Below are 141,714 nucleotides of genomic sequence, written 5' to 3' on the forward strand. Positions count from 1 at the left end.
GTTGAAGTTGTGTGGTGGGAGCATGAGGCTCATTGTATTATCTTACTTTTGCACATATTTAAAATTCTCCAGGACAAAAAAAAGACGTTTTTTTCAAAGTCAAGTCACCATGACTGAACACACTCACTGGAAATATGTGATGATGGGGAGTGAGAGATGAATCTGGGATAACTTTCAGGTTTCTAGCTTGAGGGGTGGAATGGGTGGTGATGCTTTTGTTATGGGCATGTGAACCAGAGCAACTCCATCTTAAATGGGAACTAGGTAAAATGAGGCTGAGTCCTGCTGGACTTCATTCCCAGATGGTTAAGGCATTCTAAGTCACAGGATGAGATAACAGGACAGCACAAGATATAGGTCATAAAGACTTTGCTGATAAAACAGTTTGCAGTAAAGAAGCCAGCTAAATCCCACCCAAACCAAGATGGCAATGAGAGTGACCTCTGGTCATCCTCACAACCAGTGCCATAACAGTTTACAAATGCCATGGTAACGTCAGGAAGTTACCCAATAAGGTCTAAAAAGGGGAGGTATGAATAATCCATCCCTTGTTTAGCATATCATCAAAAAATAACCAAAAAATGGGCAACCAGCAGACCTTAGGGCTGCTCTATGGAATAGCCATTCTTTCATTCCTTTATTTTATTTATTTTATTTTATTTTATTTTATTTTAATTTTCGAGATGGAGTCTGGCTGTTGCCCAGGCTGGAGTGCAGTGGCGTGATCTCGGCTCACTGCAAGCTCCACCTCACAAGTTCACGCCATTCTCCTGCCTCAGCCTCCCAAGTAGCTGGGACTACAGGCGCCTGCCACCACGCCCAGCTAATTTTTTTTGTATTTTTAGTAGAGACGGGGTTTCACCATGTTAGCCAGGATGGTCTCGATCTCCTGACCTTGTGATCCACCCGCCTTGGCCTCACAAAGTGCTGGGATTACAGGCGTGAGCCACTGCGCCCGGCCCTTTCTTTTATTTTTAATGTTTTGTGTTGTTTTTGAGATGGAGTCTTGCTCTGTTGCCCAGGCTGGAGTGCAGTGGCCAGATCTCAGCTCACTGCAAGCTCCGCCTCCCGGGTTTACGCCATTCTCCTGCCTCAGCCTCCCGAGTAGCTGGGACTACAAGCGCCCGCCACCTCGCCCGGCTAGTTTTTTATATTTTTTAGTAGAGACGGGGTTTCACCGGGTTAGCCAGGATGGTCTCGATTTCCTGATCTTGTGATCCGCCCGTCTCGGCCTCCCAAAGTGCTGGGATTACAGGCTTGAGCCACCGCGCCCGGCCAAATTTTTTGTATTTTTAGTAGAGACAGGGTTTCACCATGTTAGCCAGGACGGTCTCAATATCCTGACCTTGTGATCCACCCGCCTCAGCCTCCCAAAGTGTTGGGATTACAGGTGTGAGCCACTGTGCCTGGCCAATTTCCCATTTCTTTTTAGTTTCACATGGCTACTAGAAATCTGAAGACTGTATGTGTGCTTGCATTATATTTCTGTTTGACAGTGCTACTTTATGTGCATTGCTACTCCATGCACTTGTAACATTTATTGAATAGCTTATCTGTGCCAGGCACTAGGCTAGGCATGGGGGATGCAGCAGTGAACAAAATCCTTGCCCTTATAGAGTTTCCATTCTAAGTCATTTAATTTTTTAGCAACAACCTTACCAGGTAAAAACTATTGTTATCTCATTTAATTTAATTTAATTTAATTTAATTTAATTTTTTTTGAGACAGGGCCTTACTCTGTCACCCAGGCTGGAGTGCAATGGTGGGATCACAACTCACTGCAAGTTGACCTCCTGGGCTCAAGCAATCCCCCGACCTCTGCCTCCTGACTACAGATAAGCACCATCGCATCCAGCTAATTTTAAAGTTTTTTGTGTGTAGAGGTGGGGTCTTCCTATGTTGCTCAGGCTGGTCTCGAACTCCTGGGCTCAAGCAATCCTCCAACTTCGGTCTCACAAAGTGCTAGGATTACAGGTGTGAGTCACCATGCCCAACCCCATTTTATTTTATGTTTATGTTTTAATTATTTTCTTGAGACAGAGTCTTGGCTGGGCATGGTGGTTCACGCATGTAATCCCAGCACTTTGGGAGGACTGAGGTAGGAGGATCACTTGAGCCCAGGAATTCAAGACCAGCCTGGCCAAGATGATGAGACTCCATCTCTAAAAAAAAAAAAAAAAAAATTAAAAATTTTTTTAAAAAGGCCGGGCGCGGTGGCTCACACCTGTAATCCCAGCACTTCGGGAGGCCGAAACAGGCAGATCATGAGGTCAGGAGATTGAGACCATCCTGGCTAACACGGTGAAACCCCGTCTCTACTAAAATACAAAAAAAAATTAGCCGGACGTGGTGGCGGGCACCTGTAGTCCCAGCTACTCGGAGTCTGAGGCAGAGAATGGCATGACCCCGGGAGGCGGAGCTTGCAGTGAGCCGAGTGCGCCACTGCACTCCAGCCTGGGAGACAGAGTGAGACTCCACCTCAAAATAAAAAAATAAAAATAAAAAATTTTAAAAAAAGACTTTTTTTAATTAAAAAAAAAAAAGTTTAAAGAGACAGAGCCTTGCTCTGTCACCCAGGCTGGATCATAGCTCACACTGCAGCCTCCAACACCTAGACTCAAGTGATCCTCAATCTCAGCCTCCCGAGTAGCTAGGACCACAGGCATGCATCACTATGCCTGGCTAGTTTTATTATTTCTTATAGAGACTGGGTCACCATATGTTGCCCAGGCTGTTTGTTATTCCCTTTTATAAATGAGCAATCTGAAATGCAGAAAAGGTAAATAATTTTCCAAAGTCACAGAGCCAACGAGTGGTCGAGCTGGGACTTGAATTCGGGCATTTTGAGTTCATCAATTAAGTTATTAACTGCTGTGTGCCATGGATACCCATAATATGCAGTATTATAATTTGTCAAACCAGGCCTTGACTGTTGGATGCTATACAGGAACCAAACAATGTTATGAGACCAAGGTTGAGGGCAAACACAAGAGGTTGAAAAGAGATAAGCTTCAAGTTGGAGGTCATAAGCAAGGCCACAGGTGGGACAATGAGGGACATAAGCTAGGGGTGGGGCTTGGCTGGAAAGCATTGAAGAGACCATAAATAGGGGGAAGGGGAGGGCTGGTTTGTCACAGCAGCAGCGCCTGGTCGGGGTGGCCCAACAGGCTGAAGGACCTATGTGGGATAGGACTGAGGCTTGGAGAGGTGACTGAATTAAAGGGGCAGCACACAGTAGGGCCAGGCACCAAGGAGAAGCACAGCAGGAATCCCCGAGAGCCAAGCCCTGTGCTAACAAACCTCTAACATGCATTTGATCAGCCAGCCAGTCACTCAATAAATATGGACTGGGTGTCTATGGGGCACCAATCTCAAGTCAACAACCTCAGAAGAGCTCTAAGAAGAGAGTTTTTCCCCAACCATTTTACAGTTGAATAACATGGGGCTCAGGGAGGTGAAGTGACTTAGCCAAGGTAAATTAGTAAGGTAGTGGAGAGCTGAATGCAAACCTGAAACCACCTGGTTCCAGGACCCTTACCACCCCGGGCCTGCCTTTGTGCCCCAACTCTCCCTCTCTGGCCATCCCAAGTCCACTGGAGATTGGGGTGGAGGTTGGGGTCTATAACTAGCCCCTAAGCCACAGTTGCAGGCGGGCTCTGAGCCAGCACAGGAGATGGGAGGAAAGGGGGTGACCCTCATTCCTGGATTTCTGGGTTTTTTGTTTGTGTGTTTGTTTTGAGACAGTCTCGTTCTGTTGCCCAGGCTGAAGTGCAGTGGCGTGATCTCAGTTTACTGCAAACTCTGCCTCCCAGGTTCAAACAATTCTCTTGCCTCAGCTTCTCAAGTAGCTGGGATTACAAGTGCCTGCCACCACACCCGGTTAATTTTTATACTTTTAGTAGAGATAGGGTTTTGCCACATTAGCCAGGCTGGTCTCAAACTCCTGACCTCAGGTGATCCACCCGCCTCGGCTTCCCAGTGTTGAGATTACAGGCATGAGCCACCGCGCCCATCTGTTTGTTCGTTTGAGACAGAATCTCTTTTTGTCGCCCAGGCTAGAGTGCCGTGTCGTGATCTTGGCCCACTGCAACCTCCACCTCCCTGGTTCAAGCGATTCTCCTGCCTCAGCCTCTCCAGTAGCTGGGGTGAGGGGCATGCGCCATCATGCCCGGCTAATTGTTGTATTTTTAGTAGAGATGGGGTTTCACCATGTTGGCCAGGCTAGTCTCAAACTCCTGACCTCAAATGATCTGCCCACCTCAGCCTCCCAAAGTTCTGGGATTACAGGCATGAGCTGCCAGGCCCAGCTTCATTCTTGGGTTTCTTTTTTTCTTTTCTTTTTTTTTTTTTGAGACGGAGTCTCGCTCTGTCGCCCAGGCTGGAGTGCAGTGGCCGGATCTCAGCTCACGGCAAGCTCCGCCTCCCGGGTTTACGCCATTCTCCTGCCTCAGCCTCCCGAGTAGCTGGGACTACAGGCGCCAGCCACCTCGCCCGGCTAGCTTTTTTTTGTATGTTTTAGTAGAGACGGGGTTTCACCGTGTTAGCCAGGATGGTCTCGAACTCCTGACCTCGTGATCCGCCCGTCTCGGCCTCCCAAAGTGCTGGGATTACAGGCTTGAGCCACCGCGCCCGGCTCATTCTTGGGTTTCTAAGGGAGTTGTGTGAGTATCTTAGATCTGGAAGAGGAGCACTGTGGATCTCCTGGTGAAGGAAATGTTCCCAACCTGCCCACAAAGGGGTCGGACAGCATGCTGGGAGGACAGAGGGAAGACCCTAGGCTCAGGGTCTGAGTAGGCTCGGGTTCTAATCCTGGCTCTGTCCCTGACTGTGTGACCTTGGGCAAGTGACCTCTCCTCTCTGAGGCCTGGCTTCCTCATCTGTTGAAAGAAGATCATAGGAAATTATATTTCTTCTTGTCTTCTGTCCCAGGCCAGACCAAAGAAGAACCTCTACTCCCTTGTGCCCACCACTGACCAGTCAGAATAACAGTGGACCCGGACTGAGCAGAGAGGCTTCAGGAAGGGAAGGAATAGCACTCATACAGTGGTCTCCACGTGCTCATTTAATCCCCACAATGACCCTCTCTTGGAGCTTCTGCTCCTCTTGTGCCCGGACTGTGCCTCTCTCTCCTGGGTGTGACCATGCCTCCTCTGTGGTCTCCCCTCAGCCTCTTCCCTGTCCCACCAGTTTTGCAAGATGACACTTTAATTCATTCAACAACTATTTATTGAGCCCTCTTCTGTGTGCCAGGTCCAGTTCTAGGTGCTGCGGACACAATGACAAGCAAAACAGGCAGGTTCCTTCGCGCAGGAAGCCTATGTTCTATGGGGGAGTCTGACATTCAACATAGAACCCCACCAGTGGCTGCACAACTGCAGACTGAGGTAAGAGTTCTGCAGAAGACCGGGCACGGTGGCTCACGCCTGTAATTCCAGCACTTTGGGAGGCTGAGGTGGGCGGATCACCGTAGGTCAGGAGTTCGAGACCAGCCTGACCAACATGGAAAAACCCCATCTCTACTAAAAATACAAAATAAGCTGGGCGTGGTGGCACATGCCTGTAATTCCAGCTACTGGGGAGGCTGAGGCAGGAGAATCGCTTGGACCCGGGAGGCTGAGGTTGCCATGAGCTGAGATCACGACATTGCATTCTAGCCTGGGTAACAAGAACGAAACTCCATCTCAAAAAAAAAAAAAAAAAAGGGGGGGTTCTGCAGAAAAAGAACAGGTGTAAGAATTTGACTGAGGCCTCCTGAGGCCAGGACGGATGACGGTCTTGTGGAGTGGCCAGGCTGAACGAGTGGGGCTAGGGAAAGGGAATGTTAGGCAGAGGGAAGTGCTTGAGTGAGGAGGCCAGAGTGGGGGGTGTGGTGGGAGACAGGTCAGAAAGTGGAGGGGCCTGATGACACAGGTAAGGCTCTCACCTGGTCATTCCCCTGCTTCCACACTACCTGTGGCTCCCTTTAGCTACACACTCATAGCCCTCAGAGGACCTGAAGGTCATCCTGGACTCCTCTCTCTTCCTTACCTACCATGTCCATTCCACAAGCATTTTCTACAATGTCTGTGGTGGCCAGGGACCATGTTAGGCTCTGGGTATGTAAACATCAGGGAATAAAATGGTCATGGTACCTGTCCTCCTGGAGGTCACAGTCTCTCTGAGTCCTAAACGGCTCCTTCTAGCTTTATAGCCATGACCTTTCCAATCGACCCCATCCCTCACCTTGATCTCAGTGGCTTCCTCACTGTCTCCCACACTCCCTGCTTGTTCCTGGACAATCTCTTCTCTGCACAGCAGCAAGACGCATATTTTATCTTTTTTTTTTTTTGAGACAGGGTCTGGCTCTGTCGCCCAGACGGGAGTGCAGTAAGACACATATTTAAAGACACAAATCTGCATTTTTCAAGTTCTGAGTCATCCTGCCTTTTTTCATCTTGTCCCCCATTTGTTTCCTTTGTAGCTCTCACAATCTGTAATTATTAATCTGTGTATCGGTTTAGGCGAGAATAGAAGCTCTGCAAATTATGGTAGATTGAACATACACATCCAATTTCACTCCCTCCCATAACCTCACTGAAATTACAGTAAAGAGATTCTGTTTAAGGCATAAACCCACTAAGATGGGGAGAATGAGGGAGGAGACAAGTGCACAGCGTTTGGAGGCTGGGAAGCAGATGGTCAGGTGGTCACTACACAGCAAACCCATAAAAACTGCACCCTAAACTGGATGTGGGGAAAGAGGAGAACCCACCCAGTCCAGATCACAGACTCCCCCAAAGGCTGAGGCACCTGTTTATGGGGGTGAGGAAGAATCAAATAAAGAGGAGTTGGACCCTGCTGTTTAAGGATGAAAATTATTAGGTCCCTGAGTGGCTTCCCTAATCCTGGCCGAACACTGGAGGTTTATTCTCTGAGAGGAGAAAACAGGATCACTGGAATGAGAGATCACAGGCATGATTGAGGGTGGGGATATTCTCCCCAAATCAGGAGATGAAGTGAACACACACACTGTGAATGCTGAGATCCCATGCCAACCCCGTTTCCGAAACTGGCTCTCAGAAAGCTGGCCGCCATGGCTTTGCTCCCTAGGCAAGAGAACAGGAAAAGTTTTGTCTAAAGGAAATCTGACCAAGCCAAGAAGAAAGACCTACCATTAACATCTTCAGAGAGAGAAGAGAAGATATTACATCTGTGATGCAAGAAGAGGGTGTTATTTTATTTATTTACTTTTTTGGGAGACAGAATCTTGCTCTGTCACTCAGGCTGGAGTATAGTGGCGCAATCTTGGCTCTCTGCAACATCCGCCTCCTGGGTTCAAGCAATTCTCCTGTCCCAGCCTCCCAAGTAGCTGGGATTACAGGTGCGCACCACAATGCCCAGCTAATTTTTGTATTTTTTTAATACAAAAATACAAAAATACACCACGCCCAGCCGAAGAGGATTTTATTTTATTTTATTTTATTTTATTTTATTTTTATTTTTATTTTTATTTGAGGCGGAGTCTCACTCTGTCACCCGGACTGGAGTGCAGTGGCTGGATCTCAGCTCACTGCAAGCTCTGCCTCCCAGGTTTATGCCATTCTCCTGCCTCAGCCTCCCAAGTAGCTGGGACTACAGGCGCCCGCCACCTCGCCTGGCTAGTTTTTGTATTTTTAGTAGAGACGGGGTTTCACCGTGTTAGCCAGGATGGTCTCGATCTCCTGACCTTGTGATCCACCCGTCTCGGCCTCCCAAAGTGCTGGGATTACAGGCTTGAGCCACCGCACCCAGCCGAGGATGTTATTTTAAAAGAAACAGTCAAGGCCGGGCACGGTGGCTCATGCCTGTAATCCCAGTATTTTGGGAGGTAGAGGCAGGCAGATCACAAGGTCAGGAGTTTGAGACCAGCCTGGCCAAGATGGTGAAACCCCGTCTCTACTAAAAATACAAAAATTAGCCAGGCATGGTGGTGCACACTTGTAATCCCAGCTACTCGGGAGGCTGAGACAGAAGAATCACTTGAACCGGGGAGGCGAAGGTTGCAGTGAGCCACGATCGCCCCACTGCACTCCAGCCTGGGCGACAGAGCAAGACTCCGTCTCAAAAACAAACAAACAAACAAAAGAAATAGTGAAACATCACCACCAACAAAAAGTCCTTGGGATTTAAAAATTCAATGAAAGGGTTGGAAGATAAATTTGGAGAAATCTTCCAGATAGTAGAACAAAGAGAAAAAGGGATGAAAAAGGAGAAGGAGGCCGGGTGCGGTGGCTCACGCCTGTAATCCTAGCACTTTGGGAGGCCGAGGCGGGTGGATCACTAGGTCAGGAGATGGAGACCACAGGGAAACCCCGTCTCTACTTAAAATACAAAAAATTAGCCGGGCGTGGTGGCGGGCGCCTGTACTCCCAGCTACTCGGGAGGCTGAGGCAGGAGAATGGCGTGAACCCAGGAGGCGGAGCTTGCAGTGAGCCGAGATCGCGCCACTGTACTCCAGCCTGGGTGTCAGAGCTAGACTCTGTCTCAAAAAAAAAAAAAAAGAAAAGAAAAAGGAGAAGGAAAAAGATAATTAGGGGCCTGGTCCAGGACACCCAACATATGAATTAAAGAAATTACAAAACGAGAAAGCATAGAAAAGAGAGGGGACCAGGGCCGGGCGTAGTGGCTCACACCTGTAATCCCAGCACTTTAGGAGGCTGAGGCTGGCGGATCATTTGAACCCAGGAGTCCAAGAGGAGCCTGGGCAACATGGTGAAACCCCATCTCTAGAAAAAAATACAAAAATTAGCTGGTGGTTCGAGCCTGTAGTTCCAGCTACTCAGGAGGCTGAGGTGGGAGGATGGCTTGATCCTCCTGGAGGCAGAGGCTGCAACAAGGAGACAGAGCCATGGCACTCCGGCCTAAGAAAGAAAGAAAACGGAGAGGAGGAATCAATTAAAAACTGAAAGGCCACGCTCAGTGGCTCATGACTGTAATCCCAGCACTTTGGGAGGCCAAGGCAGGCAGACGGATCACTTGAGCTCAGGAATTCGAAACCAGCCTGAGCAACATGGTGAAACCTTGTCTCTACAAAAAATACAAAAATTGCCAGGCATGGTGGCTCATGCCTGTAATCCCAGCACTTTGGGAAGCTGAGGTGGCCGGATCACAAGGTCAGGAAATCAAGACAATCCTGGCTAACACGGTGAAACCCCGTCTCTACTAAAAATACAAAAAAATAGCCAGGTGGGGGGCACCTGTCTGTAGTCCCAGCAACTCTGGAGGCTCAGGCAGGAGAATCGTTTGAACTCGGGAGGTAGAGGTTGCAGTGAGCCGAGATCGCGCCACTGCACTCCAGCCTGGGTGACAGAGTGAGACTCTGTCTCACAAAAAGAAAAAATACAAAAATTAGCCCAGCACTACGACATGCACCTTTATCTCAGCTACTTAGAAGGCTGAGGAGAGCAGATCAATTGAGCCCAGGAGGTCTAGGTTTCAGTGAGCAAAGATGGCACCACTGCACTCTGGCCTGGGCGACAGAGCAAGACTCTGTCCCAATAAAAATAAATAAATAGGCCGGGCGCGGTGGCTGAAGTCTGTAATCCCAGCACTTTGGGAGGCCGAGACGGGTGGATCACAAGGTCAGGAGATCAAGACCATCCTGGCTAACACAGTGAAACCCCGTCTCTACTAAAAAACATACAAAAAACTAGCCGGGTGAGGTGGTGGGCGCCTGTAGTCCCAGCTACTCGGGAGGCTGAGGCAGGAGAATGGTGTAAACCTGGGAGGCGGAGCTTGCAGTGAGCTGGGATCCAGCCACTGCACTCCAGCCTGGGGGACAGAGCGAGACTCCATCTCATAAAAAATAAATAAATAAATAAATAAATAAATAAATAAATAAATAAATAAATAACAGGCCGGGCGCAGTGGCTCACGCCTGTAATCCCGGCACTTTGGGAGGCCGAGCAGGGCGGATCACCTGAGGTAGGGAGTTCGAGACCAGCCTGACCAACATGATGAAACCCCATCTCTACTAAAAATACAAAATTAGTTGGGCGTGGTGCCGCATGCCTGCAATCCCAGCTTCTCGGGAGGCTGAGGCAGGAGAATCACTTGAACCTGGAAGGTGGAGGTTGTAGTGAGCCGAGATTGCACTGCACTCCAGCCTGGGAAACAAGAGTGAAACTCTGTCTCAAAAAAAAAAAAGAAATAATAATAATGATTTTTAAAAATTGAAGAAAATTCCCAGAACTGAAGGACACGCATTTCCATGTTGAAAGGTATCTGCTGCCAGGCGCAGTAGCTCACGTCTGTAATTCCAGCACTTTGGGAGGCCGAGGCGGGTGGATCACGAGGTCAGGAGATCGAGACCATCCTGGCTAACACCGTGAAACCCCGTCTCTACTAAAAATGCAAAAAATTAGCCGGGTGTGGTGGTGGGCGCCTGTAGTCTTAGCTACTCGGAGGCTGAGGCAGGAGAATGGCGTGAACCCGGGAGGCGGAGCTTGCAGTGAGCCGAGATTGTGCCACTGCACTCCAGCCTGGGCAACAAAGCAAGACTCCGTCTCAAAAACAAATAAAATAAATAAAAATAAAAGTACTTAAAAAAAAAAAAAAAGAAAGGGGAAAAGACGTCCAATAAGAATAGAGGTGAGGGGAACCCTGGGATGATGGTGAAGGAGATCCCAGGGTCAGAGGTCGACTCACTGCGAAGCCCCAGAAGCCTCAGTGTCAGGTTCCTGCACTTCTACAGGCCCCTGTGAGTGCATGAGTGTTGGGGCTGTAGAGGGTCCTAGGTTGGCAGAAGCCAGGCTACAGGCCAGACTGCCTGAGACCTCAGAAGAGAGGTCCTGAGCTGCCAAGGGACCTGAAGAACCAGGAATATACTGATTTATTTTATCAAAATAAATAAATTATACCTTTTTTTTTTTTTTAAGCACTAGGCACAGTGGCTCACACTTGTAATCCCCACCCTTTGGGAGGCCGAGGCGGGAGGATGCTTCAGCTCAGGAGTTTGAAGCCAGCCTGGCCAACATGGTGAAACCCCATCTTTACTAAAAATGCAAAAAACTAACTGGGCATGGTGACGTGCACCTGTGGTCCCAGCTACTACTCAGGAGGTTGAGGTGGGAGGATTGCTTGAGCTCAGGAGTTTGAGGCTGCAGTGAGCAGAGATCGCACCACTGAGACTCGGGAGGCTGAGGCAGGAGAATCGCTTGAACCCTGGAGGCACAGGGTGCAGTGAGCCGAAATGGCGCCACTGCACTCCAGCCTGGGTGACAGACCAAGACTCCGTCTCAAAAAAAACAAAAACAAAAACAAAAAAAAGGCCGGCAGTGACTCACGCCTGTAATCCCAGCACTTTGGGAAGCTGGGATCCACTAAGGTGGATCACCTGAGGCCTGGAGTTAGAGACCAGCCTGGCCAACATGGTGAAACCCTGTCTCTATTAAAAATACAAAAGAATTAGCCAGGCATGGTGGCACACACCTGTAATCCCAGCTACTCCGGAGGCTAAGGCACAAGAATCGTTTGAACCCCGAAGGTGGAGGTTGCAGTGAGCCGAGATGGCGCCACTGCACTCCAGGCTGGATGACAGAGCCAGACTCTCAAAATAAATAAATAAATAAAATACATAAGCCTTTTTTTTTTTTTTTTTAAGTCAAGGCCTCACTCTTTCACTCAGGCTGGAGTACAGTGACGCAAACATGCCTCAGTGCAGCCTTGACCTCCTGGGCTCAAGCAATCCTCCTGCCTCAACTTCCACCACACCCAGGTAATTTTGGATTGAATGACTGATGGTAGAAAGTGGGGCTTGTTATGTTGCCCAGGCTGGTCTTGAACTCCTGGCCTAGATTCTCTCACTTTGGCTTCTCAAAGTTCTGAGCCACCACACCATGCCTGCATAAGTTTTAGACCTTAAACAATCTGGATCTTTCCCTGCCCAGAGTGACACCTGCTCACCAGGTATAAAGGGCAAACATTCCAGACTGGAGCAGAACACAGGACTCCAAGAAAACTTCAAGAACATGAAAATGATAGAAGATTGATATGGTAGTCATGGAGATGAGCCTCCCAGCACCGTCCCCCGCCAACCCTTCAAGGAAGGGCCTGCTGCCCAGATGTGGAGAGTTTGGACAGCAGACAGCCTCCAGCGGTCAGCTCCAGGGTTGGCCTCAGATGCAGATAGCTGCCTCGCTCAAGATCACATCCTTCCACATCCTTCCCCAGGGCAGTCCCATCAGGTGACTGAGCCAGGCAGCGGTATAAAGGCCTGGCTATTCCAGCCAGACTTGGCACACTCTGATGATCAAAACTCACTCCAGAGCTCCTTGCCAGGTTGGCCTAGGCGTTGCCAGGCCTGCACTGTAGTTTGACTTCTGCCCAACCCTGCTTCCTCCCACTTCCTTTCATAGGTGTCAATCCCTCACAAACCTCTCCTCCATAACTTCCAGAGAGACCAACCTGAGACACCTGATTTGTCTGAACATCTTGAGAAGAGATTTAGATACCCAGTGGGGAGTAAACAAGTGGCAAAACAGACAATTGAGAGCTGCAGGGAAAACAGAAAGTTGTAGAGGAAAGGAGTCATAGTGCCATAGAATAATGTAAACAATGAGAATTGAACAAAACAAAATTATGATGGCAGTTTAGAGAGATGGGAATTATGTGTACGGCTGGTGATGGGAAGTGTTAAAGCTATCTTCCTCCAGCCTGGGCAACAAAAGTGAGACCCCATCTCTACAAAAAATAGGAAAAGTATTAGCCTGGCATGGTGGTGCACGCCTATTGTCCCAGTTACTCAAGAGACTGAGCTGAGGATCACTTGAACCAGGAAGGTCAAGGCTGCAGTGAGCCATGGATGGCACCACTGCACTCCAGCCTGGCTGACAGAGTGAGACCCTGTCTCAAAAAACCCCCAAAAATAAAACTTTTTTCCATGGTAGAAAAACAAGAGATAGTGCCTATAACTGAAACATCAAGAAGGAGCAAAACAAGCACATTTATTTCGAGACATGGAGATAAATATAAAATATAGTCAGTTAAAGAAGTTGAAAATGGTTTCCTCTGGTTCAGTGGAATAGGGGATGTCTTTTTTGTTTTCTTAGGAGAGATGGAGGTCTTACTCCGTTGCCTAGGCTGGTCTTAAACTCCTGGGCTCAAGCAATCCTCCCACCTTGGCCTCCCAAAGTGCTGGGATTACAGGTGTGATAATCATGCCCAGCCTGCTTTCTGCTTTTATAAAAACTTACGTTTAAACTTTGTGCATATATAACTTTGATTAGGAAAAGAATATAAGCTTCCCAATGACAGAGGCTGCAAGAGTCTGGTTACTATAAAATCCCCAGCATTCTACATGTAGTAGGTGCTCAAGAAGTATTTGTTGTTCACCTCATTGAATAAAAGTCATCCCCCAGCTTGGAACTCTGAATGGCTTCTGATAGCACAGTATTAAGATCACAGTCTAAGCCTGGGGAACATAGGGAAACCCTGGCTCTACAAAAAAATACAAAAATTAGCCAGGCATAGTGGCGCACACCTGTAGTCCCAGCTGCTAGGGAGGCTGAGGTGGAAGGATTGCTTGAGCCTAGGAGGTCAACGCTGCAGTGAGCCATGGATGGCACAACTGCACTCCAGCCTGGGTCACAGAGCGAGACTGTCTCAGAAAACTAAAAAAAAGATCAGTCTGTGATGTGCCAGGCACTCAAGAGTCTGGCCTCTGCAGACTCCTCCAGTTTCTTCTTCAGGCCTCTTTCAGGTGGTCACACGCACAAGGTTTCCTCCTGTCTCAGGAACTGTTTACACACTGTTCCTTCTCCCTAGAAAGCGATTCACCAGCATCACCTGGTTCTCGCACATAAATTGGTGAGATTTCTGCTCAAATGTCACTTCCTCCAGGAAGTCCTCCCTGTTTCTTGGTTCTCCTGTCTCATTCTTTCATTCACCAACCCAGTGGAGCCACGGTAGACCTATCCCAAGATCCCAAAGGGCCTTGCAGGCCATGTTAAGACATTTGCTCTTTGTCTGGAAGAGAACTGGGAGTCACCGAAGTGTTGACAGCATGGAAGATTAAGATCAGATATGCTGATAGATCTGGGGCTCAGAAAGAATTATGAAAAGCAGCAAAAGCCTCCTTACTTGATACACAGACAAGCTTGCTCAACCAACAGTGGCTTCATCCTACCTCCCCAGGGTACTTCCAGTCATTCCCTATGGTAGTGTTTTCCAGAATGGGACATGACTACACCTGGGGGCCCTCGAATTTTTTTTTTTTTTTTTTTTTGAGACAGTATTGCTCTGTTACCCAGAATGGAGTGCAGTGGCGTGATCTGGACTCACTGCAACCTCTGCCTCCCGGGTTCAAGCAATTCTCCTGCCTCAGCCTCCCGAGTAACTGGGACTACAGGCATGCACCACCACGCCTAGCTAATTGTTGTATTTTTAGTAGAGATGGGGTTTCACCATGTTGGCCAGGCTGGTCTTGAACTCCTGACCTCGTGATCCACCTGCCTCGGCCTCGCCTTGGCAAAACTCCGTTTCTACTAAAAATATAAAACTCAGCCAGGCGTGGTGGCTCATGCCTGTAAGTCCCAGCTACTTGGGAGGCTAAGGCAGGAGAACTGCTTGAACTTTGGAGGCCGAGGTTGCAGTGAGCCAAGATCATACTGCTGAACTCCAGGAAAAAAAAAAGAAAGAAAGCTGGGGCTGGGCGCGGGCGCTCACGCCTGTAACCCCAGCACCTTGGGAGGCCAAGATAGGAGGATCGCTTGAGGCCAGGAGTTTGACACCAGCCTGGTCAACAGAGTGAAACCCTAAACAAAAAAGGCTGGTTGGTTGTTGGGAGGCCTGGTTGCTTTTGGGAAGGAAAATCCTCGTACACACCAGGTGATTGATTCAGTGAGCAGGATGGAGACAGATGCTGGGTGTCCACGCCCCGGCCCCACAGCAGCCAGAGGAAGATACCAGCCCGCGCACCCGTCGCCATGGCAACCTCAACCCCACTCCTGGACCCTAGCTCATAAGGGGCAGGGTCTCGAAAGCCGTTCGTCCAGAGGCTCCTCGGTGCCCCGTGCGGGTCCCCGCCGTCAGCCCCAAGGAGCCTCTTGGCACCAAGCAGCGCTGCCTCCCTTCAGCCACACGGTGGCGGCGCAGAGCCGAGCTCCGCGCCCCACCTGGGAGGCAGCGCCCGCGCGATGGGGCTCCTCGGCCCAGCTCAACCTCGACCAGGACCGGGCCGGACATCCAGGCCGAGAGCGTCGCTGGGGCTTCACCGCCGTTCCCCAGGGCGCCCCTCCACTCCTCCAGCGGGCTCCCGCATCCCCCATTATCCGGCGGACCCCCACCCCTGCTCACGTGACTCGCCCGCCACCCTCGAAGAACTCTTGAGCGGCCTCCCTGCCCTGCTGCAGGTCACGCGCTGCGCACCTGGAGGGCGTCAGGCCAGCCCCCAGCTACAGCTTTCCCCTGCTCAGGTTCGGCTCAACCCGGGCCCGCCCCTGCTCCGAGCCCAGGAAGAGCGTCTTGTTCGGCTCCCAATTGCGCCGGCCCGTGGGGAAGGAGGCGGGAGTGAGCTCCAGCGGTGCGACCCTCGCTTCTCCAATTCGGGGCCCTCCCCACCTCGGGGGAAAAAAGAGGCCTCTGCCTCCGCCTCCTTCCCTGAGCGCTGCCACCCTCACCCCAGCCCTCCGACCGCGGATCCCGGGTATTGCGCTTAGGGGTCGCCTTGCAGGCCCAGAGAAGCGGGCAGAGCTCGCGCACGCACGTGCCGGGGCGGGGCGTCACTGGGGGCGGGCCCTGGAAGGGCGGGGTCTGCGGGCTCGGGTTCCCGCGGGGCGCGCGTGGGGTGACGGGAGCCAGGACTACGCGGAAATGGGGGTGGGGGACGCGGGACGCGGAGGGGCGTCCCAGCATCCGCGAGTGGCTTGAGGGAGCACAAGGCCAGCTGGGTCTGGGCGCTGGATGGGCGGCCTTGGCATTGGGTCCTGATTTGGGTCCCAAGTACTGTGCACAACCGGCCCGAGGGGAGAGGGGAGGAGACAGGAACCCCGCCCATTTTCCGGACCAGGTTCTTGGAACCGGCCCGGAAATCCTGGGACTCAAATCTGGGGGCCAGATCTGTAGGCGATGGTTTTTCTAGAGACGGGTTTATGCAGCCCCAATACGCCGTCGCACTGATTTCCCACATTCCAGGAACGGTCCAGGTCTGTCCTTCAAGGGTTTGGGGACTCCGTGACTCCCTCTCTCCACAACTGCAGGGTGGGCCCCACTCTGAAAACCCGGCAAAGCGATGGGGGTCCCTCAGAGCCAGCCCCTCCTTCATATTCAGTTTCAACAGGATTGGGCATTGGGGAAACCTTGGGACCTCAAGCCACATGGAGAAAGAGCTCCCCGCTGGCTCCTTTCTCGTGCAGTCTTTGCAAAAGAGGACCAGGTGGTGACCAGAAGGGCACTTCGAGGGCTGAAGAGCTCAAACTGCACAGGGATAGGACCAAGGTGCAGAGTCCTGGGGGCTTTTTTTTTTTTTTTTTTGGTCATGTCTGTTTTTCCATTCGGCCTGGAAATACCCGGAAATTCTTCCTACGTGTTTTTCCCTCAGAAAAGTTTTTTTCTGTAAAAGTGGCCAGGCACGACTTTTAATCCCAGCACTTTGGAGGCCGAGGTGGGCGGATTGCTTGAGGCCAGGAGTTCGAGACCAGCCTGGGTAACATAGCAAGACCCCGTCTCTGCCAAAAATACAAGTTAGCCAGGCGTGGAGACGCGCGCCTGTAGTCCTAACTGCTGGGGAGGCTGAGGCAGGAGACTTGCTTGAACCTGGGAGGCAGAGGTTACGGTGAGCCACCAAGATTGAGATCGTGCCACTGCACTCCAGCCTGGGCGACAGAAGTGAGACTCTGTCTCAAAAAAAGGAAAAAAAAAAGAAAAGTAAAGAAAGGACATTTCGGCCGGGCTCTGTGTGTGGCTTATGTCTGTAATATCAACACTTTGGGAGCCTGAGGCAGAGGGATTGCTTGAGGCCAGGAGTTTGAGTCCAGTCTGGGCAACATTGAGAGACCCTGTGTCTACAAAATATAAACAAAATTCATCCGCCTGTAGTCCCAGCTACTCCAGAGGCTGGGGTGGGAGGATCACTTGAGGCCAGGAGGTTGAGGCTGCAGTGAGCAGCCGCTCTGTCCTGGGTGACAGAGACTCTGTCTCTCAGAAATGAATGAATGAATGGACATCTTGCTGTGAGATGTGCTGTGTAAACCCTTTGCAATGTCCTCCAGAGAACTTTGGTAAAGGCTTTTGCTTTTTTTCGGTGCTTTTTGGAGTTGGATTGGGGGTGTGTGTGTATGTGTGTGTGTATGCAAGTAGGGAGAAAGGGACTGGTTTTATACATTTTGTTTATTTTTCCTTTTGTGAGAATAGAATAGCCTCCCTGGCCTTGCTCATTCTGTGCCCTCTACCCCGAATGCCCTGCCTTTCCTCCTCCCCATCCTGTAAGGGCCACCTTTCTCCGCCTCATTCTGCTCCTTCTGTTGCCACCAGCTCTTTTCCAGTCCCTCATTATAGTCAAATAAGAACAGGTGAGTGGCCTTTCTACTGGTGAACCAGTAGGCCATAATGAGTGGGAATTTTGCTACCACCAGAATACTTTTTTTTTTTTTTTTTTGAGACGGAGTTTCACTCTTGTTGCCCAGGCTGGAGTGCCCAGGCACGATCTTGGCTCACCCCAACCTCCGCCTCCTGGGTTCAAGCGGTTCTCCTGCCTCAACCTCCTGAGTAGCTGGGACTACAGGCGCCCGCCACCACGCCCAGCTAATTTTTGTATTTGTAGTAGAGACAGGGTTTCACCATGTTGGCCAGGCTGGTCTCCAACTCCTGACCTCAGGTGATGTGCCTGCCTCAGCCTTCCCAAAGTGCTGAGATTACAGGCGTGAACCACCACACCAGGCCCCAGAATCCTTATGATTACAAGAAACTGGTGGTTTGTTGGTTTTATAAACCTCTTGGTTAGCATGATTCTTGTTTCCCTCTTTGTTTTGGATGATAAGAGCTGAGAACTTTTCTATATCTTTATTATTTTTTGTTCCAATTTCCTTCCTTCCAACGTCTTGCTACGTTGCCCAGGCTAGACTCGGACTCCTGGGCTCAAGCAGTACTCCCAACTCAACCTCCCAAGTAGCTGAGACTATAGATACACACCTGGCTTGGTATAATAAAAATATTTTTTAAGGCTAAAAGTAAAGAATAAGTTCAATGCAGTGGTGCATGCCAGGAGTCCAATTATAGCCTAGGAAACACAGCAAGACACTGTCTCTCAAAAAATAAAAAAATAAAACCTTTTTATTTTGGAAATTTTCAAGCATACATAAAAGTAGAGAGAATATAATAAATTATCATGGCCGGGCACGGTGGCTCACACCTGTAATCCCAGGACTTTGGGAGGCCAAGGTGGGCAGATCATGAGGTCAGGAGTTCAAGACCAGCCTGGCCAAAATAGTGAAACCCCGTCTCTACTAAAAATACAAGAATTAGCCGGGCATGGTTGCATGTGCCTGTAGTCCCAGCTACTTGGAAGGCTGAAGCAGTAGAATCACTTGAACCCAGGAGTTGGAGGTTGCAATGAGCCGAGATCTCGCCGCTGTACTCCAGCTTGGGTAACAGTGAGACTTTGTCTCAAAAAATAATAATAATAAATTATTATGTACCTACCACACACCTTCAATAATTATCAACATTTTACCAATCTTGTTTCATCCACCTCCCCACTTTTTCCTCTCTCTCAAGTATGATAAAGCAAATTCCAGACATGATATCAATTCACCTGAATTATTTCATTTATCAATCTCAAATAAGATTTTTTCATGGGAGGCTGAGGCAGGAGAATGGCGTGAACCCGCAAGGCAGAGGTTGCAATGAGCCGAGATCTTGCCACTACACTCCAGCCTGGGCAACAGAGCGAGACTGTCTAAAAAAAAAAAAAATTTTTTCAAACATAACTCTAATGCTACTGTCACACCTAATTGACAAAATTTATGCAAATTCCCTAACATTATTTAATACCTAGTCCATGTTCAAATTTCTTTTTTTTGAGACAGAGTCTCGCCGGGTGCAATGGCTCACGCCTGTAATCCCAGCACTTTGGGAGGCCGAGGCAGGTGGATCACGAGGTCAGGAGATCGACACCATCCTGGCGAACACGGCGAAACCCTGTCTCTACTAAAAATACAAAAAAATTAGCCAGGCGTGGTGGTGGGCGCCTGTAGTCCCAGCTTCTAGGGAGGCTGAGGCAGGAGAATGGCATGAACCCGGGAGGCAGCGGAGCTTGTAGTGAGCGGAGATTGCGCCACTGCACTCCACCCTGGGCGACAGAGCAAGACTCCGTCTCAAAAAAAAAAAAAAAAAAGACAATTGAGACACAGTCTCACTCTGTCACCCAGGCTAGAGTGCAGTGGTACGATCTCTGTTCACTGCAACCTCCGCCTCCTGGGTTCAAGCAATTCTCCTGCCTCAGCCTCACTAGTAGCTGGGATTACAGGTACCTGCCACCACACCAGGCTAATTTTTTGTATTTTTAGTAGAGATGGGGTTTCACTGTGTTGGCCAGGCTGGTCTCGAACTCCTGACCTCGTGATCTGCCCGCCTAGGCCTCCCAAAGTGCTGGGATTCCAGGTGTGAGTCGCCGCGCCCGGCCTCAAGTTTCTTTAACAGTTGGTTTGTTCCAATCAGGATTCAACAAGATCCACACACTTCACTTGGTTGATGTGTCTCTTAAGTAACTTTTGATCAGTTCCACTTTTCTTTCCATTTTTTAATGCTATTGAGTTGTAGAAGAAACCACAATATTTGTCCTGTAAAAGTTTCTACATCCCAGATTTGGCTGATTGCTTTCCAGTGTGTATTTTTTTCTTTTTTGAGACGGAGTCTTGCTCTGTTGCCCAGGCTAGAGTACAGTGGCGTGATCTCGGCTCACTACAACCTCTGCCTTCCGGCTTCAAGCAATTCTCCTGCCTCAGCCTCACGAGTAGTTGGGATTACAGGCACCCACCACCATGCCCGACTAGTTTTTCTGTTTTTTTTTAGTACAGACGGGGTTTCACCATCTTGGCCAGGCTGGTCTCGAACTCCTGACCTCGTGATCCACCCGCCTCAGCTTCCCAAAGTGCTGGGATTACAGGCGTGAGCCACTGCTCCTGGCCCCAGTAGTGTATTTTTTTTCTAACTTTCTAATTCTCTCATTCTTTTTGCATTCATTAGCTCAGTATAAATAACTTTTTGAAAACTTTTTTTTTTTGAGACAGAGTCTTGCTCTGTCTCCCAGGCTGGAGTGCAATGGCACAATCTTGGCTCACCGCAACCTCCGCCTCCAGGTTCAAGCAATTCTCCTGCCTCAGCCTGCCGAGTAGCTGGGATTACAGCCACCTGCCACTACGCCTGAGTAATTTTAGTAGAGATGTGGTTTCACCATGTTGGCCAGGCTAGTCTCAAACTGACCTCAGGTGATCTGCCCGCCTTGGCCTTCCAAAGTACTGGGATTACAGGCGTGAGCCACCGCACCCAGACTCGGTAGTGTATTTTACCTTATTTTTCTGCCCCTTGTATTTCCAGTAAACTGAAAGTTAGATCCAGAGGCTTAATTAGATTCAAGAATGCCTGAATGTTTCTTTTTCTTTCTTTCTTTAATTTGTGACAGGGTCTCGCTCTGTGGTCCAGGCTGGAGTGCAGTGGCACAATCATGGCTCACTACAGCCTTGACCTCCTGCCTCAGCCTCCCAAGTAGCTGGTACTACAGGCACGCCATCACACCTGGCTACTTTTTTTTTGAGATGGGGTCTCACTCTGTCGCCCAGGCTGCAGTGCAGTGGTGTGATCTTGGCTCATTGCAACCTCCGCCTCCTAGGCTGAAGCGATTCTTCTGCCTTAGCCTCCTGAGTAGCTGGGACTACAGGCGCCCGCCACCATGCCTGGCTAATTTTTGTATTTTTAGTAGAGATGGGGTTTCACCATATTGGCCAGGCTGGTCTCAAAGGCCTGACTTTGTGATCCACCTGCCTCGGCCTCCCAAAGTGCTGGGATTACAGGCGTGAGCCACCGCGCCCGGCCATACCTGGCTACTTTTAAATATTTTTGTAGCAATGAAGTCTCACTATATGGCCCAGGCTGGTCTTGAGCTCCTGAGCTTGAGTGATCTCCCACCTCGGCCTTCCAAAGTACTGGTATTACAGGTGTGAGCCACTGCGCGTGGCCCCCTGAGCGTTTCAAGAATACCTTATTGGTAACAGTGCTGTGAACTTATTATTACATCACATCTGGAGACACATATGTCTAGTTGACATTTTTACTGATTGATCAGTGGGTTTGCCCTCTTCAGTATAAAATTTCCCATCAACTTTTCACCTATTGGTTTTAGTATCCACTAATGATTCAATTGTATTAGCTACTGCAAAATAATTTTCTAATTCTCTCCTTCTTTTTGCATTCATTAGCTCAGTGTAAAGAACTTTTTCTCATTCATTATTTGATTCTTTTGAAATAAAATTTATACAAGACAGACAAAATAAATGCTTCATTTCTCTTATGTATTTTTATGACTTGCCTGAACTCCTTTGTGGAACAGTGTGTTAAAAACAAAAAGGCAGGCCTAGCAGTGGAACTGAGAGAGTACAGACCTTGGAGTCATACTTACTAGCTGTCTGACCGTGGGCAATCCTTGTGAGCCTGGTTCCTTAACTGCAAAATGGAGTTACTGACCCCAGCATCTCCATACCTTCTGTAGAATCGTCCAGCCTAGGTCTAACAATTCCTTGTGCAGGATGTAGAAAGCATTCATTGTGGAAAATTTAGAGAATGCAGATAGAACAAAGAAGATGATATAAGTCTTGTGAAAAAAGTCTAGCACATGCCTAGCATATAGGAAATATTATTTACAATCCTCGCTCGGCTTGCATGCTGCCCTACCTCAGCATCCTCCTGGAAGAGGGGAAATTTAGCCAGGAATTTCTTGGGATGACTCCAGCCTCATCCCTTGAAAATCCAACCAGGAGTGAGAGGGGGTGTCCCGGGAAGGGAGCAGGTGGTGGATTCCTCTACTCTTATGTTAAGAGCTAGTGATTTGAGCTTAGACCTGCCACAAACGTGCTGTGAGATCCTGGGAAAGTCACATAACTCCCTGAACCAGAGTTACTCACCTGAGAGACAGAGGTTGTCCATGCTGATCTGTCGGGGTTGTTGGAAGACCACATGGGATGTGAATGTGTATGTGCCCACCACAGTGCTAGCTATTGGGAGGTGCTCGGAAAATAGCGGTTAGCTCGGTTCTGAGTTGGGGACCTCCCTTCACATTCAAGTTCACTCATAATAGTCTATGAGGGGCCGGGCATGGTGGCTCACGCCTGTAATGCCAGCACTTTAAGAGGCTGAAGTGGGCAGATCACTTGAGGCCAAGAGTTTGAGACCAGCCTGGCCAACATGGTGAAACCCCATCTCTACTAAAAATACAAAAATTAGCTGGGTATGATGGCATGTGCCTGTAATCCCAGTTACTTGGGAGGCTGAGGGTCCCAAGCCTGGGCGTCAGACTCCATCTCAAAAAAAAAAAAAAAAAAAAAAAGCCAGGCACAAAGTCTATGAGGGCTGTGTGAGGTGAGGTTTGGAACTCAGCTTCTCACAAAGCTGCTGTGTGAATTGGGAAGCCTCCCCTTTTCTGGGGCATGGATCCCTCCATTTGTGAAACGGTGAAATTAGAGGTCCAAATTCAAATGCCCATAGGAGCAGCTGGGTAACATAAGGAAGTTAAATGAGTAAGGAGTTCAGACAATGGGGACTATGGCAGTTTGACAAACTAGCCTCATGCAAAAGAGGTGGCTACTCCATTCCTGCTGATGGTTACAAAGCAGGAATGTGGGCCCAGGTGGCCATGGTTTTTTTTTTGTTTTTTTTTTCCGAGACAGAGTCTTGCTCTGTTGCCCAGGCTGGAGTGCGGTGGCGTGATCTCAACTCACTGCAAGCTCCTCCTTCCAGGTTAGGCCATTCTCCTGCCTCAGCCTCCTGAGTAGCTGGGACTACAGGCGCCCGCCACCACGCCCAGCTAATTTTTTGTATTTTTAGTAGAGATGGAGTTTCACCGTGTTAGCCAGGATGGTCTCGATCTCCTGACCTCGTGATCCGCCCACCTCAGCCTCCCAAAGTGCTGGGATTACAGGCGTGAGCCACCGCGCCTGGCCACCATGTTTTTAAAGAAGCTGGAAAGTTGTATTTTTAAAATCTTATTTATTTTGTTGTTAATTTAATTTTAAATTGGAATGATGGCAAGTAATTTGAGATATTTAACAACTTGTGCACAGCAAACAAAACGAGTGCAGGCATACCTCATTTTATTGCACTTTACTTGTGCTTCATCAATTTTTTTTTTTTTTTTTTTTTTTAGGTAGGGTCTTGCTCTGTCACCCAGGCTAGAGTGCAGTGGCACGATCACTGCTCACTGAAGCCCCAAATGCCCAGGCTCAAGTGATCCTCTCACCTCAGCCTCCTCGGTAGCTAGGACCACAGGTACGAGGCACCAGGCCCAGCTGATTTTATTTTTTATTTAATTTAATTAATTTATTTATTATTATTTTTTGAGACGGAGATTTGCTCTTATTGCCCAGGCTGGAGTGCAATGGCACAACCTCGCCTCACCACACCGTCCACCTCCCAGGTTCAAGCGATTCTCCTGCCTCAGCCTCTGGAGTAGCTGGGATTACAGGCATGCGCCACCACGCCCGGCTAGTTTTGTATTTTTAGGAGAGACAGGGTTTCTCCATTTTGTCAGGCTGGTCTCAAACTCCTGACCTCAGGTGATCCACCTGCTTCAGCCTCCCAAAGTGTTAGGATTACAGGCATGAGCTACTGCACCTGGCCTATTTTTTATTTTTTATGTAGAGATGAGGTCTCCCTATGTTGCCCAGGCTGGTCTTGAACTCCTGTGCTCAAGCAATCCTTCCATCTTGGCTTCCCAAAGTGCTAGGATTCCGGGTCCGAACCACCACACCCAATCGAGATTATATATATATATATATATATATATATATATATATATATATATATATATATTTTTTTTTTTTTTTTTTTTTTCTTTTTTTTTTTTTTTTTTTTTGAGACAGAGTCTCGCTCTGTCGCCCAGGCTGGAGTGCAGTGGCTTGATCTCAGCTTACTGCAAGCTCTGCCTTCCGGGTTCACGCCATTCTCCTGCCTCAGCCTCCCGAGTAGCTGGACTACAGGCATCCGCCACCACACCGGCTAATTTTTTTTTATATTTTTAGTAGAGATGGGGTTTCACCATGTTAGCTGGGATGGTCTCGATCTCCTGACCTCGTGATCCACCCGTCTCGGCCTCCCAAAGTGCTGGGATTACAGGCATGAGCCACCGCGCCTGGCCTCAATATTTTGTTTTTAACAAATTGGAGGTTTGTGGCAACCCCATGTCGAGCCAACTACAGGCACCATTTTTCCTACAGCATGTGTTCATTTCGTGCCTATGTCATATTTTGGTAATTCTCACAATATTTCAGATGGTTTCATTATTATGGTATCTGTGATGGTGATCTGTGACCAGTGAGCTTTGATGTTACTATTGTGATTGTTTTGGGGTGCCACAAACTGTGCCCGTATAAGATGGCAAACTTAGGCCGGGCGTGGTGGCTCACACCTGTAATCCCAGCACTTTGGGTGGCCCAGGCGGGTGGATCACGAGGTCTAGGAGTTCGAGACCAGCCTGGCCAATATGGTGACACACCCTATCTCTACTAAAAATACAAAAATTAGCTGGGCATGGTGGCTTGCGCCTGTAGTCCCAGCTACTTGGGAGGCTGAGGCAGAAGAAGTGCTTGAACTCAGGAGGCAGAGATTGCAGTGAGCCGAGATTGCACCACTGCACTCCAGCCTGAGTGACAGAGCGAGACTCTGTCTCAAAAAAAAAAAAAAAAGATGGCAAACTTAATAAGTGGTGTGTGTTTTCTGACTGTTCCACCCACCAGTGCCCTTCCCTCATCTCTTTCCCTCCCCTCTGGCCTCCCTATTCCCTGAGATAAAACAATATTGAAATTAGGCCAATAAAAACCCTACAGTGCCCCAGAACTTAGAGTATAATAAAAAATAATAATAATAATAAAAAATCCTACAGTGGCCTCTAAGTGTTCAAGTGAAAGGAAGACTCGAATGTCTCTCATTTTTAATCAAAAGCTAGAATAAATTAAATTTAGTGAGGAGGGCCAAAAGCTAGGCCTCTTGTGTAAGTTAGCCAAGTTGTGAATGCAAAATAAAAGTTCTTACAGGAAATTAAAAGTGCTACTCCAGTGAACACATGAACGATAAGAATGTGGAACAGGCTGGGCACTGTGGCTCATGCCTGTAATCCCAGTTCTTTGGGCAGCCAAGACAGGCGGATCACTTGAGTCCAGGAGTTAGAGGTCAGCTTGGGCAACATAGTGAGACCCTGTCTCTATACAAATAAAAAGTTAGCCAGGGCTGGGTGCAGTGGCTTACACCTGTAATCCCAGAACTTTGGGAGGCAAAGGCAGGCAGATCACTTGAGGTCGGGAGTTTGAGACCAGACTGACCAACATGGTGAAACCCTGTGTCCACTAAAATACAAAAAAAAATTAGCCGAGTGTGGTGGTGCATGCTTGTAATCCCAGCTACTTGGGAGGCTGAGGCAGGAGAATTGCTTGAATCCACGATGCAGAGGTTGCAGTGAGCAGAGATCGTGCCATTGCACTCCAGCCTGGGTGGCAGAGTGAAAATTCGTCTAAAAAAAAAAAAAAAAAAAGTGCAAGGTGAAGCAGCAAGTGCTAATGGAGAAGCTTTAGCAAATAATCCAGAGAATTTTTTTTTTGGAGACAGAGTAGTCTCCTTCTGTGACCCAGGCTGGAGTGCAGTGGCACGATCTTGCACTGCAGCCTCCGCCTCCTGAGTTCAAATGATTCTCCTGCCTCAGCCTCCCACGTTGCTGGGAATACAGGTGCCCACCACCATGCCTGGCTAATTTTTTTTTTTTTTTTTTTTTTGAGATGGAGTTTTGCTTTTGTTACCCAGGCTGGAGTGCAATGGCTTGATCTCGGCTCACTGCAACCTCCGCCTCCCGGGTTCAAGCAATTCTCCTGCCTCAGCCTCCCGAGTAGCTGGGATTACAGGCGTGTGCCACCACACCAGGCTAGTTTTGTATTTTTAGTAGAGATGGGGTTTCACCATGTTGACCAGGCTGGTTTTGAACTCCGGACCTCAGGTAATCCACCCTCCTCGGCCTCCCAAAGTATTGGGATTACAGGCGTGAGCCACCATGCCCAGCCTAATTTTTGTATATTTAATAGAGATGAGGTTTCACCATGTTGGCCAGGCTGGTCTCAAACTCCTGACCTCAAGTGATCCACTCGCCTCAGCCTCTCAAAGTGCTGGGATTACAAGAGTGAGCCACCATGACTACCCAACATATTTTCAATGTAGATGAAGCAGACTTCAGTCTGAGCATGGTGGTTCATGCCTGTAATCCCAGCTGGGTGTGGTGGCAGGCACCTGTAATCCCAGGTACTCAGGTGGGTGAGGTAGGAGAATCACTTGAACCCAAGAGGCAGAGGTTGGAGCTGAGCCTTGGAAGGAACCGAGATTGCACCATTGCGCTCCAGCCTGGGTAACAAGAACGAAACTCTGACACACACGCGCGCGCACACACACACACACACACACACACACACACGAGCCTTCTATAGGAAGAAGATGCCATCTAGAACTTTTAGAGAGAAGTCAATGCGTGGCTTCAGTGCTTCAAAGGACAGGCTGACTCTCTTGTTAGGGGCTAATGCAGCTGGTAACTTGAAATTGAAGCCAGTACTCACTGACCATTCTGGGGAAGATCTCAAGGACTTTAAAACCTATGCTGAATCTACTCTTGCTGCCCTCCATAAATGGGGCAACACAGCCTGGATGACAATACATCTGTTTACAGCATGGTTTATGGAATAGTTTAGGCCCACTGTTGAGACCTACTTCTTAGGAAAAAGATTTCTTTTAAAATATTACTGCTCATTGACAATGCACCTGATCACCACCCAAGAGCTCTGATGGAGATGTACAAGATTAATATGATTTTCATGCCTGCTAACACAACATCCATTCTGCAGCCCATGGATCAGGGAGTAATTTTAACTTTCAAGTCTTATTATTTTAAGAAATACATTTGGCTGGGCGTGGTGGCTCACGCCTGTAATCCCAGCACTTTGGGAGGCCGAGGTGGGCGGATCACGAGGACAGGAGATTGAGACCATCCCGGCTAACACGGTGAAACCCCGTCTTTACTAAAAATACAAAAAAATTAGCCGGGTATAGTGGCAGGCACCTGTAGTCCCAGCTAGTTGGGAGGCTGAGGCAGGAGAATGGCATGAACCCAGGAGGCGGAGCTTGCAGTGAGCCGAGATCGCGCCACTGCACTCCAGCCTGGCCAACAGAGCCAGACTCTGTCTCAAATAAATAAATAAATAAGAAATACATTTTAGGCTGGGTGCGGTGGCTCACACCTGTAATCCAAACACTTTGGGAGGCTGAGGCAGGCGGATCACCTGAGGTCGGGAGTTCAAGACCAGCCTGGCCAACACAGTGAAACCCCATCTCTACTAAAATTATAAAAATTAGCTGGGTGTGGTGGTACACACCTGTAATCTCAGCTACTCGGGAGGCTAATATAGGAGAGTCACTTGAGCCCAGGAAGTGGAGGTTACGGTGAGCCAAGATCACGCCACTGCACTCTAGCTTGGGAGACAGAGTGAGACTTCATCTCAAAATAGATAGATAGATAGACAGATAGATAGATAGATAAATAAAATAAAAAAGAGATGGAGTCTCACTATGTTGCTCAGGCTGGCCTCAAAATCCTGGGATCAAGTGATGCTCCCCCTCAGCCTCTCAAAGTGCTGGGATTACAGGCATTAGCTACCATGCCCAGCCAATAATCAAGGCATATATTTTAATATAATTTTGTTTTTCTTTTTTTTGAGATGGAGTCTCGCTCTGTTGCCCAGCCTGGAGTGCAGTGGTGCAGTCTCGGCTCACTGCAACCTCCACACCCTGGGTTCAAGTGATTCTCCTGCCTCAGCCTCCTGAGTAGCTGGGATTACAGGCACATGCCACCATGCCCGGATAATTTTTGTAATTTTAGTAGACACGAGATTTCAACATGTTGGCCAGGCTGGTCTTGAACTCCTGGGCTCAAGTGATCTGCCCACCTCAGCCTCCCAAAGTGCTGGGATTACAGGCATGAGCCTCTATGCCCGGCCTTAATGTAATTTTTAAAACTCAAAAATATTGCAAAAAAATTCATGTTGAACAAAACATCAACATTTTAAATAATGACTGAATTTGACACTTGCGTGGGCACTTGCATGACTGGGGTTTACTGGTCTCACCCTAATCTCAGTCCTGTGGGATCCTGTCTATATTGAAATTTTTAAATGAGATACTACATATCAAACCTTAGAACAGTGTCCGGCACCATGCAAGTGCTCAGTAAAATAATAATGATGAGGCCAGGTGCAGTGGATCACTCCTGTAATCCCAGTACTTCGGGAAGTCAAGGCAGGAGGATCACTTGAGCCCAGGAGTTTGAAACCAGCCTGGGCAACATAGCAAGACCCTGTCGCTACAAAAATAAAAATTAAGGCCAGGCACGGTGGCTCAGAAGTGTAATCCTAGCACTTTGGGAGGCCAAGGTGGGTGGATCACGAGGTCTAGGAGCTTGAGACCAGCCCGGCCAACATGGCAAAACCCCATCTCTACTAAAAATACAAAAAATTAGCTGGGTGTGGTGGCACGCGCCTGTAGTCCCAGCTACTCAGGAGGCTGAGGCAGGAGAATTGCTTGAACCTGGGAGGTAGAGGTTGCAGTGAGCAGAGATCACACCACTGCACTCCAGCCTGGGTGACAGCGCAAGACTCCATCTCAAAAAAAAAAAAGTAGTCAGGTGTGGTGGTTAACGCCTATAGTACTAGCTCCTTGGTAGGCTGAGATGAAAGAATCACTTGAGCTCAGGAGTTTGAGGCTACAGTGAGCTCCACCACACTTCAGCCTGGGTGACAGGGCAAGACCTGTGTCCAAAATAGATAAATAAATAAAATGATGATTACGATGGATAACATAATGATGTAAGCCACTGTGGGTCCTATTCTGTCTTCAGGTCAATGGTACACATAGTGTATTTGACACACAGAGAGAATCATATTTTAACCTCCATATGTCAGAATTTTTATCAGTAACAATTATGAAATAAAACAAATAATCATGGCCAGAAAGTAAACATAGTGAAAATTTTATTTTTTATTTTTATTTTTTTTGAGACGGAGGCTTGCTCTGTTGTCTGGGATGGAGTGCAGTGGCGTGATCTCAGCTCCCAGAAAGCTCTGCCTACCGGGTTCATGCCATTCTTCTGCCTCAGCCTCCCGAGTAGCTGGGACTACAGGTGCCCGCCACCATGCCCAGCTAATTTTTTGTATTTTTAATAGAGACGGGGTTTCACCATGTTAGCCAGGATGGTCTCGATCTCCTGACCTCGTGATCCACCTGCCTCGGCCTCCCAAAGTGCTGGGATTACAGGTGTGGGCCATCATGCCTGGCCAAAAAATTTATTTTATTTAACTACATATATATACTCAAACTAATAAAAATGTCTTGAAAATGAAATAAAAATTACAATCCAAAATGGAAAAGTAGGGGGCTGTGCATGGTGGCTCATACCTTTAATCCTAGCACTTTGGGAGGCTGAGGCAGATGGTTGGCTTGAGCCCAGGAGTTCGAGACCAGCCTGGGGAACATGGCAAAACCCTGTCTCTACACAAATTGCAAAGATTGGCTGGGCACAGTGGCTCACGCCTGCAATCCTAGCACTTTGAGAGGCCAAAGCGGGTGAATCACCTGAGGTCAGGAGTTCGAGACCAGCCTGGCCAACATGGTGAAACCCTGTCTCTACTAAAAATATAAAAATTAACTGGGCATGGTGGTGCATGCCTGTAATCCCAGCTACTTGGGAGGCTGAGGCAGGAGAATCGCTTGAACCTGGGAGGTGGAGGTTACAGTGAGCTGAGATCATGCCACTGCACTCCAGCCTGGGTGACAAGAGTAAAACTTCATCTCAAAAAAAAAAAAAAAAAAATTAGCTAGGCATGGTGGTGGGCATCTGCATTCCCAGCTTCCCGAGAGGCTGAAGTGGGAGGATTACCAGAGCCAGGCAAGTCAAGGCTACAGTAAGCTATAATCACACCACTGCACTCCAGCCTGGGTGACAGGGCGAGACCCTATCTCAAAAAAAAAAAGTAAAATAAAAATGTTGGGGAGGGCGGGCACAGTGGCTCACACCTGTAATCCCAGAACTTTGGGAGACTGAGGTGGGTGAATCACTTGAGCCCAGGAGTTTGAGACCAGCCTGGGCAACATGGTGAAACCCCATCTCTACCAAAGATACAAAAATTAGCCAGTGTCATAACCTGGTCTCAAAATAAATAAATAAATAAATAGATTAAAAAAAATTTTAAGCACAAAAGGGAAAAAAGTAATGGACTAATAGTTTTTAATTATATTTATAGATTTTTTTTTTTTTTTTTTTTTTTTTTTTTTTTTTACAAAAGGGAACATACGTACACGCAAGAAGAAATGCCGCCAAAAGTGTGGACTTGGCTGAGTGCAGAGAATAATTTGCACAAAGAATGACAGAATTGAAGCAATTCAAATTTTTTTCCCTTGCTTTTTTTTTTTGTTTGAGACGGCATCTCGCTCTGTAGCCCAGGCTGGGGTGCACTGGCGTCATCTTGGCTCACTGCAAGCTCCACCTCCCAGGTTCATGCCATTCTCCTGCTTCAGCCTCCCGAGTAGCTGGGACTACAGGCGCCCGCCACCACGCCTGGCTAATTTTTTGTATTTTCAGTAGAGATGGGGTTTCACTGTGTTATTCAGGATGGTCTCGATCTCTTGGCCTCGTGATCCACCCGCCTTGGCCTCCCAAAGTGCTGGGATTACAGGCGTGAGCCACTGCGCCCGGCTCTTCCCTTGTTTTTACAGTTACTGTGCTATCACTGTTGATTTCAAATTTGTTGTTTAAATGCAAGGATGTGGAGACATGAACTACTCCCAAAGTGAGCTCCCATGATTTCGACCCACTGGGGACTCTCAAACTAAAGGTGTTTTGTAGCTGACTCCCTGTGTGCTGGGGGCCAAGCATATAACTCAGAGTTATCCCAATTAGCTTCCATGTAGAATATATTACTTATTAAACGTTAGGTAATAAAAACATATGAATCTGCAGCTTACATATATTCCTAAAACTTACAGTAGTCCCTCTGCTTTGGGAGGCCGAGGTGGGAGGATCCCTTGAGCCCAGGAATTCGAGGCTGCAGCGAGCTGTGATTGTGCCACTGCCCTTCAGCCTGGCTGACAGAGGGAAACTCTGTCTCTTAAAAAAAAAAAAAAAAGAACAAAAAACAAAAACCTCACAGCAATCACAACAATTAGTACTTTGACCAACAGAGGGATCTCTTTAGGAAGGATGATTTTATCACCAACATTATTTAGAATTGCCAAGCCATGGTGATAGTAAAACACAGACCTACCCAGTTTCACTGATGTTTCTATTTTATCTTTTTTTTTTTTTTTTTAACTTTTTTTGTAGAGATGGGGTTTCGCCATGTTGCCCAGGTTGGTCTTGAACTCCTGGGCTCAAGCAATCCACCTGTCTCAGCCTCCCAAAGTGCTGGGAGTACAGGCGTGAGCCATGGCACCTGGCCTCACTAATGTTTTTAAATTCTCTACAGACAAAGCATGCCTTATTTCTTCCACATGGCAGACTCACCACCACCCTTACCTGATTCACCTCTGCCTCAGGCTACCAGTTTCCCATCTTTGGCCAAGACAAAGGCCCCTTCCAAAGCTGACAACATTCCACTACTTTTTTTTTTTTGAGATGGAGTCTCGCCCTGTCACCCAGACTGGAGTGCAATGGCATGATGTCAGCTCACTGCAACCTCTGCCTCCTGGGTTCAAGCCATTTTCCTGCCCCAGCCTCCTGAGTAGCTGGGATTGCAGGCGCGCACCACCACTCCCCACTAATCTTTAGTAGAGACAGGGTTTCACCATGTTGGCCAGACATGGTATCGAACTCCTGACTTTGTGATCCACCCACCTCAGCCTCCCAAAGTGCTGGGATTACAGGCATGAGCCACTGCACCCAGTTCTTTTTTTTTTTTTTTTTTTTTTTTTTGAGATGGAGTCTTGCTCTGTCACCCAGGCTGGAGTGCAGTGGCGTGAATTTTTATTTCCTGGTTTCAAGTGATTCTCCTGCCTCAGTCTCCCAAGTAGCTGGGATTATAGGCGTGCACCTTGATGCCCGGCTAATTTTTGTAGTTTTAGTAGAGACGGGGTTTCGCCATATTGGCCAGGCTGGTCTCAAACTCCTGACCTCAAGTGATCCATCTGCTTCAGTCTTTCAAAGTGCTGGGATTACAGGAATGAGCCACTGCGCCTGGCCAACTTTCTTTTATTAATTCTTTTATAAAAAGAGACAAAGACTACTTCTAAATCCACTCTTTCTAATTTTGGCTCCACAAGCTATTTCCAGCCAATGACCCTGGGTAAGTCAGTTCATCTCTTTAAGTCTGTTTTCTCATTTGGAAATGGAAGTAACAGTCCCTGCCCATGCCTTACCCCTGTGAGGGCTCCATGAAGCAGTGGGGGAGAAGAGTGTTTAGAAAGAGGGAGGCACCACCCAGGTGGCAGGTGTACACAGATGGCAGGCCTTGACAACAAAGTTGATTATGTTCTTCTGAGGTCACTGGATCCAGGATCTGGGAGAGGGGAAGGGGATCTGGTGGGTGCTAGACTGCAATCGCTGAGTTAGATTTCTTCCTTCCAGGAAAAGGCTAGATCCTCTTGGCCAGGAGGCAGAGGGCTGATCACCATGACCTGGCCTGCTCTGCTGCTGGATCAGAGCCTGGCTGGATAGAGAAGCTTCTCTTCCAGTGGAAGGTGGCCAAGGAGCAGGGTACAAAGAAACACTGAAACCCACTGGCTCTTGTCCTGGGAAGCACCCGGAAAAGAGCTCACCTATTTGTTTAACTATCTTCCCCAAAGAAAATGTAACTTTTTTTTTTTTTTTTTTTGAGACAGGGCCTCATTCTGTCTCCCAGGCTGGAGTGCAGTGCCATAATCATTGCTCAGTGCAGCCTTAACATCTCAGGTTCAAACCATCCTCCTGCCTCAGCCTCCTGATTAGCCGGGACTATAGGCACATGGCACCAGGCATTTTTGTGGAGACAGGGTCTCACTATGTTGCCCAGGCTGGCCTCAAACTCCTGGGCTCAAGCAAGCCTGCCTCAATCTCCCAAATTGCTGGAATTACAGGCATTAGCCACTGTGTCTAGCCACAGAATATAACTTTCTAGAGCGGGGGTCTTTTTTTGGGGGGAGCTCAAACAGCAGAAATGTATTTCTCACAGTTCTGGAGGTTGGGAAATCCAAGATCAAGGTGCTACCAAGGTAGATTTCATTCTGAGGACTCTTCCCTTGACTTGTCATCAGCCACCATCTTGCCGTGTGCTCACATGACCACATGACCTCTTCTTTGTGAGCTTGAGAGACAGGGAGTAAGCTATCTGGTGCCTCTTCTTATTAGGGCACTGTCTTAGTCCATCTAGGCTGCTACAACAAAATACTTTATGGTGGGTAATTTATCAAAGACAGAAATTTATTTCTCCCAGTTCTGGAGGCTAGGAAGTCCAGGATCAAGGCCCCAGAAGATTTGGTGTCTAGTGACGACCAGTTCCTCATCCAGAGCACTTTCTATGTGTCCTCACATGGCAGAAAGGCAAGGCAGCTCTCTGGTGCCTCTTTTTTTTTTTTTTTTAATTTCTATTTATTTATTTTTAGGCAGAGTTTACCTCTTTTTGCCCAGGTGATCCGCCTGCCTCAGCCTCCCAAAGTGCTGGGATTACAGGCGTGAGCCACTACTCCCGGCCTCTGGTACCTCTTTTACTTTTTTTAATTATACTTTACATTCTGTGATACATGTGCAGAACATGTAGGTCTGTTACACAGGTATACACATGCCATGGTGGTTTGCTGCACCCATCAACCCGTCATCTGCATTAGGTATTTCTCTTAATGGTGTCCCTCCCCTAACCTACCTCACCCCCTGAACAAACTTTTTTTTGAAAGAGCCAGCTAGTAAATATTTTAGGCTTTTCAGGCCATATGGTCTCTGTTGCAAGTACTCAACTCTGCTGTTGTAGTGAGAAAGCAGCCATAGACGATACGTAAACGGAACGTGGCTGTGTTCCAATAAAACTTTATTTATGGATACTACAATATGAATTTCATATAACTTTCACATGTCATGAAATATTCTTTTGACTTTTAAAATGATTTAAAAATCTAAAAACCATTCTTAACTTGCGAGCATACAAACACAGTAGGCCAGATTTATCTTGTGGGCCACAGTTTGTGCGCCTCTATCCTAGAGGGCAGAGACTGTCTTCTCCTCTGCTGTATTCCCAGTGCCTAGAACAGTGCCTGGCATGTAGCTGGTGCTCAGTAACTATTTGTTGATGATCAGCTGCTCCTTCTTCTGCCCCTTTTAACTCCAATTCCCTGCCCAACTCTTCCTGCTACTATATCACCTCTGCTGTCACCTCCTGTCCTCTCTGATGCCAGCAACCAAAGTCAGCCTCATCCCCAGGCTCCAGGACAATGGTACTGCTCTGTGGAGGAGCTCACTGCCTAATTCTCCGCCTTGCTCTCCTTCACCCGCTGCAGTTCTGGACCATCCCACCTGCATGCTTCTGTTCCTCCTCTTCCTCCCTGACCACTCCCTCTTTTTTTTTTTTTTTTTGCTAATTGCAGTGACTTTATTTTAAAGGGTTTTCAGACTCATAGAAAGGGGCTTTTTAGATGGGGCCGTGTCACTAGTCAACCATCTTCACTGTGGAGTCCTCATCACTATGATGTTGGTTTTGTAGATCACAAGGATTCATTCAAATTGTCTCTTCCATTCCTTCATAATAGGTTACATAGTCTGAAAGTACACCCCTCCTTCTCTAGTACATTGCATTCAAGCAGGTTGCTGCTACTTCTCTATTGTCATTAATCTTTTCATCATCTTCTTATTCCTCTTAGCACAGTTGGGGCATAGCATATTATCTTCTATTCCTGGGGATGGGAAAATGCAGACAGATAACAAGAAGAGAGAAATCATCCTCCTGTGAGTGGTAGGCACCCAGGCCTGACCTGCATGAAACTGCAGGTGCACCCAACCCTTTGTGTCTGCCGAGAGAAGTCTGCCATGGACCCCACACCACCTGACTCCAGAGGCTTGCATCAAAAAGACCTCAAGAGAAACAGGAATGGAACATGAATTCACAGCCTTAGGCTGAACAGCCCTTGCAGCAATTCTTTTTTTTTTTTTTTTTTTTTGAGACGGAGTCTTGCTCTGTTGCCCAGGCTGGAGTGCAATGGCCAGATCTCAGCTCACTGCAAGCTCCGCCTCCCGGGTTCCCGCCATTCTCCTGTCTCAGCCTCCCGAGTAGCTGGGACTACAGGCGCCCGCCACCTCGCCCGGCTAGTTTTTTGTACTTTTTATTAGAGACGGGGTTTCACCGTGTTAGCCAGGATGGTCTCGATCTCCTGACCTCGTGATCCGCCTGTCTCGGCCTCCCAAAGTGCTGGGATTACAGGCTTGAGCCACCGCGCCCGGCCCCTTGCAGCAATTCTTGCCCGTGATGCCAACATGGCTCCCTGCGCTGAAGTTATCACTTCAACTGTATTAGTCTCTTCTGCTCTCTCATTCATCTCATGAGTTTTCTGCAGCCGTGCTGTCTTGGTCACTGCCTTGCATTTCCTCGAACATTGCTGTAATCTGGTCCCTTGTGACAGTTCAGGTATATCTTGCTGTTGTTCAGGGTAAGCATGCCTATGGAGCCTCAGATAAACTTCGATTTTCTTGCCATTGATACTCAAACTGAGTTGTTGACACCAGCCCCATAAAGAGTCCCAAACACACCTTATTAATGGGAGGCAAAATGGTGGCAAGGGAAGAGCTGGCATTTTGCATCCAGCTGTCTGTGGAGCTGTAAATTGTTCATTTGCTTGAAGTAGATGACCTTGATTGTATTTCACAGGCTTCTCCGGTTTGACATCAGAAGTTGAAGAAACACTTGGTTCCGTTTGTTCCATATTTGGATCATCTTTAACTGGCACCAATGTCAAAATCACACTTTCCCCATCATCTACTTCCCCCTCAAAGAAAGTCTTCTTGCTGCTATCCAAATTTGAGTCTGACATTTTCAGCAACACCCGTCTTGCCCATTCGGTAATATGTTGTTTTAAAAATTAGGCCGGGCAAGATGGCTCATGCCTGTAATCCCAGCACGCTGGGAGGCCCAGGCAGGCAGATCACTTGAGTCCAGGAGTTTGAGATCAGCCTGGGAAACATGGTGAGACTCCCATCTCTACCAAAAAATACAAAAATTAGGCGGGCGTTGTGGCGCGTGCCTGTAATCCCACCTACTTGGGAGGAGGTAGTGGGAGGACTACCACTCCCTCTTTTTTTTTTTTTTTTTTGCGATGCAGTCTCACTCTGTGGCCCAGGCTGTAGTGCAATGGCGCAATCTCGGCTCACTGCAACCTCCGCTTCATGGGTTCAAGTGATTCTCCTGCTCAGCCTCCCGAGTGGCTGGAACTACAGGCGTATGCCACCACACCTAGCTAATTTTTGTATTTTTAGTAGAGATGGGTTTCACCATGTTGGCCAGGCTTAAAACCACTCCCTCTTTGGCTTCATTGTCTACCAGTCCCTGATCACAGTCAGGGGAGTTCCTCTAGGCTGAGGCCTCATGCCTTCACTGCACACAGTGCAGAACCCACTCAGTGAACCCCAGGCCCCAGTCTCTGGCTCTCCCGCTTCTTTGCAGGGGGAAGAATTTGGAGAAAAGAAGGAAGTCTATGATTGTCACCTACCATTTCTTTTTTTCTTTTTCTTTTATTTTTTTTTTTTGAGACAGACTCTCACTCTGTTGCCCAGGTTGGAGTGCAGTGGTGAGATCTCGGCTCACTGCAAGCTCCGCCTCCCGGGTTCACGCCGTTCTCCTGCCTCAGCCTCCCAAGTAGCTGGGACTACAGGCACCCACCACCACACCTGGCTAATTTTTTGTGTTTTTAGTAGAGATGGGGTTTCACCGTGTTAGCCAGGATGGTCTCGATCTCCTGACCTCGTGATCCACCCTCCTCGGCCTCCCAAAGTGCTGGGATTATAGGCATGAGCCACCACGCCCGGCTGTCACCTACCATTTCTATGGAGCACCTATCGTGTGCCAGGTGCTACACAGGTATTTTATTGCCTGATCTCACTTAATACTCATAACCACCTCTAGTTTTCCAAGGCACAAACTGAGGCTCAGAGGGGTTAACTGAAATACTCAAAGTCACACAGCTAGGAGGTAGCCAGACCGGGATTAGAGCCAGGGTTGGTGTGGCTCCATTCACAAGTACATTTTGAGGGCCTACAGTATATCATATGTATCCAGAGAAAAAACAGTAAACAGACAAGTCCTGCTCATGGAGCTTTGTTCTAGTGGGAGAAACAAACAGGTAAATATATAACAGGACTGCTAGTAAAGAGGTTTGCCATGAAAAATAAAAAGATAACATAGGTTATATCGCTGATGGAGAGCTTTTTTTTTTTTTCAGACAGTCTCACTCTGTCACTCAGGCTGCAGTGCAATGGCGTGATCTGGGCTCGCTGCAAACTCCGCCTCCTGGGTTCAAGTGATTCTCCTGCCTCAGCCTCCCAGAAAGCTGGAATAACAGGCGTGCGTGCCACCACGACTGGCTGATTTTTGTATTTTTAGTAGAGACGGGGTTTCACCATGTTGGCCAGACTGGTCTCAAACTTCTGACCTCAAGTGATCCGCCCACGTCAGCCTCCCAAAGTGCTGGGATTACAGGCGTGAGCCACCGTGCCTGGCCAAGGGGAACTAAGAAAAGCAAAGTCCTCTCCAGGAGGTGACATTTGAGCAGAGGTGTGAATGAAGTAAGAGAGTGAACCCTGAGAACTGGAGAAAATGTTCCAGGTGGAGGGCACAGCAGGAGCAGAGCCTGATGGAAGCATACCGGGCATGTCCAGTGATCTGCAAAGATACCTGGTGGCAGGAGGGCAGCAACCTAGGGACAGAGTGGTAGGAGAGGGTGACCAAGGGAGTGGGCTGAGGCCTGGGGGCCTTCTCAGACTTGGCCAAGACTTTGGATTTTGTTTGAAGTGTAATGCGGGAGGCACAGGAGAGTTTCAAGCAGAAGGATGACACCATTCCCATCCCTCAGATGAGGGATGAGACAGACAAGAGACTCTGCCCCCTGGCTCCATCACTGCCACCCACTGTGTACACACTGAGCTCTCCTGGACCCCTTTCTGAACTTAGCATAGTGAAGTGATCAAGAGCACTGGCTTTCAGGTCTGAGAGAAGTGAGTTCCCAGCCCAGCTGCAATACTTACTGACTGTCTGACCATGGGCAATCCTGTTCCTCTCTAAGCCTCAGTTTTCTCATCTGGAAAATGGGGACAAATGAGGACAATAAATTTTTTTTTTTTTAAACTGAATCTCGCTCTTTCGCCCAGGTTGGAGTGCAGTGGTGCAATCTTGGATCATTGCAAGCTCCACCTCCTGGGTTCATGCCATTCTCCTGCCTCAGCCTCCCGAGTAGCTGGGACTACAGGCGCCCGCCACCATGCCCGGCTAATTTTTTGTATTTTTAGTAGAGACAGGGTTTCACCGTGTTAGCCAGGATGGTCTTGATCTCCTGACCTCGTGGTCGGCCTACTTCGGCCTCCCAAAGTGCTGGGATTACAGGCGTGAGCCACCCCGCCCAGCCGATGACAATAATTTTTGTCTCATGGCATTGTATCGTTGGGGTGATTTGATGATCTCTTACTTGTAAAACACTCAGCTCCAGGCAGGCTACATAGTGCTCTCTCAATAAGCACTCATAGTTTGTTACTATTTTTTTTTTTAAGTTTTTTGAGGCAGGATCTTGCTCTTTTGCCCAGGCTGCAGTGCAGTGGCTCAATCATAGCTCATTGCAACCTCAAACTCCTGGGCTCAAGCTATTCTCTGGCCTCAGCCTCCAAGTAGCTAGGACTACAAGTGCGTGCCACCATGCCCAGCTAATGTTTTTATTTTTAGTAGAGATGGGATCTTGCTATGTTGCCCAGGCTGGCCTCAAACTCCTGGTCTCAGGCAATCCTCTTGGCTCAGCCTCCCAAAGTGCTGGGATTACTGGCATGAGCCACTGCACCCCACTTGTGATTATTATTATTTAAAGTCTCAGCTCTGTTCTGGCACTTTGTAACAGCTCATTAAAGGTAACTATCATTATGATTATTCTCCTCACCCTGTTCCGCCTGTTAAAGACACATTAGCCAGGAACCCCCTTTACTGAGAGGCCAAGAAAGAATAATGATGACAGACCCTCTCCCCAGGGCAGGTCCCTTCCAGAACCTCTGCTCTTGAACATTATAGAAAAACCTTGGCCAGGTGTGCATCCCAGCACTTTGGGAGGCCAAGGCGGGCAGATCACAAGGTCAGGAGATCAAGACCATCCTGACTAACACAGTGAAACCCTGTCTCTACTAAAAATACAAAAATTTAGCCGGGCGTGGTGGCACATGCCTGTAGTCCCAGCTACTCGGGAGGCTGAGGCAGGAGAATAGCTTGAACCTGGGAGGCAGAGGTTGCAGTGAGCCAAGATCGCGCCACTGCACTCCAGCCTGGTAACAGGGGGAGACTCTGTCTCAAAAAGAAAGAAAGAAAGAAAGAAAGAGAGAGAGAGAGAGAGGGAGGGAGGGGGAGGGAGGGAGGGAGGGGAGGGGGGGGGAGAGAGAGAGAGAGAGAGAGAGAGAGACAGAAAGAAAGAAAGAAAGAGAGAGAGAGAGAGAGAGAGAGAGAGAGAGAGAGAGAGAGAGAGAGAGAGAGAGAGAGAGAGAAAGAAAGAAAGAAAGGCCTCCCAGGCTTCAGCAGAGGGACCCAAAAAACCCGGCCCTCAGCCCCTGTCAGTTCAGGCCCCCTACTCCTTGCCAGAACTGCCTCTTCAACAGGGTGCAAAATAGTTGCCTCACTTATGTCTAGCAAAGCCCTTTCACACTCACAAGTTACTCATTTAACAAACACCTCAAGGCCAGACGAAATCCTGTCTCTACAAAAATCTTTTAAAAATTAAAAATTTAAAAAAAATTAGCTGAGTATAGTGATGGCGCCTATAGTCCCAGCTACTTGGGAGGCTGAGGTGGGAGAATTGCTGGAGCCCAGGATGTTGAGGCTGCAGTGAGCTGTGATTGCACCACTGAACTCTAGCTTGGGTAACAAAACAAGATCCTGTCTCAAAAAAAAAAAAAAAAAAAAAAGAAGTTAGAATTTATCCACCACTCAGAGTGTAGCATTTCAGAGCATGAGATTAGATTGCCTAGGTCTGAGTTGCAAATTTGCCATTGCATAGCTGGGTGATGTCGGACATAACATTTTGTCTCTTGGAGAACCTCTGTGCCAGGCAGTGTGTCGGGTGTCAGGGAGACAATGAAGAGTCAACAAGACCCAACAGCTGCCCTCTCAGAGTTTACAGTCTAATTTCAAAGCCAGATGTAGGCCGGGGTCGGTGGCTCACACCTGTAATCCCAGCACTTTGGGAGGCCGCAGCAGGCAAATACCTGAGGTCAGGAGTTCGAGACCAGCCTGACCAACATGGAGAAACCCAGTCTCTACTAAAAACACAAAAAATTGGCCGGGCGCGGTGGCTCAAGCCTGTAATCTCAGCACTTTGGGAGGCCGAGATGGGCGGATCACGAGGTCAGCAGATCGAGACCATCCTGGCTAACATGGTGAAACCCCGTCTCTACCAAAAAATACAAAAAACTAGCCGGGCGAGGTGGCGGGCGCCTGTAGTCCCAGCTACTTGGGAGGCTGAGGCAGGAGAATGGCATAAGCCCGGGAGGCGGAGCTTGCAGTGAGCTGAGATCCGGCCACTGCACTCCAGCCTGGGCGACAGAGCGAGACTCCGTCTCAAAAAAAAAAAAAACCACAAAAAATTAGCTGGGTGTGTGGCGGGCGCCTGTAATCCCAGCTACTCGGGAGGCTGAGGGAGGAGAATCGCTTGAACCCAGGAGGCAGTGAGCCGAGATCGTGCCATTGCACTCCAGACTGGGGGACAAGGGTGAAACTCTGTATCAAAAAAAAAAAAAAAAAAAAGCCAGATGTTAATGAAATAGTCACATAAATACATGTAAGAAAGTACAACTTTGAGAAGCACTGTGAAGTATTGATTGCTATGGGCATGAGTACTATGGAGGTGAGGGAAAATGTCCTGGAGGAAGTGATGTAGAGCTGAGCTGGCTTGAAGAACACAGAATACTGTTTCAAGTACAAGGAGTGGCATGTGCAAAAACCCTGTGGCAGAACTGAAGGAAAGGAAAGCCAGTGTGGCTGGAGCCGCGAGAGAGGTGGAGCAAAGTGTGCGCTGAAACTGTAGCAGCATCTGCACTTGTGGATTACGGTTTGTTCTGCACAGCTCTCTGATGAGTGACTGCTATGCCTACTCCAGAGATGGGCAAGATGACCTGGAGAAGCTCTCCAGGTAGAGCCCAGATGTCCTTTGGGCTCCCTTCTTACCAGCATGACCCACTCGTGGGAGAGGGGACACAGGAAGTGAAGCTTATTCATAAAAGGTTGAAAGCACAACCAATCAATCAGTCCTTAAGTGAGAGGATGCACTTGATAGGGAGATTACTTTGAGAGGGAGAAGAAGGAGGGTCGGGGCCCAGGATAGAGGAAAGCTGAAGGTAGAACCACTCCTGCTTTCCCTCACTTCCTCTATTCCTGCCATCCACCCTACCTCTCTGGCCCAGCCCCGACCTTCATTCTGTGGGTCTCAGTGTCTCTCTTCCTAACTTAAATGTGGCTGACTGCAAGTCAGGTATCTGGCACCTGTGTGCGATCTGTTTCAACTCCTGACTAGCAAATCAAAATACATGATACCCAGTTAAATTTGAATTTCAGACAAACAACACATAAACTTTTAGTCAAAATATGTTCAAGTATAATAGCTCAAACTGGGAGCAGCAAGAGCTGGGGCATCACAAACTGCTTCCAGGTAACTGAACTGGATGATCCCCACACTGATGTGAATAATGGCTTCCATCTCTGGTCCAGGCTGCCGTCTGTTTTGTCACCTTTTCTCATCAGGGAGGTGGAGACTATGTGAACAAAAGAACACACTCTGGGCTGGGCGCAGTGGCTCACACCTTAAACCCAGCATTTTGGGAGGTCGATGGGGGCAGATCACCTGAGGTCAGAAGCTCAAGACCAGCCTGGTCACCATGGTGAAACCCCATCTCTATTGAAAATACAAAAAAATTAGCTGGACGTGGTAGCAGGCACTTGTAATCCCAGCTACTTGAGAGGCTGAGGCAGGAGAATGGCTTGAACCCGGGACATAAAGGCTGCAGTGGGCTGAGATCATACCATTGCGCTCCAGCCTGGGCAACAAGAGTGAAACTCTGTCTAAAAAATAAATAAATAACATATTCTGGAGCCAGACTGTCAGGTTGTCTCTCTGCTCTGCCATTTTTCAGTCCTGTGGATTTTTTTTTTTTAGATGGAGTTTCCCTCTTGTCACCAAGGCTGGAGTGCAATGGCACAATCTCAGCTCACTAAAACCTCCACCTCCCAGGTTTAAGTGATTCTCCTGCATCAGCCTCCTCAGTTGCTAGGATTACAGGCACCTGCCACCACGCGAAGCTTTTTTTTTTTTTTTTTTTTTTTTTTTGTATTTTTAGTAGAGATGGGATTTCACCATTTGGCCAGGCTGGTCTCGAACTCCTGACCTCAGGTGATCCACCCTCCTTGGCCTCCCAAAGGGCTGGGATTACAGGCGTGAGCCGCCATGCCTGGCTGCAGTCCTGTGGCCTTGGAGGGACCCAAGTAATGGGATGCTTACTGCCCTCAGTTTCCTCATCTGTACACTGGAGAGAATAATAGCACAAACCCATAAGATTACAAGGATTACCTTAGTTTATGCAGGTAAAAAATGTGTAGAACAGTGCCTGGTCCATAGTAAGTGCTATGTTAGTGTTAGCTGTCATTATTTGTTTAGTTATACCACAACGAATGTAAACTCCATAAAGGCAAATGCTTTATTTATTATGTATTTTATTATTTATTTTTCAGCAATGGGGTCTCACTGTCTTGCCCAGGCTGGAATGAAATAGCGTGATCATAGCTCACTAGAGTCTCGAATTCCTGAGCTCAATGGATCATTCTACCTCAGCCTCTTGAGTAGCTAGGATTACAGGCACCCAACTAAGGACTTTGATTTACTCATTACTATATTCTCAGGCTCTAGTAGAAAGCCTGAGCCATGCCCCCTGGTGTGCTGAGGCAAAAGGATTGCTTGAGGTCAGGAGTTCAAGGCTGTAGTGTGCTATGGTTGCCTCTATGAATAGCCACTGCACTCCAGCCTGGGCAACACAGCGAGACTCCATCTTTAAAAATAATAATAATAGGTCGGGCGCAGTGGCTCATGCCTGTAATCCCAGCACTTTGGGAGGCCGAGGCGAGCAGATCACGAGGTCAGGAGATCGAGACCATACTGACAAACATGGTGAAACCTTGTCTCTACTAAAAAATATATACATAAAATTAGCCAGGTGTGGTGGCACATGCCTATAGTCCCTGCTACTTGGGAGGCTGAGGCAGGAGAATTGTTTGAACCCGGGAGGCAGAGGTTACAGTGAGCCAAGATCAGGCCACTGCACTGCACTCCAGCCTGGGCGACAGAGTGAGACTCCATCTCAAAATAAAAATAATAATAATAAAAAGAAGGCTTGGCTTACAATACATTCTCAGAAAGAGGGTCTAGTGTGTAATATATAGCCATAAATAAACCAGGTGTGGTGGCTGTAATTCCAGCATTTTGGGAGGCCGGAGGATCGCTTGAGGCCAGGAGTTTAAGACCAGCCTGGGCAAGATAGTGAGATTCCATCTCTACAAAAACAAAACATATAGAAAATTAGCTGGGGGCCTGGTGCAGTGGCTCACGCCTGTAATCCCAGCACTTTGGGAGGCCAAGGCGGGAGGACCATGAGGTCAGGAGATTGAGACCATCCCAGCTAATACAGTGAAACCCCGTCTCTACTGAAAATACAAAATGTTAGCCGAGCGTGGTGGCACGCACCTGTAGTCCCAGCTACTCGGAAGGCTGAGGCAGGAGAATTGCTTGAACCTGGGAGGTGGAGGTTGCAGTGAGCCGAGATTGAGCCACTGCACTCCAGCTTGGGTGACAGAGCGAGACTCTGTCTCAAAATAAAAGAAAAAAAAAAATTAGCTGAGCATGGTGGCACACACCTGAAATGCCAGCTACTTGTGGGAGGTAGGAGGATCGCTTGAGCCCAGAAGTTCAAGGCTGCAGTGAGCTATGATCTTACCACTGCACTGTAGCCTGGGCAACAGAGCGAGACCGTGTCTCTAAAAAACAAATAAAAAATATATAGCTGTAAATAATTTATTGAATTAAAATGAATCTTGTCCTATATACCTGAAAGATTGAGATTATAATTCCCGTTTTACAGATGGAGAAATTGAGGTTTAGAGCCGTAAAATGAGTTTCCCAATATTAAGAAGGTAGCAGAGCTGGAAGTCAAACCCAGATTTGTTGGGTTCCAAAGTCCTTTCCACTCAAAATTCAGTTCAACAGCTGAGGTCCTACCCTGGGAAAGCTATGGAAAAGGGGGAGCATGTGAATTCTGGAGAAATCCTTATCCACTTTGATTTGTGTGTGTGTGTGTGTGATGGAGTCTCGCTCTGTCGCCCAGGCTGGAGTGCAGCGGCACTATCTGGGTTCACTGCAAGCTCCGCCTCCCGGGTTCACGCCATTCTTCTGCCTACGCCTCCCAAGTAGCTGGAACTATAGGTGCCCGCCACCACGCCTGACTAATTTTTTGTATTTTTAGTAGGGACGGGGTTTCACCATGTTAGCCAGGATGGTTTAGATCTCCTGACCTCGCGATCCGCCAGTCTCGGCCTCCCAAAGTGCTGGGATTACAGGCGTGACACTGATTTTTTTAAGCCCTAGTCTGTTCTCAACTTCTTGTGTGACCTTGGGTAAGTCACTTCATCTTTCTGAGCCTGTTTCATGATTTGTAAACTAGGTGGTGGTAATCACTCAAGGAAATCACATGGCTCGCAGGAAGCTTTTGATAAACATTCCTTCCCATCCCCCTGCCTTAGAACAGCTTTGCAGATAACTGACCAGTCTTCCTGCGTGCTAAACCAGCAAGCTTGTCCCTCCAGCAAGCTCACTCCTCACACGTAAATACATCTCACCACACCCGGACCCCTAAGGCTCTTTAGGTGGAGGCTGAATCTCTCTGGGGGAACCAGTTTCCTGGCCTTTCACTCCGAGTCCCACCAAGCCACAGTTCATCCTGGGAGCCTGGTCCCTCCTCAGAGAGTCGCAAACCTAAACCAGTCCAGAGCTGGGGCTGCAGGTGACTCCAGGGAGATCTGGCCTGAAAGGACTCCCTACATAGGGCAGAGCACAGATTGCAAAAACGCATATTAAGAAATCACTCTTGGCGGGGCGCAGTAGCTCTCGCCTGTAATCCCAGCACTTTGGGAGGCCGAGGCAGGAGGATCGCTTGAGCCCAGGAGTCAGAGACCAGCCTAGGTAACACAGCGAAACTTCATGTCTCTTTCTCTCTCACTATATACACACATACATACATATATATGTATATATATATTTATTTATAGATGTAATATTTATATACAATATGTAAAATCAGTCAATCAAACAATCCCTCTATGGTGGCGCTGTGGGTCCTGATTGTGGTAACAACTGCTGATGCCCATCTGGGCCTGGGGCACTGAGATCGCCCGGAGATTCACAGTGTTAGCTTCAGTGTGGGGTAGAAATTAGTAGAGGACAGGGGATCTCTAGGGCCTGGTGAGTTGAGGGCCTAAGGGGAGCAGGTCCCAGGCTCCTTCCAAGCCTCAGCCCAGATCAGGCCCAGGAACCCAGTGTGAATGTGTGTGCGGGGGGTGGGGATAGGGTGCTTCCCTCCCGTTGGAAGGAGAAGGAACATCTGGGCTGGGATTCCAAATGAGCTAAGCGGGGGAGAACGGTGGCCCTGGTGTGGTATGTCCAGGGGAACAGCGCTGGGAGGGAAGAAGCCAGCAGGGCCTCTCGGGCTGAGCCGAGCGCGGGCCGGGGGCTTGCGGCGGGGACCCGGCCGGCCCTCGGGGCGCGGCGGGGGCGGGGGTCCGCGCTGGGAATGCCGCGCCGCGGGGGCTGGGGCGGGGCTTCTCCGGCTCCGCCCCCGCGCAGGTAGCCAATGGGCGCGGCGGCGCCGGGTGACGGAGGGAGCTGAAGTGCTAGTGCCGCGGCGGCGGCGGCGGACGGCCCAGCCAGAGCGCGAGGGGCTCGGGGGGGCGCGGCGGTTCGGGTCGCAGAGCCAGGGACCCCCTGGACCCGGGAGGCGGCGCAGCCGGGGCCGCCAGAGGAGCGCGGGTGGCCCGGCGGCGGCGCGATGCCGCTCGCCCAGCTCAAGGAGCCCTGGCCGCTCATGGAGCTAGTGCCGCTGGACCCGGAGGTGAGTGAGCTGGGCGGGGGACGGGCGCCCGCGGCCGGCGAGCCCGGATCCTCACAGGGGCGGGGCGGCCCGAAGCGCCGCTGTAGCCCGGCGGGCGCCCGCGAGGGCACGAGTGCCCTCCGATCTCTTGCCCACTGTCCGGCTCCACCCCCCTATGCCCCGGGTGTTCGTGTGCGAGGGACAGTTCCGCCAAGCGCCGACTACCTCCCCGCCATAGCCAGGAGAGGGGATCCTATGGGGCGCTGAGATCTGGCCGCCTTCACCTCACACCTAGGACCGTCCCGGCATCTGTCCAGAGCTGTCGGAGCTTCCTCCATTAGTACAGACGGGGAGATCTTCAGTGCCAGATGTCTGGGATTCTATCAGAGACAGGGGTTATGGGACCCCCTACTTCTTCCAGGGCCTTCCGCCAATAGCCCTGCTTCTGGCTTCATCGCCGCTGAGCCTAGAAGGATTTCCCCTCTTGACCCCTGGCGGTTGTGGAGTGTGGGATGGCACCACCCTTCTGGGGCTGGAACTCCTGATTTTCTTTGCCCTGAGGCTAGGGCCAGAGGACACCTGTGTTCCCTACCCTGGGCTGTGGAGAAGAGAGTGGGAAAGAGCCCTTAGACCTTGTGAAGATGATTCCTGGCAGGGCGTGGGGGGACCTTGGTGCCTGCCTCCCTTCTTATGCCCCTTCCGGTAGGAAGGGCTGGGCCCTTGGGGAGTTTGGCTTCTGCCAGCCCAGACTCCCCAGACAACTTAGCTCCTCTCCCAGAAGCAGCTCCTGTCCTCCCTTGAGGACTCTGTGGCTCCAGTCACTAAGCGTGCAGAAGTCCACCTCTTCCTGTGCCTTTTGACCCCAGGGTCAAGGTCAAGCTCCGGAACGAGCTGGTGGAAAACTTCCTCCTTAACCTCTTGCTGGGAAGGAAGCAGGTGATACTCTCCTTCCCAGGTGGTTGTTGCGGGTGTGCAGGGAGGGAATGGAGGCCTCATTTGAGCCCAGGATCTGAGATGACTTTCTTCCAGCTTGGGCCTGGAGACCCTGCCTCAGTCCCCTCTTCTGCCCTCTCTTACCTAGGGCAGCCACCAAGTGTCCTGCCTCTCAGGACCACAGGCTAAGATCAGGGTGAGCACCCAGGGTCCCCAGCCCCCAGGGTGTGCTGCCCCTTTAAAGGGATGGCCGACACTGGCTATTGGAGGGTGGGCGCGGCAGGATTAGGTAACCAACCTGAAGGCGCAATTTGGAGTAAATTGCTCTGGGATTCCTGCCATGGGGATTTTACAGGCACTGCTAGGCTGCTCAGAGGTTCACTCGCTGACTCACCCTCTGAGGTGAGGAACACTGCCCTCTGCAGCCCCTGTACTGCCACCCCCTACTAGGACTGGGGCACAAGGTCCTGGGGGTGGTGCTCAGAGGTGGATTCCTTTGCCCAGGCACGCCCCGGGACCAGGCCTCCAAAGGGGAAGGTAGGGCTGGGAAAGGCTGGGGAGAGACTATGCTGTTAGGGAGGGTGGACACCCAGGAGCTCGATCCTTGGTCTGGGGCACCACTTCCTGCTCTTCTTTAGGGAATCCTGAGGCAGGGGCCAGCTTCCCAAGGGGCTAGATTTAACTGGGAAACTATCTCAGTTTTGAGTTCTGTAACACCTGAGGTCTGTGAGAAGCGAAGACCAGCGGACTTCCTGGGATTCGTGGGACAGGGGGACGCGATTTCCTCAGGAGTTTTGCTCCAGAAACACTGTGTGATCCTCAGTCAGTCCTCAGCCTGTCTGGGCCTCTGCTTCTCCAGTGGCAAGTGCTAGGTTCTAGCCTCCACTTCCTGGGCCTGAGAGGGTGCAGAGTGTTGGGTACTGTTGTCTGGTCCCCCCCCCTCCCCCACTCCTGGAGGTGTCAGGCGACTGGGTGTTGTTGTTTGGGTAACAGGAGCCACAGGGCAGCCACGGTGCAGGTTGGGCTGTTCTCACTGGAGAACAGGGCCTCGCTGTTCTTAGCCCAGGTGACTTGTAAGCGATACAGCCGCCTGACCTGCAGGTACAGGCACCACCGCTGCTGGCAGCTCCTAGCCAGGAAGGAGGCAAGTGAGGGGCTGGTGGGGGGCTTTTCACAGGGACCTAGGGTCTGGACTGCTCTGCCCTCCCATAGTGCTGCTGAAAATGGGCCGCTGGGAGGCAGGGCCTGGCCCAGGGTGCAGCCCAGGTGGAGTAATCTATGGGAAGTGTGGGTGAGGATTCTGCCTGGGCTTCGCTTAGCCCTGTTGAAAGCAGTAGTAGCCTTGTCCCTAGGCCCAGTTCTGCCACGTACAGAGCTTTACTATGTGCCACCCATTCTGCCTTACGAATGTCACCCCACTTTAATTCTCACCACAGCTTCTCAAGGTAGGGATTATTACCCCCATTTTCAGATGGGACAACTGAACTCAGGCTGATGCGTTAATATCAGAGCCAGGATCACAACCAAGATCTCTCTCTCTTCCACTAAGTAGGAGAGAGGCTCAGGGATGGGGAAGGGCTGGAGCCACACTAGCCCAGGTAGAAGGTGCTCCAAGAGAGGCTCCGGATGTTGGCAGACTCTCCTTATCCTGTAGGGCCCTTGTCCAGTCTTTGCCGAGGGCTGGCAGTGCCAGCCAGCCCTGGCACCTGGCCCCCAGCCTCCAGCAGTGAGCAGGGCTGCCAATGCTGGGCTCAGAACCCAGCTCCTGGGGCTGCTTCCTGCCTGTGGGGCACGTGCTGTCCTTCTCCATCTGCTGCCCAGCTTCTCCAGACGCTGCCCTGGGCCCCTCTTTCCAAGACAGAGCTGCTTGGGTGGGAAGGAAGGATGCTGGTTGGAACCCATTTCTGACATCTTGGAACTGGGGGCAGTGGTCTGGGGCCCTAGGCATCTGCCCTCATGAGCAGTGCTCTCTGAGGAAGAGGGAGGAGGGTGGGTCTCCAACCTCTAAGAGGCCAAAGGACTCCTAAGACAAGGCCCTTCATTCAGTACTTTGCAAGGTCAGCACCATTGTCCCCATTCAGTCATTTATTTAGCACTTAGTTGATAAGTACTATTTCAAACAACAAAGTGCAGATGTTAGCAAGGCACACCTGCCCTCATGATACAGATAAGGAAACTGAGACTTTATTTATTTTATTTTTTTTTGAGATAGAGTCTTGCTCCGTTGCCAGGCTGGAGTGCAGTGGTGCGATCTCGGTTCACTGCAACCTCCACCTCCTGGGTTCAAGCGATTCTCCTGCCTCAGCCTCCTGAGTACCTGGGACTACAGGCCCGCATCACCATACCCAGCTAATTTTTGTATTTTTAGTAGAGTTGGGGTTTCACCATGTTGGCCAGGATGGTCTCCATCTCCTGACCTCGTGATCCGTCTGCCTCGGCCTCCCAAAGTGCTGGGATTGCAGGCATGAGCCAGTGCGCACAGCCGAAACTGAGACTTTAAAAAGTGATATGAGGCCACACGTGGTGGCTCACGCCTGTAATCCTAGCACTTTGGGAGTCTGAGGCGGGTGGATCACCTGAGGTCAGGAGTTTGAGACCAGCTAGGCCAACATGGCAAAACCCCGCCTCTACTAAAAATACAAAAATTAGCCGTGCATGGTGGTGCGGCCTATAATCCCAGCTACTTGGGAGGCTGAGGCAGGAGAATTGCTTGAATCCGAGGGGGCAGAGGTTGCAGTGAGCTGAGATTGCACCACTGCACTCCAGCCTGGGCAAAAGAGCAAAACTGTCTCTAAAAATGAAATAAAAATAAAAAGTGATATGACAGACCCAAGGACGGAATAAGTGGCTGGCAGAGCTAGGATTAGTGGCTGTATCTTTGTGGCTGCATAGCTGTGTTCTTTCAAGGATCCTATGCAGCAGTCAGGCCAGAGGGGCAGATGACCCAGGACGCAGGCTCTGAGTGGGAAGCTGGCACCCTGCAACTCCCCTGACCCCCCTACCAGTCTGTTCTCCAGGGCTGCCTGTTTCCCTACTCTTACAGGTTTGGCGTTTCGTGAGAATGACACCCAAGCCAGAGATACAGGGAGTAGAGGCAGCCAGACTGCCTTGCGGGGGGGGTCCCTAAATCATCCAGGCCACTGCTCAAGAAGCCCATACCTCTGAGTACACCTACCCCTTCGTCCCCTCCCTCAGTAGACTTGCAGACACATGACTTTGGGTTATGGTCACGTGTCTCCCACCTGCCTGCTGAGGGACCTCGGGTGAGTCCCTTAACTCTCTGAGCCTTATCTGAAAAATAGGAGTAATAGAACCTGCTCTGGCCTCCTTGCTCTCTTTGCTGGGTTGAACTTTCATTGGATAAACTATATGCTGGACTCTGGCTGGGTGCCAAGGAGTTGATGATGGACAAGCCATGGCCCCTTCCCGAGTTAACCTGCAGCGTGCTTGGTGCTATGAGGGTAGAGAGGAGGGAGGAAAGAACATGAGGCTGTGTGGACAGGGGTGACATTTGAATTCAGTCCTGATAAAAGACCAGGAGTTTGTCAAGGTGACAAGGCAGGAAAGGCTTTCTTGGTAGAGGGAGCCACCATACAAATGCTGGGGATATAAAATAGACTGTTTTCAGGGTCTCCAGTTGTTCAGTTTAGCTCAAAAATAGGGCCCAATGATAAGAATGGCTGTTGTTTGTAGGCCACTTACATGCCAGGTATATATATTTATAGGCATTATATTTACTTCTTGGAGCCACCAATGAGGTATGTTACTTTGATCCTCATTTCACAGATGAGGAAACTGAAGCCCCCATAAATGAACTAACCTTCTAGGGGTCATGCAGGTGGTAGAAGCCAGAATTTGAACCCATAAGGTCAGGTTGCAAAACCTACATTCCTAGTTATTGTGCTGGGCAGTTGAAGATGATGGCCTCGAATTCTATGCTAAGGAGCTGGGACTTGAATCTACAGTCAGTGGAGGCCATGGAGGGGTTTGGGGCCTGGTACATAGCAGATTCTCAGCAAATCTTGACTGAGTGAGTTGAGTGCAGTAGTTGCACTTAATTTTAGGAATAATGAGGGTTTGGAGTGGGGAAGGCCATGGGGCAGGGAGCTGCTGGGTAGGCTGTTCTGATCATTTGCAGGAATTATGTCAAGAGTCTAGAATGCCGGGTGAAGTGGGGCTCAGTCTACAAAAGCATCCCTACCCCAGCCCAGCCCCTGGGCCCTGGCCAACCCATCCCTTCTCCCCAGGCTGCTGAGAGATGACAGTGTGTGTATGGATGTGTGTGTGGAGGGGCCTGTAGAACATTTGGCCCCTGGGGAGAGATTAGGGGCATTAAAGGGGCTCAGGGGGCAGGATGTCCTGGGAGTAGCAATGGGGAGCTGTTCCAGGGGCAGGGAGATTATGTAATGGGTAGAGCACAGCTGTGCCTGCTACTGCCAAGCAGGGCTACAGCTGCCCCATGGAACCAGCTCCTGGCTCCAAAGTCCAGATCCAGACCTGTTCTAGAGCAGGCCTTCCTAGCCGTTGGGAACCTCCTGTCTGCCTCACCACACTCTCCCTGTTCCAGGAGGGGTGGGGCGATTTCTTCAAGCTTCCAAACACCTAGATAGGGTAGGTTACTCACCTCACATCACACAGGAAACAGATGGGCTGGGTTTGACACACCCACCCCATTTAATAACCACCTGAGAGTGAAGTCTGGGGGCTGGAAAAGGCAAGACTGACCAGAGAGGGGCTCTGGGCTCTGGGCTGTTATTCAGCTGACCTTTTGAGCACCTCCTAGATTTGGGACCAGATTTTTAATCCCCACTCACGAGTTGTGTGACTATAGGCATCATCACTAGGTACCCTCAGAGCCTCAGTTTCCTTCTCTGCCAAATGGGGCCAGGGCCTACTTCCCAGGGCTGTCGTGAGGATTAAATGGTGCCACAGGGCCCAGGCGCAGTGGCTCATGCCTGTAATCCCAGCACTTTGGGAGGCTGAGGCGGGCAGATCACCTGAGGTCAGGAGTTTGAGACCAGCCTGGACAACATGGTGAAACCCCATCTCTACTAAAAAAAAAATACAAAAATTGTATTTTTAAAGCCAGACATGGTGGCACATGCCTGTAATCCCAGTTACTTGGGAGGCTGAGGCAGGAGGATCACTTGAACCCGGAGGCAGAGGTTGCAGTGAGCCGAGATTGCACCACTGCACTCCAACCTGAGCAACAGAGCAAAACTCTGTCTTAAAAAAAAAAAAGAAAGAAAATGATGCCACAGGTGCGAGGCACTGAGCCCACTGCCTGCCATGTGGCAGAGGCTTGGAAGAGAGCAGCTGTTAGCACCAAGCCCTCATCTCTGCCCTCCCGGGACTCCCCGTTTATTAGGAAGAGCAGGCCTGTGTGTAAATAGCCTCTGCAGTGTGACAAGTGCTACAACGAAGGCTGAAGTGGAGGCAGCAGTCATTCTGCCTGGCAAGGTCAGGGGAGGGGTCCTAGAGTGGGGCAGGGCAGGGATAGTAGCCACCATCTCTGGGTTGCACACTTTCCCAGACTTTGTCTCCTTCCACCCTTGCAGCAACTCTGGGAAGTCAGTGTAACTACCCCACCCCATGTTACAGATGGGGAAACTGAGTCCTCTCACAGTTGACTAGTTTGTACAAGGTTTGTATCTGGTAGAGCTGGAAGCCACACATGACCCTTCCTTTCTCCCTGGGCGGAGGTGACATTTGAACTAAGTCTTCAGAGATGAAGTGTTTGCCAGGCAGACAGCATGAGGGTGAGAATGCTGACCCCTGGGAATGTTCTGCCTGAGTCATGAGGGGCCATTGCCACAATCCTTGGTCTCTGTGCCCTCCCCGTGAAAGTGGAGGTGGAGGGACCCACCCAGGACTCCTGCCCCACCACCATGGCCTCCATGGCTATTGGGAGCAGCTAAGGGTGGGGGTGCCCCACGGAGTCTTTCTCCCAAGCGTGTAAGTTCTGACAGTGCTCCCCCAATCTCCTTTCTTTTTTCCAGAATGGACAGACCTCAGGGGAAGAAGCTGGACTTCAGCCATCCAAGGTGAGGACCAGGGCCAGCACCCTGGGCGAGGGGCTGTGGAGGGTCCTGTTTGCATGGCCTTGGAGGAGGTTGAGGGCCCCAGCCTCTAGCCCCTTTGCCCAGCTCAACCATCCTTCTCAGGGCCCACCGAATCCTTGTGGCAACCTTGGGCATAGAAATCACTTGTTCCAACCTTCCTATTTTGTAGGTGAGGCAACTGTGGCCCAGAAAGGGTCAGGAGCAGAATCCAGGTCAGGGCTCTGGTTACCTGTTACCCAGGCCAGGATGTGCCTGTGGTTTATTTACTCATGGAATTCATGCTGGCTCTAAGGAGTGATGGGAGGGGCTCAGGCCAGCTGTGCTGCTCCTTTTGGTAGAGCTGTGCTTGTCAAAAGCCTAGAAGTGAGCATCTGGGCACGTGAGCTGGAAAGGGGGTGCTGGTGGCTTCTCAGGGCTAACCAGTCCCGTTGCCTGGCATGTGGCACTCATGGCATTTCTTAGGGCCTCCACTTCCAATCTGGGGCTCATTCCCTCGCCCCTGCTATCTCTGCTTCCCCTGGGCCTCTTCCTGTAGCTCCCTACCCCCTGTTGCAGGTTTTGTGTGTTGCCAAAAGCACCAGGGACTAGGTGACAGTGTGTGACCTTGGGGAGGTTCCCTGTACACTCTGGGCCTTGGCTTTCTCATCTCTATATTGGAAAAGACCACATCCCCTTCACAGGGAGGCTGTGAGGTCACAGGAGATGCTGGCTGTGGAGGGTCTTTGGAAGCTGCCTAGGCAGGGACAGAGCATGGACTCTGGTGTTAGAGCAAATCTGGGTTCCAGTCCTGGCTCCATCCCCACCATTTAACCAGAAGCTCTTCTCCCTTCTGAGTCTCAGTTTCCTGAGCTGTAAGTTGGGGAAATAGTGCCTATCTCACAGGAGCAATGTGAAGGACGATGAGGTAGTAACTGCCTGGCACATGGCAGCTTTGGTGCCAGCACTGAAAATGTCCTTGTATATTGCTCAGCTCAGCTTCCTGCCAGTGGCCCCACCTTCCAGACCTAGGTTGTCTTGAGCACCAGACCTGCCATAAGCTTGACCTTTGAGATGGATTCAGAATTAGTCCTGATGTTTACCTTGACTTAGCGTCCTAAGATGAGGTGACTGAGCTGGATAGGGTAGGGCAGGTGAGGGAAGCAGGCTCCCACCCCCTTCTCTGTGGGTTGCTGTGGCAACCTTGGACCAGCAGAGGCCAGTAAATAGTGTGGACTGGGCCCCTTGGTTTATCTCAGCCCATGTCTGCAGAATCTCCTCCCAGTAGCTACCTCTCGTTGCCTAGTAACGAAATGAAGAAGCTGTAGGTTCCCAGTGAAGAAACAGGGTGTTCAGATCTCAGGGCTGAAGTTCTGGGGGTTGCAGAGGAGCTTGCAGCATTTAGGGACCTGTGCTGAGTACAGCTTCTCACTTCAAGAACTGGAGGGGCTGACTGGGAGATGGTAGGAGCTTGCCCAGGCGGGTAATCTTTTGCTCCCAAGCCTATGACTCTTGCTCTAGAGCAGAAGATCGTGGTGTGGGAAGGGAGACAGGGCTGGAGATGGTTGGGACAGGGAGTCTCGAATGCCACTTAAGGAAGAGAAAGAGTTTAACCTATGCCTAGCATCATACCAGGCGCTTTACATTTAGTTCTCACTACATCCTTGGAGGTAGACTGTTACTATCCCCATTTTACAGATGACAAAATTGAGGTTCAACATCACATAGCTGGTGGGCAACGAAGACAAGTCTTGTTTGGCTTCAAGGTCATTCCTCATAGTCCAGAGAACCCTGAGTGCTGAAGAGGAGGAGCATTGGCTTTCTGTGATCCCAAGTGGGACCAGTCCTGTGCACCTGCTCATCCATCTGTTGCCCCAGCCACCAGTGTCCCTAATGCTCACTTCTGGGCTTAATACACCAGGGGGCGCTCAAACTGTGGTCCGGACCTCATCACTTCGTGTGGTGAAATAAGCTGGCAATGGGCCACTTTGTCCTAATCAGACATTCGGTGCACCCTATTGTATACGGAAGGGCCTAAAATGAAGTCAACATCCCCCACCCTCCGGGAGCTCCCAATCTTTGGGCAGAGGGTGGAGACAGGAAAGCCGTGTGGTAGGCGCTATGATGGGGCGAGAGCGCAGCTGTGGGCACATAGAACCTCTGCTCTGTGCCAGGCCCCATGTTGGACAGAGACGTATACCACCACCTTCCAGGTGCCCTCATTTCTCTCCATAGCATGATGAGATGAGCACGTCCCCGGGAACCCAGATGATGGCATCTGAGTTCAGGGCTGAGTGTGGACCAGAGACATGGTCATTGCTGTGAATGGCTGAGGAAGAAGAGTTGGGGTGGGCTCTAGGGCACAAGCCATGTTCCCTGCGGAACTGGCATTTGGTTGGGGCTCGAAAGGCAGGATTTGGGCAGCTAGAGAAAGAATTGGGCCTTCCAGGTGGCAAAGAGGCAGGGAAGGGAGTCAGGGATTCTGAGTTCAGAATCCTGCACCTATTTTTTATTTGCCTTGTAACCTTGGGCAAGTCACTTGCCCTGCTGAGGCTCGGGTTCTCTCCTGAAAAATAAAAGGAGAATAAAGCCTATTTCTCAGGGCCACCTGGAAAAGAGAATGTGGTGCATATAAATTAAAGTATCTAACAGGGCTTGTGGCACAATGTTGCTGTTTAATGCTTGTTTATTTTATTCATTTCAGGCAGAAAGCGGGATTTGGGATTTGGGTTTTAGCAGCAATACTGTGGATAGCCATCGGGGTGAGAACTCTGTGGATCCCCTCAGCACCTAGGTGCATCTGGTACCCTCAGGCACACCGGAGCTCCATTTGTCCTCCCTCCCTTCCTGGGAGTGGACTGAGCATCCCAGGCCCCCTCCCCCAGCTATCTCCGGAGCTGGACCCCTTTGAAGCGCCTGCAGGTCTATTTTGAGAGCTGAGCGTCTCCCCTCCCCTCCTCTCTTCCTGTTTATGAAACCCTGATCCCTCCCGGATCCCTCCTGCTCCCCTGGCCAGAGCTTAGGCAGGATGTGACTGTGGACTTCAGGGAGGCTTGGGCAGCCTCAGGTGTTGGGAGGAACTTCCCTGGGCCTGGCCAGAGAAGGCCAGCCACTCTCCTAGTACCTGGGGCCCTGTGGCTGAGCTCTGTCCCTTTATCCTGCCCAGGGGAGACCCCACAGCAGTAAGACTAATTAAACCTGGGAGAAATTTTGTTTCCAACATCCCCTTGTCTCTGTGGCCCGTTTTGCTTCTAGAAACAATCTGAGAGTGGAGCATATTGTTCCAACCTTCATTTTACAGAGGAGGATACCAAGGTTCATACAGGGAAACAGATTTGCCAGGAGCACCCAGCTAGTGAGTGGCCATCTCTTCCTGACATCCCACCCTGCCTGCCCTCCTGGCCTTAAGCCCCTTGCTCACACAGGTCTTTCTCTACCTGGAGTGTCTTTTTTTTTCCTCCTTTCTGCCTGGCCAACACTTGTTCATCCTCAGGACCCAGCTGGGCTGCCCCTCTGGAAGGTCTTTCTTGACTTCACCCATTGGCAGATAGTCACCACCTTTGGGCACCCACAGCACCTTGATTATGGCTGTCTCAGGATAGTTGTGGTTTTTTTGGTTTTGTTTTTGTTGTTTTTTTTTTTTTTTTTTTTTGAGACGGAGTCTCACTCTGTCGCCCAGGCTGAAGTGCAGTGGCCGGATCTCAGCTTACTACAAGCTCCGCCTCCCGGGTTTACGCCATTCTCCTGCCTCAGCCTCCCAAGTAGCTGGGACTACAGGCGCCCGCCACCTCGCCCGGCTAGTTTTTTGTATTTTTTAGTAGAGACGGGGTTTCACCGTGTTTGCCAGGATGGTCTTGATCTCCTGACCTCATGATCCGCCCGTCTCGGCCTCCCAAAGTGCTGGGATTACAGGCTTGAGCCACCGCGCCCGGCCTTGTTTTTGTTTTGAGGCAGGGCCTCCCTGTGTTGCCCAGGCTGGAGTGCAGTAGTGCAACTACAGCTCACTATAGCCTTGACCTCCTAGGCTCAAGTGATCCTCCTACCTTAACTACCAGAGTATCTGGGACTACACGTGCACGCCACTATGCCCAGCCAGGAGTTCAACACAAGCCTGGGCAATACAGGGAGACCCATCCTCTACAAAAAAAAAATTATTATTTTTTTTGAGACGGAGTTTTGCTTTTGTTGCCCAGGCTGGAGTGCAATGGCACGATCTTGGCTCACGGCAACCTCTGCCTTCCAGGTTCAAGCGATTCTCCTGCCTCAGCCTCCCCAGTAGCTGGGATTACAGGCATGTGCCACCATACCTGGCTAATTTTGTATTTTTAGTAGAGACGGGGTTTCTCCATGTTGGTCAGGCTGGTCTCGAACTCCCGACCTCAGTTGATCCTCCTGCCTCAGCCCCCCAAAGTGCTGGGATTACAGGCATGAGCCACTGCGCCTGGCCCTCTACAAAATATTTTTAAAAAATTAACCAGATGTGGTGGTGCGCACTTGTCCTCCCATCTTACTCCAGAGGCTAAGGTGGGAGCCCAAGAGGCTGCAGTGAACCATGATTATGCCACTGCACTCCAGCCTGGGCAACAGAGTGAGACTCTGTCTCAAAAAAAAAAAAAAATGCCAGACACAGTGGCTCACACCTGTAATTCCAACACTTTGGGAGGCCAAGGCAGGCAGATCGCCTGAGCTTAGGAGTTTGAGACCACCCTGGGCAACATGAAACCCTGTCTCTACTAAAATACAAAAAAATTAGCCAGGCATTGTGGAGTGTGCCTGTAGTCCCAGCTACTCGGGAGGCTGAGGCACGAGAATCACTTTGAGCCCAGGAGACGGAGGTTGCAGTGAGCTGAGATCTCACCACCGCACTCCAGCCTGGGTAGCAAAGTGAGACTCCGTCTCAAAAAAAAAAAAAAAAAAAAAAAAAGCTGCATGTGTAACTGCTCCATCAGTAGGAGGCACACTTACCATCATCTCTCCATGCCAGGCCTGACCTAGTGTTGGAGGCCAGCTCCCCTTCAAGGCTGCCAGGGAGCTGTGGACCCCTCCTCACCTGCCTGGTGGCATGCTGGGAGATGCGTCTGAGGACATCTGTCCCACCTGAGGGAGGGGGTAGCGCCTGGGAGGGCCCTGCAAATGCTGCCAGCTGGGGAAGGGGCTGTTGGTGTCCGTTAGGGCCAGGATTGGCAGGTGGGCTTGGCTACAGCTGGTCGGGTGGGGACTCTGGAGACCAGGGATCAGGCCCGGGGGCTCTGGGCTTCTCTTCCAGCTGCCCTGTAGGAGGAAGTAAATAAAGAGGAAGTCCCTATGCGGGGGATGGGGCAGGGACCAAGGGATGTGGGCTGGTGGCTGTCCTCCCCCCGCCCGCCACCAGAGGCCTCAGGGCCCACACAGCCTTCAGCAAAGGCAGTTCTGAGACGTCTGTTTCCTTCCTGTTGCCCCTTCTGGTACCCTGCTGGCCACAGAGGCTAGTGTGGACTGGGCCCCTTGGTTTATCTCAGCCTGTGTCTGAAGACTCTCCTCCCACAAAGTAGCTACGTCTCTACCTTCTTTCTTTGCATCTCAGGGACCAGGGGTTGGTAGGGAGGGTGAGCTTTGGGGCTCCGAGAGCTGCCCCAGCCTCCAAACCCCTGTCTGAGGAAGGTGGAGAGCAATGAGAGGCTTGGCTGAGGAAGGCATCTTTCACAATTTCCCAGCAGCCATCCACCCGCAGACTCTGCAAGGACAGGGAAGGGAAAGTCTGTGTGTGCGTGGGGGCGTGTGTTTCTGCATAGGGGTTGTCTGTGGACAGGGTTTCCGATCATTGGCCTGAGTGTGTGTGTGTGTGTGTGAGAGTTTCTGTGCTGTACTGGTGTGAGTGATGAAGTGAGACCACGTAGAAAGGGGCTGGGCCTGGTCAACGCCTGCCCCATAGCTGCCTGCTCCTCCTCTCAGACCTCTCTGAGGTCCTTGGTTGGGCTTTCTGCCCACCTTACCCATCCTGGGGCTTGGGACTGGCAGCCTTCTTTGGGGCAGCTGAGCAGGGCAGGACCGGGGCCACTGGTGCCTGCTTTCTGGGCTGCCATTGTGGGTGGGCCTAGCCATGGGAAGGGTGCTATGGGGGGTAGGACACAGTATCTAAGCTCTGGGCTGGACAGTCAGACAGTGGCCTTTGCTGACTTTTGCCCCACATTTTTTCAGGTCCCCCCTTCACGTGGATGTTTGCGGGTGCTGATATGCCCACTGTGTCACCGCCTTATCGCCTTGTGACTTCTGTCTCTGCTCTTGTCTGTCCTCCTTAGAGTCAGAGGACATAGGGAGAAGTGTGCCCCTGGGCCTTCCCTGGGGTCATGGGCTTGGGGTCTGCAGTGTCCCCTCCTCTGCAGAGGAGCCTGACCCATCTTCTGCCCCTCCTCCCTGCAGAGGGGGAAGTGAGAAGGAGGGGGGCCAGAGACCCTGCCTTCTGGGCCAGGAAGGCTAAAAAAAAGCAGAAGTAAGAAGAGTAACTGGGCCCTCTGGCCACTGGCCTGAGCCCCACCATGCAGACCCCGGCAGATTTCCCCAGAGTTGAGAGAGACTTGGTTCCCTGTCCCAGAAAGGTGAGCAGAGGAGTCGCCTGCCTCCAGCAGTGTCTGTCACCGTGACTGGGCAAGGAATGGGTTTGGGGGTGGCTCTGTCCCCTGGGGTTTCTGGGTGATTTCCTGCTTCTGTCCCCAGGGAGTGCTCTCAATCAGAGGCAGACAGATGAGGTAGAGGCTCAGATCTCAGGGTGGGGTGTGCAGGTATTGCTGTGTGTCCTTGGCCCCCCCTCAGTCCCTCTTTGAGCCAGGCTTTCCGCCTGTCCCGCCAGGAGGTTACACTCGGGTCTGATTTGACTGCGGCTTTCTGGTGTTTTTGTGGGGCTGTTCCACCCACTCCTCCATCTGTCAGGGAGGGTTAGGTATCTTCCCTTGAAGACAAGATTGTGTCTCCGAGGGCCAGGACCTATAGTGGGAGGTCCCAGGTGGACCCTAGTACTGAAGGAGAAGGGGGTTTGGGCAGACGGGTGGGCAGGACGTGGCTCTGGCTGATTTACCTGCCCACCCTTTCCTGGCATTTGATGCCTGCTGACCCCAGGCCAGGCAGTAAGCAGGGAGGCACCTGGGTCCAAGCTAGCTCTGCCACTGTTTGCTTTGAGCCTCGGTGAGTCACTGTCTTTTGAGCCTCAGTTCCCTGTTCCTGGAATGAGGATAACAGTTTTTAGGATATGATCAGAGTCAAAGACATCAGATTGCACTCAGGAGATAGTCCTCTCAGCCACTATCTGGGCCCTCCTCAGGTCCTGGCATAGGAGGAAAATCCTAGGGAAATGGAAGACCTCAGAGGTGGGTCTGTAAGTAATACCAGAGTCCTCTCCTGAATGGTGAGAGTTTGCAGATTGTATCCCCTCATCTCTTTCCCCACCCCAGGTACAGCAGCAGGAACCCACAGTTCCGCCCTTAACCCCTTCCTGGGGATCCCTGCCCTGCTGCCTGCCTGTGTATCTGCCAGGTGTCAGACCTATCTGCCCTAGGTATTGTCAGTCTGCTTGGGGCTCGCTGACTCTCCTGCTGTCTCTCTTTGCTGCCTTCCTGTGTCTGTGGTTGGGTTCCAATCTCTGTCTCCACTTGATAAGTGCCTGACTTCACCTGTTGGGCACATGTCACATGTTAGGTGCCTGTTGTTCATGTCCCCTTCTGTCTCTGCCTGTTGAGTTTATGTCTTCATCTGTCTCTGTCTATTGGCTACATGTCTCCTTCTGTCTCTGCCTATTGGATACCTGTCCCCTTCTGTCTCTGCCTGTTGGGTTTATGTCCCCTTCTGTCATTGCCTGTTGGGTTCGTGTCACCATCTGTCTCTGCCTGTTGGATACATGTCCCCCTCTGTCATTGCCTGTTGAGGTTTTTTTTTTTTCCCGAGTCAGTCTCACTCTGTTGCCCAGGCTGGAATGCACTGACGCGATCTTGGCTCACTGCAACCTCTGCCTCCCGGGTTCACGCCATTCTCCAGCCTCATCCTCCCGAGTAGCTGGGGCTACAGGCGCCTGCCACCACGCCTAGCTAATTTTTGTATTTTTAGTAGAGACAGGGTTTCACCACGTAGGTCAGGATGGTCTCGATCTCCTGACCTCGTGATCCACCTGCCTCGGCCTCCCAAAGTGCTGGGATTACAGGCGTGAGCCACTGCACCCAGCCTGCCTGTTGGGTTTATGTCCCCTTCTGTCATTGCCTGTTGGGTTGGAATTCTCTTCTGTTCCTGCCTATTGGAGATGTGTTCCCTCTGCCTTTGCCTGTTGGGTTCATGTCCCCATCTGTCTTTACCTATTGGGTACATGTCCCCTTCTGTCTCTGCCTGTTGGGCTTGTGCCCCATCTGTCTCTGCCTGTTGGGTTTGTATCCCTATCTGCCTACACACATTGGGGATGAGTCTCTGTCCACCTCTGTCTGTTAGATATGAGTCCCCTCCTGCTTCCCCTTATTGGGTACACGTCTCCATCTGTTTTCTATTGGATATGAATTCCTCCTGCCTCTGCCTGTTGGGTGCGTGTCCTTATCCATCCCTGCCTTTTGGGTATGTGTTCTCTCCTGCTCCTGCCTGTTGGATGCCATTATGTTTTTTTTTTTGTTTTGAGACAGAGTCTCGCTCTGTCGCCCAGTCTGGAGTGCAGTGGCGCAATCTTGGCTCACTGCAAGCTCTGCCTCCCAGGTTCACGCCATTCTCCTGCCTCAGCCTCCCGAGTAGCTGGGACTACAGGCACCCGCCACCACACCCAGCTAATTTTTTGTATTTTTAGTAGAGATGGGGTTTCATTGTGTTAGCCAGGGTGTTCTCGATCTCCTGACCTTATGATCCGCCTGCCTTGGCCTCCCAGAGTGCTGGGATTACAGACATGATGGATGCCATTCTTACCTGTTTCCACCTGTTGGGTGCCTGCTTCTACCTGTTGGGTGTCTCTCTTCGTCTGCCTCCACATATCAGGCACCTGTCTTTGCCTGTTGGTTACCTGTTTGCTATTGGGTACTTCTCTGCTGTTGGGTACCTGTCTGCTCAGCAGCTGCACTGGCAGAGGGCTTTCCCTTTGCAGACCCACAGGGAGGATGGGGGAATGGCCGGAGGGCAGCCCTCAGGCACTGAGGAGTGGGAGAGAGAGAGGAAGGGAACGTGGTGAGGGTGTAGGCCTGGTGCTGGGAAACCACAGGCCCTGAGTGATTGGCTGCCCTGGGCCGGGCCCAGCCCCCGCCCTCACCCTGCACATCCGCCTTGGTCCCGGCCACCACCGCGGCAGCCCCGGACTCTGCCTGCTCCTGCCATGGTGCCGTGGCCCTGCTGGGCGGATGGAGCAGGATCCCAAGCCGCCCCGTCTGCGGCTCTGGGCCCTGCTCCCCTGGCTGCCCAGGAAGCAGCGGCCCAGGATCAGCCAGACCTCTCTGCCTGTCCCTGGCCCTGGCTCTGGCCCCCAGCGGGACTCGGTGAGTGTACCCAGATGTCTGGTCCTGGCCTGACTGTGTCCCTCGCAGCAGGTGCCTGGGAAGCCAGCTTAGCGTAATCTGGCTTTGGGCTGTCCTGGCCCAGGCCTGGCCCTGCGGGGTGACTGGACCCTGCCCAGACTTGCTTCCTGTTCAGGGCTTCAAGGCAATGGCAGCAGATTAGAGGGAGGGTAGAGTCCTGGAATGGCTAGGACGTGGCAAGGGGCTTCTAGTAGGTTTGTATGAGGGAAGTTGGGGAAGATGAGCCATGCAGTCTCTGGCCTTAATTCTGACCTGCCCCAGGCCAGCACTTACCAAGTTGATGGGGGAGTTTGGGTGACTCTTGGGTTTTTGTGCACGTCAGCCCTGTCCTACTGACCAGAGGGATCCCCTCATCCCATCCTGACCAGGAACGAAGGCCCAGCTCTACCTCCCCATATCCTACTTCCTATTGTGGCAACCCTAAAGCAGCAGGGGGAGGGAAGCCCCACAGGCAGACCTGGGGCAGGTCTCTGGGTCTCAACCAGAGCCTGGGGTTGACTTAGCCTGGCCATGCCTGGGCATCCCTTTGGGCCTAACCAGGCCAGAGCATCCCTTTGGGCCTAACCAGGCCTCACCAGGGAGCAATAGGAGTGGTGCCTCTTCTGTTTGACCTTCCCAGCCTTTGAGGCCCTTTTGAAATCGATGACCTTGGAGGCTGGCCCTTCAGGGAAGTCGTCTGTTGGGCCTTTAGGTCTCATCTGCTAAGGTCTGGTGGGAATGGCCTTGGGCAGGGCAACTCCTGCTGCCCGGATGGGGCCCACCATGCCCACCAGCTCTGTCCCTCCATCAGGATGAGGGCGTCCTCAAGGAGATCTCCATCACGCACCACGTCAAGGCTGGCTCTGAGAAGGCTGATCCATCCCATTTCGAGCTCCTCAAGGTTCTGGGCCAGGGATCCTTTGGCAAGGTGAGTCATGAGCCCGTGGCTGTGAAGGCAACCCTCGTCATGTTAGAGGTGGGGGTCAAGGGTCACCTAGGGGCCCAAAGGATCAGAGGTCACCTTGGTACCCAGGGAGAACAAAAAGACCAGCTTGGGGCTCAGAGAAGATGGAGGTCAGCCTGGGCGCAGACCTCTCCCATCTTCTGCCCTGCTTCCCTCTCTGCCTTCTCAGGTCTTCCTGGTACGGAAAGTCACCCGGCCTGACAGTGGGCACCTGTATGCTATGAAGGTGCTGAAGAAGGCGACGCTGAAAGGTGAGTAGGGACACCTCCCTGTGCAGGACCCAGGCTGGGCTGAGGGAGGCAGCCCAGACTTCAGGGGCCTTGGGTCTGGCAAGGGAGACAGCTCTGTCTTCAGGAGCACCTAGTTCAAAGGTGGAGAAACAGGCCTATTTTTCAGCCATCTCTCCCCACCCAGTCCCCCTCCCCCTAAGCCAAGTGCCAATGACTGGCTGTGAAGGTCTGGAAGGTGGTAATAGGGTAAATGTAATATGTTTGTCGGGGGCGGGGCCCTCAGCTACCAAGCTGGTCAAGCAGGGGCGTTCTGACTGTTGATGTTAGCAGAGTCTGAGGGAGACCTCTGTGGCCCCTAACTCAGAGGCCTGAGAGAAGGGCATGAGTGAAGAGGCAGGGTGCCCAGGGAGGCAGCTGGGCCAGGCGAGAGAGGGTGAGTCCAGGCAGGGCCACAGAGCTGGATGGCAGAGAGGTTCAGAAGGGAACCCTGGGCCAAGGTTAGAGTTCTGGGGACTTACAAAGGATATGAGGATGGTTGGTAGTGGGCTTTGGGTTGGACACTGACCCCGTGGCCTGGGAGCCCGTGTGACCACTGACTCGGTGGAGTCGCAACCAGGTGCCCTTCCTCGACCAAGTCTCCCTTTAAATAAAAGTCACGGCTGGGCGCGGCAGCTCACACCTGTAATCCCAGCACTGTGGGAGGCCGAGGTGGGTGGATCATTTGAGGTCAGGAGTTCAAGACCTGGCCAACATGTTGATACCCTGTCTCTACTAAAAATACAAAGAAATGAGCTGGGTGTGGTGGTGTGCACCTGTAATCCCAGTCAGAGCCAAGTCCCAGCTGGGGAGGTCGTGGGGGCAGTAGGAGGCATCAGCCTTAAGCTTGTTATGGGTGGCTTTGGTCTCCTAAGGCCAGCCTGGTGGGGGTGGGAGTCATCCCCCAGGAGGTATGGTGGCAGCTTCAGAGGGAGGAGAAAGATGAAAAGCCTGGGTTCCTGCTGTGAAGGGCTCACAGGCTGGGCGGGAGAGGCTAAGCATACCCGACAGTGCGGTGCAGCTGGTGCTGAGACTGGTGTGCATGGATATCCGACGGGCTGGGGAGCTGGGAGTGGTGGTGCAGCCTTGCAGAGGGTGGGCCCAGAGGCCAAGGGGACACCTAAGGAGCGGTAAGCCTTGAAGGATGAGTGGATTTCTCCAGACCAAAAATGGTCGAGGAAGGGACCCTGGGAAGGAGAAACTGTTTGCCTGACCTAAAGTGCAGAGGTGGTTTGAAAATGTAAGGTAGGCTGGGCGCCATGGCTCATACCTGTAATCCTAGCACTTTGGAAGGCTGAGGCAAGTGGATCACTTGAGGTCAGGAGTTCGAGACCAGTCTGGCCAACATGGGAAAACCCCATCTCTACTAAAATGCAAAACTTAGCTGGGTTTGCTGGTTTGCACCTGTAGTCTCAGCTACTCAAGAGGTTGAAGCACAAAAATCGCTTGAACCCAGAAGGTGGAGGTTGCAGCGAGTCGAGATCGTGGCACCATACTCCAGCCTAGGCGATGAGAGCGAAACTCCATCTCAAAAAAAAAAAAAAAAAACAAAGGAAAAAGAAAATGTAAGGTGACCAAAATAGTTAACTCTGGTGTGGTCCCTGTCATGTCTAGTGAGGAAAATACAAAAATTAAAATAGAGGAAGGGGCCCACTGATGTGAAAAGTGCTCTGAAGGGAACCAGCTCTGCAGCCATGTGTGCTGACACAGAAGGCATGTTGGAAGGCAGCTGCAGCTTCTACTTGTAGCAAGGGCCAAGGATTGTGTCCTGAACAAGACTCTGGAAAGACGTGCAGGAGGAGCACATTGGCCAGATCTCCTAAGATAAGCAACTGTGAGCATCAATTCTAGAATGGCAGTGACGAATGAATAGAATTCATACTAGATGGATGGACTAGTGAAGGCTTTGGGACTATGAGGCTGGAGAGGAAACTGCCGATCCAGTACATGGACCAAAAAAGCCTTTAGTTTTGCACTGTGTGTATTGCTCAGACATTTTGTCTGGTCTTAGTAAGCATTCCTGAGCCTTCCACCTCTCCTTTTAATAGAAGTCAAGGCCGGGTGTGGTGGCTCACGCCTGCAATCCCAGCACTTTGGGAGGCCAAGGTGGTTGGATCATTTGAGGTCAGGAGTTCAAGACCAGCCTGGCCAACATGGTGAAACCCTGTCTCTACTAAAAATACAAAAAAAAAAAAAAAATGAGCTGGGTGTGGTGTGCCTGTAATCCCAGCTACTCGGGAGGCTGAGGCACGAGAATCACTTGAACCTGGCAGGCAGAGGTTGCAGTGAGCCAAGATCACACCACTGCACTCCAGCTTGAGTGACAGAGTGAGACCCTGTCTCATAAAAAACAAACAAAAAAACAAAGGCCACATGAGAGGTCTCAGTCAAGGGATAATCAATATTGTAATAAACTTAAGTTGAAACACAGTGCCCAGAATGAACCTAGGCAGCCAAGTCCAAAAGCCTGTTTTTTTTTCTTTCCCAAGACAGAGTCTCGGCACATGCCACCAGGCACATGCCACCAGGTTGGCTACTTTTTTGTATTTTTTACTAGAGACGGGGTTTCACCACGTTGGCCAGGATGATCTCGACCTCCTGACCTCATGATCCGCCTGCCTCGGCCTCCCAAAGTGCTGGGATTACAGGCGTGAGCCACCATACCTGGCCCTAATTTTTGTATTTTTAATGCAGACAAAGTTTCACCATGTTGGCCAGGCTAGTCTCGAACTCCTGACCTCAAGTGATCCACCTGCCTCGGCCTCCCAAAGTGCTGGGATTACAGGCATGAGCCACCCCCGGCCCAAAAGCCTGTTCTAATCACACTAGAAAAATCAATAAAACATGATACTTGGTGGGCTTCAATAAATTTAGAAGGCAACCTGAAAAAGAGAGGAGTGCTCTGAAGGAGAAGCACTGTAGGAATCCAGAAGGCCCTAACTCAGCTTGGCAAATTAAGGAGTGCTTCCTAGAGGAGGTGAGGCCTAAGCTGAGTCAAAGAACCTGCTGAGAATCAGAACTGCCCAACAACTTTTATTCTTTAAAAAAAAACATACGTGAAGGGTGCCCGCCTAGACCCATGGATCGGGATTTTAGGCCCAGGGAATCTGCCTCTCCAGCTCCCCAGGTAGCCGTTCTTACCAGCCCCAACTGGAATTTGGGAATTTTTATGCCAGATGGAAAGCAGGGCTGGTGAAGGCATGCGGGGGGAGGTGCAGAGGCAAAGTCTGAGGATGTGACAAAACAGAGCACCTGGGGAGCAGGTTGCTCAGACTGGCTGGTTAACAGGCCTTGATGGGGCGTGGTGGGAGAAGGGACCACAGAGATGGGCAGGGTGCCAAGGCCCCAGCTGTGGGCACTGCTGTGAGGGGTGGGAGCAAGGAGCCGGCCAAGGAGCCAGAAACAGACTGGGAAGGAAGAAACCTGAGAATTGAGTGTCCCCAAAGCCCTGGGTGAGGGGGCCTTGGGAGCTCAGGCCTGGAGGAACAAGTAGAAAAGAGATCCCTTAGCAGGGGCTTGGGAGTGGCTGTGTTGAGTGTCTAGACTACTGGTGACTTCCTTTCTCGTCTGGCCAGTACGTGACCGTGTCCGGACCAAGATGGAGAGAGACATCCTGGCTGATGTAAACCACCCATTCGTGGTGAAGCTGCACTATGGTAAAGCTGCAGGCCCTATCTGAGCTCCTACCCTACCCATCCTTCACCCTTGCCTGTGGTCTGTACATTCTCCCACCACCTGCCCGGTAGGCCAAGGGAGCCAGGGCTGAAGGAGCAGGTCGTAAGGCCCGGGTGACTCTACCATTGCCTTTCTCCGTCTCCCCAGCCTTCCAGACCGAGGGCAAGCTGTATCTCATTCTGGACTTCCTGCGTGGTGGGGACCTCTTCACACGGCTCTCAAAAGAGGTGAGCTGACATCTACTGCCAGAGGGCCACGGGATAGAGCTGGGGGACAACAAGGCCTCCCATCCCAGGGCCCTGTACAGAATGTGTTCAGATGGTTTGAACCTGGAACCACCCAGGCCTGCCTAGCGGCCCCTGGCCCAGGAAATACCATTCACCCTTGGATGGAGGCCATACGCTGGCAAAGTCTCTGAGAGTTTCTCCCAAGGAAACTCTGGGGAGCTAAGAGTTCCTCTCACCTCCCCACCTGCATTCTTCCAGGGCTGCTCTGAGCAGAGGTGTGAAGATAGGGGAGAAGCCCAAAGTCACCCAGAGAGCCAGAGACTTTAGCAGTCATCTCCCATATGTCATCCAACAGGATTTTGAACTAATATAAAAGGATTTGAGGCTGGGCGCAGTGGCTCACACCTGTAATCCCAGCACTTTGGGAGGCCAAGGTGGGCGGATCAGGAGGTCAGGAGATCGAGACCATCCTGGCCAACATGGTGAAACCCCGTCTCTACTAAAAATACAAAAATTAGCTGGGTATGGTGGAGTGTGCCTGTAATCCCAGCTACTCAGGAAGCAGAGGCACAAGAATCGCTTGAACCCGGGAGGTGGAGGTTGCAGTGAGCCGAGATCACGCCACTGCACTCCAGCCTGGCAACAGAGCGAGACTCTGTCTCAGAAAATAAAAAAAAAAAGATCTGAGCTAGAAAATGGGGTCATTCATACAATTCCGACTTTAAAGAGAATCTAGCCTTTTTTTTTTTTTAATTGTAATTTTTTTTTTTTTTTTGAGATGGAGTTTTGCTCTTGTCACCCAAGCTGGAGTGCAATGGCAGGGTCTCAGCTCACTGCAACCTCCGCCTCCCGGATTCAAGCAATTCTTCTGCCTCAGCCTCCCAAGTAGCTGGGATGACAGGTGCACGCCACCATGCCTGGTTAATTTTTGTATTTTTAGTAGAGATGGGGTTTCTCCATGTTGGCCAGGCTGGTCTCGAACTCCTGACCTCAGGTGATCCGCCTGCCTCAGCCTCCCAAAGTGCTGGCTGGGATTATAGGTGTGAGCCACCGCACCCGGCTTAAATTGTTATTTTCCCAAGTAGCTGGGATGACAGATTCATGCCACCATGCCTGGTTAATTTTTGTATTTTTAGTGGAGATGGGTTTCTCCATGTTGGCCAGGCTGGTCTCGAACTCCTGACCTCAGGTGATCCACCTGCCTCAGCCTCCCAAAGTGCTGGCTGAGATTATAGGCGTGAGCCACCGTGCCCGGCTTAAATTGTTATTTTAATGTTTGAATAGGTAATACATTTACATGATTCAAAAGAAAAATATTCACGAAGAAGTCTTACTCCCGCCCCAGCCCCCTCTATCCCCACCCATAGATAAACGTTATTATTGCTTTCTTGTTTAACTTTCCCATGTTTCTTTTGCAAACAAATCTGATATATGTTCATTCCTACCCCCACTTCCTTATGTAAAAAGTACTGTTCTGTATACACTGTTCTGTACCTTGGTTTTTTCAAGATAGTACATCTTGGAGCTCACTCCATCTCAGAACACGGAGAAACTCCATGTTCTAGTTTATGGCTGCAAAGCACTCCATTATGCAGGGGATACAGCTGCTTCCAGCCTTCTACTCTTGGACCCTAGGCCTGTTTCCAACCCCTTCTATTTCCAAACGATGCCACAATGAGTGGCTTGCGTATTAGTCATTTCATACTTCAGATCCTTTGTATGACAAGAAGGCTATGTGGCCTGGCGTCTCCAAGGGTCCTCCCAGGGTGGCCCTTCAGGACCAGGAAGCTGCTGACTGCCCAGTGCCCCAGCTCTTAAGGAAGAGGAGAGCCCTGCTGAAGACCCCTCCTGTGTTTTGCAGGTGATGTTCACGGAGGAGGATGTGAAGTTTTACCTGGCCGAGCTGGCTCTGGGCCTGGATCACCTGCACAGCCTGGGTATCATTTACAGAGACCTCAAGCCTGAGAAGTGAGTGAAGCTCCAGCCCCACCCCAGCCTCCTCAGGGGAGGCCTCTTCTAGGACAGGGCCGTCCTGAGGTGGGTGGGCATGGCTTTCTCCAGGAACGTCCTCCTGTCTTGGGCAATCTGAGGAATGGGTGAGTGGGGTGGGTGGTAGTACCAGCTGCCCAGTCGCTAATGCTACCGTTCCCAAGGGCCAGGTACCTTTCGTGCCGGTAATGTTGCCCATCTTTTTTTTCTAATCTAGTGTGACATTTGAGATGCTACCTTTAGAGGTCTTTCCTTGATACAGCCCTGTAGAATTTTCCCTATTATCTAACTACCCTCAAATGATAACTAAGGAGCCAGGGCAGGTGGTGAGTTTGAATAAGATCTGCGTTTAGTGTTAGGTAGCCTTGTATTCAAATCCTGTCTCCACCTATTAGCTAGACCTACTAGCTTGATGACTGTAGAGCTACTTAACTGCCCTGAGCCTTAGTTTCCCCATTAGCAAAATGGGACCCTAATAGTACCTGCCTCACACAGTTGCTTCAAGGATTAGCAAAAAAGATAGGCAACACCCCTGCATGGCACTGCTACCACCCTGCAACGCCCACCCTGTCATCAGAGATAATTGGGTGGAGAACCTCCTCTGGGCTGAGCCCAACTCCCACAGCCCTGTGGTGACACCACCACCCCCACGGCCACAGCTGAGGAGCCCTGACCCCTATTCCTCTGTTACAGCATCCTTCTGGATGAGGAGGGCCACATCAAACTCACTGGTGAGTGGAGGCCGCCTGCCCTCTTGGGCCCCAGGGGAGGGCAGGGCAAGGTCCTAATAGGTCTCACTGAGTGCTGGGAGCTCATTCTTCCTGAGAAGCTGTGCCTGTTACTTGGAAGTGTTCAAAAACTCAGGCCTCAGACTTGGAACACCCTCAGTTGGAATCCCAACGTTGTGTAACGTTGGGCAAGTCACCTGACCTCTCTGGGCCTTAGCTTCCTCCTGAGTGTCATGGGGGTCATGTCTTCTGGCCTCTGGGCACGGGGGTTGGGTGTGCAAAGGGTGGCAGCAAGGAAGGCAGGATTCCTGAGGTGTGTCCTCCTGCCCTCCTTGCTGTAGACTTTGGCCTGAGCAAGGAGGCCATTGACCATGAGAAGAAGGCCTACTCCTTCTGCGGGACAGTGGAGTACATGGCCCCCGAGGTCGTCAACCGCCAGGGCCACTCCCACAGTGCGGATTGGTGGTCCTATGGGGTGTTGATGGTGAGTGCCCAGACAGGGGTAAAGGATCCAGCCCAAGCCTCTGGCCTCCGTCTCCCCATCTGTACAGTGAGGGGGTTGATCATCTCTAGGGCTCTCCCCGTCTCCTCTCACAGCCAAGCTGGCCTCACCCTATATGCAGCTGTGGTTTTCTTCCTTGGAAGGATCCCAGGCTCGACCCCACCTGGGACGCACCTAACCCAGTGCTGGCCTTCTCCCCAGCCTCGCGTCCCCACTGCTGCTCCTGGTGGTCTGGGTTGGCAGAGGCCAGAGGGACGGATGTAATTCTTGCTCCAGGAAGACTTGGATGTATCAGCAAGAATCCTGGGACTAGGGCAGAGGGGCCTGGATGGGAGGAGGCGGGAGGTGTGTGGGAGACAGGGATCAGAGCCTAAATAGACCCTTGTCCTCTGCAGTTTGAGATGCTGACGGGCTCCCTGCCCTTCCAGGGGAAGGACCGGAAGGAGACCATGACATTGATTCTGAAGTAAGCCCCAGCCCTGCCCTGATAACAATGGACTCCTCCAAGCCCCAGCCCCAGTTTGGGGGTCAGAATATTATTACCCTGTCCCTGCCTCAGATTCCCTTTCTAATGAGACTCTCCTCTGGGTTAAACATTATACCTTCCTTTTTCATCCATGGGGGCCTGTTGTTGGGAACCCTGAAGTCTTTGGGAAGTGAATTAGTGGATGGCTTGTCTAGACTGAGCTGGGAACTAAACCTGGACAGGGGCCGGGGCAGATGGGGCCTCTGGGGCGGAGCTCGGCCTTGATGCGTCCCGGGGCTGTTTCAGGGCGAAGCTAGGCATGCCCCAGTTTCTGAGCACTGAAGCCCAGAGCCTCTTGCGGGCCCTGTTCAAGCGGAATCCTGCCAACCGGCTCGGTAAGCAGCCCCAGCTCAGGGGAGGGGATGTGGCGATGGGGAGCCGGGTACAGCTGCAGCCTAGGCCACAGGGCCACATCTGGGCTGAAAGGGGCCGTTGTGCTTTGTGTGGGCAGACAATGCCGCAGGCCACCCTGCCTTCTGGCTCCATGTGTGGTGTTGTGGAGGGGGGAGCTGACCTGTGTGTAGGGGGAAGGCAGGAACTGAGTCATCCCTACTCCCTCTGGGGACAAGGACAGAGGCCCCTACACAGCTTCTCCGCCAAGGCTGCTGGCACAAGAGAAAGAACATGAGCTCAGGAGTCAGAAGGCACAGGTCCCAATCCCGGCTCTGCGTCAGGTCCCCACTGCCTGGCATGAAACAGTCCCTGTATAAATACTTGTTAAACGAATGAGGCCACTTATGAACTAAGTAACCCCGGGCAGGTGACTTCACCTCTCTACACCCAGGATCCTCGTCTCAATGGGAGGTGATAATCCCAAGCTTGCTTCAGGGCTCTGTTGATGAAATGAGGTTGCGTGAACATGCCGGCATGTAGTAGGTGTCCAGTGTGTGCTGGCTTCCCTGGCTCCTGGGTTCATCTGGTCCATGACCAGCTGTGTAAGGTCCAGTCCAGGCCCCTGGGGTCGCATGGAGTGACAGCCTGTTCTATGGTTGAAAATGTCAATGGGATAAGATGAACAGAGATGAGGCTTGCGTTGGAATGAGGTAGGGCTCTCTGTAGGTCTCAGAACAAGCTCAGCTTCTGTTCTGACTGTGTGGCCTTGGAGAAGTTGCCTAAAGTCTCTGGGCCTTCCTCCTCCCACTAGTACATTGGAACTTCTTCATCAGAAGCTTCAGAAAGTGGAAAATGCTGAGTAGGTGACAGGCCTTAGGGTGATGGCTGGGTAGATTTGAGGCAGAGTGAGCCCATTTTCCCCTCTGCTCCAGCAGCTGGTCCCAGAGCCCTGTGAGGCTGCTGGGCGGGCAGGGTGGTGTCTGGGAGTTGTGCCAGCCAGGGACAGACCCTTCATTTGGGCTCTTTCAGGCTCCGGCCCTGATGGGGCAGAGGAAATCAAGCGGCATGTCTTCTACTCCACCATTGACTGGAATGTGAGTGTGTCCACCCACGCCAGGGCTCCAGCCATCTTGGCCACAGGAAAGGTGGTGGGAGGGGAGCCTCTGCTAGCAAGGGCCCCAGACGCAGGAGCAGAGGGTCACAGCCTGCCCTTGAAGACAAGGGCTGGCCTCCTGAGGGCAAACAAATGTGCTGTTGTCTGCTGGGCAACATGGCCTATGTTCCAAGCCCAGCACCTCCTCCTGCATGGGGCTCCTGGTGGGCTGTTGAGGGTGCTGTGGTGACCAGGGTGCCCACCCCATTGTGCAGAAGCTATACCGTCGTGAGATCAAGCCACCCTTCAAGCCAGCAGTGGCTCAGCCTGATGACACCTTCTACTTTGACACTGAGTTCACGTCCCGCACACCCAAGGGTGCGTCTCTTATCTGTTTTGTCTGTCTTGGGCTGGTACAGGAGAGAAGCCGGGAGTCGGTGGCAGCTTGCGGGGCAGAGATAGTCAGGGACACTGACAGGCCGAGGTGTGTGGATGGGCAGGCGGGTGAGTTTCTGGCTCCGTGGGACTCTGACTTTCGCCCTGTCTCACTCTGCCTGACTCTCTCACCCTGGGGTTCTGTGGGTCTCTTTGTGTCTGGTGAGAGAGTAGGAGTGGGGGTGTGTGGGTGGTGAAGGCCACAGTAGAAAAGTCAGGACCCCTGCCAGGGGCACCTTCCAGCCCACTGGGAAGACCAAACACATCAGGCTTACCATCATGTCAGGGAGAAGGAATCTGACCCAGCCACACTGTGTGGTGGCTGAGCACAGGTGACAGTGGCCATAGATCAGGGACAGGCATGGGAATCAGCTTTGGCTGCCCTGACTGCCGGGCCTCCGTGTACTTACCTGGAACAAGGGCACAGCCACAAACCCACTCATTTCCTGGGGTTGCTACAAGAAGCCAGTGAAGGAGCTTCTGGGAAGGAGCCGGGTGAATCCTAACTTTTTGGCCAGATATTGACAGTGGGTGTGGGGTGGAATGTTCTGGGAGGCCTCCTATAAGGGCATGTTTTAGGAGAGGGGGTGCTTTTCTTTTTTCTTTTCTTTTCTTTTCTTTTTCCTTTTCTTTTCTTTTCTTTTTTTTTTTTTTTTTGAGATGGAGTCTCGCTCTGTCGCCCAGGCTGGAGTGCTGTGGCCGGATCTCAGCTCACTGCAAGCTCCGCCTCCTGGGTTTATGCCATTCTCCTGCCTCAGCCTCCCGAGTAGCTGGGACTACAGGCGCCCACCACCTCGCCCAGCTAGTTTTTTTGAATTTTTTTAGTAGAGACGGGGTTTCACCGTGTTAGCCAGGATGGTCTCGATCTCCTGACCTTGTGATCCGCCCGTCTCGGCCTCCCAAAGTGCTGGGATTACAGGCTTGAGCCACCGCGCCCGGCCTCTTTTCTTTCTTTTCGAGATGGAGTCTCGCTCTGTTGCCCAGGCTGGAGTGCAGTGGCGCCATCTCGGCTCACTGCAACCTCCGCCTCCTGGGTTCAAGCGATTCCCCTGTCTCAGCCTCCCGAGTAGCTGGGATTACAGGCATGTGCCAGCACGCCTGGCTAATTTTTGTATTTTTAGTAGAGACGGGGGTTTCACCATGTTGGCCAGGCTGGTCTCGAACTCCTGACCTCAAGTGATCCACAAGGGGTGCTTTTCTCACTGTACTTACACACCTCTGATGATAGGGACAGCAGTTCTCCAAGCAGTCCGCTGGGCAGCGTGACAGGTGCAGCTTTGTAGGAGTCAGGGGCCGGAGAAGCAGCATGAGGCAAGGCTTCTCAGAGGAGGGAGCGAGTGAGCTGAGTCTTGAAGGATAGGCAAGCAGTGGATTATCTAGTTAAAGGGAACAGTGTGTGCAAGGGCTCAGAGACCCCTTTAAGGATCTGGGAAGTCCAACGTGGCTCAGCTGTGGTGTGGAGAGAGAGAAGAGGAGGATCACAAGGCCCTCCATTGCCAGACTCAGAAGCTGGGATTACTCCTGAAGGCAGAGGGGCACCTTTGAAAGGTGCGGGCAGGGTGGCAGATTTGTGATTGGAACCTTCCCTTTGGCTACTGTGCAGACAGAGATGGACCTGAAGGGGCTGATGTAAGACGGAGAAGCTGGGGAGGGAGCATCCAGGAAGGGATGAACTGTCTTGGCCTGGGATGGAAGTGGATGTGAGAGTCTTTAATGTTCCTCATGCATCAGGACTGGACTGGTCTAAAAACATATGAGCAGTTGGGCTAAGGCCTGGGATGGACAGGCCCTCTGCAGGCTCCCGCCATGGCCAGTCCCTGAGGCAGGTCTGAGGCCCTGTGCTCCCCCTTTGCTGGGCTGCCTCAGGGTCGAGGGGACCTCCTCAGGTACCCTCACATTCCCCTCCCGCCCCTGCAGATTCCCCAGGCATCCCCCCTAGCGCTGGGGCCCATCAGTTGTTCCGCGGCTTCAGCTTCGTGGCCACCGGCCTGATGGAGGACGACGGCAAGCCTCGCGCCCCGCAGGCACCCCTGCACTCGGTGGTACAGGTGAGGGGGGCAGGGGGCTGCTGCTCCGTTATCCTTTTCTAAAGAATGGCTGTGAATACAAGCTCTGAGTTGGACAGAACCGGGTTCATACCCTCATGCCACTGTGGGACCCATAGGGCCTCCAACATAAAACAGGGACAGTAAGGCCCACCTCACACTGTGGCCCTGATAACTGGATGATGATATGGCTATACATTTCCCAGCACAGAGCAGGGTCTGGGTACATGCCAGGGGGTGCCCAGGGTGGTGGTGCAGAGTGACTGTCGTGTCTCTGGCATAAGGGTAGCGAAGGACTTGTATCTCTTCACACTTGTTCCCCATTTGTACACTTCCACTGCCTCATGAAAGTTTTGGGTTGAGAGGCAAGAATGTAGACTGTGGAGCTCATTGCATGGGTTCCAGATTCACAAGATCATGGACGTTGGGGGTTTTTTTGTTTGTTTTTGAGACGTAGTCTTGCTCTGTTGCCCAGGCTGGAGTGCAGTGGCACAATCTCAGCTCACTGCAGCCTCCACCTCCCCGATTCAAGCAGTTCTCCTGCCTCAGCCTCCCGAATAGCTGGGACTACAAATGTACACCACCACACCCAGCTAATTTTGTTGTTGTTGTATTTTTAGTAGAGACAGGATTTTACCATGTTGGCTAGGCTGGTGTCAAACTCCTGACCTCAAGTGATCCACCCACCTCAGCCTCCCAAAGTGCTGAGATTACAGACATGAGCACCCGACCAGATAATGGACTTTGGATGAGATACTTTCCTTCCTGGTGCCTCGGTTTCCTTATCTGTAAATGGGGAAATGATAGAAGCTTTCTCCATAGAGCTGTTAGGAGGATTATTAGAGTTAATACATGTAAAGTTAAAGTGGGCTGGGCACGGTGGCTCATGCCTGTAATCCCAGCACTTTGGGAGGTCGAGGAGGGTGAATTGCTTGAGGCAGGAATTTAAACAGACCCGTCTGGCCAAATGGTGAAACCCCATCTCTAAAAATACAAAAATCTGACGGGCGTGTTGGCGTATGCCTATAGTCCCAGCTACTTGGGAGGCTGAGACACGAGAATTGCTTGAACCCGGGAGGCAGAGGTTGCAGTGAGCCGAGAATGCACCACTGCACTCCAGCCTGGGCAACAGCGCAAGACTCTATCTCAAAAAATAAATGAATAAAGAATAAAGTTAAGGTGACTATGTAATTTATTTTCCAAACTGGGACATCTTTATCCAGGACAAATACTAAATCAGACTGGATGCAAGGACCGCAGGCGCAAGCCAGGGCTGGCCGCAGGGCATGCAGTCACCTGATGAAAGTGCTTAGAATACTGCCTGGCACGCAGCACACACTAAGCACCATTCAGCATTGCTATGGCTAATGTCCCAGAACCTTGAGACACCCCCTGAGTTGAGCTGTGACACCCCAGAAAGGGGAGGCAAGTCACTCAAAGCCATACTTAGTGGCACAGCTGGAACTCGGCTCAGGGCTCCTGTATCCCTCCCCGGCCTGCCCAGGCTTTTCAGAACTAAAGTCCTCTCCATGTGTGTTGTGACCCTCTTGCCCACTCCCTACACTGCCCTCTGACCACAGGCTGCAGTCCAGGCAGGCTGGGAGCCAGCGAGTATGCCCAACATATAGAGTAGAAAACTGAGGCCCAGAGAGGGGCAGGCTCTCACCTGCAGTCACATGGCCAACACTCTACCCCAAGTCTCCTGGCCCTTCCCTGGTGCTGTCTCTACTGAGCCAAGACCTTCAGTGCTGGGAGATGACCCTTAGCACTCTGGAGCCAGGGGTCAGCCACAATTTTTGGTCTCCTACAGCAACTCCATGGGAAGAACCTGGTTTTTAGCGACGGCTACGTGGTAAAGGAGACGATTGGTGTGGGCTCCTACTCTGTGTGCAAGCGCTGTGTCCACAAGGCCACCAACATGGAGTATGCTGTCAAGGTGGGCCTCCTGACCACGTCTCAGCCAAGGCTGCCGGGCCGGGGGCAGGTCCCCGTCTGGTGGGGAGGGGTGGTGCCCGAGCTCTGCAGATGTATGAAAGGTTGTGTGGCCGAGACCTCCAGGCCTGCTCCATGGCAAGGAAGGACCCTGGAGCCTGTCACCCTGACACTGCCACATGCACCCACTTTCTTCAGGTCATTGATAAGAGCAAGCGGGATCCTTCAGAAGAGATTGAGATTCTTCTGCGGTACGGCCAGCACCCCAACATCATTACTCTGAAAGATGTGAGTGGGGGTCCTTAAGACTGGGGTGGGGACCAGGAACTCGACTCTCCAGGATTTGTCTCAGGGTTGCCATTCCTTTGACTTCTCATCCTCTTTCCAGTGGTCATGTGGAGGGGAAAGAGGTCCCTTGGTCCCTCCAGTCTGCCCATACCCCAAGGGCCCTCCTTCAGACTCAGGCATTTTCTGAGGACGTTCTTGCCTATCGGGGGACCAGTGTCAGCATCCTCCTTTTGGGGAAGGCGGGGCCACTGAAGAGCAAGCAGAATACCTGCCTAAGGCTCATGTCATTCTTCCCTGCTCTGGGGCGCTGCTGACCAGGGGTCCCAGGCCTGATACTGGGGAGAAGAGCCTGATGGTGAGGTCTTCGGCAGGTGTACGATGATGGCAAACACGTGTACCTGGTGACAGAGCTGATGCGGGGTGGGGAGCTGCTGGACAAGATCCTGCGGCAGAAGTTCTTCTCGGAGCGGGAGGCCAGCTTTGTCCTGCACACCATCGGCAAAACCGTGGAGTATCTGCACTCACAGGGGGTGAGTCTGGATTCAGGGAGGCGGTAGGGGGATGCCAAGGGTCATACCATCAGCAGAGCGCATGAACCACATGCTGGCCCAGGAAGGGCAACCTCCAGCTAGCCAAATTGAGGGAAGACTAGGCTGGGTCAGGGGATGCGTGCAAAGGAGGGAGGGAGAGATGTGGTCAATTGTGAAAGGGAAGGTATGGAAAGTTATTCAGTATCTACTGTGTGCCAGTCACCATGGTAAGGTTTAGCATAAGATGAAGTTTCCAGGCCAGGCGCAGTGGCTCATGCCTGTAATCCCAGCACCTTGGGAGGCCAACGCAGGCAGATCACTTGAGGTCAGGAGTTTGACACCAGCCTGGCCAACATGGTGAAACCCGGTCTCTACTAAAATACAAAAAAATTAGCCGGGTTTGGTGGCGGGCGCCTGTAATCTCAGCTACTTGGGAGGCTGAGGCAGGAGAATGACTTGAACCTGGGAGGTGGAGGTTGCAGTGAGCCAAGATCACACCATCGCACTCCAGCCTGGGCAATAGAGCGAAACTCCATCTAATAAATAAATAAATACATAAATAAGATAAAGTTTCCTTACATTATCTCAATTGGTTTTCACAACAACTCTGAGATAGATGCTGCTACTGGTCCCACTTCACAGGTAAGAAGACCAGAGCTCAGAGATGAAAGTTCATTTGCTCAAGATTACATAGCCAGGGAAGAATGGAAGAATTTCAGACTGAAGAATTTAGGTGGGGAGTGGGTTTTGAGTTAGGAAGCAGCAGGGTCACCATGGGGGAGCTGCAAGGCTTCAGGGAGGTGAATTCGACTGTGCGTTCAGTTGCTAAGGCAGAGGAAATGGATGCAGGAGGAAATTCTGCTGGAAACATAGCCGGGACTACAGAAGAGGTGTAGCTCCAAATGGCAGAGTTTGGCCTTTATTACTGCACAAGGCAGGTGAGCACTAGATGATGGTGAGGTGGGAAAGTTCATTACAGTGGATTAAAGCCCAAAACAATAGCATTAGTTTCTCTCTGCATGAGGTGATGTTTTAGGGTACGTCTGATCAGACAACATGGGGGTTAAGAATGTAGGCTCTGGGCCAGGCGCGGTGGCTCACGCCTGTAATCCCAGCACTTTGGGAGGCCGAGGCGGGCGGATCACAAGGTCAGGAGATCAAGACCATCTGACTAACACGTTGAAACCCCGTCTCTACTAAAAATACAAAAAAATTAGCCGGGCGTGGTGGTGGGCGCCTGTGGTCCCAGCTACTCGGGAGACTGAGGCAGGAGAATGGTGTGAACCCGGGAGGCGGAGCTTGCAGTAAGCCGAGATCACGCCCCTGCACTCCAGCCTGGGCAACAGAGCGATACTCCATCTCGAGAAAAAAAAAAAAAAAAAAAGAATGCAGGCTCTGAATCCACCTGGCTGAGTCCAGGTCTTGGTGTATGAGGTTGTTAACTTGTTTTTACATAGTACCCAGTCCATAGACACATTTCCCCTATTGTCCTGTTTTTTTTTTTGTTTATTTATTTATTTATTTATTTATTTTTTTATTGTTGGAGACGAAGTCTCGCTCTTGTCACCCAGGCTGAAATGCAATGGCATGATCTTGGCTCACTGCAATATCTGCCTCCCAGGTTCAAGTGACTCTCCTGCCTCAGCCTCCCGAGTAGTTAGGATTACAGGTGGCTGTCAGAATGCCTGGCTAATTTTTTGTATTTTTAGTAGAAACGGGGTTTCACCATGTTGGCCAGGCTGGTCTCAAACTCCTGACCTCAGGCGGTCTGCCCGCCTCGGCCTCCCAAAGTGCTGGGGTTACAGGCGTGAGCCACCACACCCGGCCTATTACAGGTGTGAGCCACCGCACCCGGCCTATTACAGGTGTGAGCCACCGCACCCGGCCTATTACAGGTGTGAGCCACCGCACCCGGCCTATTACAGGTGTGAGCCACCGCACCCGGCCTATTACAGGTGTGAGCCACCGCGCCCGGCCTATTACAGGTGTGAGCCACCGCGCCTGGCTCCCTATTGTCCTTTCAAAAATATCTTTTTTGACTGGTTTATTGAAATTAGAATACCTGTAAGTTCCACACGTTTCATTCAGTTGGTAAATCTCTCCCTTTTTTTTTGAGACAGGGTCTCACTCTGTTGCCCAGGCTGGAATGCAGTGACACAATCACAGTTCACTGCAGCCTTGACCTCCTTGGGCTCAAGCGATCCTCCCACTTCAGCCTCCCAACTAGCGGGGACCACAGGCATGCACCATCACACCTGGCTAATTTTGTATTTTTTGTAGAGATGGGGTTTTGCCTTGTTGCCCAGGGTGGTCTTGAACTCCTGAGCTCAAGTGATTTGCCCACCTCGGCCTCTCAAAGTGCTGGGATTACAGGCATAAGCCACCTTACCCAGCCGCTTTTCTTTTTTTTAAACTGGAGGAAAATTTGCATACAGTAGATTTCAAGGGTACATTTTGATGAATTTTGTTAAATGTGTGCACCCATGTTGCCTCCACAGTTAGACCTCCCTTTTTTATGCCACCGACATATTGAACATGAGTTCTGTGGAATGTCTCGTGTTCTGAATTTGTCTGTCGGCTGCCTTCTGCATCATTTACATTATTTCTCCATTGTTTATATTTCCTGTAAACTACAAGCTGCTCTAACATCATTATTAGCTTTGGCTTTTTTGGGGGGATGGGAATGAGGTCCAGATGGTTAAGGTTGGGCCGAGCATGGTGGCTCCTGCCTGTAATCCCAGCGCTTTGGGAGGCCAAGGTGGGCAGATCACTTGAGGCCAGTAGTTTAAGACCACTCTGGCCAATATGGTGAAACCCCGTCTCTACCAAAAATACGGAAATTAGCCAGGAATGGTGGCACATGCCTGTAATCCCAGCTACTCTGGTGGCTGAGGCACGAGAATCGCTTGAACCTGGGAGGCAGAGGTTGCAGTGAGCTGAAATCACACCACTGCACTCCAGTCTGGATGACAGAGCAAAACCCTGTCTCAAATAAAAAATAAAAATAAAAGAAGGCCGAGGTCATCCAATCTATGGAGGTACACTTCGGTGCACCACATCCACGAGCACAGTGTCATGCTGCCCGCCTTTAACCATGGCAGGTGGTAACCGTCCCGTCTCCTTATTGTAAAGATCCTCATCGAATGGTTTCATCCTTTCGGAATCTTGCCTGTGTCGAGTATTTCATTAGGGTTGTGAAAGTGGCGATGCCTGATTATGTCTAATTTTTTAGGGGAAATTCTGTAAAAAAGAATTTCACCTCTTAACCAAAGCTCCAATTTGGTTACCCCCTGTGCTTTTAATGGTCACGTTTGAAGTGGCTTTGGTTTTTTAAATGCCAGTGCAATAGACTAATATTTAAACATGTCAAGTCAGAGAGTGCGTTTCCTTTTTCTGGTTTGTTCTTAAGTGAGTACTCGTTAAGAAGGTTTAGAAGACAGGGAAGCCAGTGTACCCGTGGGTCACCTGAAGCTCAAAGTAAGGAAGAACTTTCTGAAGAGGGGAGCTGCCTCCAGAGACAGTGAGCCCCTTCTGCCAGGGATGTGCACAGCTCCAAGTATAGATAACCACTTGGTGAGGATGTTGTTGGAGGAAGTTGTCTCCTTCCCGAAGCTAGGAGTGTGTGTGTCTCCAAAGTTTCTGGCTCTTTGCTAATACCAGGGCAGGTGATGAGGAATGGGAAGCTCTTCTTGTTGACATATTTGGAGGGGATACTCTGGGTTGCTTTGTCGACAGCAGTAGCTGTGGTCTGTAAGCTGGGAATCCCACAGGAGCTGAGGGATGGGAAGGGGATGACCAGGGAGCAGGGTTCACTGGGACCCCTGTTTGTTTAAATATTATCTTTGTATTGAAGCATTGCGTAAACACTGAGAAGTGCACAAATCATAATGGACAAGTCAATACATTTTCAAAAAGTGAATACGCCTGTGTAACCAGTACCCAGCTCAATAAACAAAGCATTTCCAGTTCCCGTAGAGCCCCCACCTGAGAATAACCATCCTAAGCTAAATTCTAATAGGTTCATTTTGCCCGTTTTTTAATTTATTTTATTTTCTATTTTTATTTATTTATTTTTGAGATGGGGTTTTGCTCTTCTTGCCCAGGTTGGAGTGCAATGGCATGGTCTTGGCTCACTGCAACCTCTGCCTCCCAGGTTCAAGCAATTCTCCTGCAACCTCTGCCTCCCAGGTTCAAGCAATTCTCCTGTCTCAGCCTCCCAAGTAGCTGGGATTACAGGTGCCTGCCACCACAACCAGCTAATTTTGTTTGTTTGTTTGTTTGTTTGTTTGTTTTGAGACAGTGTCTCGCTCTGTCACCCAGGCTGGAGTGCAGTGGCGTGATCTCAGCTCACTAAAAGCTCCGCCTCCCGGGTTCACGGCACACCATTCACCTGCCTCAGCCTCCCAAATAGGTGGAACTACAGGCGCCCGCCACCACGCCTGGCTAATTTTTTGTATTTTTAGTAGAGATGGGGTTTCACCATGTTAGCCAGGATGGTCTCGATCTCCTGACCTCGTGATCCACCCGCCTGGGACTCCCGAAGTGCTGGGATTACAGGCGTGAACCACCGTACCCAGCTCATTGTAGTTTTAATTTGCATTTTTCTGATGATTAATGAAGTTGAGGACCTCTTCAAATGTTTATTGCCATTCGGACAGCCTCTTTTATGAAATGCCTCTTCAAGTCTTTTGTCCATTTTTAAAAATTGGTTGTCTTTCTTTTGCATCTTACATGGCAGGGGTTCATAATTTAATATGTGGAGTCTTTGTAAGTCACCAGTCTCCCTCTATGTTGTTTCTATAAGGTTGTGGACTCTGTAATAGAGAGGGTTTCTCCCTTTAACCAGATGATTCACTTAGAACAACTTCACCTCTTGTTTGGCCGGTCACAGGTGCCTAAATGCACATCCTCTCACGCTGCTCCTGAAATGTTGCTGCCACTGCTGCTAGTGGTAGCTAATGTCACGTGCCACTTTCCACAGGCCAGGCAGGGTTCTGTGCACTTTACGTATTAACTCTTGTTTTTTTTTTTTTTTTTTTTTTTGAGACAGGGTCTCACTCTGTCACCCCAGCTGGAGTACAGTGGCGTGATCATGGCTCACTGCAGCCTTGACCTCCCAGGCTCAAGTGATCCTCCCTCCTTAGCAACCTGCAGCCTGCATAGCTGGGACTACAGGTGTGCCACCACACCTGGCTGATTTTTAAATTTTTTTTTGTAGAGATGGGATCTCACCATGTTGCCCAGGCTGGCCTCAAACTCCTGGGCTCAAGCGATTCTCCCACCTCAGCCTCCCAAACTGCTGAGATTACAGGTGTGAGCCACTGCACCCAACCCAGAGCCTGTGCTGCTTTGGACAGCATCTGGTCTCTAGGTTTTGCTTGTTTGTTTGTTTTTGAGATGAGTCTCACTCTGTTGCCCAGGTTGGAATGCAGTGGCGCGGTCTCGGCTCACTGCAACCTCCACCTCCCCGGTTCAGGTGATTGTCCTGCCTCAGCCTCCTGAGTAGCTGGGGACTACGGGTGCGTGCCACCACACCCGGCTAACTTTTGTATTTTTTAGTAGAGACAGGGTTTCTCCATGTTGTCAGGCTGGTCTCAAACTCCCAACCTCATGATCTGCTGCCTTGGCCTCCCAAAGCGCTGGGATTACAGGCGTGAGCCACCACACCCGGCCTGGTCTCTAGTGCTTCTTCACAAGCAGTCACTCTGTCTTAACATCCAGCATGATAGAGGGGTTCAGTCCAAGGCAGTTCTGGGGTTACTGTGATGTCTGTCATTTCCCAAGCCCCCTGCTAAATATTCCTGTCCTTCCCTATAAGCCTGGGGTTGAATACTATTATCAGCCCGATTTTACAGGTGAGGAAACTGAGGGCTAAAGATGTTAAATGTCGTGCCCAAAACCACACAGCTATGAGTGGATGGTAAAGCCAGGATTCACTGCCTGACTCCTTCCTGTGACTGGAATCCCAACTCTCCTGGAGGTCACGGCCTATTGCTCCAGTGCCTGCATTCAGCCTACACATATATTTTGTTTGGCCTGCAAGATAAGGAGTGTTTTTTTGATTTGAGGTATGGTTTAGTAAGGCTTTGGTAATTTGGCTGCTTCTAAAAACACTGGGTCTGAGTTGCTGTGTAGCGACTGTCAGCTGGAGCCAGGTAGCCACTGCCCTCTGTAGACTACTTGGAGGTTCCCGCTCTGCCTGGCTTCACTCATTACTTGCCCAACCCGTTGTGATTTTCCGTGCAGTGAGATGTGAGACTATCCTTTTCCTCCTGTCACATACACGCCTGAGGGTCAGGTATCAGAATCACCTGTGGGGCTTTTTTAAGCTGTACTTCCCCTCCCCTACTCACCATCCCTACTATTCTACCACTGGCAGTGGTGAGACAGTTTCCTATAGGAATTTGTAGTTTGTCTATGTTGTATTAGGGTAGGAAAAAAGATCAACAGCTTGAGCCGGGCGTGGTGGCTCAAACCTGTAATCCCAGCACTTTGGGAGGCTGAGGTAGGTGGATTGCCTGAGGTCAGGAGTTTGAGACCAGCCTGGCCAACATGATGAAACCCGGTCTCTACTAAAAATACAAAGAATTAGCTGGGCATGGTAGCAGACGCCTGTAATCCCAGCTCCTCGGGAGGCTGAGGCAGGAGAATTGCTTGAGCCTGGGAGGCAGAGGTTACACTGAGCCGAGATCATGCCATTGCACTCCAGCCTGGGCAACAAAAGCGAAACTCCATCTCAAAAAAATTAATTTAAAAAAAAGGTCAACTTCCATATCCCTGTGTCCCAGTAGTGTCACGTGTGCCACACTAAACTGGAAAGACTGTGGAATTAAGGTCAGAACTGGGTTCTGGTCTTGCCTCTGCCTCTAACTTACATGCAAGTCAGTTGTCCTCTCAGGCCGGATATAGTAGCTCACACCTGTAATCCCAGCACTTTGGGAGGCCACGGTGGGAAGATCACTTGAGGCCAGAGTTTAAAACCAGCCTAACCAACGGGGTGAAACCCTGTCTCTATAATACAAAAATTAGCCAGGCATGGTGGTGTACACCTGTAATTCCAGCTACCTGGGAAGCTGAGACATGAGAATTGCTTGAACCCAGGAGATGGAGGTTGCGGTGAGCCAAGATTATGCCGCTGGCGAGACTCCATCTCAAAGAAAAAAAAGAAAATTGTCCTCTCAGAGCCTTGGTTTTCTCCTCTGTAAAATGGAGCTAGTAATTCCTGTCCACCCACCGAGGTACAGTGGGTGGCTCCAGTGAGATCATGACTGGTAACGTTCTTTGTAAACTGGGAGTTTACTTGCGCAGGGTAGTTGGCGTCCTCAGCCAAGCTGAGCATCCCTGTCCTCTAGGAAGAGTCCACGTTCCTGGGGGCCTGAACTTGTGCTGCGGCCCTGGCCTTGTGCTGTGGGCCATATGATTGTGTTTGAAGGAGAGAGCCCATAGGACTTTCTCCGAGGCTTGGATACAGTGCATTGCTGGGGCCACCCTAACAGTGTGGTCCTTTCCCCCTCATCTACCTGGCACTCTTCTCCCTATGGAGGTGGACTCTGCTGGGCCATGTCTACCTTCTCCATGGGCTCCACAGGCACTGCTGGAGGGCTTGGGGATCAACTGAGACTATGAAAGGACTATCTGAATAAAACCAACTAGCCTGCAAAACTCTACTAATCTAACCTTCAAGGTGTCTGTCTCTGTGTTTCAGAGGTGTGATTTGTTCATTCATTGCACAAAATTCACTTAGCATTTGCTCTGTGCTAGGCCCCGCACTGGGTGTTGAAGGTGAACAGGCATTCCACAGACGTAGGGTTATGATCGTTACCGAAGGAGCCCCTGGTGGCCTGAACTCAGGGGACCTGAGGGATGCAATGGACAGTGAGGCTGGTACAGATGATGGCTGTGCCTCCCATGTCAGGGTAGGGACTTTGGACTTTATGTTGCAGGTAGGGAGCCTTTGACAGTTTTTTGACAATGCCCAGGGAGGTTCCTGGGCATTAGCTTAGGGAAGGAGGAGCAGGAAGATGAGAACATGAGGAGTTTAGTGTGGGATGTGTTTGAGTGTGAGGTTCTGTGGAACATCTAGGGTTGCCGTGTGGTAGGCAGCTGGATTTATGAGCCAAGACTCAGGAAAGTTCTGGACTAGGGTTAGAGATCTGAGAGGTATTGGTAATTGATAGAGGATTGACTATGAATGGAACTGTACAGGCAGGCACAGTTACTCACACCTGTAATCCCAGCACTTTAAGAGGCCCAGGCAGGAGGATCACTTGAGCCCGGGTGTTCAAGAACAGCCTGGGCAACATAGCGAGACCCTGTCTCTGCAAAAAGTGTTTTAGAAATTAGCTGAGTGTGGTGGCACACGCCTCTAGTCCCAGCTACTCGGGAGGTTGAGGTGGGAGGATCACTTGAGCTCAGAGGTTGAGGCTGCAGTGAGCCATGAATCATGCTGCTGTACTCCAGCCTGGGCAACACAGACCCTGTCTCACAACAAAACATAACAAAACAAAACAAAACAAAGCCTTACAGAGTGGGGGGAGGAGAAGAATGAACTGTGGGGTGGTTCAGCCCCCTCAAGTTACAGATGAGCAAATGGCCCCAGAAGAAAGCCGTTTGCTTATGGCCTCAGCAATGTCATTCATCCATTCATTCAACAGATATTTATTGAATACCTGACATGTACTAGGAGCTAGTTTGAGTGCTGGGATACAGCAGTGAGCAAAACACTCATGGAGCTTACATTCCAGTGGGCAGACTCAGAAAGCAAATTAAATATTATGTTAAGTAGGGAAATGCTACAGATAAAAGTAAAGCAGTGTATTCTCAGATTCTAAAGATAAGGAAAATAGGGCCGGGCACCGTGGCTCACATCTGTAATCCCAGCACTTTGGGAGGCTGAGGTGGGCAGATCACTTAAGGTCAGGAGTTTGAGACCAGCCTGGCCAACATGGTGAAACCCCATCTCTACTAAAAATACAAAAATCAGTCAGGTATGGCAGTGGGTGTCTGTAATCCCAGCTACTCGAGAGGCTGAGGCAGGAGAATTGCTTGAGCTTGGGAGGCAGAGGCTGCGGTGAGCTGAGATCGTGCCACTGCACTCCAGCCTGTACGATAGAGGGAGACTGTCTCAAAAAAAAAAAAAGACTTTTAAGATTTTGACCTAAGTAATAGGAAGGATGGAGTTGCCACAAGGTAAGATAATGTGATGAGTAGGTTTTAGGGGAGAACTGGGAGTTCAGTTTTGGACAAGTTAACTTAGAGCTACCTGTGGACACCTACACAGAGTCAGTAGCAGCAGCAATAAGACCCTCATTTCAGCCCCTTCCCCTTCTCTTGGATGCCAGGTCTGTGCACTCGTCCTGTCTGGGTAACTTTCTCATCCCTGGCAGCTGACCTGGGCCACTGGCCGCCTCCCCACACTGAGAACTGACCCCAGCCCCTGCCCCTAGGTTGTGCACAGGGACCTGAAGCCCAGCAACATCCTGTACGTGGACGAGTCCGGGAATCCCGAGTGCCTGCGTATCTGTGACTTTGGTTTTGCCAAACAGCTGCGGGCTGAGAATGGGCTCCTCATGACACCTTGCTACACCGCCAACTTCGTGGCGCCAGAGGTGAGTGGCACAGCCTCCTCAGCTGTAAGAGTGAGGGGGAACTGGAGGCCTTGTGCCCCCTCCTAGAGGCCCCACGTTGGCCAGGACTCCAGTCTCTGTGACCTTGGCCCAGCTGGCAAGGGGAGATCTAGCCTGTGCCTGGGACCCTTGTCCTGCCCTTGAGGGGAGTAGCAGGAAGCATCTGTGGTGACTTTCTACTGCCCCCCAGACTGACCACCTCCCCTGCCCTGTTGCCAGGTGCTGAAGCGCCAGGGCTATGATGAAGGCTGTGACATCTGGAGCCTGGGCATTCTGCTCTACACCATGCTGGCGGGGTGAGTGTCCTTGGCCTGGACCCTTCCCCACTCCTGTAGCCCTAGCGTTTGGGCTGGGTGGTGCTTGTCTGATAGGAATGGCTCAGCCAGCTCTGACTCAGGATGGTCTGGAAATAGAGACATGCTCCTGCCTCTGGGAGCTCTATCTTGGGAGTACCCCGTCTGAGGGGGAGACACAGTCTCCCCCAGTTCCAGGGTGGAGGCCAGAGTCTGTACCCAGTCCGTGCGGGCTTTTCTGCAGATACACTCCATTTGCCAACGGTCCCAGTGACACACCAGAGGAAATCCTAACCCGGATCGGCAGTGGGAAGTTTACCCTCAGTGGGGGAAACTGGAACACAGTGTCAGAGACAGCCAAGGTAAGTCTGTATGGCCTGCGTGGGCTTATTTGGAGGAGGGAGGCAGGGTCCCATCCCAGGGCTTTTCAGTAGTTCACGAACAGCCTCATTTCTCCAAGTGGATGTTCCACAAATCCCTGTTGCTATATTTCTCCAAGTGGATGTTCCACAAATCCCTGTTGCTATATTTCTCCAAGTGGAAGATTCCCAGGCAGGCCACCACCATCCCCGCACCTTGTTGGGGTAACTTGGTGGTCATTCATTGGTCCTTCTTATTCTGGGTACTGTGGGGCACCCAGGGCTGCATCATCAGTCCCGGCCTTGTGGAAACCTAGTGTAGTGAGGGATACTACCTAGTTTGCACACAAGGAGCAGAGATGCCTGGAGGCACAGATAGGCGGACCCTCTTGGCCAGGGGTATGGACCGTGGAGACACAGAGCAGAGCAACTGGCCATGCCATGCAGAGCCTCCTTGGAGGAAGTAGCATGTGAGCTTTCAGTATTAGCAACAGTTTTTGGTTATTGGGAACCTGTATGCCAGAGTTGAACCCTCTATGTACGGCCACCTCACATCAACCTGTGAGGCAGGGAGTGGTTATTCCTATTTCTTAGCAGGGAAACTGAGGCTCAGAGAGTTTAAGAAACTTGCCCAAGGCACTCACTTGATGAGTGCAAAAGGCAGGTGTTGAACCTGAATCTGTCTGAGCCCAAACCTGAAGCTTTTCCCACCTTCCCACATGGCTTTTTGAAGGCAAAGGAGAAATGGAAGGGTGTTCCAGGACAAAGGGCCTAGAGCAGCAAAGGCCCAGAGACAGGAACCTTGGCTGTGTGCGGGGAGCCCTGGAGCAGAGTGGAGAATGGATCCCAGGGGCTGCTGCAAGGGTTCAGGCGGGAGCTAGCAGAAGATGGTTGCCCTTCTGTGTCCCATTAGGGGCCTGCTCCCCTGCAGCCCTCCCACCACCCCCTTGCCCACTGTGTCCCCAGGACCTGGTGTCCAAGATGCTACACGTGGATCCCCACCAGCGCCTCACAGCTAAGCAGGTTCTGCAGCATCCATGGGTCACCCAGAAAGACAAGCTTCCCCAAAGCCAGCTGTCCCATCAGGACCTACAGCTTGTGAAGGTATGGCCACCCTTGGGCTGCTGGGCATCTAGGGGGTCAGCCCAAGGTGGCATGGTCAGGGACTTGTGGCAGAGCCAGGCAATTCCATATCTGTGCGGAGCACCATGAGGTGGAACACAGGAGAAGAAGACACAGCCCTGCCGTCAGGGAGCTTAACACGCTACAGTGTCACAGTGCACTCACAGCTCCCAGTCCTCTGGAAGACACAGCTGCTGACCTCTGAACCCTCCAGTCTTAAGGGGATTGGACCCATGACCATAAAGGACCACTGAGGCTGGATTAACAGTGGGCTTGGCTGGGCGTGGTGGCTCACGCCTGTAATCCCAGCACTTTGGGAGGCCAAGGAGGGTGGATCACGAGGTCAGGAGTTCAAGACCAGCCTGACCAAGATGGTGAAACCCCCGTCTCTACTAAAAATACAAAAATTAGCCAGGCGTGGTGGCAGACTCCTGTAATCCCAGCCATTTGGGAGGCTGAGGCAGGAGAATCGCTTGAACCCAGGGGGCGGAGGTTGCAGTGAGCCAAGATTGTGCCACTACACTCCAGCCTGGGTGACAGAGTGAGACTCCATCTCAAAAAACAAACAAACAAACAAAACAGTGGGCTATGGGGCTGGGTGAGGTTGCTCACGCCTGTAATCCCAGCACTTTGGGAGGCCAAGGCAGGTGGATCACTTGAAGTCAGGAGTTCAAGACCAGCCTGGCCAATATAGTGAAACCCCATCTCTGCTAAAAATACAAAAATTAGCCTGGCATGGTGGTAAGTGCCTGCAACATCCCAGCACTTTGGGAGGCTGAGGCAGGTGGATCACCTGAAGTCAGGAGTTCAAGACCAACCTGGCCAACATGGTGAAACACTGTCTCTACTAAAAATACAAAAATTAGCTGGGCGTGGTGGCGGGTACCTGTAATCCCAGCTACTTGGGAGGCTGAGGCAGGAGAATCACTTGAACCCGGGAGGCGGAGGTTGCAGTGAGCCAAGATCATGCCACTGCACTCCAACCTTGCCTGTCTAAAAACAAAAATAAAACAAAACAAAAAACAGTGGGCTGTGGAACACTGAGAGGGGCTGGCCTACCCTTGGGGCATGCATCCCCTCGCCACTACATCTCCCACCATTGTGAACTGACCTCCCCGCTTCTCTTTCAGGGAGCCATGGCTGCCACATACTCCGCACTCAACAGCTCCAAGCCAACCCCCAAGCTGAAGCCCATCGAGTCATCCATCCTGGCCCAGCGGCGAGTGAGGAAGTTGCCATCCACCACCCTGTGAGGCACCAGGGCATTCAGGCCACAGGGCAGTGCTAGCTTGATGGAGGCAGCATGCTTCCCAGTGGGAGTAGGCCGGAGCCACAGGGCCAGAGGGAGCTGGAACCCGAGGGGCCAGGGAAGCCGCCAGCCCAGAACACCCCTAGTAAGGGTGTGAGAAGTGCCTTCTCCTTCCCCAGGATGGACTCTTCTCGGCTCAGGCTCTGCTGGTGGAAAGCGATTCACTATACAAACTCTTTTTTTATGGAAAAAATGGCATCAACCACCATGGATTTTTACAAGATCCATTTGCCTTTCTGGGAGCAGAAACAGCCATTGCGGCCCAAGGAGGGGAACTGAGTCACACTGGGGCTCTCTGAGACTCTTTAGAGCAGCTTTGGGATCCCACCCTGGGGACCCCCACGATTGGCCATCTGTAGCCATCTGCACACAGCTCCGAGACAGTCCAGTGTCACCTCTCTCAGAGCCTCTGGTTGGTTAGCAGAACTCATTCTATCCCCAGTCAGCTCCTTTTCCGTTCTGTTCTGCTGGGAGTTCTAGAACCACTTCCTGCTACAGGAGGGGACTCATGCCCTGCTGGCTTCCAGCTTCAGGCACCAGCATCCACCTCGGCCCCACCAGTGGACCCCTGTGGTCAGGCTGGGCAGCCCCAGAGAGAGGATGTGGAAAGCACTTTTTGGCTGACTTCTTTTGGGGTTGGCAACAGGACAGAGTTCACGGGAGGCCAGTGGGTGGGCCATGAGGGACAGGGGCTTTTTTCATTTCTTCCTCTGCTGGTTACTCAGGGTTCATCTGTCCATGGCCTTTCTAATAAACTGTTGAGTTGAAGCACGCTCTCCTCCACTGTTCATCCCTGAATTTACCCTCTCTCTGCTATTGGATGTTGAAGACATTGGCAGTGACAGAAAATGGGCCAGGTCCAATTAGCCCAGCTGCTTGGAACCAGGTCATCTGGGGAGTGTGTGGGAATCCTGCTGGTCTGGCCCACGCGTCCCTGCCAGGGGATTCCATTATGGCATTGATAACAGTATTATTAGCCACTGGTGACCAAGTGCCAGGCACTATGCCTGGGCCTCACATGAATATCTCATTTAATCTTAACCCTGTGAGGTAGATGCTCTGTATTCTCCCTTTTTTTTTTTTTTTTTTTTTTTTTGAGACGGAGTCTCGCTCTGTCACCCAGGCTGGAGTGCAGTGGCCGGATCTCAGCTCACTATAAGCTCCGCCTCCCAGGTTTAAACCATTCTCCTGCCTCAGCCTCCCCAGTAGCTGGGACTACAGGCGCCCGCTACCTCGCCCGGCTAGTTTTTTGTATTTTTAGTAGAGACGGGGTTTCACTGGGTTAGCCAGGATGGTCTCGATCTCCTGACCTCGTGATCCGCCCGTCTCGGCCTCCCAAAGTGTATCCCTGTTTTATAGATGGGGAAACAGGCTCAAGTTGGGGAATGACATTTTCTCATGCAGTATTTTCTGAGCACCCATTCTGGCCCTGTACTGGATGCTGATGAACCAGGTAAAGAACAAGGCCATTGTGTCCAGGGGTCTTACCTCTCAGTAGGGGAGATGGACACTTAACAAGCCAAGGTCAGCTACTGAGAAGACATGTGCGGAATTAAACTTGGGTGAGAAATGGGTGGTCAGGGAAGGCCATTCTGGGGAGGTAACCCAGGAGCTGAGATCTGAATGGTGAGAAGGGGTCAGCCAAGACTGGGAGGCAGAGGGCAGGCAGGACAAAGGCCATGAGGGGGAAACAGGCTTGGTGTGCTCAGGGATGAGAGGAGGCTGATGTAGCTGTGACCCCAGAGCCAGGTGTTCGCCCAAGATGAGGCGAGAAAGGAGGCAGAAACCAGTTGTGCTAGGCACTGTAGGCCAGGATTAGGCATGTGTTTAATTCTGAGTGAGGTGCAAGCTCCTAAAATAATTTAGGCGGGAAAGTGACATGATTTGATCATGATTTGATTCACATTTTTAAAAGATCCCTCTGGGTCAGATGCGGTGGTTCACACCTGTTATCCCACCACTTTGGGAGGCCGAGGCAGGCAGATCAGTTGAGATCAGGAGCTCAAGACCAGCCTGGCTAACATGGCGAAACTCTCCCTACTAAAAATACAAAAATTAGCTGGGGGTGGTGGTGCACACCTGTAGTCCCAGCAACTCGCAAGGCTGTGGCATGAGAATTGCTTGAACCTGGGAGGCAGAGGTTGCAGTGAACTGCGATCACACCACTGCACTCCAGCCCAGGCAACAGAGCAAGACTGTCTCAAAAAAATAAAAGATCATTGCAGCTGCTCTGTAGATAATTTGCAGTGAGGTGGGGAGGCAGGAGGGAAGCAGGGTGACCAGGTTGGTGGCTATTGCAGTGGCCCAGGCAACAGATGAGGTGGCTTGGACTAGGGTGGTGGAATGGAGATTGGGATGGAGTGGATGGGGTCAGGATATGCTCTGGAGGTAAAGTAGCACTTGGCCGGGCGCGGTGGCTCACGACTGTAATCCCAGCACTTTGGGAGGCCGAGACGGGCGGATCACAAGGTCAGGAGATCGAGACCATCCTGGCTAACACAGTGAAACCCCATCTCGGCCGGGCGCGGTGGCTCAAGCCTGTAATCCCAGCACTTTGGGAGGCCGAGAAGGGCGGATCACTAAGTCAGGAGATCGAGACCATCCTGGCTAACACGGTGAAACCCCATCTCTACTAAAAAAAAAAAAAAAAAAAATACAAAAAACTAGCCGGGCGAGGTGGCGGGCACCTGTAGTCCCAGCTACTGGGGAGGCTGAGGCAGGAGAATGGCGTAAACCTGGGAGGCAGAGCTTGCAGTGAGCTGAGATCTGGCCACTGCACTCCAGGCTGGTCATCGACAGAGCCAGACTCTGTCCCCCCCCAAAAAAAAGAAAAAAGAAACCCCGTCTGTACTAAAAAAATACAAAAAAATTAGCCGGGCATGGAAAAAAAAAAAAAAAAAGTAGATAGCACTTGCTGGCAGTTTGCATGCAGAGGATAAGAGAAACAGGAGATTCAAGGATATCTTCTAGATTTGGGGGGAAAGAGTTTGGGGGGAAGTATTGGAGAGGAGTAGATTTGAGGAAAATTTTTAGAGCTCTGTGGAAAGTAACTTCTAAATATCCAAATGGCAGGGCATGGTGGCTCATGCCTGTAATCCCAGCACTTTGGGAGGCTAAGGCAGGTGGATAACCTGAGGTCGAGAGTTCGAGACCAGCCTGACCAACATGGAGAAACCGCGTCTCTACTAAAAAAAAAAAAATACAAAATTAGCCAGGCATGGTGGCGCATGCCTGTAATCCCAGCTACTTGGGAGGCTGAGGCAGGAGAATCGCTTGAACCCAGGAGGCCGAGGTTGCGGTGAGCTGAGATTGTACCATTGCACTCCAGCCTGGGCAACAAGAGTAAAACTCTGTCTCAAAAAAAAATAAAAATAAAATAAAATAAAAAATAAAAATCCAAATGGAGATGTCAAATAAGAGTTGTAATTAGAAGTTGCAGTTCTAGGGAGAGATCTGGACTGGAAAGATAAACTTGGGAGTCATTAGCTTGGAGAAGGTTTGTAAAGCCAAGAGACGGGGCTTCTCAGAGTGTGGTCCACGGACCAGCAGCATCAGCATCATCTGGGAGCTGAGTAGAAGTGCTGAATCTCAGGCCTGTCCCCAGACCTGGTTAATAGAAATCTATGTTATAACAAGGTCTACATGTGATTTCTATGCATATTAAAGTTTGAGAAGTGCTGTTCTAGGGACTGATTAAAGATGAGGGGGTCAGGGGATTCCTGTGCTGAGCCCTGGAGCACCAGCAAGGGAGACTCAGGGATGACAACCAGAGGAACCCCCCACCCCCAGACTGGCAAGATTCCAAGCCTTATGAACCAGGCCTTGGTTTCCATTACTTCTAGCCTCCCCCACTTTACAGATTTTAGAAAGCCAGGGCCTTAGAAGTGAGTAAGTTCTGTTATGATGGAAGGAGATTCTGATAACAGCAGCTAAGTTTTGGAGCTGGCTTAAGTGTACAGATTCTAAGCCTGGCAGCCTCCCCACAGGAGCAAGGAGGGTGCTGTTGGGGCCCCATGGGCTCAGAAGCCCTCCTGTGCAACCAGTGACACTTACGTGGTACTTAGCCCCAACCCACGTCCTGTGCGTTTCACTTACTGGAGACTTGGTTTCCCTATCTTGGAACCAACATTTCCTGTCCCACCCATCACCCAGGGTTGTCTCCCCTGGACCCCATCACTCAGCTGGAATCCTAAGCATCACCCTGCCTCCTTCCCCCAACTTCTGCATCCTGGCACCATCAATTCTGTTTCCTAAATATTTGGAGGATCCATCCCCTCCTCTCCATCCTCCCTGCCCTTCTCATATTTTTGTTCTTCCAGTAGTCTACTAAATCCAGACTTTTGTGTCCCCAACATCCTCCATTTACAATCACAAATCTGACCCAGCATCTGCCCTGAAGTGACTCCTCACTGTTTACAAGATAGAGCTGAGGCATCCTCACTTGAATTCAGTGTCCTGTGTGATCTGGCCCCACCAAGACTCCAGTGTCAGCTCTGTAACTTGTCCCCAAACTGCTCACAAGACCCGAACCTGCCATGCTTCTGCCTCCACTGGATTCTGCTGCCACATGTGCCCCACTAATTTCTCATCCTTTAGGAAAATTCAAATGACACCTCCAGGGAGCCAACTAGGACACCCCAAACTGTGGTGACCTTCCTTTGGGGTCCCCAGACCCCCTCCGTGCCCCATTTCTGGGTATACCACACTTTTGGAAACAGCTGATGATGTGTTTTCTCCCCACTAGTCTGTGAACCTGAGGGTGTGGGCTATGCTTTGTTCATTCCATATCCTGTGCACCTGGTGCACAGTTTTTTGGTCCTCAGCTAGTGTTTGTTGAATGGGTGAGTGAACGAGAGCAGACTTGATGGTGCTGGGGGATGCACAGAGCTGGAACCTGGAAAGGCATCTGGGGTGGAGGGGAAGCTGGTGCTCTGAGGCATTGAGCAGTTAGTGACTTGCCCCAGGCACCTGAGGGAAGATTCAAGAACCAGGAAATGGTGGTGGATGGGTGGGCGGCATGGGAGTCCCTAGGTTTCTCAGCAGCCAAACCCCAAAACCCTAATACTTTACCTCTGTGGGCTTCAGTTTTCGCACTTGCTAAATGGGGATAATTCCTGCCCACCTCACGGCCTTACCCGAAGATCAAATGAGTGTGTGAATATGAATGTGTTTAGGAAGGTAAAAAGCTTTGCAATTAGGCTTATGATAGTTTTCACAGGTCAGGACAGTCCCCCAAGAACTCACCGGACTCCAGAAACGCAGTTCCCAGCCACTAGCACCTCCAGTAGGAACTTTCCTCTCTGAGTGCTGACTGCCTGGACAAAACCCACTAATAGGCTGGGCATGATGGATCATGCTTATAGTCGCAGCACTTTGGGAGCCAAAGCAGGAGGATCGTTTGAGGCCAGGAGTTCGTGACCATTCTGGGCAATGTAGTGAGACCCAAGACCCTGTTTCTATTTAAAGAAAAAAAAAGTAAAAATGTGGCCGGGCGCGGTGGCTCAAGCCTGTAATCCCAGCACTTTGGGAGGCCGAGACGGGCGGATCACGAGGTCAGGAGATCGAGACCACCCTGGCTAACACGGTGAAACCCCGTCTCTACTAAAAATACAAAAAACTAGCCGGGCGAGGTGGCGGCGCCTGTAGTCCCAGCTACTCGGGAGGCTGAGGCAGGAGAATGGCATGAACCCGGGAGGCGGAGCTTGCAGTGAGCTGAGATCTGGCCACTGCACTCCAGCCTGGGTGACAGAGCGAGACTCCGTCTCAAAAAAAAAAAAAAAGTAAAAATGTTTTTAAACCAACTAATGGGAGTGTATATTCAGGGCAACTTGAATCTATGCTCCCTGGAAATAAATATTTTAAATTAGAAAAAAAAAAAAAACACTAATAGCAATAACCCAGCTTGGGAAAACAAATGATTAATCCTCATGTCCCCAAGTTCCACAGTCACTCTTCCTTTTTTTTGAGAGTCTTGTTCTGTCACCCAAGCTTGTTGCAACCTCTGCTTCACGGGTTCCAGTGATTCTCCCACCTCAGCCTAACAAGCTGGGACTATAGGTGTGCGCCACCATAGCCGGCTAATTTATTTTATTTTTTAGAAACGGGGTCTCGCTATGTTGCCCAGGCTGGCCACTCTTCCCTTTAATGCCCAGATAACAACCCCTGAGCACTCACCCTTCAGAATGTCCCCTCCCATAAAATAGTGGCTCCCATCTATCAATCAAATGCTCGTGACGGGAGTGCTGGGCACCAAGCGCTTTCCTTGCTTTATTTTGTTTGATCCTCATTATGGAGATGTGATAATTTCACACACAAGAAAATTGAGGATCGGAAATTAAATGACTTGCCCGAGTACCCAGTTAAGAGGCAGAGCAGGACTCAAATCGAAATCTCTGTGTTTCTGAAACTCACACTTCACTGGTGTGCTGTCCAGCCTCTCTGTTTCTCAAAATGCCCAAGACCTAGTCACACGTTCCACAGATCTGTCTGGTGACAACCCTTCCCCTCAGCCAGCCAGGTGATCGTAAAGTTCCCATAACATTGGGTTCTGGTGTCAATTAGAGGACACAGTTGGAAAGTTCTATTTCCCAGCTGGCAAGGTGTAGAAAACAAGATGGGGAATTTGGGGAGTTTCCTACAGACATTCTCAGAAGGTAGAGTGTTCCCATCACCTGTGCTGCACACGCAGAGCACTAATGACGTGTTGAGGTCTTAGAGGAGATTCCTCTTCCCTTAAGGGACTGTTTAGATGATCTCACCTGTCCCCTTTGGGTAGGGGACTCAGATTCTCAGTTGTTGGTGCAGACATCAAAATCCCTGAGCATTTTTTGCATTTTACCCACTTGTGTATCATGTTTTCCATGATTACTTCAGAGACAGGCCCCCACAAAGAAAAGGCTGGCTTCCTACATATGTTAAATAATTAAACCAGTTAGCACCTTGGTTAACACATGGATTTAATTCATTCACTCACCCTGTAATGAAAGGCCACAAAGAACACACCAATCAATGATTGGTCATTTGTTCATTGGCCATGGTAGGTACAAGGTCTTGAGTTCCTTCTTTAACCAGGCAGAGTATACACATCATCCCTAATACGCAAAGCAATCTAATGAGGGAGGCATTACAATTTCCATTATTTAGTTATTTATTTTTTGAGATGGAGTCTCACTTGGTCAGTCAGGCTGGAGTACAATGGGACAGTCTCAAGTCACTGCAACCTCTGCCTCCCGGGTTCAAATGATTCTCCTGCCTCAGTCTCCCAAGTAGCTGGGACTATAGGTGCGTACCACCACACCCAGCTAATTTTTGTATTTTTAGTAGAGACGGGGTTTCACTATGTTGGCCAGGCTGGTCTTGGACTCCTGATCTCGTGATCCACCTGCCTCGGCCTCCCAAAGTGCTGGGATTACAATTTCCATTTTATGACAAGGAAATTGAGGCTAAGGGAGGACACTTGCCCACAATCCCCAAGCAAGGAAGTGGCTCAGCCAGGTTTTGAACTGAGACCTATCTGGCTCCAAGCTCATGTGTGTCCTACTATTCAACCCCGGTGCACAGGCTAAATCTCTTCCCACAGTGACTCATAAAATCTCACAGTCAGAAGGGCTCTAAAAGCCTAGACTCAACCCCCACCCACTATAGGAATCTCCCACAGAGGGTTTCCACTTTCTGTTCGAATACCACCAGTGATGGAGAATCCACCACATCACAAGGCAGTCCCCCACACAGCTGGAAAGTTCCTCCACTTTGAACTGAGGACTTCTGAGTAGCTTCCACTTCTTGTGGGGGGTTCCCACTAACTCCTGGGGACCCAAGGGAGAAATGATTCAACAGAAGCAGGAGAGAGATCTACATGAGCACCCCACTCCCAGTGGAGGTAGCTGCAGGTGGCAGGCAAAGGAGTGGTACTAAGGCTAAGCCAAGGAGAGGGAAAGACCCAGAGAAGTGAGCAGGAGGCCCTCGTGGGCCATCATCCTCCAGGGCCTTTGCAGTGGCCCCCACCTTTTCCCTCCCACCTCAGCTCCTGCCCCACTCACCTGTGAAGGCAGCAGTGGGTAATGGGAACAGGCAGAACTAGACAGACCTGAGGTCATACCCCAGCCCTAATGCTGACCTGCTGTGTGACCTTGGGCAAGTTGCTTCACTATTCTGACATTTCGTTTTTGTTTTTTTTTGAGATGGAGTCTCGTTCTGTCCCCCAGGCTGGAGTGCAGTGGCCGGATCTCAGCTCACTGCAAACTCCGCCTCCCAGGTTCACGCCATTCTCCTGCCTCAGCCTCCCAAGTAGCTGGGACTACAGGCGCCCGCCACCTCGTCCGGCTAGTTTTTTGTATTTTTTAGTAGAGACGGGGTTTCACTGTGTTAGCCAGGATGGTCTCGATCTCCTGACCTTGTGATCCGCCCGTCTCGGCCTCCCAAAGTGCTGGGATTACAGGCTTGAGCCACCGCGCCTGGCCACTATTCTGACATTTCAACTGTCAAACAGAGCGATAGTGAGCGTTAAAGGAGAGGGTGTTGGCTGGGCACGGTGGCTCATGCCTGTAATCCCAGCACTTCGGGAGGCTGAAGCTGGCGGATCATTGGAGGCCAGGAGTTGGAGAGTAGCCTGGTTAACATGGTGAAACCCCATCTATACTAAACACACACACACACACGCACACACACACACACACACACAAATTAGCGAGGTGAGGTGGCAAGTGCCTGTAATCCGAGCTATTCGTGAGGCTGAGACAAAAATCGCTTGAACCTGAGAGGCAGAGACAGCAGTGAGTCAAGTTTGTGCCACTGCACTCCAGCCTGGGTGACAGAGCGAGACTCTGTCTCAAAATTTAAAAATAAAATAATAAAATAAAGGGGAGAACATGTGAAGTGTGTACAGAGCTGCTCAGTTATAAGCAAACAACACAAGGATGTGGGAAGCAGGCTAGAGTAGTGTGGTTAAGTACAGACCTGGGGTTAGGCTGTCCTGGTTTTGTTATTTAACTTGTTTCTTGAGGGACAAACAGTCCTGGCTTACAATCCAACTTTGACCATTTGCTTGTGCACCTTGGGCAAGCCATTTAATCTCTCTACATTGATTTAATCATATTATTCCTTTATTTATTTTTTAGAGGCAGGGTCTTATTCTGCCTTGTCACCTAGGCTGGAGTGCAGTGGTATGATCATGGCTCACTGTAACCTCGACCTCCCAGGTTCAAGCAATCCTCCCACTTCAGCCTCCTCAGTAGCTTAGACCACAGGCACAGACCAACATGTCTGGCTAATTTTTATTTTATTACTTTATTTTTTTGTAGCGATGGGTTCTCGCCATGTTGCCTGGACTGGTCTTGAACTCCTGGGCTCAAGTAATCCTCCTGCCTCGGCCTCCCGAGTGCTGCGATTACAGGTCTGAGCCAACGCGCCCTGCCTTCCCACCGTTTTAAGTAGAAGGAATCATATCCAGAACCCAGACAGGTCAGCTCATTTAAGCATCCTTGCCCCATGGAAAGAGGGAGCCCTTTCATGATGACCTTTTCTCTCTTTCCAGAATCTCTCTCTGAGTTATAACTCATGTTTATGACTCAGTCTGAGACTTCTTTTTATAATTTCCTCTGTTTCTCTTCCCTTCATCTGCTCCCCACCACCCCCACCCGCTGTGGGCTGAGTTGAGAAACCGAGGGGTGATGACATATGTCGGAGCTGGGCATGAGGCCTGCACTTAGGATGGGCCTGGGGTCACTCATCTGTTGCAGAATCTTCTTACCAGACCTGGACTTGGGCAAAGTCATTCCTGTAGTCATTAGGAAGCATTTCAGCTACTGGGTCCTTTGTGGACTTCTGTGAGTGGGGGGTTGGGATCAGAAGACACAAATGAGGTCAAATCTCAACAGCAGACATCACTAACTATGTGATCTTGGGCAAGTCACTTGGCCTAAGTCTTATTTCCCTCATCTGCAGACCATCATCAGAGAGTTACGGAGGAGATACAAAGAAATAATGAGAATAAAGGCTCTAGCAGGGATCAGATCCAGAACAAATGATGGCTGAGTTGCAAGAATGCTTGATAGAACCTTCAGGCCTAAATGAGCTGCTCCAGAACCAAGGGATCTTAATTCAGGGTCTGTGGCATACCAGGCATGGGGATATATGTAAAACGACCTGTATATCTTCCTGGGAGGAGAGGGTACAGGGTTTGTCATCAGATTCTCAAAGGAATTCAAGATCTCCTAAATGTTAAGAAACATTTTGGCCGGGCGCGGTGGCTCACCCCTGTAATCCCAGCACTTTGGGAGGCTGAGACGGGCGGATCACGAGGTCAGGCGATCGAGACCATCCTGGCTAACATGGTGAAACCCTGTCTCTACTAAAAAAATACAAAAAATTAGCCGGGCGTGGTGGTGTGCGCCTGTAGTCCCAGCTACTTGGAGGCTAAGGCAGGAGAATGGCATGAACCCGGGAGGCGGAGCTTGCAGTGAGCCAAGATCACGCCACTGCACTCCAGCCTGGGCAACAAAGCAAGACTCTGTCTCAAAAAAAAAAAAAAGAAACATTTATCCAGGGGAGCAGATAACTAACACTTTTACTTTTCAAGCATGTAGAACAGCAGTCCTGCCGCAGCACTGTGCAATAGTTCTTTCAGTAGGCTTAACATTCCAGGCTGGGCACAGTAGCTCAGACCTATAACCCCAACACTTTGGGAGGCCGAGGCAGGTGTATTCCTCGAGCCCAGGAGTTTGAGACCAGCCTCGGCAACATGGTGAAACCCCCTTTATACCAAAAATACAAAAAAATTAGTCAGGCATGGTGTGGTGTGACTGTGTTCCCAGCTATTTGGAAAGCTGAGAAAAGCTGAGGTGGGAGGATCCCTGGAGCCAGGGAAGTTGAGGCTGCAGTGAGCCATGATTGCACCACTGCATTCCAGCCTGGGTGACAGAGAGAAACTAGGCATACACACATACACACATATATATATTAAATCAAAAAAACACAAAAATTAAAAACTTATGTTCCAGACATAGAAGATACTAAAATGGGCCGGGCGCGGTGGCTCAAGCCTGTAATCCCAGCACTTTGGGAGGCTGAGACGGGTGGATCACGAGGTCAGGAGATCGAGACCATCCTGGCTAACACGGTGAAACCCCGTCTCTACTAAAAATACAAAAAAATAGCCGGGCGAGGTGGCGGGTGCCTGTAGTCCCAGCTACTCCGGAGGCTGAGGCAGGAGAATGGCATAAACCCGGGAGGCGGAGCTTGCAGTGAGCTGAGATCCGGCCACTGCACTCCAGCCCGGGCGACAGAGCAAGACTCCGTCTCAAAAAAAAAAAAAAAAAGAAGATACTAAAATGAGAGCAATTGGCTTCTTGACTTTCTGGAGCATTGAACTTCAGAGAGATTAAATGATTTAGCCAAGGTCACACAATGCTGAAGGAAGCCTGATGCTGGAATTGGACCCCCAAGTCTCTGACTGCAAAGTTGGCCACTTTGTGTCTTGATAGAGGGGCCTTCCCAGGGGTCAAGATCCTTCTGGTTGGCTGAGACCAACAAGATCAGCATTCTATAAGGCCTGGGAATGGTCACTGGTTGGGGTCACAGTGAGGGCCTCTGCCAGGGAGATGAGTCTGAACTACCAGCTCACCTCCTGGTGGTGCTGATGAGCTGCCTGTAGATTAACTGACTGGGGTTGTTAATCACCCATGATTCAGGGAGAAGGGGTTATCTTGCTAACTGCAGACTGACAGACCATGAGGGAACTCCATGTGTGTATTTATGTCAACAATACTGAGGTTTAATTTATATACAATAAAATGCATAGATTGGCTGGGCGCGGTGGCTTAACGCCTGTAATCCCAGCACTTTGGGAGGCCGAGGTGGGTGGATCACCTGAGGGCCAGCCTGACCAACATGGAGAAACCCTGTCTCTACCGAAAATACAAAATTAACCGGGCATGGTGGTGCATGCCTATAATCCCAGCTACTTAGGAGGCTGAGGCAGGAGAATCGCTTGAACCCGGAGGTGGAGGTTGTGGTGAGCCAAGATTGTGCCATTGCACTCCAGCCTGGGCAACAAGCGCAAAACTCTGTCTCAAAAAATAACAATAATAAATAAGTAAATTTAAAAATAAAAAATAGGCCGGGCGCGGTGGCTCAAGCCTGTAATCCCAGCACTTTGGGAGGCCGAGACGGGCGGATCACGAGGTCAGGAGATCGAGACCATCCTGGCTAACACGGTGAAACCCCGTCTCTACTAAAAAAATACAAAAAAAACTAGCCGGGCGAGGTGGTGGGCGCCTGTAGTCCCAGCTACTCGGGAGGCTGAGGCAGGAGAATAGCGTGAACCCGGGAGGCGGAGCTTGCAGTGAGCTGAGATCTGGCCACTGCACTCCAGCCTGGGCGACAGAGCGAGACTCTGTCTCAAAAAAAAAAAAAAAAAAAATAATAATAATAATAATAATAATAATAAAATAATAAAATGCATAGATTTTTAAAGTACAATTGAATGAGTTTGGACAAACTCATACACGTATGAAACCCACACCACTCTCACGGTATAGAAAGTTTTTGGCCGGGCGCGGTGGCTCAAGCCTGTAATCCCAGCACTTTGGGAGGCCGAGAGGGGTGGATCACGAGGTCAGGAGATCGAGACCATCCTGGCTAACACGGTGAAACCCCGTCTCTACTAAAAATACAAAAACTAGCCGGGCGAGGTGGCAGGCGCCTGTAGTCCCAGCTACTCGGGAGGCTGAGGCAGGAGAATGGCGTAAACCCGGGAGGCGGAGCTTGCAGTGAGCTGAGATCTGGCCACTGTACTCCAGTCCGGGCGACAGAGCGAGACTCCGCCTCAAAAAAAAAAAAAAAAAAAAAAAAAAACAAAGTTTTCATTATGCAGAGAATTCCTTGTGTCCCCTCTCAATTCCTTCAGTGCCAGAGGCAATCACTGTTCTGATTTTTGTCACCATAAGTTAGTTTTGCCTGTTCTAGAACTCAATAAAAATTGAATCGTCCAGTGTATACTTTTTGTGTCTGCCTTTTTCCATTCAACATAACATCCGTGAAGATTCATCAATCTTGTTGTATGTCAGTAGCTCATTCTCTGTTGTTGCTGAAGTGGTATTCTATTGAATGAAAACGCCACAGTTTAATTCATTCATCTGTTGATGGACATTCTTTTTATCCCCCAGTTTTGGGCTAATATAAACATTTATGTACGAGTTTTGTGTGGACACATGTTTATATTTCTCTCGGGTAAATAGAAGTGGTATTGCCGTGTCACAGGATAGGTGAATGTTTAATTATATAAAAAGTTACTAGGCTGGGTGTGGTGGCTCACGCCTATAATCCCAGCACTTTGGGAGGCCAAGGTGGACGGATTGCTTGAGCTCAGGAGTTGAGACCAGCCTTGGCAACATGGTAAAACCCCATCTCTACAAAAAAAAAAAAAAAAAATTAGCTGGGCATGGTGACGAACCTGTAGTCCCTACTACTCAGGGGGCTGAGGTGGGAGGATTGCTTGAGCCCAGGAGGTTGAGACTGCAGTGAGCCACGATCACGCCACTGCACTCCAGCCTGGCTGACAGAGTGGGATCCCGTCTTGAAAAGAAAAAAAAATTACTAAATTGTTTTGCAAAGCAGTTGTGCCATTTTACACTCCCACCAGCAATGTATGGCAGTTCCTGTTGCTTCAAAAACCCTTGCCGGCCTTTGGTATTATTAATCTTTTTTTTTTCTTTTTTTTTTTTTTGAGACGGAGTTTCGCTCTGTCGCCCAGGCTGGAGTGCAGTGGCCGGATCTCAGCTCACTGCAAGCTCCGCCTCCCGGGTTTACGCCATTCTCCTGCCTCAGCCTCCCGAGTAGCTGGGACTACAGGTGCCCGCCACCTCGCCCGGCTAGTTTTCTGTATTTTTTAGTAGAGACGGGGTTTCACCGTGTTAGCCAGGATGGTCTCGATTTCCTGACCCCGTGATCCGCCCGTCTCGGCCTCCCAAAGTGCTGGGATTACAGGCTTGAGCCACCGTGCCCGGCCAGTATTATTAATCTTTTTTTTTTTTTTTTTTTTGAGACAGAGCTTTTGATCTTGTTACTCAGGCTGGAGTGCAGTGGTGTGATCTTGGCTCACTGCAACCGCCACCTCTCAAGGTCAAGCAATTATCCTGCCCCAGCCTCCCAAATAGCTGGGATTACAGGTGTGCACCACCACACCCTGCTAATTGTTTTGTATTTTCAGTAAAGACAGGGTTTCACCATGTTGGCCAGGCTGGTCTTGAACTGCTGACCTCAGGTGATCCACCTGCCTCAGCCTCCCAGAGTGCTGGGATTACAAGTGTGAGCCACCATGCCGGTGATTTTTTTTTTTTTTTTTTTTTTTTTTTTGAGACAGAGTCTTGCTCTGTCACCCAGGCTGGAGTGCAGTGGTACGATCTTGGCTCACTGCAACCGCCACCTCCCGGGTTCAAGCGATTCTTCTGCCTCAGCCTCCCAAATAGCTGGGATTACAGGCATGCACCACCATGCCCGGCTAATTTTTGTGTTTTGAGTAGAGACGGGGTTTCACCATATTAGCCAGGCTGGTCTCAAACTCCTAACCTCGTGATCTGCCTGCCCGGCCACACCCTGTGATATTATTAATTTTTTTAACTTTAGTCATTCAAGTGGGTATGAAGTGATTTATCTTTGAGGATTTAATTTGCATATCTCTAATGACTAATGACATTAAGCATCTTTTGGTGTGCTTATTGAATATTTCTGTATACTTCTTCATCTATTCAAAATTTTTGAGCCATTTAAAAATTTGTGCTGGGGTCGGGCCCAGTGGCTCATGCTTGTAATCCCAGCCCTTTGGGAGGCCAAGGTGGGCAGATCACCTGCGGTCAGGAGTTTGAGACCAGCCTGGCCAACATGGTGAAACCCAGTCTCTATTAAAAAAAAAAATACAAAATTAGCTGGGTGTGGTGTTGCACACCTGTAATCCCAGCTACTTGAGAGGCTGAGGCAGGAGAATCACTTGAACCTGGGAGGTGGCAGTTGTAGTGAGCCAAGATCGCAGCACTGCACTCCAGCCAGGGCAAAAAGAGCAAAACTCCATCTCAAAAAACAAAACAAAACAAAAAAATTGTGTTGGCTGGGCACAGTGGCTCACCCCTGTAATCCCAGCACTTTGGGAGGCTGAGGCGGGTGGACTACCTGAGGTCAGGAGTTTGAGACCAGCCTGGCCAACATGGTGAAATCCCATCTCTACTAAAAATACAAAAATTAGCCAGGCACAGTGGCAGTTGCCTGCAATCCCAGCTACTTGAAAGGCTGAGGCAGAAGAATCACTTGAACCTGGGAGGTGAAGGTTGCAGTGAGCCAAGATCATGCTACTGCACTCCAGCCTGGGTGACAGAGCATGATTCCCTCTCAAATAATAATAATAATAATACAATAAATAAATAAAAATAAAAAGTTGTGTTGTTGGCCGCACATGGTGGCTCATGCCTGTAATCCCAGCAATTTGGGAGGCCAAGGTGGGAGGATCACTTGAGCCCAGGAGTTTGAGAACAGCCTGGGCAACATAGTGAGACTTTGTCACTACAAAAAAATTTTTTTTAGTTAGCTGGGCATGGTGTCACATGCCTGTGGTCCTAGTTACTTGGGAAGCTGAGATGAGAGGATTGCTTAGGCCTGGGAGGTCGAGGCTGCAGTGAACTGTGATCACGCCACTGCACTCCAGCCTGGACGACTGAGTCTTGAAAAAAAAAAAAAAAAAAAGGTTAGAAACCTACAAGAGGCCGGACGGCAGCGCGTGTCTCGAGCTCTCCGCCTCCCGCCGCCCGCCAGCCGAGGCAGCTCGAGCCCAGCCCGCGGCCCCAGCAGCACCGCCGAGAGCAGCCCCAGTAGCAGCGCCATGGCCGGCTGGAACGCCTACATCGACAACCTCATGGCGGACGGGACCTGTCAGGACGCGGCCATCGTGGGTTACAAGGACTCGCCATCCGTCTGGGCCGTCGTCCCCGGGAAAACCTTCGTCAACATCACGCCAGCTGAGGTGGGTGTCCTGGTTGACAAAGACCGGTCAAGTTTTTACGTCAATGGGCTGACACTTGGGGGCCAGAAATGTTCGGTGATCCGGGACTCACTGCTGCAGGATGGGGAGTTTAGCATGGATCTTCGTACCAAGAGCACCGGTGGGGCCCCCACCTTCAATGTCACTGTCACCAAGACTGACAAGACGCTAGTCCTGCTGATGGGCAAAGAAGGTGTCCATGGTGGTTTGATCAACAAGAAATGTTATGAAATGGCCTCCCACCTTCGGCGTTCCCAGTACTGACCTCGTCTGTCCCTTCCCCTTCACCGCTCCCCACAGCTTTGCACCCCTTTCCTCCCCCATACACACATATACCATTTTATTTTTTGGGCCATTACCCCATACCCCTTATTGCTGCCAAAACCACATGGGCCGGGGACCAGGGCTGGATGGACAGACACCTCCCCCTACCCATACCCCTCCTGTGTGTGATTGGAAAACTTGTTTGTTTTTTGTTTTTTTTTTTTTTCTGAATAAAAAAAGATTCTAACAAAAAAAAAAAAAAAAAAGAAACCTACAAGAGGAGAGGTTAAATAACTTACTCAAGGACACAGGTAATAAGAGACAGAGCTGGGATTAAATCCAGGTCAGCCTCACCTGGAACTTCCTGCTCCTAATCCTTACTACTTTACTGTCTTTGTAATTTAAGACCCAGGTGATGGTTAGCCTGGAAATTTTTTTTTTTTTTTTTTTTTGAGATGGAGTCTCACTCTGTCACCCAGGCTGGAGTGCAATGGTGTGATCTAGGCTCACTGCAAGCTCCGCCTCCCGGATTCACTTACACCATTCTCCTGCCTCAGCCTCCAGAGTAGCTAGGACTACAGGCGCCCACCACCACGCCCAGCTAATTTTTTATATTTTTAGTAGAGATGGGGGTTTCACCATGTTAGCCAGGATAGTCTTGATCTCCTGACCTTGTGATCTGCCCGCCTCAGCCTCCCAAAGTGCTGGGATTACAGGTGTGAGCCACCACGCCTGGCCTAGCCTGGAAATTTTAAAGATCTGCAAAGTTTTCTAATAGGATTGCATGGGATCTATTGCTTAACTTGAGGAGAATTTACATCTTAACAATACTGAATCTTCCAATTAATGAAATATCTATTTAGATTTTATTTAATTTTTCTCAGCAATGTTTTATAGACTTTAGTGTACAGGATTTATATACCTTTTATTAAATTTGTCCTTAAGTATTTGATATTTTAAATATAATACTGTCAATGGCATTTTTTTTTTTAATTTTAGTTTCCAATTTTGTGTTGCTAGTGTATAGTATTATCATTGATTTTTTTTTTTTTTTTTGAGATGGAGTCTCCCAGGTTGGAGTGCAGTGGCACCATCTCAGCTCACCGCAACCTCTGCCTCCTGGGTTCAAGTGATTCTCCTGCCTCAGCCTCCTGAGTAGCTGGGATTACAGGCATGTGCCACCACACCTGGCTAATTTTTTTATTTTTAGTAGAGACAGAATTTTCACCATGTTGGCCAGGCTGATCTTGAACTCCTGACCTCCAGTGATCCACCTGCCTTGGCCTCCCAAAGTGCTGGGATTACAGGCATGAGCCACCATGTCTGGCCAACTTCGTGGTTTTTTTTTTTTTTGAGATGGAGTCTTGCTCTGTCACCCAGTCTGGAGTGCAGTGCTTGATCATCTCGGCTCACTGCAACCTCTGCCTCCCAGGTTCAAGTGATTCTCCTGTCTCAGCCTCCTGAGTAGCTGAGATTACAGGCGTGCACCACCACACCTGGCTAATTTTTGTATTTTTAGTAGAGATGGGGTTTCACCATGTTGGCCAGGCTGATCTCGAACTCCTGACCTCACGATCTGCCCCCCTCGGCCTCCCAAAGTGCTGGGATTACAGGTGTGAGCCACTGCACCCAGCTTACTTAGTTTTAACAGCTATTTTTAGGTTCCTTAGCATTTTCTACAGAGATAATCTTTTTTTTTTTTTTTCTTTTTTGAGATGGGGTCTCACTGTCGCCCAGGCTGGAGTGCAGTGGCGCGATCTCAGCTCAATGCAACCACCACCTCCTGGGTTCAAGTGATTCTCCTGCCTCAGCTTTCAGAGTAGCTGGGACTACAGGCACATGCCACCATGCCCACTAATTTTTGTAATTTTAGTATAGATGGGGTTTCACTATATTGGTTGGGCTTGTCTTGAACTCCTGACCTCAGGTGATCCACCTGCCTCAACCTCCCAAAGTGCTGGGATTACAGGCATGAGCCACTGTGCCCGGCCAAGATAATCTTGTTCTTTGCAAATAAATATAGTTTTACCTATTTCTTTCAAATCTATATGCCTTTTATTTCTTTTTTCTTGCCTTATTGCACTGGCTAGAATTGCTAGTACAATAGTAAACAAAACACCCTTACCTTCTTGATATTAAGAGGAATGCATTCAGTCTTTCATCATTAAGTATGATGTTATCTGTATTATTCTAAATACTCTTTATCAGGCTAAAGAAGTTTCCTTCTCTTCCTACTTTGCTGAGAATTTTTACATGAATTTTCTCAAATGCTTTTTTCTGTATGTATTGAGGTGATCATAAGTTTTGTTTTGCTTTTTAGTTGGTTAATGAGGTGAATTAAATAGATTTAAAATGTTAAACCATCATTTCATTCCTGAGATAGATAGCTACTCAGGTTAATTCTTCTCTTCTTCTTTTTTTTACTTATTATTATTATTTTTTTGAAACAGGGTCTCATTCTGTCACCAAGGCTGGAATGCAGTGGCACAATAATGGTTTACCTCTGCCTTAACCTCCTGGAGCCAACCAGTCCTCCTACCTCAGCCTCACAAAGCACCGGGATTACAGGCGTGAGCCACCACACCTGATGTGCAACATGTTTTATTTATTTATTTAATTTTTTTGGAGACAGAGTCTTGCTTTATCGCTAGGCTGCAGTGCAGTGGCATGATCTCAACTCACTGCAACCTCCACCTCCTGAGTTCAAGCGATTCTCCTGCCTCAGCCTCCTGAGTAGCTGGGATTACAGGCATGTGCCACCATGCCTGGCTAATTTTGTATTTTTGGTAGAGATAGGGTTTCTTCACATTGGTCAGGCTGGTCTCAAACCCCCGACCTCAGGTGATCCGCCCGCCTCCGCCTCCCAAAATGCTGGGATTACAGGCATGAGCCACCGCACGTAGCCCGCAACATGTTTTAGAAAGCTAAAATTAGCTGGGCATGGTGGCTTACACCTGTAATCCCAGCACTTTGGGAGGCTAAGGTGGGTGGAGTGCTTTAGCCCAGGAGTTTGAGACCAGCCTGGGCAACATGGCAAAACCCCATCTCTATAAACACTTAAAAAGTTAACTGGGCATGGTGGCATCTGCCTGTAGTCCCAGTTCATTGGAAAGCTGAGGTGGGAGGATTACTTGAGCCTGGGAGGTTGAGGCTGCAGTGAGCCAAAATCCCACCACCACACTCCAGCCTGGGCAGCAGAGAGAGATCCTGTTTCAAAAAAAAGAAGGAAAGAACAATGAAATTTACTTAGTAGGGCCGGACACAGCGGCTCACACCTGTAATCCCAATACTTTGGAAGTCTGAGGCGAGCAGATCACACCTAGCCAAGAGCTTAAGACCAGCCTGGCCAACATGGCAAAACTCCGTCTCTCCTAAAAATACAAAAAATAGCTGGGCATGGTGGTGTGTGCCTGTAATCCCAGCTACTCCAGTGGCTGAGGCAGGAGAATTGCTTGAACCTGGGAGGCGCAGGTTGCAGTGAGCCAAGATCGCGCCACTGTACTCCAGCTTGGACTACAGAGTGAGACTCTGTCTCAAAAGAAGAAAAATAAAATAAGTTTATTTATTATACCATATATTGCAATGATGGCATCTGCTCATTTGTCATTCAACAAACATTTCTTGAACACTCACCTGGCATGTAATTTTTTGGAGGACAATTTATGACTTTGGTTTGCTATTTGTCAAAAGGCACTCTCTGTTCCTTCCTCCCGTTTACCATATGCTAAGCAGTTTACTAGAAGTTTTAAATGCTTTGGCTCATTTAATCATCAAAACAACCTAGCTAAGTAGATATTATTATTTCCTTTTACACATGAATAAAATGGAATATCAGATAAATCAAATGGAATCAACTTAAATAAAAAAACTTTAATCCCTTAATCAATAGTTTACATTTATTGAGTGCTTATCAGGTGTCAAGCACTGTAATAAATGCTTTATAAGTATTATTGCCTCTATTTACTTACGGAGTGAAGGCTTTGAATATGCTCATTTTACTAATGAGTATGAGGTTAAATTACCTACTAGCCAAGGTCATCCTTTTAGAAAGTGGTAGAGCTGATACCAGCACTGTACTTCACATTAGAAAACCTGTGTTCATACCTTGTTTTTACAGTGTGATCTTGTCATCTTACAGTCACTGAACAGCTCTGAGCTTTAGTTTCATTTGTTTTTTAGCTTTAAGCTTTTTAATGATTATATCATCTCAAAAGATTGTTTTAAAGGCCTGAAAGGAATTCCTATACCTGTAAGTACTGCACATGTATTATTCAAGCAAACATTGGTCACCAATTATGTGAAAAGCATATACTAGGTAGTAGAGGATGCATTAAAAATAACTTATTGTTCTTACGTGGTTTATAGAGATGAGATTAGATATAAATATAAATAAAGACTACAGATAAAAAGGAATCCCCTTCTCACAATTAAATTGGGCTATCCTAAATTGGGCTGTGAAATCAGACAGATCCAGATCCAGACAAACCCAGGTTTGAAACCTCAGCTTCACCACCCACTGGCTGTGTGACTTTAAGCAAATTATCCAAACTTTCTTCTTTCTCTTCTTCTCCTTCTTTTCTTCTTCTTCTTCCTCTTCATCCCTCTTCCCTCTTCCTTTCTTCTTCTTCTTCTTCTTTCTTCTTCTTTCTTTCTTCTTTCTTCTTCTTCTCTTCTTCTTCTTCTTCTTCTTCTCTTCTTCTTTCTTCTTTTCTTTCTTCTCTTTCTTCTTCTTATTCTTCTTCTTTCTTCTTCTTCTTCTTTCCTTCTCCTCCTCCTCCTCCTCCTCCTTCTTCTTCTTCTTCTTTTTCCTCTTCTTCTTCCTCTTCTTCTTCCCCTCCTCCTCCTCCTCCTCCTTCTCTTCCTTCTTCTTTTTTGAAACAGGGTCTTGCTTTGTCGCCCAGGCTGGAGTACAGTGGCTCCATCTTGGCTCACTGCAACCTCCACCTCCCGGGTTCAAGCGATTTTTCTGCCTCAGCCTCCCGAGTAGCTGGGATTACAGGCACCCACCACCACGCGTGGCTCATTTTTGTGTTTTTAGTAGAGATGGGGTTTCGCCATGTTGGCCAGGCTGGTCTCGAACTCCTGACCTTGTGATCCACCTGCCTTGGCCTCCCAAAGTGCTGGGATTACAGGTGTGAGCCACCACGCCTGGCCCAAGATTTTGTTTTAAGGTTAATTCAATTTTCTTTTTTGTTCTAAGAAAGCTTTTTCTACCAAAAGGTCTCAAAGATTTTTCTCTTACTTTCTTGCAAAAGTTTTAGCTTTTATGATTAGGTCTATGATCCATTTCAATTTAATTTTTATGGTATCATATACTGTATGAGTATGATAAAAGCATTGAAATGGTTTTTTCCTTATGGATATCTAATTGTTTCTGCATCACTTTTAGAAAAGACTATCCTTTCTTAACACATTTGTTGAAAACTAACTTACGATATATGTGTGAGTCTGTTCCTGAACTCTCTATTCTGTTATATTGATCTATAGATAATTTCTAATAGCAAAGTTTTGATTACCATGCTTTACAGTGCTTATAATTAAGTCTTGAAACTGGGTAGCTTAAGTCTTCCTCTCTTGCATCTTTTTTTTGGGGGGATAGAGATGGGGTCTCCCCCTATAGTGCTCAGGCTGGTCTTGAACTCCTACGCTCAAGCAATTCTCTCACCTTGGCCTCCCAAAGTGCTGAGATTACATGCCCATGCCCCCTGCTTTTCTTTTTTTTAAAGAGACAGGGTCTCACTGTGTTATCCAGGCTGGCGTGCAGTGGCTATTCACAGGTACAATTCCACTACTGATCAGCACAGGAGTTTTGACCTGCTCAGTTTCCAACCTGGGCTAGTTCACCTCTCCTTGGGCAACCTGGTGGTCCCCCAGCTCCCAGGAAGTCACCATATTGCAGAACTTAGTGCAAACAGACACCCGATGGACATAGCACACTATGGCCCAGAACTCTTGGACTCAAGCCCTCCTCCTGCCTCAGCCTCCCATGTAGCTGGGACAACAGGGTGCGCCACTGCACCTGGCTCTTTTATTTTTTAAAAAAATTTTCTCTCTCCCCCTTGATTTTGTGTAGTTTCATTATGATGAGATTCTTCTTCTTTTTCTTTTCTTTTCTTTTTTTTTTGAGATGAAATTTCACTCATTGCCCAGGCTGGAGTGCAATGGCACGATCTCAGCTCACTGCAATCTCCGCCCCCCCCAGGTTCAAGCGATTCTCCTGCCTCAACCACCACAGTAGCTGGGATTCCAAGCATGCGCCACTATGCCTGGCTAATTTTTTGTATTTTTAGTAGAGAAGGGGTTTCCCCGTGTTGGCCAGGCTTGTCTCAAACTTCCAACCTCAAGTGATCCACCCGCCTTGGCTTCCCCAAGTGCTGGAATTACGGGCATGAACCACCACGCCCAGCTCTTCTTTTTTTTTTTTTTAATAAGGCTAGCTAAGTGGAGCAGTGGGAGTAAAGAAGGAACAAATAAATCTGCAACTGATTGTGATCAATTAGTTGCAAACACCACTGCAGTTGGACCAGCTATCTTCTTTTTAAATATCAACCTAGAAGCAGAATAATTGGCACAGAAACTACTGTCACAATTAATTTGACTATATACTGGCTGATTGCTCTCCAGAATGGCTGCACTAATCTATACTTCCATCAGGGTCCCTATATACCTCATTTTGGCTAACACTTAGCATTACTCAGATTTCTAGTTTTTGCCAATCTAATGGCAAATTATGTGATATATCCATGTTGTTTCTTTTTTTTTTTTTTTTGAGGCGGAGTCTCACTCTGTCACCCGGACTGGAGTACAGTGGCCAGATCTCAGCTCACTGCAAGCTCCGCCTCCCGGGTTTACGCCATTCTCCTGCCTCAGCCTCCCGAGTAGCTGGGACTACAGGCGCCTGCCACCTCGCCCGGCTAGTTTTTGTATTTTTAGTAGAGACGGGGTTTCACCGTGTTAGCCAGGATGGTCTCGATCTCCTGACCTCGTGATCCACCCGTTTCGGCCTCCCAAAGTGCTGGGATTACAGGCTTGAGCCACCGCGCCCGGCCTTCCATGTTGTTTCTTTAAGCAGCTTTACTGAATTGACATACAATAAACTGCAAAGGGTACAATTTGATGAGTTTTGACATTTGCATACACCTGTGAAAACTATCTTTACAATAAAGTTGTATAAGTGCATCCGTCATCCCCAAAAGCTTCCTCATGCTCCTTTGATTGTTTTTTCTTTTTTTTTTTTTTTTTTGTGGGGGAGTAGTTTGTGTTTTTTTGTTTTTGTTTTGTTTTGTTTTGAGATGGAGTTTCGCTCTTGTTGCCCAGGCTGGAGTACAATGGCACGATCTCAGCTCACTGCAACCTCCACCTCCCGGGTTCAAATGATTCTCCTGTCTGAGCCTCCCAAGTAGCTGGCATTACAGGCATGCGCCACCACACCTGGCTAATTTTTGTATTTTTAGTAGAGACGGGGTTTCTCCACGTTGGTCAGGCTGGTCTTGAACTCCCAACCTCAGGTGATCTGCCCGCTTCAGACTCCCAAAGTGCTGGGAATTACAGGCGTGAGCCACTGCGCCCGGCCTGTTTTGGGTTTTGTTTTGTTTTTTTGCTGAGATTGAGTCTTGTTCTGTCGTCATACTGGACTGCAGTAGCGCTATCTCGGCTTACTACAACCTCTGCCTCCCAGGCTCAAGTGATTCTACTGCCTCTACCTTCTGAGTAGCTGGGATTACAGGCAGCTGCCACCACGGCCAGCTAATTTTTATATTTTTAGTAGACATGGGATTTCACCACGTTGGGCAGGCTGGTCTTGAACTCCTGACCGCAAAGTGATCTGCTTGTCTTGGCCTCCCAAAGTGCTGGGATTACAGGCATGAGCCATCGCCCCCGGGCCCTCATGCCCCTTTGAGTCTGAACTTTTCCATCTCCAAAGTGCAGCTTAGTTGTGAGGATGTATGGTGTTAGCTTAGCGTGGAGCCTGGCACACAGAAAGCACTGGGGAAATGGAGCTTATATTACCGCAAACATACAGCTGGGTAGTTAAGTATACACGCCCTAAAGCCAGACTGCCTGTGTTCAAACCTTATTCACTTCCTTAGGCAAGTTTTTCAAAGTCTCTGGGAATCAACTTCTCCATCTGTAAAATGGGAATGATTATATGGTACCTACCTCACAGGGCTGTTAGGATTAAAAGAGTTAATATGTGTGAAAATATTTTTCTTCTTTTTCACAAGTAATTGAATGATTTTTGCTCTATTTTTTGAAATTTTGAAAATATTCATTAGCACCTTCTCTGACATGTAGGGATTTGGAACTCCAACTTGGGAGCCTCTGAATTGAGTGTCGTGGTCTCCTTGCAAATTTGGTACTATTAGGTCTCTGATGAAAGCAGTGATGGTAATTCTCAGAATCACCACAAGAGGGAATAGAAATTTACTCTTGTGGCTTGTGAAGACAATTCAATTACATTTCTGATCTACCCACTTGGAAATAACAATTTGATATCTGAGCAACCAGCCCCTTCTTGGTATGTTACATACGGGACTTATGCAAGTAACTTAGTGTTTTGACTATCCTGAGTCTCTGGTTGAGCACTACAACGCACATATGAACAAAAGGACTCACAGTCTTTGGAGCATAACCTGTTTACAAGTAGCAGTAGAAGTACTAAAATAATAACAATGGCTAACATTTATTTTTTGTTTTTTTTTTTTGAGACAGAGTCTTGTTCTGTCGCCCAGGCTGGAGTGCAGAGTGCAGTGGCCGGATCTCAGCTCACTGCAAGCTCCGCCTCCCGGGTTCACACCATTCTCCTGCCTCAGCCTCCCAAGTAGCTGGGACTACAGGCGCCCGCCACCTCGCCCGGCTAATTTTTTGTATTTTTAGTAGAGACGGGGTTTCACCGTGTTAGCTAGGATGGTCTCAATCTCCTGACCTCGTGATCCACCCGTCTCAGCCTCCCAAAGTGCTGGGATTACAGGCTTGAATCACCGCGCCCGGCCGGCTAACATTTATTAAGTTACCACATGTTTGGCGCTATTCTGTTTTCCATTAACCTATCCTATTATGATAGGCATTCTCATTATCTTATTTCCTCACTTTAAAGGTACGAATATTGGGGTCTAGCCGGGCGCGGTGGCTCAAGCCTGTAACCCCAGCACTTTGGGAGTCCGAGACGGGCGGATCACGAGGTCAGGAGATCGAGACCATCCTGGCTAACACAGTGAAACCCCGTCTCTACTAAAAAATACAAAAAACTAGCCAGGCGAGGTGGCGGGCGCCTGTAGTCCCAGCTACTCGGGAGGCTGAGGCAGGAGAATGGCGTAAACCCGGGAGGCGGAGCTTGCAGTGAGCTGAGATTCGGCCACTGCACTCCAGCCTGGATCACAGAGCGAGACTCCATCTCAAAAAAAAAAAAAAAGAATATTGGGGTCTAGAGGTGAGGAAACTTGCCAAAGATCACATGGTCATTAGAATGATTTATAGTTAAGGAAAGATAATTTCATAGTAGGAGAAAAAAAGAGACTATTTTAATGAAGGGTTGTGTGTGGTTTTTTTTTTTCTGACACAGTCTTACCCTCAAAAGACAATTAAATATATGTACTTCACTCTAAGAGAGTTTGTGTAAATAAACTAGCTTTTGTAAAAAGTACCTGACAAGTTCTGACATATAGTAGGAACTAAGGACACGCTTAGTTGGAGGCCTGGGGAACCTTGGAAGCAGACCCTGAGACAGGATTTCTCAGTAAGAGATGTTTGTTTATTTGATTGATTGTTGAGAGACAGAGTCTCACTCTGTCATCCAGGCTGGAGTGTAGTAGCACAATCACGACTCTGTAGGCAGCCTTGACTCCCAGGTCAATTGATCCTCCTGCCTCAGCCTCCCGAGTAGCCTCAGCTGAGACTGTAGGCATGTGCCACCACGCCCAGCTAATTTTCTTAATTTCTGTAGAGATGAAATCTCACTGTGTTGCCCAGGCTGGTCTTGAACTTCTGGGCTCAAGCGATCCTCACCTTGGCCTCTCAAAGTGCTGGGATTACAGGCATGAGCCATCATGCCCAACCTTTTCTCTCTTTTCTTTTCTTTTCTTCTTTTCTTTTCTTTTCTTTTTGGCAGGGGTGGGGTGGGGACAGGGTCTTAAGGAAATACTCCAAGGAGAAGTCAGTAGGGCACAGGAGAAGTTGAGCTGGGCAGGGAAAAAGCAAAAAGCCAAGCAAAGGTGAGATTTCAAGCAAAGTCCTCGAGAGAGTAGTTTAATCCCTATTAATCCCTGAGAGAGCTCAAGAGTATAAATTCTACCCAGAGGCAAGAATGCCAGCCTTTCAGACGCCCGCATCTAATCAGTCATTTGCTAGAGACCAGGGAATAGGGAAGGAACAAAAACCATTCTAGTAACTTGAGGATCTTCCTCTTTTGAAGTGTCTCAGGAGCTGGTTACTGGGAGCAAAAACAAACAGAAGCCAAAGGAGGGTCAGGAGGAACTGGTAGGAGATCTGAGAGGATCTGGGCAGATGACAGTATACAGGGTGGTGGTTTTCGCTTCTGAGAAAAACTGGGCTCAAATTCTTGCTTTGCCACTTACCAGCTGTCTGCTGTTTCCCTTTCTTCATCCATAAAGCGGTCACAGTAATTAATACCTGCCCTTACTTCCTCACATGATCAAAAAAGATCAAATAGAACAGTACAGAGAAAGCCCTTTGAAGGTTAAAATGCTAGGCTGGACATGGTGGCTCATGCCTGTAATCCCAGTTATTTGGGAGGTCAAGGAGGGCGAATTGCTTGATCTCAAGCATTACAGAACAGCCTGGGCAATATGGCAAAACCCCATCTCTACCAAAAATATAAAAATTAGCCGCGTATGGTGGTGGGTGCCTGTAGTTCTAGCTACTCAGGAGGCTGAGGTGGGAGAATTATCTGAGCCCGTGAGGTCAAGGCTGTAGTGAGGTATGATTGTGCCCCTGCACTCCAATTTGGGTGACAGAGTGAGACTTTGTCTCAAAAATAAGTATATTAATTAAATTTAAACAAACAAACAACAAAAAAGTTAAAATGCTAAATAAATTCTACATGATTTATTCCACAGACGTTTACTAAGCATTTACTATAAACCAGGCACAGTTCTAGGTGCTGAGATTCACAATCTAGTAGGAAATTCATAAGCTATTAAGGAGTTTTTTATTCTAGTGAGGGAGACAGATAAGGAAATAGAAAATTATATGACCTAGGGATAAGTGATGTCATTAAAGTATGTTGGGGAAGGGGAGCCAGTGGCACAAAAGAGGATATGACCAGTTCTACCAAGGGGCAGAGAATCAGGAGAGATTTCCAGAGGAGCTGACATCCAGCTACCCAAAAGATGGGCATGGTTTGTCAGGTATATATGGCCAGAAAGGGCGTTTCTGGTAAGGAAAACAGCACAAGCAAAATCAAAGAGGTATAAAGTAGACTGATAAATCAGCAAATTTAAATTCAACCCAGAGGCCTTGAATGTCAGGACTAGGATCTTGAACTTAATCCTATAAGAAAGTGAGAGCCGGCCAGGTGCAGTGGCTCATGGCTGTAATCCCAGCACTTTAATTCGAGACCAGCCTGGCCAACATGGTGAAACCTCATTTCTACTAAAAATACAAGAATTAGCTGGGCATGGTGGCAGGTGCCTGTAATCTCAGCTACTCAGGAGGCTGAGGCAGGAGAATTGCTTGAACTGGGGAGGCGGAGGATTGCGCCATTGCACCCCAGCCTGGGCAACAAGAGCGAGACTAAAAAAAAAAAAAAAGAACAGAAAGTGAGAGCCATTGAAGGATTCTGAGCTGGGGAATGGCTTGACCAATTTTGTACTGGAAAATGATTACTCTGACTGGCAGTGATGTGAACAATGCTCTGGAGAAAGGAAGACCAGATCAGAGACAATTAGAGCGGTAGACAATGAAGAGCCCAGGGGAAGCACTCATATGACATAGATTACTGAGTGGAGAATGTGCCTTTTAATAGGATTATAAATCTTATTATTATTATTTTGCCAAGAGTGAGGAAAAATTAAAGTTTCGTATTTTCCCTATTAATCTCAAGGAAGAAACCAGGGATATCGATAAGTCTGGGGAGAACCAGCTGGGCCCAGTGGCTAACGCCTGTAATCCCAGCACTTTGGGAGACTGAAGTGGGTGGATTACCTGAGGTTAGGAGTTCGAGGCCAGCCTGGTCAACATGCCAAAACCCCGTCTCTACTAAAAATACAAAAAATCAGTTGGACGTGGTGGTGCGTGCCTGTTGAGGCAGGAGAATCACTTGAACCTGGGGGGCGGAGGTTGCAGTGAGCCGAGATCACACCACTGCACTGCTGCCTGGATGACAGAGTGAGACTCTATCTCAAACAAAACAAAACAAACAAAAAGATTGGGGAAAACCTGTAGACAAAATAAAATATTAATAATAAATCAGGGCTGGGAGCGATGCCTCATGCCTATAATCCTCGCACTTTGGGAGGCTGAGGCAGGCGGATCACCTGAGGTCAGGAGTTTAAGACCAGCCTGGTTAACACGGTGAAAACTCGTCTCTACTAAAAATACAAAAATTATCCAGGCATGGTGGCGCGTGCCTGTAATCCCAGCTACTTGGGAGGCTGAGGTAGGAGAACTGCTTAAACCCAGGAGGCAGAGGTTGCAGTGAGCCAAGATTGTGCCATTGCACTCCAGCCTGGGCAACAGAGCGAGTCTCAAAAAATAATAATAATAATTAAAAAATAAAAAAATAAATCAGCCCAGGCACAGTGGTTCATACCTGTAATCCCAGCAGTTTGGGAGGCCGAGGCAGAAGTATCACTTGAGCTCAGGAGATTGAGACCAGCCTCTCCTGTAGAGATAGGGAGATACTATCTCTGCAAAAAATACAAAATTAGCTGAGCATAGTGGTGTAGCCCCAGCTACTTGGGAGGCTGAGGTGGGAGGATCACTTGAGTCTGGGAGGTCGAGGCTGCAGTAAGCCATGAACGCACCACTGCACTCCAGCTTGGACAACAGAGTGAACTCTGTCTCAACAAAATTTTTTTTAATAAAAATAAAAATTAGCTGGGTGGGGTGGTGCACATCTGTGGTACCAGCTACTTGGGAGGCTGAGGTGGGAGGATCACTTGAGCCCAGGAGTTAGAGGCTGCAGTGAGCCATAATCATGATACTGTACTCCAACTTGGGCAACAGAGCAAACCTTGTCTCAAAAAAAATAAATAAATAGAAAGTGAGGCTGGGCTCGGTGGCTTATGCCTGTAATCTCAGCACTATTACATGCCTGTAATCTCCAGCACTCAGAGGCCGAGGCAGGTGGATCACCTGAGGTCACGAGTTTGAGACCAGCCTGGCCAACATCGTGAAATCCCTTCTCTACTAAAATAATAGCTATTATTAATAAATTGTAATAATACAAAAATTAGCCCGGCGTGGTGGCACGCACCTGTAATCCCAGATACTCGGGAGGCTGAGGCCGGAAAATCACTTGAACCCAGGAGGTGGAGGTTGTAGTGAGCCAAGATCACTCCACCTCACTCCTGCCTGGGCAACAGAGTGACACTCCATCTCAAAAAAAAGAAAGAAAAGAGAAGATAAAAAGAAAAGAACAAAAGAAAAGAAAAAAGAGAGATCCTTTAAAAAAATTTTTTAGGCAGGGCGCGGTAGCTCAAGCCTGTAATCCCAGCACTTTGGGAGGCCAAGGCGGGCGGATCACGAGGTCAGGAGATCGAGACCATCCTGGCTAACACTGTGAAGCCCTGACTCTACTAAAAAATACAAAAAAACTAGCCGGGCAAGGTGGCGGGCGCCTGTAGTCCCAGCTACTCGGGAGCCTGAGGCAGGAGAATGGCGTAAACCCAGGAGGCGGAGCTTGCAGCGAGCCGAGATCCGGCCACTGCACTCCAGCCTGGGCGACAGAGTGAGACTCCGTCTCAAAAAAAAAAAAAAAATTTTAAAAAGGAAGATTTTTTTTTCCCGTCGGAAGGTTTTCCAGAGAAGAGAACCATCTTCAGTGTTACAGCTCTTTTAGAATTTGTCTAAGAGACAAATTTCAGTGAACACTGGGAAACGTGATAGGCAAATTTATTCATTTATTTTTATTTTTTTGAGACGGAGTCGCGCTCTGCCGCCCAGGCTAGAGGTGCAGTGGCCGGATCTCAGCTCCCTGCAAGCTCCGCCGCCTGGGTTAACGCCATTCTCCTGCCTCAGCCTCCCGAGTAGCTGGGACTACAGGAGCCCGCCACCACGCCCGGCTAATTTTTGGTATTTTTTTAAGTAGAGACAGGGTTTCACCATGTTAGCCAGGATGGTCTCGATCTCCTGACCTCGTGATCCGCCCGCCTCGGCCTCCCAAAGTGCTGGGATTACAGGCGTGAGCCACCGCGCCCGACCCTGAGAGGCAAATTCTAAAAGAGGTGTAACACTGAAAATTTTAACTATACCAATACCCATAATCAACTGATGGACGTCTGGGAGCTGAGCTTTCCAACATTTTGCTTCCTCTGTCCAGTTCTCTGCTGTTGTTTCTCTTTTGAACAGCAGATGGCAGGATAATCCCACAACAGGTGGTTATGATTTAATTTAATTGCAATGAGAAGAAAATTGCTTCTTTTCCCACATGTATTTCTTTCCCGAGATAAACAGCACATAGGGTATCTGCCTCTTTACTGGAAGTAAGATATGTAAGAAGGTAGCTTTTCAGCTAGGAACATCAAGGTAACTAACATAAATTCTGAGCCTTAGATTATTACATTGTGCAAAACAAAGTTTCTGAGAAAGGAGCAAACGGAGGTTGAAAGCCAACTGTTAAAATTCCACATATTCTAGGTTTCCTCAGTTAATAATCATAAAAAGTTTACAGCCAGAAAGTCACAGAGGCCCTTCTGTTGCAATTGTTAGGGTTTAGAGTCAGTGGGAACACCCTTCTCACCCAGGGGATTTTAAAAGCCAATCCCACCCCCTCCCCACAATCCTCTCCTCTGACACTCATTTCCCATCCCCTCACAAAATTGCCAGGGTAATTGACTCTTAGATGAGATGAGTTTGACTTTCTACCCTGATTTTGTAACAGAAGTTCTTTTGGTGAGGTTCTTTGTTTGAAAATGCACAATGAAAATGGCTTTAGAATGACTTCAGAGGACTCTTTCTTTTTCTGGTGCCAATAACAGATTCCAAAGCAGCTATTATTCTATTATTCGGGGTGGGCGATAGGACCCCTTGAGACTGTTTAAGTATCGGTTTTCAAAGTGCCTAGGAACCTGAAATGTCCTGTATGGTATATTTGCAGGTACATAATTGGCCAAGTGCTCCAGGGGTTATAAAGGTTGCCTTCCTGTAGTTGGAATAGACATATTTAGCCTCTTACTGAAATTGAAGGCTACAATGTCGATAACAAATCTGATTCTAACTCTCCTGTGTCACTTCAGCCCAAAGGTGCCTTTGTCTCCCAGGAGAAAGAGGTTAGAGGTAAGTGAATGGCCCTTAACCAGAGCCATATAGAAAACATTGCTAAGGAAGACTTCTGTCCTGAGAGTGGAGGTTTAGGGCTGTCGTGTGTGAAGCAAATTTGCTTTGTTCACAGCCAATCTGACTGAATGCAAGTATTGCTGAGGTGACTGGAGCTGAGAAGCAGCAAACTGCTTTAAAAGCAGCTTTCAGTGGGAAACTTTAAGCATACAATGACTTTATTTTTGTTAAACATAATTCTCCAACCTTGCTTTTTATTGCACTAACCAAAATAAATCTGGATAAACTTAAAAGGCTGCCTTGATGTCAATAAGAAAATGGATATTGTCTCTCCCAAAAGTGTTTGAATGGTAGTACATAATCCTAGCTACATCCAGGTAAGAATACACCTCCGCCTGTAGAAAGCTTTCCTGGAACGGAATATCACCGAGTATTCACTTTGGGGCTTGATGGTTCCAGCCAGTCTTACTAAAACTTCTAAAGAAATAGTTTGCCTGGTCTTTCACTCCTCCATTTGTAGTTAATACTTATGTGTACTTAGTGGTGTTCTGAACTCCTTTTATTTCTCAAGGTCTCTGGCATTTGATGATACCTGTGTAGCAGGAGCTTTCATCATACCAAACACAGGGTGGTGTTTAGTAGAGAAGGGGCCAGGAGAGAGGAAAAAAGCCTAGGCTTTTCCCTAAGTTGCTTAACTTGGAAAACCAGTGGGCTCCTTTTAAGATTAAATGCGTCTTTAAAATACCAGGATCTTCAGTTATGAAGATATGGACGAAACTGCCTCCCCCAGACAAACCTGAGGTGGGGGATGTAGGTGTCACATTCAAATCAAAAAGGTGCCTCTCAACAGGAAAGATTTAATCAGCTCTCCTTCCCAGGATCGGCTGCCAGGTTTGAACATTTACTTGTCTGTGTTCCAGGCAGGAGAACTGCTAATTATGGGAGCAATTCCCATGGCTACAGAGAAGAACGGTCTGAGCTGGGGAGTCAAAGCTCTGATCAAGAGGGGACTGAGAGGAAAAAAGCCCCCAACATTCTCAGAGAAAATTCTGGAGTTGACAAGACACATGCCTTCTCTGCAGGAATGCCCCCAATATCTGGCATTCGAAGATCTAGAAACATCCTTCCCTTCACCTTCCTAACTTATGTGTTAAGAATCTCTTTGTTTGACAAACAGAATTTTCAAAGCAGTTTCTTTCATTCAAACACTACCTGATAAGTTTGTTTTGGAAAAAACACAGAATGAGGACTTTACTAAGAGTGATTCTCACAAATGACGGTACCTGAAAAGAGGCAAACTTTTTTCAGGGCAGCCAAAATGCCACAAGATTTGGAACCTGTTGCCTCATCCTTGGCAAAGACACCACTGGATCCTTTCCGCTCTGTGTAAAACAAGCTGTGTCAAAGTTTACTTTTCTTGTGGCACAAAATCGAGTCACAGTGAGCTTCTTCACCATTAGCTTCAATTTATATTCTGCCTCTCTTCTTTGTCCATTATTCAGGGCACCTGCTCTCTGTCCCTCCCCCACTCCTCCAGCTGTCTGTCTGTCTCATTTGTGTCAATTAGGAATTCAATACTGCTTGATTTAATTGAATGACTTTCCCTGTACAGAATCCCAACTACAGACAGGGCATCAACCATCACTCCCATTCCCCAGAATAAAAAACTCTAAAAAGCCAAAGGCATGCAAGGATGCCTAAGAAAAGAGCAAGAGGTCCTTGCTAGCTTTGCCAGTGAGCCTGAGAAAGATGACAAGACTGCGTTTCCTGACACCCAGTTATGTATTAGGTGGCCTACCAAGAGTCAGCACTGCATCCAAGATCATTTAAGTCTACTCTATTTTTTTTTTTTTTTTTGAGACAGAGTCTCGCTTTGTCACCCTGGCTGGAGTACAGTGGCTGGATCTCAGCTCACTGCAAGCTCCGCCTCCCGGGTTTACGCCATTCTCCTGCCTCAGCCTCCTGAGTAGCTGGGACCACAGGCGCCCGCCGCCGGGCCTGGCTAGTTTTTTGTATTTTTTAGTAGAGACGGGGTTCACCATATTAGCCAGTATGGCCTCGATCTCCTGACCTTGTGATCCGCCCGTCTCGGCCTCCCAAAGTGCTGGGATTACAGGCTTGAGCCACCACGCCCGGCCAAGTCTACTCTATTTAGTAAAGGTTTTCAAAGAGGATCTTAAGGCTTAGAAACCAAGAACCAACTGGAATAAATACACTTTGTATACCACTTCCTAGTATACAACATGCTTTCCCATCCTCAGAAGAATGACTTTGTCTTTCTGTTAATTCAGTAATTGAAAACATCAGTCCTATTCTTTAGTCAACTGCCTCTATTCACCTACTATGTGCCAGGCAGTGTTATTGGAACTGAAAACATTGTTCTAAGAACAGAAAATAATATAAAGTTCTTATTCTCATGCAACTTACATTCTAATGGGAAGGATCAAAATAATAGATAAGTAAACCTACAGTGTATTAAATGATAATGAGGGTATTGAGAATCATAAAGCAGTGTTAAGGGAGATAGAAATTATGGTTTGGGCAGACCCAAACCATAATTTTTTAGTTTACAAAAGGTAGACAGAAAAAACTCACTGATGAGGTGATTTGAGCTGAGACATAAAAGAAGAGGGAGAACAAGCCATACAAACATGAGGGGGAGGAGCTGCCAAGCAGAGGGCAGAGCAAATGCACAGGTCCTGACACAGGAGTTTCCTTGTTGAAGGAGACCAGTGTAGCTAAATAGAATAAGCCAAGGGAAAGATGTAAGAGAGGTCAGGAAAGTGGGAGTGGAGAGGGCAGACTTGTAAGGCCTTGTAAATCATTGTAGGGTCGTTGTTTATTTTGTTTTGTTTCGTCTTAGACAGACTCTCGCTCTTTTGCCCAGGCTGGCTGGAGTGCAGTGGCACAGTCTCGGCTCATTACAACCTCCGCCTCCCAGGTTCAAGCGATTCTCCTGCCTCAGCCTCCTGAGTAGCTGGGATTACAGGTGTGCACCATCACACCCAGCTAACTTTCATATTTTTAGTATAGACAGGGTTTCACCATGTTGACCAGGCTGGCCTTGAACTCCTGGGCTCAAGTGATCTGCCCGCCTTGGCCTCCCAAAGTGCTGGGATTACAGGTGTGAGCCATTGTGCTCGACCTCTGTTTTTTATTCTGAGTGAGGTGAGAAGTCACTGGAGGGTTTTTAGTAGGGGAAATACTTATGTTTTATGATACGACATAAAATTATTTAATTTTTTTACAACGGGGTCACCCAGGCTGGAGTGTAATGATGCAGTCATAGTTCACTGCAGCCTTGAACTCCTAGGCTCAAGTGATCCTCCTACCTCAGCCTCCTAAGTAGCTAGGACTACAGGTGTGAACCACTATGCCCAGCTAATTTTTAATTTTTTTGGAAGATATTGGGTTTCACTATGTTGCCCCGGCTGGTCTCAAACTCCTGGCCTCAAGTGATCCTCCTGCCTTGGCCTCCCAAAACACTGGAGTTACAGGCATAGGCCACCACACTCAGCCTCTAAAAAAATTTATGGGTACATAAGTTGTAAATATGATTTATGTTTTTAAAGGATTATTATGGCTGCTGTGTAGAAAATAGAAGGTGGGGGCGCAAGAGCTGAAGCAGGGAGACCAGTTAGGAGGCAATTGCAGGAATCAAAGCAAGAAATAATGGTGGTTTGGGTCAGGGTGGTGGTAGCAGTGCAGGTGGTGACAAGTGGTCATATTTTGGAGGTAGAGGTGGCAGGATTTGCTGATGGATATGATGAGGAATATAAGAGAAATAGAGAGGAGTCAAGAATATTGTGAAGCTTTGGCCCAGGCAACTATTAGATAATAGTGGAAAGAACAGAGTCCTTGAATCAGAAGCTGTGACAGACTAAATCTCAATTCCACGGTTTCTGGATTGTGTAATCTTGGGCAAGTCACTGAACCTCTCTGAGCATCAGTTTCTTCATCAGTAAGAAACCTTTTGAAATATTGTGGCTCTAGGATCTTCTCAATTCTCTCTTTGTTATCATTCTCTAATGGCTTCTCACTGTATTTAGAATAAAATACAAACTCCTCTGAGGTCCAAGAAAGTCCTGTATGGAGTGGCGTCACCTACCTCTCCAACCTATCAGTCACATTGAGCTTCTTTTTGTGTTCGGCTGGTAACAAATAGAACCTGGTAACCCAACCCAAACCCTCCTCTCCCCTCTCCTCCCCTCTTTCTTTCTTTCTTTCTTTTTTTTTTTTTTTTTGACAGGGTCTTGCTCCGTCACTAAGGCTAAAGTGCAGAAGTGAGATCAGAGATCATGTCACAGCTCACTGTAGCCTTGACTTCCCAGGTTCAAGCGATCCTCCCACCTCAGCCTCCTGAATTGCTGGGACTATAGGCACATGCCACCACACTCAACTAATTAAAAAAAAAAAAAATTGTAGGCTGGGCACAGTGGTTCACACCTATAATCCCAGCACTTTGGAAGGACGAGGAAAGTGGATCACTTGAGGCCAGGAGTATGAGACCAACCTGACCAACATGGTAAAACCCCACCTCTACTTAAAATACAAAAAATTAGCTGGGCGTGGCGGCTGGCGCCAATAGTTCCCGCTACTCTGGGGGCTAAGGCGAGAGAATCGCTTGAACCCAAGAGGTGGACGCTGCATTGAGCCGAGATCATGCCACAGAAGTCCAGCCTGAGAGACAGAGCGAGACCCCTCTCAAAAAAAAATATATATATATATACACACACACACACACACATATATATATTGTAGAGACTGTGGGGGGGTCTCCTTATGTTGCCCAGTTGAATTCCTGGGCTCAAGCAATCCTCCCACCTTGGCCCTGCAAAGTGCTGGGATTACAGGCATGAGCCACAGCACCCAGCCGGAATTTGGTAACTTTCCATCTTTTTTTTTTTTTTTTTTTCTAGAGGGAGTTTCGCTCTTGTTGCCCAGGCTGGAGTATAATGGTGGGATCTTGGCTCACTGCAACCTCCGCCTCCCAGGTTCAGGCGATTCTCTTGCCTCAGCCTTCCCAGTAGGTGGGATTACAGGTGTGTGCCACCACGCCCAGCTAATTTTTGCATTTTTAGTAGAGACGGTTTCACCATGTTGGTCAGCCTGGTCTTGTACTCCTAACCTCAGGTGATCTACCCTCCACAGCCTCCCAAAGTGCTGGCATTACAGGCGTGAGGCACCATGCCCGGCCATAACTTTCCATCTTAAGAACTATCACTGGCTAGGCACTGTGGCTCATGCCTGTAATCCCAGCACTTTGGGAGGCCGAGGCAGGCAGATCACCAGAGGTCAGGAGTTCAAGACCAGCCTGGCCAACATGGTGAAACTCCGTCTCTACTAAAAATACAAAAATTAGCCGGGCGTGGTGTTGCATGCCTGTAATCCCATCTACTCGGGAGACTGAGGCAGGAGAATCACTTGAACCCAGGAGGCAGAGGTTGCAGTGAGCCGAGATCCTGCCATTGCACTCCAGCTTGGGTGATAAGAGCGAATCTCCGTCTAAAAAAAAAAAAAGCACCAAATTTAAGAAAGAAAAAAGCACCAGCTCTTTATCTATATCTCCTTTTGCCTCTGGTTCAGGCATTGATAAATGGAACATTGTACTGCTTCTCAACATCTACTCTGCCCAAGGTGGAAAGCATTCCTTGTACCAGAGCCCAGTAGTAGAAAGGGTTAATATTTCTGTTGTGAGTTAGACTTCCAGCCTTTAAGACATATGCCTTAGAAACTGGTGCCACCTGTCTGTCATTTTGGTTTTAACTTTACAACTAGCTGTTCCAATACACTGTTGATATTTCTTTTTTATATAAGGCAGATGTGGTTTCATAGGGCATCTAGAGGTGGTTTAAATTCTGTAAGTAAATACTGTGGTGTAGTTGTTTTCCTAATTTGGCAACTGAAAAGGCAACTATGATAGAAGAGACATGGGATTTGAAGTAAAAAAACCTGAGTTTTTTTTTTTTTTTTTTTTTTTGAGACGGAGTCTTGCTCTGTCACCCAGGCTGGAGTGCAGTGGCCAGATCTCAGCTCACTGCAAGCTCCGCCTCCCGGGTTTATGCCATTCTCCTGCCTCAGCCTCCCGAGTAGTGGGACTACAGGCTCCCGCCACCTCGCCCAGCTAGTTTTTTGTATTTTTTGGTAGAGACGGGGTTTTACCGTGTTAGCCAGGATGGTCTACGATCTCCTGACCTCGTGATCCGACCATCTCGGCCTCCCAAAGTGCTGGGATTACAGGCTTGAGCCACCGCGCCGGGCCAAAAACCTGAGTTTTAACACTTGGCTCAACCACCTTTTTCAGCTGTGTGACCTGAGGCAAGAAAATCTCTCTGAGATATAGCATCCTCGTGTATAAACTGAGCATAATACCAGTTGTGCATATTTCTTTCTTTTTTTTTTTTTTTGAGACAGTCTTGCTCTGTTGCCCAGGCTGGAGTGCAGTGGCGCAATCTGGGCTCACTGCAAGCTCCGCCTCCCGGGTTCATGCCATCCTCCTGCCTCAGCCTCCTGAGTAGCTGGGACTACAGGCACCCGCCACCATGTCCGGCTAATTTTTTTATGTATTTTTAGTAGAGACGGGGTTTCGCCATGTTAGCCAGGATGGTCTTGATCTCCTGACCTTGTGATCTGCCCGCCTCGGCCTCCCAAAGTGCTGGGATTACAGGTGTGAGCCACCGCGCCCAGCCTAGTTGTGCATATTTCACGTTGTCATTCTAACAACCGCATTAGAGAAATTTTTTCATTTTTAAAAAACAAATAGCTGAGGCTGGGCGCGGTGGCTCAAGCCTGTAATCCCAGCACTTTGGGAGGCCGAGACGGGCGGATCACAAGGTCAGGAGATCGAGACCATCCTGGCTAACATGGTGAAACTCCGTCTCTACTAAAAAATACAAAAAACTAGCCGGGCAAGGTGGCGGGTGCCTGTAGTCCCAGCTACTTGGGAGGCTGAGGCGAGAGAATGGCGTGAACCCGGGAGGCAGCGGAGCTTGCAGTGAGCTGAGATCCGGCCACTGCACTCCAGCCCAGGCGACACAGCGAGACTCCGTCTCAAAAACAAACAAACAAACAAACAAATAGCTGGACATGGTGGCTCAAGCCTGTAGTCCCAGCACTTTGAGAAGCCAAGGTGGGAGGATCGCTTAAGCTAGGGAGGCTGCAGCAAGCTGTGATCACGCCACTGCACTCCAGCCTGGGCGACACAGTGAGATCCTGCTTCAAAAAAAAAAATTCAATGTCTAATTTTTCTTGTGACTGCTTTTTTAGTTGAAGTAATTAACAGAAATGAGAATCTTTCATCTGAAAGTCACAGTGAATTTTATTTGTTTTTGTTTTTTTTTTTGCACCTTGGGTAGACTTCTGCTCCTCAAAGTTACTGTGGTAGTACTACTTGGCTTTCAGAAAAAAAAAAAAAAAAAAAATTGGCCAGGCACAGTAACTCATGCCTGTAATCCCAGCACTTTGGGAGGTCAAATCGGGTGGATCGCCTGAGCTTGGGGGTTTGAGACCACCCTGGGCAACATGGTGAAACCCTGTCTCTACTAAAATACAAAAAGTTAGCTGGGAATGGTGACACATGCCTGTAGTCCCAGCTACTCAGGAGGCTGAGGCACGAGAATCGCTTGAGCCTCAGAGGCAGATGTTGCGGTGAGCCGAGATCGCGCCACTGCACTTCAGCTTGGACCACAGAGTGAGACTCCATCTTGAATAAAAGAAAATTTGTAGGCCGGGCGCGGTGGCTCAAGCCTGTAATCCCAGCACTTTGGGAGGCCGAGACGGGCGGATCACGAGGTCAGGAGATCGAGACCATCCTGGCTAACATGGTGAAACCCCGTCTCTACTAAAAACTACAGAAAACTAGCCGGGCGACGTGGCGGCGCCTGTAGTCCCAGCTACCCGGGAGGCTGAGACAGGAGAATGGCGTGAACCCGGGAGGCGGAGCTTGCAGTGAGCTGAGATCAGGCCACAGCACTCCAGCCTGGGTGACAGAGCGAGACTCCGTCTCAAAAAAAAAAAAAAAAAAAGAAAATTTGTTATTAATGTTTTTTGTATTTTTAGTAGAGTCGTGGTTTCACCATATTGGCCAGGCTGGTCTCGACCTCCTGACCTCAAGTGATCTGCCCGCCTCGGCCTCCCAAAGTGCTGGGATTACAGGCGTGAGCCACTGTGCCCGGTCAAAATTTACTTTTTAATATGAAATTCTCAACTAAGACTTATGGGACTTTACATTTTTGATGACTGAGTAGCTTTCAAAGGGGAAATTATGCATTTAGCAATGGTGCTAGAATTAGGTTCAAATTAACAAATTAAAAGTCTTAACCTAGGATCTGAGAAGTATTAAACCAGTTAGGAATTTTGTTTGCCCAGATATGTGCGTAGTTTGTTTGCTTCCTCACCTTCTTTAAGTCTTTACTGTAGTGTCACCTTCTCAGTGAGATCTTCCCTGCCCATTCAGTTTAAAATTTAAGCCTTCCCCCAACACTCATTTCCCATTCTCTGCTTATTTTTTCTCCACAGCACTTATCATTTAACATATATCATTATTTTGTTTCTATATCTCTCTCATCACCCCTTTGCCACCTCTCCCATAATGTAACCTCCATGAATTTTGTTCATTGTTTTATCCCTAGCATATAGGACAATACTTGAGACATAATAGGCACTCAATATTTGCTGAAGGAATATAAAGAACACTCATGAGTTTTCTCTTTGAATCTAATAGTGTGAGAATATGGAAAATCCACAATATGGCATTTCAGCAAAACAGTGATGAGACTTTGCAACTCAAATGTTTCTTCTAACAATACCCATAGCAGACCAGCATGTCCACATCTAAATTGCTCAGCTCTGAGAATAATGGAAACTTTTTAAGTCACTGTTTATTTTACTTAGAATTGTAAACTACGGGAAGAAGCAGAGTGGTGTCCAGGGGGTCATCTTGTAAGAGAATGCTCTCCCAAATCTTGGGCTCTGGGCAGTCTGCCTGTCAAGTAAGATTGAGGGTCATTAAGATAATCCTCTCTTCTCACTTTCAGAGGATTCCCTCTATAACACAAGTACCCCAGGAGGGGAATCACAGCTTAATCCTTCTTCATTTAACACTTGAGCTGGATTTAGGATATGAGGTGAGGAGTGGGCAGGAAGATTCATTTTACTAATTTTGTAACGCCTGGGGCAGAATTTGACCAGCTTTTTCCCCACACCAAAGTCTCCTTCCCCCTAAATATCACTCCACAAACAAATGCTATAGACTGCAATTGATTGAGAATAGGAAACTGTTTTTAATCAGCTACAATTCTATCAACCTCTTCTACTCTGCAATTGTAATTACCAAGAGATCACAGACGTAGAGGAGATTCTGTTTCCGTTTCCAACAGACCAAACCGGTGCCACAGAGAGTGAACCAGATTATCTGCCTTCCAACTTGTGCCCTAAAGTGTATACTTACTTGTAGAGTGCCCACCTATGAGGTCACCATGTAGTATAAATTTATTTATAAATATTATAAATAAAATAAATGTAGTATAAACAAATGTTTGTACTCAAGTTGAGTGTCTTCTATGGCAAGTGCTATGAGCAGTGATTCCCCAACTCCTATCAGGGGATTAGTTAGGTACCTGAGTGCATGCAAAAAATCCAGATGCCTTAGCCCATCTTAGTTCTAACAAAACAAAATCTCTGGGAGGATACAACCTGATCATTTATTTTTTAAATAAGCATCCAGTGATTATCATGAATGGCCAGTGAGGAATCACTGCGAGGGATACCCAAGAAATACCTGACTCTAGGGACTTTATATAGTTTATTTGGAAAGTTAGACCTGAGATATGAAATAACTGAATATTATTTTCACTAGAGTGGTCAACAATTTGGTACATTATATAATGCTACTGATATGTAGACAGGAAGGGAGAAATTAGTGGTGGGGAAGACTGAGTTGAGGAAATAAGACCCTGGTGGGCCTCAAGGTTCAGATAGGATTTGAATGAAGGAGAGAGAAGCATGTGGAGGAAAATCAGTAGGGAAATGAACAAAGGTTCAGAGGCAGGAACATAGGGGCATGTTCTCAGGACACTGAGTTTCGCCAAATTAGAATATATACTTTGATGAAGAGTTAGAAATAGTGATTGATAAGTAGGGTTGGGATAGAATATACAAGGTCTTGGAAGTCAGGCAAAAAAGCTTAACGTGACTGAGATGGGAAAATAGGAAAATCAAATCACCAACCGAGTAAAATACATTCTGAGTGGTAGAAAGGGCATGGGTTTTGGTACACACTTAAGAGTTAAGTGGGCCGGGCGCGGTGGCTCAAGCCTGTAATCCCAGCACTTTGGGAGGCCGAGACGGGCGGATCACGAGGTCAGGAGATCGAGACCATCCTGGCTAACACAGTGAAACCCCGTCTCTACTAAAAATACAAAAAAAAAACTAGCCGGGCGAGATGGCGGGCGCCTGTAGTCCCAGCTACTCGGGAGGCTGAGGCAGGAGAATGGCGTAAACCCGGGAGGCGGAGCTTGCAGTGAGCTGAGATCTGGCCACTGCACTCCAGTCCGGGCGACAGAGCGAGACTCCGCCTCAAAAAAAAAAAGAAAAAAAAGAGTTAAGTGGACCGGCCAGGCGCAGTGGCTCATGCCTATAATCCCAGCACTTTGGGAGGCCGAGGCGGGTGGATTGCTCGAGGTCAGGAGTTCAAGACCAGTCTGGTCAACATGGCGAAACCCCATCTCTACTAAAAGTACAAAAATTAGCCAGGTGTGCTGGTGCATGCCTGTAATCCCAGCTACTCAGGAGGCTGAGGCAGGAGAATCGCTTGAACCTGGGAGGTGGAGGTTGCAGTGAACCGAGATCATGCCACTGCACTCCAGCCTGGGTGACAGAATGAGACTCCATCTCAACAAAAAGAAAGAAAGGAAAGAAAAGAAAGGGAAAGAAAGAAAGAAAGGAAGAGTTAAGTGGGCCAAGCACGGTGGCTCACACCTGTAATCCCAGCACTTTGGGAGGCTGAGGAGGGTGGATCACCTGAGGTCAGGAATTTGAGACCAGTCTGGCCAACATATAGTGAAACCCCATCTCTACTAAAAATACAAAAATTAGCTGGACGTAGCAGCGCATACCTGTAGTCCCAGCTACTTGGGAAGCTGAGGCAGGAGAATCACTTGAACAACCCAGGAGGCGAAGGTTGCAGTGGGCTGAGATTGTGACACTGCACTCCAGCATGGGTGACAGAGTAAGACCCCATCTCTAAAAAAAAAAAAAGAAAAAAAAAGGTCTACCCCCTTTTTCCTCTTAATAATTGAGGTACTCTCCAGTAAGGCAGTAAGGGAAAACTTATCAGAGGGACTTGTCATAGGATAACTGTTGTCTGTCTTCTGGGCCAAGTCTCAAATACAAACCTCTTCAATCTCTGATACAAATCTCCTTTGCCCCTTCCTATTGAAATCAGTGGAAAAGTTTCTAGGGAAGTGAAAAAGCTGCTTCACAACTTAGAGCAATACTTCAAATGTTAGAAACTTATCTGGGTCTGCCCAAAACCCTAAAGTAGTTTTCTAAATCTTAAACATATATTGGTCTGGAAATTCCCCATAGCTCACAAAGCACTTACCTACACTGAATATGAAGGTATTGCTTCCAATTCTCCTGGTAAAATAACTCGTGGGGCTGGGCACACCTCACCCCTGTAATCCCAGCACTTTGGGAGACCAAGGCAGGAGGATCACTTGAGGCCAAGTCTTTGAGACCAGCTTGGGCAATAGAGCAAGACCCTGTACCTCACACCCCCCGATCTCCCCTGACCCCCCAAAAAAAGGCTGGGCACAGTGGCTTACACCTGTAATCTCAGCACTTTGGGAGGCCAAGGCAGGAGGCTCACTTGAGTCTAGGAGTTCAAGACCAGCCTAGGCAACACAGGCAGACCCCATCTCTACAAATAATTTAATTTTTTATTTATTACTATTTTTGAGACAGAGTTTCGCCCTTGTTGCCCAGGCTGGAGTGCAATGATGCAATCTCAGCTCACGCAACTTCCGCCTCCCGGGTTTAAGCAATTCTCCTGCCTTAGCCTCCCAAGTAGCTGGGATTACACGCATGCGCCACCATACCTGGCTAATTTTGTATTTTTAGTAGACACGAGGTTTCTCCATGTTGGTCAGGCTGGTCTTGAACTCCCCACCTCAGGTGATCCGCCCGCCTCGGCCTCCCAAAGTGCTGGGATTACAGGCACGAGTCACTGCACGCAGCCTACGAATAATTTTTACATTAGCCTGGCATTGTGGTGCGCACCTGTGGTCCCAGCTACTCAAGGAGCTGAAGTGGGAGGATTGTCTGAGCCCGGGAGATTGAGGCTGCAGTGAGTTGTGACTGTGCCACCGCACTCCAGCCTGGGAAACATAGACCCTGTCTCTAACCAAAAAAAAAAAAAAGAAAGAAAAAGAAGAAGAAAAAGAAATTGTGAACTATGATCCTACAGAAAAACATTTTGAAGATACACGGGCACAGGGGGTAATGATATGTACCTAAGTAGTTAGGCTTTTTCCCTTTCTCTTCTATTTCTTTGCTCACTAAACAAGAAGTTTCAGAAGTCAATGCTCAAGCCAGAAAGCCAAGCTTCTGGGTGATTGAGGATTTTCTGGTTTCAGATTAAACAGAAGACTAAATTAGCAAATTAATTGTTGGAAGTATTTTCCTGGGCCCTTCATCAGCTGCTGCAGGACCAGTAACCAATGAAAGATGACTTCTGGCTGCCCTGGAGAGGGGGCAGGGTTCAGAATCAGGTTCTGCTAGCTACCAAGTGTCAGACATGTTAATTTCAAATTACTTTTGTACAGCTTGGTGTCAAAATGATTAAAGCATGAAGAGAAAAACAGAACCAAAGGAGAAAGAAGGGAAATCATTTACCTTGCATTTGAAGCAAGGACACTTGCCATTCCATTTCAGCTGGCTTTCTCCCACAAGTTATGGAAATTCTAAGCTTTAGTTAGGCCCTTTAGTGATCACCTAAGATAGGAGGACGGCATTTCCTTTGTATAATGTCACTATCTCCACATGGCAGAGTCTATATCACAAACACTAACATGGTCACATTTTCTTCCCCTTTCCTCCCAATAAAACTTTATTCTGATAACCTTGGGCTCTACACGTCAGGAACTGTACTAAGTATGCTTTACATTTAAAGTATCAAGTTGGGCGCGGTGGCTCACGCCTGTAATCCCAGCACTTTGGGAGGCCAAGGCGGGCAGACTACAAGGTCAGGAGTTCGAGACCAGCCTGGCCAATATGGCAAAACCCCGTCTCTACTAAAAAAAATACAAAAATTAGCCAGGAGTGGTGGCGGATGCCTGTAGTCCTAGCTACTTGGGAGGCTGAGGCAGGAGAATCACTTGAACCCAGGAGGCGGACGTTGTAGTGAGCTGAGATCAGGCTACTGCACTCCAGCCTGGGAGACAGAGCGAGACTCTGTCTCAAAAAAATACAAATAAAAATGAAGTATCAAATAATCCTTGCAACGTGCTTTGTGTTATTATTCCATTTACAGATGACAAAACTGAGGCTTGGAGTGGTAAAAACCAGTTGCTCTAGTCACTTAGCAGAGGCAGAGGTGGGATTCTAGTCTCAGGTTTGTCTGACTACAGAGCCATACTGCCTCCTCCCAATTTTCCCTTTGGATTGGAGGAACCAAGAATGTGGTTCTGATTGTTAAGACAACTTCATTGTTTCTTTTAACAGTCATGGGTGTCTTCTTTTTGTCTAAAGATGCTGCTGAGGTCAGCCTTATTTTCCATAAAAATAACAGTTTTTACAGAACCAGTTTCCCAGGGTGAACAGGTAACAGCTCACTGGTTGGCTTGTCTTTGTCTCCCAGTACCCAGCTTTTCCAGTTGGTTTCACGGGCTTCATGACACTTTTTGCTCAAAATGAGTCATCTCATCTGATTTTTGTATGTGAATTATAAGGCTGACCTCAGTTGCTACTGCTTTTCAACCATGCACGCAAAGCTGCACTGCTTCTCTCAGTCTGCCAGATTTGATTATTTTCCTCACCCTTCCTATAGCCACTCACTTCACGTTATCTGATTATTTAATGTTATATTTTTTCTTTTTGAGAGAGAGAGAGAGAGAGTCTCACTCTGTTGTCCAGGCTGGAGTGTGGTGGCACAATCTTGGCTCACTGCAACCTCCGCCTCCTCAGTTCAAGCGATTCTTCGTCACTTCACATTATCTTTTTTCATTATCTTTTTTTTTTTTTGAGACAAAGTCTTACTCCGTCACCCAAGCTGGAGTGCAGTGATGCGATCTCGGCTCACTGCAACCTTCGCCTCCTGGGTTCAAGCAATTCTCCTGCCTCAGGCTACCGAGTGGCTGGGACTACAGGCACACGTCACCATGCCTGGCTCATTTTTGTATTTTTAGTAGAGGCAGGGTTTAACCATGTTGGCCAGGCTGGTCTCGAACTCCTGACCTCGTGATCTACCCACCTTGGCCTCCCAAAATGCTGGGATTACAGGCATGACCCACTGTGCTCCGTCCACATTATTTTAACATGTTGTTGGCCTCTGGAATTGCAGTGTGGTGTTACAATTCGATTTTTTTTTTTTTTTTTGAGACAGAGTCTTTCTTGATCTCCGCTCACTGCAATATCCACCTCCCAGGTTCAAGTGATTCCTGTACCTCAGCCTCCCGAATAGCTGGGACTACAGGTGCCCACCACCACACCTGGCTAATTCTTTTGTATTTTTAGTAGAGATGGGGTTTTGTCATGTTGGCCAGGCTTGTCTTGAACTCCCGGGCTCAAGTGATCTGCCCACCTCGGCTTCCCAAAGTGCTGAGATTACAGGCATGAGCTGCTGCGCCTGCCCACAATTCATTTTTTTTTTTTTTTTTTTTTTTTTGAGATGGAGTCTCGTTCTGTCGCCCAGGCTGGAGTGCAGTGGCGCGATCTCGGCTCACCGCAACCTCCGCCTCCCGGCCTCACGCCATTCTCCTGCCTCAGCCTCCCGAGCAGCTGGGACTACAGGCGCCCGCCACCACGCCCAGCTAGTTTTTTTGTATTTTTAGTACAGACGGGGTTTCACCGTGTTTGCCAGGATGGTCTCGATCTCCTGACCTCGTGATCCGCCCACCTTGGCCTCCCAAAGTGCTGGGATTACAGGCTTGAGCCACCGCGCCCAGCCCACAATTCAATTTTTAAGATTCTGGTGGTGTAGAAGTCACAATATTGCTCCCTGGACACTACTAAGTAAGTTTTAGGTACACAAGAATATCCCAAGGATGCTGAGTGATATCAAAGCCACCATTCAGAATAATATTGATAATGTCTGAGAAGTGATCTATAAACACAGGATAATTGCCCACTAATAAATTTAGAAATATTGAACCTTAGAACTTCAAGAATGTTATCAGCTGACTTTTGGAGAGTGCTAGGTGCTTTTCAACAACCTAATGAGGTAGGTTATACTATTCCCCCCCCCACCTTCTTTTTTTTCTGAGACGGAGTCTGGCTCTGTCGCCCAGGCTGAAGTGCAGTGGCCGGATCTCAGTTCACTGCAAGCTCCACCTTCCGGGTTCGCACCATTCTCCTGCCTCAGCCTCCGGAGTAGCTGGGACTACAGGCGCCCGCCACCTCGCCCGGGTAATTTTTTTTTGTATTTTTAGTAGAGACGGGGTTTCACCGTGTTAGCCAGGATGGTCTCGATCTCCTGACCTCGTGATCCACCCGTCTCGGCCTCCCAAAGTGCTGGGATTACAGGCTTGAGCCACCGCGCCCAGCCTATTTTCCCCCTTTTTACAATGTCCAAGTGAAGCACAGAATAAGGATGAAAGGCACCTTAAACATTATACAACAGTGACAATTCACACTTTGAATGCCTCCATTGAGTGATGTGTAGCTTGTTACATTCTAAGGCAGCCTATTTCATATTTACATCTTCCATATTCTGAGCTAAAATATATGTTTCTCAAGTTCCTATCTCTTAGTTCTGGAACCTTGGGGCCTTCCAAGACAAGTCTAATTTCTTTGTATGTAATAGTCCATTAAGTGTTTCAAGATGGTCTTTGATCACTCAAGAATTTTCAAGTCTTCTTCATAAGCCAGGGTTTGTGAAGAAGTTCCCTCACCATCTCGGTTGGTTGTTCTATTACATCCTTTTAAAAGAGAACATATTGCTTACGTGTGGTCCAATACAGAATAAATCGAGCCTCTTTCCATGTTCCAGATGCTATATTTCTATTAATCCAGGCTAAAATTTGAATGAATTTTTTTCCTTTAGGTCTCATCTTCTAATACCATCACTTATTTGAAGAAAACCACCAACCTGACTCGCCACCACCTCCCCTTGCCATGTACTTGATTTTCATGTTTATGCTCCTCTTCTAGTTCTGTCATAACACACCCACACACTTCTCTTCTGCATGACCTTGATCCTCATTCTTTGCAGTGTGGTACTGATCTCTCCATGTGCAAATATGTTACACTTATTTTCTCTCAGCTTCCTTCCATTGCCTTCTCTCATCCCACTTCACCTCCTGGTTTCTACCTTTCCAACATCAGAGAATCCAAGTCAGAAAAACTGTCTTGCTTTTTCATAATGTAAGGCAGGCGTGTTCTGAAACATTTTGTCTTTTTTGAGACAGTCTCACTCTGTCACCCAGGCTGGAGTGCAGTGGCACCATCTCGGCTCAATGAAACCTCCGCCTCCCAGACCCAAGCTTAATTCTCATGCCTCAGCCTCCCAAGTAGCTGGGACTACAGGTACATGACACCACGCCTGGCTAATTTTTTTATTTTTAGTAGAGATGGGGTTTCACCATGTTGGCCAGGCTGGTGTCAAACTCCTGGCTTCAAGCGACCCAAGAGCCTCAGCCTTCCAAAGCGCCGGGATTATAGGCGTAAGCCACTGTGCCCAGCTTGAAACATTATTAACCAGTGAGGCTGGGTGTGTTTGTCCTGGTTAACACTTACAATGCATATCCTGACAGTCTGAGGCTAGCTTCCAAGAGAGTAATCTGATTTGGGAATGCTTTTCCTAAGTAGATCTCCACATATTTCACTTTACCAGAGATCCAAAGGAAAAAAATATGGCCCAGGACTTAGTCACATAGAAGATATTCTAAATGCAAAAGCTGGTAAATTAATGATACTCATCACTCTATGGACATTTAAACTTATAAACAGCTTGGGTGATGTGGAAAACATAATGGAAACAGTCTGGGTTCAAATCCTAGCTTTGCTGCTTCCAGGCTAGGTGTTCTTGGGCCAGCTTACTTCCCTGTGTTTCCATGTACTATCTGTAATATAGTGGCAACAATTCAATTGTACTCACTTTTTAGCCCTGTTTGGGCTAACTGAAATAATTATTTATTTACTTATTTATTTATTTGAGTCAGAGTCTCACTGTCGCCCAGGCTGGAGTGCAGTGGCATGATCTCGGCTCACTGCAACCTCCACCTCCCAGGTTCAGGCGATTCTCCTGCCTCAGCCTCCCGAGTAGCTGGGACTACAGGCACGCACCACTATGCCCAGCTAACTTTTGGATTTTTAGTAGAGATGGAATTTCACCATGTTGACTAGGTTGGTCTCGAACTCCTGACATCTGGTGATCCAACCACCTCAGCCTCCCAAAGTGCTGGGATTACAGGCGTGAGCCACCGCACTCCGCCTAATTTTATTTTTTTGAGATAGGGTCTCCCTTTGTCACCCAGGCTGGAATGCAGTGGTCCCAACTTGGCTCACTGCAGCTTCGACCTCTCCAGCTCAAGCAATTCTCCTGCCTCAACCTCCTGAGTAAGCTGGGACCACAGGCACGCACCACCACATCTGGGTAACTTTTTATTTATTTATTTTGAGACGGAGTCTCGCTGTGTCGCCCAGGCTGGAGTGCAGTGGCCGGATCTCAGCTTATGGCAAGCTCCGCATCCCGGATTCACGCCATTCTCCTGCCTCAGCCTCCCGAGTAACTGGGACTACAGGCGCCTGCCACCACGCCCGGCTAATTTTTGTACTTTTAGTGGAGATGGGGTTTCACCGTGTTAGCCAGGATGGTCTCTATCTCCTGACCTCGTGATCCACCCGCCTCGGCCTCCCAAAGTGTTGGGATTACATGCCTGAGCCACCGCGCCAGGCAACTTTTTATTTTTAGTCGAGACAAGGTCTCACTGTGTTTCCCGGACTAGTCTCGAACTATTGGGCTCAAGCGATTTGAGGAGTTAATTCTTATAAAGGGCTTAGAACAAACAATGTCTGGCTCACAGCTATTATTATTGTTCCTGCATGTAAGATAATTTAAAGGTAGAACAGAAAAACTATTTCTTTCAGGCACTTGGGTTTTCTGCCTGCATCTTTGCAATCCTGGTTTCTTGAAGCGTTGGTATTGAGGTTTTGGCTTTATAAGGAAGTAGACATTCAGAAAAAGGCTTCAAAAGTCATTTGTGAATGAATGCCCCTCAATCTGGGGCTGGTTAAGAGCAGGGTAGAACTGTTATTTAAGAGAGAGAGTAAATGAGAGAAGAATCATAATCTATCAGGAGATGAGATCCAGCATGATCTCTTCCTTTTCTTCCTACTGAAAAAAAAAAATTCAGACAAAAATGTGTAGCTGTGGATCCTACCTGATCTAACAGAAGAGTTAAGTGGTCTACGTGGCCAATATTTTGTGCTTTTTAAATCTTCGGATTA

At 49.2% G+C, this 141,714-nt stretch overlaps 2 protein-coding genes and 2 pseudogenes across 6 annotated transcripts; 3 read left to right on the forward strand and 1 right to left on the reverse strand.

The window, feature by feature from the left end:
* Positions 1-34,817: 34,817 nt before the first annotated feature.
* Positions 34,818-36,282, reverse strand: LOC104675749 (developmental pluripotency-associated protein 2-like). Its single transcript, XM_010380408.2, has 2 exons — positions 35,687-36,282; positions 34,818-35,381 (listed from the first exon to the last, which is right to left on the reverse strand). Exons 1-2 carry the CDS (start codon positions 36,280-36,282, stop codon positions 35,069-35,071), a joined length of 909 nt encoding a protein of 302 aa, XP_010378710.1. The 3' UTR covers positions 34,818-35,068.
* A 10,119-nt stretch (positions 36,283-46,401) lies between these two features.
* RPS6KA1 (ribosomal protein S6 kinase A1) lies at positions 46,402-92,076 on the forward strand. 4 transcript variants are annotated; one of them, XM_010380407.2, is made up of 22 exons: positions 46,402-46,630; positions 53,542-53,586; positions 63,874-63,990; positions 64,196-64,277; positions 67,868-67,948; positions 68,115-68,194; positions 70,056-70,162; positions 70,877-70,914; positions 71,253-71,395; positions 71,809-71,879; positions 72,186-72,274; positions 73,302-73,366; positions 73,641-73,743; positions 75,718-75,848; positions 77,656-77,781; positions 77,976-78,065; positions 78,437-78,595; positions 88,042-88,203; positions 88,441-88,517; positions 88,759-88,876; positions 89,840-89,977; positions 91,126-92,076. In XM_010380407.2, exons 1-22 carry the CDS (start codon positions 46,568-46,570, stop codon positions 91,246-91,248), a joined length of 2,208 nt encoding a protein of 735 aa, XP_010378709.2. In that variant the 5' UTR covers positions 46,402-46,567; the 3' UTR covers positions 91,249-92,076. The 4 variants fall into 4 exon arrangements, with proteins under 4 accessions (XP_010378709.2, XP_030797788.1, XP_010378708.1 ...); XM_010380406.2 differs by lacking the exon at positions 46,402-46,630 and adding an exon at positions 59,758-60,155 and having other exon boundaries at positions 53,544-53,586; XM_010380405.2 differs by lacking the exons at positions 46,402-46,630; positions 53,542-53,586 and adding an exon at positions 62,838-63,044.
* A 14,976-nt stretch (positions 92,077-107,052) lies between these two features.
* On the forward strand, positions 107,053-107,858 carry LOC104675746 (annotated as a pseudogene). The gene has a single exon (XR_749822.2). The product of XR_749822.2 is annotated as a profilin-1 pseudogene (transcript).
* Positions 107,859-121,592: 13,734 nt separating this feature from the next.
* Positions 121,593-121,631, forward strand: LOC115892535 (annotated as a pseudogene).
* The last annotated feature ends 20,083 nt before the right edge of the window (positions 121,632-141,714 follow it).

Source organism: Rhinopithecus roxellana, chromosome 12, assembly GCF_007565055.1.
Source record: "Rhinopithecus roxellana isolate Shanxi Qingling chromosome 12, ASM756505v1, whole genome shotgun sequence".
Classification (NCBI taxonomy): Eukaryota; Metazoa; Chordata; class Mammalia; order Primates; family Cercopithecidae; genus Rhinopithecus; species Rhinopithecus roxellana.

Excerpts from the sequence above, each read along its gene's own strand:
- LOC104675749 (XM_010380408.2), bottom strand. The coding sequence starts at position 36,282 with ATGTCAGACTCAAATTTGGATAGCAGCAAGAAGACTTTCTTTGAGGGG. Across the intron at positions 35,382-35,686 it reads GCTGCAAGGGGCCGGGCGCG|GGCTGTTCAGCCTAAGGCTG; the intron begins GTGGCTCAAGCC and ends AATTGCTGCAAG.
- RPS6KA1 (XM_010380405.2), top strand. The coding sequence starts at position 62,910 with ATGGAGCAGGATCCCAAGCCGCCCCGTCTGCGGCTCTGGGCCCTGCTC. Across the intron at positions 67,949-68,114 it reads CGTGGTGAAGCTGCACTATG|CCTTCCAGACCGAGGGCAAG; the intron begins GTAAAGCTGCAG and ends CCGTCTCCCCAG. Across the intron at positions 88,877-89,839 it reads CAGTGTCAGAGACAGCCAAG|GACCTGGTGTCCAAGATGCT; the intron begins GTAAGTCTGTAT and ends CTGTGTCCCCAG.